We start from the raw sequence: 132,032 nt of genomic DNA, 5'->3' as shown, positions 1-132,032 counted from the left end.
TACACATAAATCATGAACATAAAGCTTTACATAAGATGAAAAATTGATGAAACATGATGTAATATTGTTAGAATGATGTTGTTTTAAATATGTTGATGATTGCTTGTTGATTTCTTGATAATATGATGTTGATCATAATATTAAACTTGTTAGATTAGGATTAAAAACATGATTTAACAAGTTAGGAGATGATTATGTCTCTACATAAAATAATCATCTTCTAATAAAGATATGAACTTGATAATAAGATGATTTCTTGAAATATAAGTAAACAAAGTGAGTTGATGACCTTATGAATCCGAGATTTACAAATGATGTTTCCAAACAAACCAAGTTCAAAAGACGATTTTTGAAAGATCATGACTTTTACTCAAACCTACACTATTTTTAGTAGAAAAACAAGTGTATAAACACTTATGAAACAAGAAAAATACAAAAGAAATATTTTTAGAAAAATCAATTTAAAAGTTGTAAATGACTAACTCCTTCAAGAATGAGGTTTACAAACAAACAACCATGTTTTTTTAAGGGTAACTAAACCTACTAAATAACATGGTAAGTTACTACAAGTTTTTACAAGAACCTCAAGTTCATGATGTAGTGTGATTTACATGATCTAGGCTTATGGTAAGACTTGATTGTGTTGTTGATGTTGCTGATGATTTAAAAGAAAATAAACGCATGTTTTGGAAACATGGGAAACTCCATTTTTAGGGGAAACTATGTCAAATTTTTATAAATTTTGACACTTAGAAAAAAAAATATAAGTTTTTGAGAAACTTATTCCCTAAAAATGTATCTAAATTTTTTTACCAATGTTTCCCTAATTTTTGTGTTAAGAAATGATGATTTCTTCAAGATTAAAATTGATATTAAGTATGTATATTTTTGAGAAAAATATATATATTTATTGATCACCAAATTTTGTGCTAAGTGTATGTAGTATGTATTACATGTGATAGTGTATTAGGACGTGAAAATACACTAAATACTCCTAAGGAGTGAAAATACCAAAAATACATATACAACATGCTTAGACAAATACAAGAAAATATATTTATGAAAATATATTACTTGATAGAATAAATAACTTGGACAAGATACATAATTCGGGTGAAAAATACAAGATACTTATATTTATTTTTGAGAAAATAATATAAGTAAGATACACAGTTAAAAATATAAATTATTTTTAACATAAGAAAACATATACAAAAGATAGTGACTTGTACTTGTGCAATACAAGTCTAGTGACTAACGTTAATAAAACACGTTTAGGTCACGACGCTAGATAAGCAAAAACCGGTGAAGTTTACGGCGCAAGGAACGCAAAGTTGTGAGTTCATGCTCCCCCTTTTCTTTTAACTGTTTTCAGTTTTATAACTTCGGGGGTGAAATACATGTTACAAATGTTACAATGTTTACAAATGGTATGATGGATACAAGAATTGAGGAATGATAGGAGAAATCGTGTCACGAATAGGGTACCATAAGCATCAGTAATCGTGTACATACTAAGACCGCAGAACAAAAGGTTAGATCTAATGGGTTTTCGGGTAGCCACACTCTTGGTGAAAACTAGTACCGAGTAGTGCTTTTGTGTCTCAGTCGTGAATCGCAACTAGAAAAATGCCTATGGTTTGGGTTGCTTCCTATGTCGTGTCACATGTTAATGGCCTTGCAACCCATTAACAACTTGATACATACAGAAATACTTGATTTATACAAGATACATACCATGTTTTTCATACAAAGTATACCAACGTTCAATACAAGATACATACCATGTTTTTCACTTGATTCTTTTTCCTACTTGCTTGGATAATCATGGGGTTCGATTCCTAGACTTCTCCTTGGAGAAATCAGACCTGGAAATGCCCCGAAATAGTCTATAAACTTTCTGTTTGATTTTTATGTTCTTCAAAACTTGTTTAAACCTATGCAACTTGTGTCTAACACATCTCATGCCTATGTCCTAATGCTTACAACTTATCCCATGGTTGGTTAAGCTTAAAAACAAGGTTGAGACATTTGAAATCAGAGGATTAAACCTCATAAACTTGGTGTTTTGTCTAGGGTTTCAACCCACAAATCATGTCAAACATAGTCTTTGATACATGAGTGATTATGGAACAACTTGGGTTGTCCAAACATACAATCCTCACATGATTTGATGATTTCTATTAGTTAGTTTACTTTACATACATGTAAAGACCTTAGTTCATGACCCTCCTTGGTTGTTTTTACATCAAGTGTAGTGGTGAACATCAAAGGGGTACCTAAATGGAAGCCTTGTCTTCCTACCCCATCCATGACACCCATGACTCAACTTGAGGTACCTAAATGAAGATGTAATCTTCTACCTCTTACTTGAATACTTGAACATTTGGACTTAATAATATGTGTATAATATACGACCTACATACTATCTATGTACACTCGAATCTTTGATGTTGAAATCATATTCATTTGTCAAAGTAGTAGGTTATCATCTAAGGACCTAAACCTTGTTATGATTCTTATGGGTGTTCAACTCATAAAATCATTATAACCCATGAGGTTACCAAGTGTCATACAAGTGTTATGTGTGAAGATGAATATTTTGATATAATATTTTCATGTCACTTTCATTCCAAATCTCGACTCTAAACATGCTTGAACTTAAACCCTTACGCATTCAACCTTCCAACCTCGGCAACTTTGTCACATTGGATAATCGGAAATCATATGCAAACTTTGTGAGTATACTCGTATTCCCCCTTTTACTTTTATCACTTTTGGGGTGTAACATGTTTTATCTATCAACAAACTTACACATGAACATTTTGCTTAAACACATGAACGTTCCTATAACATGCTTGTATACGTGATGGCTTGATACTTTAAACTTGGGTGAAACTTATGTGTTGAATTTATCATTAACTTCGTACGAGCCAAACCGATAGCGCTATAGGATTAACGACCCGCCCTTTATCATCGGTTATGTCATGAGCATATTGCGTTTTCTTGGTTTGATATGTTAGACACATGCCATGTTTAAATGTTTATCTTGAATCACATGCTTGCTATGAGGAATTGTTCAAACTTATCTTTTGCTATGTACGTATCAAACTTGTATACTCGCCTTTGCTTTTGCATTGAACTTTATTTTAAACATGTTACAGGTTGAGGACGATGATGCTATGAAATGAAGTAGCATTGATGCCTAGATACACATATAGACGTTTAGGTTTAATCGTTGTATCAATGTTGATTATGTTGTATTGTATTTCCTTTGAACTTGATGTTATTTGATTTCTTTGTAATGTTGACAAAAGAATTATGAAATGAAATCGGTTTATTAAATATTGTCACAAATAGCGTTATGATGACTCTAGCAATCTTCACACTTCGTCTCATCCCGATGTTTCCGCCATTGGTTGGGGTGTGACACCCGCTACTTATGGAGGAAGACATGATAGCTTGTAAAGAAATGTTACGCCATATATATACATATTAATAAATTCTACTTAATATACATACATACATACATACATACATACATACATATATACATATATATATATATAGGGAGCCGCTAGAATGAAAACCACCTCGAGTTGTAAGAACCGCGAGAACTACACCCCACGGAGCGCCGTTCGCCATGATTTTTTTTACAAGTAGATGTGTATATTATAAACACAGCCGTAAAAAATCATGGCGAACGGCGCTCCGTGGGGTGTAGTTTTTTACACCACAAGTTTGGTGAAAAAAAAAGAAAAAAGAAAAAAAAATTAAAAACACCAAACTTGTGGTGTAAAAAACTACACCCCACGAAGCGCCGTTCGCCATTATTTTTTACGGCTGTGTTTATAATACACACATCTACTTGTAAGAAAAATCATGGCTAACGGCGCTCCGTGGGGTGTAGTTCTCGCGGTTCTTACAACTCGGGGTGGTTTTCATTCTAGCAGCCCCCTATATATATATATATATATATATATATATATATATGTATAGTTACACACATTGTTGCAAGTAATCCCTAGTTAAAGATAAGTGTTATTTCTGTGCAACCTAAGTTTCGTAGTGTCCTTACTTGACTCTCTGAAAAAAAGTTCAGGTAGTGGATGTCGCGGAACGTTTTATGCAATGAAAAAACTTTTGTAAAAATTGTTTTCGTGAGAGGATCCTAAGGATTGTAGACTAGAATCGAGAAGGAATCCTGGTTTACTACAACCGCTAAATCCTACAAAAAAAAGGGATTACAAATCTAAAAAAAAACATAATTAGACATATAAAAAAACCCCTAATTAAGCATTAGATAGATTTCGAACATGATGAGCTTGTCAAACGGCTTCCGCTCCTTGCCTCGGAACTCGATGTTGGCCACCGCCACCCGGTCTTCGTGACTTATATCACCGTCCGGGACGCTGTTGTAGTAGGCTTTAAAACGGTCGAGCTTCGGTTGTAGTTCGCGCCACTTGTGTTGGCACGCGTTTAGATTGTGCTGGTCGTTCCCCACGTTGTGCCGGTAGCTAGCGAAAGCTTCCGGCCAGTAACGGGTCTCACCGGGTTGGCGGCCCTTCATCGCGTCCACGACGCTCGTTACAAGTGCTATCTCTTCCTCGTGCGTCCACATGGCCATTTTTCAAGTGTGGGTAGCGGGTTCGGGTAGGTGGAGTGAAAGGTTGGGGTAGCGATGTGGACAGGCGGTGGGGGGTTTTATAGTAGTTGGGGTATGGGTTTGGCTTGGCCAAACGATTGTTTTTTAAATTTAAATCCTAGCCACCTATAGCCTAGCCAACCTAGCCAATGAGAGCCGGCCACGAAAGACCGCTAGGCCCGCCCAACGCCCGGGCTAAAACCCCCGCCCAAGGGGCTACGCCGAAACCCAAACCCATCCGGGGTGGTGACTTAGACGTTTGTACCCAACCCACGCCCCAACCCCCGCCCCATACGGTACCCCATAGTCTAAAACTAATAAGCAGCAAACACTGAATGAGTTTGTATATTATATATTTTTTTAAAGGAATTTTTTTAGCCGTATATTATATATGAACAAATATGATAGCTTACTTGGTAAAAGAGGATGTATGATCATCTATTATAGGAATAACGTAATGAGATCTTTTAATCCGTGCCAACTTGATCTTGGCCTTCCAGTTGAAAAATGGCATCCATGAAATCGTGCAGGTGCTCTATACCAGTGTGGATTGTAACTTTTCGAAAAGTTCACATCTGCAACTGATCGCACTTTGCTTATATCTTGTTTTCAGGATATATACAAGAATCAAATGGAACTTTTGTTCCCATTTTTGCATCTTCCCCGTGTCAATCATATTTTTTTCACACTCGTCAAGTTTCTGTTATTATTGTTGTTATTGTTGTTTATGATACAAGTTGGATCCTAGATGTAGAAGATAAGATAAGGTGGATTTCTTCTTCATTGAAGGAAATATGATATTATCACATATCTAAACCCTTTAACTAAAAAAAGCAACTGAATTTCCGAACAATCTAAGACACTGCATAAGTAAATATACAACTTAAAGAAAATTCAAAATTGTGCTAAACCAACCAATCATGCTTGTACAATAGAAGGTGTCACCGGTTTATCTCTCCAACAAATCAAATTGGCTGGTATGCATCCATGATGAGCCCATGCTAAAGTTACAACCGTCCCATAAAACTATAAACATAAACTAATAGTCCAAACAAGATGTCCAAAGTTCTTCACAATAAAAGAAATATATATATATAAACGAGATCAGAAGAAAACGCCCTAAAGTGTGAGAACGCATCCTGACCCAACACGTGGCGCAGGATATGATCAGGCGTGAGGGTTTTTTTTTGTCTTTTCAATCTTCTTTTATTTCGCGTGGGGGTACTTGGCTTTAAACTGGTCTTCGCGTTTCCATGTGTACTCAGGTCTGTGCTTAGAGTTCCAACGTACTTCAACAAGTTTAATGCGACTCCTCCTTGTTTTCTGGATTTTCCAATTCATTACCTCAACAGGCTCTTCTGTAAATCAGAGTTTGTCGTCGATGTGTACCTCATCCGCAGGGATGATAACTGTTTCATGGGTTGGACTCTTTTTGAGGTTTGACACATGTAAGGTATCATGTACGCCATTTAGTTCCTCCGATAACTCCAGTTTGTACGCTACGATACCAATCTTTTCCAAGATCTTGAATGGTCCAATGTAACGTGGATTCAACTTTCCTCGTTTTCCGAACCTTGCTACACCCTTCCAAGGTGAGGCCTTCAATAATACTTTGTCTTCCACCTCGAAGTCTAAAGGTTTTCGTCTTCGATCGGCGTAGCTCTTTTGTCGAACACGAGCCGCCTTGATATGGTCTTGGATCTGCATGATTTTGTCAGTTGTTTCTTCAACAATTTCGGGAGTCTCTGGCGTCTGCCCAACACAACGGCGAGCGACACTTGCGGCCATATAGAGCTTCGAACGGTGCGGCTTTTATGCTCGTATGGTAGCTGTTATTATAAGAAAACTCGACCAAGGGTAGGTGAGTGTCCTAGTTACCTCCTAAATCCATTACACATGCACGAAGCATGTCTTCAAGAGTTTGTATAGTCCGTTCGCTATGGCTGTCTGTTTGCGTATGGAAGGCCGTGCTCAGATCCAATTGAGATCCAAAGGCCTCTTGAAAGGATTGCCAGATCCTTGATACGAAACGTCCATCTCTGTCTGAAATTATTGAAAGAGGCACTCCATGACGTGCCACAGTTTCTTTAAGATACAGCTCAACAAGTTTTCCAGTGCTATCTTTCTCCCGAATTGGTAGGAAGTGTGTAGATTTGGTTAATTGATCAACTATTACCCATATCATGTCATGCCCTCTAGGGGTCCTGGGCAACTTCGTTATAAAGTCCATCGATATTTGTTCCCACTTCCATACGGGAATTTCAGGTTGTTGCAGTAGACCTGATGGTTTCTGATACTCGGCCTTAACCTTAGCGCAGGTTAGGCATTTTCCAACGTATGCAGCAACGTCATTCTTGAGATTTGGCCACTAATAGTATTCCTTCAAGTCTTGATACATTTTGTCTGATCCTGGGTGGATCGAGTATCTTGACTTGTGTGCTTCATCAAAGATTACTTCCCGAATACCGCCAAAGAGCGGAACCCAAATGTGTCCCATAAAGTACAAGGTTCCTTCTTCGTTTGGCACCATTTGTTTCTCCATACCTCGGAGATATTCAGCCTTAAGGTTTTCCTCCTTGAGGGCTTCTTGTTGTGCATTATGAATGCGTGATGTGAGATTCGTTCGAATTGTCATCTCCTAAGCTCGAACTCTCAAGGTCTTAACCCTTTCCTTTCGACTCAAGGCGTCTGCTACCACATTCACCTTTCCAGGGTGGTACTTGATTTCACAATCGTAATCGTTCAGCAACTCAACCCATCGTCGTCGACGCATATTTAATTCTTTCAGACCGAATATGTGCTGCAAACTCTTGTGGTCTGTGAAGATCGTACAACGAATACCATACAAATAATGTCGCCAAATCTTCAAGGCAAATACCACCGTGCCTAGCTCCAGGTCGTGGGTGGTGTAATTCTTTTCATGGACTTTCAATTGTCGTGATGCATAGCCGATGACCTTTTGGCGTTGCATGAGCACACAACCCAAACCTTGACGTGAAGCGTCACATTATACCACGAAGTCTTCAGTGCCTTCGGGTAGAGATATTATTGGTGCATCGCATAACTTGTCTTTGAGAAGTTGGAAGGCTTCTTCCTGTTTTACTCCCCAGTCAAACTTCTTATCCTTCTGTGTGAGGGAAGTTAGCGGTTGAGCAATTTTGGAGAAGTTCTCGATAAACCTTCGGTAATAACCCGCTAATCCCAAAAACTGTCGAACTTCAGTCGGTGTCTTGGGGGCTTCCCAATTCTTTATCGCTTCAATCTTTGCAGGATCTACATGGATACCATTCTTGTTTACCACATGACCAAGGAATTGTATCTCGCGAATCCAAAATTCACACTTTGAGAACTTTTCATAAAGCTTCTCTTTCAGTTCCAGAATGGTTCTGAGATGTTGCTCGTGCTCTTCCTTTGTTTGTGAATAGATCAGAATATCATCGACAAATACAATCATGAATTTATCGAGATATGGTTTGTAAACACGATTCATCAGATTCATAAATACGCCCGGTGCGTTCGTCAATCCAAATGGAATCACTATGAACCCGTAGTGCCCATAACGAGTTCTGAACGATGTCTTCAGTATGCTCTCCTCCTGAATCCTCAACTGGTGATAGCCCGATCAAAGGTCAATCTTGGAGTAATAGCTCGATCCTTGTAACTGGTCGAATAAGTCGTCAATCCTCGGTAGTGGATACTGATTCTTAACTGTGAGCTTATTCAACTCTCTATAGTCAATGCACATCCGCAAGGTTCCATCCTTCTTCTTCACGAACAATACCGGAGCTCCCCAAGTCGAGAAGCTCGGCCTTATAAATCCTTTATCCAACAACTCCTTGAGTTGTGTAGATAATTCTTGCATCTCAGATGGCGCAAGTTGATATGGTGCCTTGGCCACAGGAGCGGCGCCTTGAACCAAGTCAATATGGAACTCGACTTGTCTTTGCGGAGGTAATCCTGGTAAGTCTTCGGGGAAGACTTCAGGAAAATCCTTTACCACATGAATCTCTTCAAGCTTCGGCTCCTCAACCTTCTTATCTACCACGTGCGCCAGGAAGGCAACACATCCTTTTCGCAAGCACTTCTGTACCTTCATACAGTTGATGATCCGCAGAGTTGTGTCTCTTTTCTCTCCATGCACTATGAGTGTTTCATCATTCGCAAGAGGTATGCGAATGATTTTCTCATGACAAACAACTTCGGCTTTGTTTTTGGATAGCCAATCCATGCCGACTACGACATCAAAGCTACCCAACTGGACAGGAAAAAGATCGATACCAAATCTTCGTTCACTAAGTTCCAATGTACATCCTCTAACAACTTCGCCCGATTCAACAAGTTTATCATCGGCTAGTTATATGGAATAAGGAATATCTAACTTACTAGACTCAACCCCAAGCACACGTTTAAAATCCACAGACATGAAACTATAATCGGTACCAGTGTCAAATAATATGGATGCAAAGTGATTGTTAACGAGAAACGTACCGGTGACCACATTAGCGTCCTCGCGAGCGTTCCTTGCTCCTATCACGAATGCTCGAGCTTGAGCGTTGTTTTCTTTCGGGCAGTCTTTCTTGAAGTGCTCTTTACCGCCACAACCAAATCATCCTTGGTTTTGCCCATTTCCATTTCGATTTCCAGCACCGTTGTCACTACGATTACCATTTCCGTTTCCAGCACCATTTCCATTCCTATTTCCATTACAGTTTCCAATTCCTTTTCCCCAACAACCCTCGGTACGGAGACCCGATTTCCCACATTTCTCGCACCTCCCAATGCGACAATTTCCCATGTGATGAAACTGGCATCTGTCACATTTGGGCAGAGTGCCCTGGTACCTCTTAGTTCCCGAATCATTTGCTGCCGCAAATGTTTTTGCCTCTTTAGGCGGGTTAGTATCATGCTTCTTGCTATTGGAACCTTTGTTGTTGATGCGGGTCGATTGATTCAAATATGATTGTTTTTTTTCTTGTCACCAGACGATTCAGCATGCGTCTCAGTTTTCTCAGTAGTCTTCAACGATAACTTCTTCATGCGAATAGCATCCTTAGTAAGGCTGACAGCCAGAGTTACAGCCTGAGTGATTGTTGTGGGTTCTGCCGCAGTCACCAAACTGCGAAACTCTGGAGCCTATCCCCAGATGTAGCGTTCAATGCGCTTAAATTCAGGAGTCACTAGATAGGGGATCACTCTCGAGAGATCATGGAATCTTTGAGTATAACCAACAATGTCCGCACCAACCATGGACAGATTCCAAAAGTCAGTCTCCACCTTTTGGAGTTCAGCACGTGAGCAATACTTTTCCCTCATTCGTTCCTTCAATTCGTCCCATGACATACGTAAGCGACATCATCTCCCAGAGTTTTGACTTGTAAGTTCCACCAAGGCAAAGCTTCATCGACGAATAACCCAGTAACAAAGGTGACTTGTTGATCCGTGGTGCACTTGCTCATTCGGATCGTAGAACCAGTTTTCTCCGTCCAGCGCACGAAAGCCACTGCACCTCCAGTGCCGTCGTAATTCGGTGGCTTGTAGGTGCAGCCTGGAATTTATTCAACCAATTCACACGTGAGCAATCAATGAAACATTGAAACAAGGACCGTTCATAAGTTTCATCAAATCATAGCAAGTCAACTCAAGGTTACCTTGGGTAGGGTTATCTCCAGATGAATCTCCATGTCCATTGCGTCTGGTACCTCCTGAGCCTCCACTGTGCTCAGCACGGTTCGCCTCGTACTGGGCGATAGCTTCAGAAATTCGTTCCTCCAGGAGAGAGTTCAGTTCTTCAGCAATCCTTGGCATCAGCGGTGGTGGATTTTACCCCCTTGTGACCGAATCATCCTCCTTTCTGGTGCCATGTTCTTCTAAATAATTATACGACAATGATTAAGGTGGTATAAGGGGGATATGAGGTGTGAGTGGGAGTCGGAGTAGGTGTAGCTGGGACCGTAGAGGAGACATCATCGGCAGGATATGCCTCTAGGCTAACAGTCCAAAGTGTAGTCGAAGTAACTGACTCCTTAGGGTCGGAATCAGAAGGGATATCGGCAACCGATACAACAGTCAGAACAACTTCCACAATTGCAACATCAAAGACCTCTTCGTCGCCAAGGTCCTCGTCGGGATGGTCTACATGGAACACTGGGATCTCGTCATCGTCAGCCTCCCAGTCGATGATGAATGGCCAATCCTCAGCAGGTATGGCAGCAAGTGGAATAGCATGGATAGGAATAGGCTCGACGATATGCTCGCCATCGGGATGTGCGATGATAAGCTAGTCGTGAATGGGTAAGGGGAGGGCTAAAACATCGTCTACAAAAGGGATATCGTCTCTAAAATCAGGTAAGGTAAAAGGTTGGAAATCGTCGAGATCATCATTGTTAGTCATGAGATAAGGATCTTCGTCTGGATCAGAGTCGGTATCAGAGGTGAAAAACCTTCTCAGCTTGCTCTATCCCGTCATCTTCTAAGATGACGATCTCATATATCCCGCTGTAACGCCCTGCTTTTTCATACTTTCCATAATTAGAAAGCTCGCCTTGTAATGCTATTTTTGGAAATCTTGTATTATTGTAGTCGTCTTTTCGTTGTAAAATCCGAGACTTGGATCATAAATAAAATTCGTATTTCTTTAAATTCACCATCTACATATTCATACATGTTCATACGTTCGAATTCATTGTACATCGAATCCTTATTTGTAATTCATACTTATACTTATTCACGATGCATGTCTATGCTTGTCCTTATATTGTTGATACCTAAAAACCCCTAATAATATGCTTATTTATACAACGGTTAATCATCTAATATGTGACATATACTTGTCACTTACAAACATGTTACATACTTGTACATTACACTTTTTACCTAGTTAAATCATGTTTTATTTCATATTTCACCTTGTTACAAGTTAGGGGAAACATTGTTGCATATTATTACACAACTTAATTAACAAAATTACTCATTATAACGTTTTAAAAAATAAAAATAATAAAGAAATATGGCAGCCCCAATTCAGCAAAATTCAGCCCCATATAGTTGGGTTTTGTGGGCTAGTTTCAAGGTGTAACCCCTTCTAAACACTTCCAAAGCCCAACCCATTGAAACCCTAATCCTTCCCCCTATAAATACCACTTATAACGAGCCTCCCTACCACTTTTGCAACACTAAAAACTCTCAAAACATCCTCCAAACCGTAGCTGAAAGCAAAGGTTCGAGCAGATTGACACCCCTTGACGAAAATGAGCATAACTCACTCAATTCTTATCCGATTCACTTGATTCTTTTTCCTACTTGCTTGGATAATCATGGGGTTCGATTCCTAGACTTCTCCTTGGAGAAATCAGACCTGGAAATGCCCCGAAATAGTCTATAAACTTTCTGTTTGATTTTTATGTTCTTCAAAACTTGTTTAAACCTATGCAACTTGTGTCTAACACATCTCATGCCTATGTCCTAATGCTTACAACTTATCCCATGGTTGGTTAAGCTTAAAAACAAGGTTGAGACATTTGAAATCAGAGGATTAAACCTCATAAACTTGGTGTTTTGTCTAGGGTTTCAACCCACAAATCATGTCAAACATAGTCTTTGATACATGAGTGATTATGGAACAACTTGGGTTGTCCAAACATACAATCCTCACATGATTTGATGATTTCTATTAGTTAGTTTACTTTACATACATGTAAAGACCTTAGTTCATGACCCTCCTTGGTTGTTTTTACATCAAGTGTAGTGGTGAACATCAAAGGGGTACCTAAATGGAAGCCTTGTCTTCCTACCCCATCCATGACACCCATGACTCAACTTGAGGTACCTAAATGAAGATGTAATCTTCTACCTCTTACTTGAATACTTGAACATTTGGACTTAATAATATGTGTATAATATACGACCTACATACTATCTATGTACACTCGAATCTTTGATGTTGAAATCATATTCATTTGTCAAAGTAGTAGGTTATCATCTAAGGACCTAAACCTTGTTATGATTCTTATGGGTGTTCAACTCATAAAATCATTATAACCCATGAGGTTACCAAGTGTCATACAAGTGTTATGTGTGAAGATGAATATTTTGATATAATATTTTCATGTCACTTTCATTCCAAATCTCGACTCTAAACATGCTTGAACTTAAACCCTTACGCATTCAACCTTCCAACCTCGGCAACTTTGTCACATTGGATAATCGGAAATCATATGCAAACTTTGTGAGTATACTCGTATTCCCCCTTTTATTTTTATCACTTTTGGGGTGTAACATGTTTTATCTATCAACAAACTTACACATGAACATTTTGCTTAAACACATGAACGTTCCTATAACATGCTTGTATACGTGATGGCTTGATACTTTAAACTTGGGTGAAACTTATGTGTTGAATTTATCATTAACTTCGTACGAGCCAAACCGTGACATATGTAGCGCTATAGGATTAACGACCCGCCCTTTATCATCGGTTATGTCATGAGCATATTGCGTTTTCTTGGTTTGATATGTTAGACACATGCCATGTTTAAATGTTTATCTTGAATCACATGCTTGCTATGAGGAATTGTTCAAACTTATCTTTTGCTATGTACGTATCAAACTTGTATACTCGCCTTTGCTTTTGCATTGAACTTTATTTTAAACATGTTACAGGTTGAGGACGATGATGCTATGAAATGAAGTAGCGTTGATGCCTAGATACACATATAGACGTTTAGGTTTAATCGTTGTATCAATGTTGATTATGTTGTATTGTATTTCCTTTGAACTTGATGTTATTTGATTTCTTTGTAATGTTGACAAAAGAATTATGAAATGAAATCGGTTTATTAAATATTGTCACAAATAGCGTTATGATGACTCTAGCAATCTTCACACTTCGTCTCATCCCGATGTTTCCGCCATTGGTTGGGGTGTGACACCCGCTACTTATGGAGGAAGACATGATAGCTTGTAAAGAAATGTTACGCCATATATATACATATTAATAAATTCTACTTAATATACATACATACATACATACATACATACATACATACATACATACATACATACATACATACATACATACATACATACATACATACATACATACATACATACATACATACATACATACATACATACATACATACATACATACATACATACATACATACATACATACATACATACATACATACATACATACATACATACATACATACATACATACATACATACATACATACATACATACATACATACATACATACATACATACATACATACATACATACATACATACATACATACATACATACATACATACATACATACATACATACATACATACATACATACATACATACATACATACATACATACATACATACATACATACATACATACATACATACATACATACATACATACATATATACATATATATATATATATAGGGAGCCGCTAGAATGAAAACCACCTCGAGTTGTAAGAACCGCGAGAACTACACCCCACGGAGCGCCGTTCGCCATGATTTTTTTACAAGTAGATGTGTATATTATAAACACAGCCGTAAAAAATCATGGCGAACGGCGCTCCGTGGGGTGTAGTTTTTTACACCACAAGTTTGGTGAAAAAAAAGAAAAAAGAAAAAAAATTAAAAACACCAAACTTGTGGTGTAAAAAACTACACCCCACGAAGCGCCGTTCGCCATTATTTTTTACGGCTGTGTTTATAATACACACATCTACTTGTAAAAAAAAATCATGGCGAACGGCGCTCCGTGGGGTGTAGTTCTCGCGGTTCTTACAACTCGGGGTGGTTTTCATTCTAGCAGCCCCCTATATATATATATATATGTATATATATATATATATATATATATATATATATATGTATAGTTACACACATTGTTGCAAGTAATCCCTAGTTAAAGATAAGTGTTATTTCTGTGCAACCTAAGTTTCGTAGTGTCCTTACTTGACTCTCTGAAAAAAAGTTCAGGTAGTGGATGTCGCGGAACGTTTTATGCAATGAAAAAACTTTTGTAAAAATTGTTTTCGTGAGAGGATCCTAAGGATTGTAGACTAGAATCGAGAAGGAATCCTGGTTTACTACAACCGCAACTCTGATACCAATCTGTCACCCCCTTTCTAAGGCGGAAGCACGAGGTGTGATCCTGAAAGGTTCTCATTGCATACAATAGGTGAACATGTTACATGAATGTAAAACAACTCCACAATCCCTTTGATAGTTAATATCCAAAACAAAAGTTAAGTTTTAAGTCTACAATACGTCATAAGATAATTGTTTGAAAAGTTTACAACTTCAATTCAAAAACAAATATCAAGGTTTTGATCATTATATCACCGTAGGAGGTGGGATATAACAACCAAATCCTACAAAAGTGGCATTGGAGCCTCGACACATAATAACTTGAAATACAAACGACATCCTTGAGCAAAAGGGACCGCGCACACATCCACTTAGTTACCTGAAATACATGTAAGTTTTGGAAAATCGTCAACATAAGTTGGTGTGGATTCACGCAGTTTTTGTATAGAATGTTTGTATACTTGTATGAAAACATGGTATGTAATTTGTAAAATGTATCTGTAAACTGTGCTCTGTAAATGTAAGGAATACGAGATCGCTAGTGTTTCGCGAGGACATTAACATATGTCACGACTTAGGAAGCCACCAAACCTAGGCATTTTTGTCGAGATCGACTGAGACACAAAAGCACTCGTTGGTAGAAGTAGGCCAAGAGTGAGGTTGCCTGAAACCCATTAGATCTAACCTTTTCATTCCCCGATCTAAATGTATACATTGATTAATGGTGCCTATGGTACCCTATTCGTCACATGATCTATGTGTCATTCCTTAGTTTTGTGTTCTACATACCATTGTACATGTATTTTCCCCAAGTTTAGAAAGTAAGTAAAAGTTTAAAGTGGGGACATGAACTCATAGTTTTGCGTATCTTGCGTCGTAAACTTCACCGGGTTTGTCTCGTAAGCGTCTTTGGTTTATGTATTTGTTCTGTGTATGTTCATCATGTGTGAGGGTCGTGCCATTGTTTGTCGGGTCTCGCCCGTTCGTCGTGTTCTTGTATTTTGAATTTGTATTGTTCTCTTGTAAATATATATTTTACTTTCAAAAATATATTTTTGTATATGTAATATGTGAAGATCAATAAGTGTTAAAAATAATCTATATTTTTAGCCTGTCCAAAATATGTTACTTATATTATTTGCCAAAAATAAATATAAGTATTTTGTTAAATAGTATTTTCACTATTATTTTTATGTAAGTATACTTAGGGAAGTATACTTGCGTTTTTATGTAAATACTTGTGTATTTACATTATTTGTCAAAAGTCGATACTTTGATTTTTTAATACTTTCCGGAATTATATTTCTTAAAAATAATATATTTTTAAGACTTGGGTGAAATATATATATTTTGTTATGCTTGTAAAATATATATATTTATTTTGTCATTTTTCGATATTTTTATAATTCCCATTACTTGGTAATAATTATATATATTTGTCGAAATATATATTTATGTCCAAAATTGTCCATTATTTGTCCAAGTCCAAAATTTGTTAAGGAATATATTTATTTAAATATATTTTCTTGTATTTGTCCATATACCCTTTCATGGGCTGTTTTGTATGAGTATTCTTGGGTATTTGTTATGTATTTTTATGTGTATTTTGTTGGTGATCCTCCTTGGGAGTATTTAGATACAGTACTACATATAATACACACAATATACACTTAGCACAAAAGTTGGTGATCACTAAATATATATATTTTCCCTAAAAGTATACATACTTAATATTGATTTTAACTTGAAGAAATCCTTATTTCTTAGCTTGAAATTTTGTACAAAAATTAGTAAACCTTGATAAATATTTTTAGATGAATTTTTGAAGAATAAGTTTCATCAAAACTTATATTTTTCTAAGGGTCAAAATTTTATAAAAATGTTGACATAGTCTCCCATAATAAAAATGGAGGTTTCCCATGTTTTCAAAACATGTGTTTATTTTCTTTTCATCACCAAAACAATTTACAACAATTTTCACAATAACATACACTAATTTTATAATGTAAGACCTTATGATGAACTTGATTTTTGATAAAAAATGTGTAGTCTTTTAGATCTACACTTTACATACAAGGATCTTTCAAAAACAAGTGTTCTTGTTAATTTTAAACAAACTTTTTATGAAACTTTAACTTATTAACTAAACCATCCATGAGTTTTAGGGTTTCAAAGCCTTGAAAACATGTTCTAAAACCATTCTTATGCTCTCTTAAAAGATCTTTATGTTTAAAGTCAATCTATCATTATGGATCTTCCAAGTTCCATACTTAACATACTTGAATATTTCATAAATAAGCGTCTCGATGAATCTTTTACAAACTTTTCATGGAGTTTAGTTTCAAAAGTTAGTTTTACATAAACTTAGTTACTTCAAGAACACAAGATCTTGCTTTAAAAATCATCTTTCAAGTTCACAAGCATTTACGAAAGAAACAACAAGCATAGGGACAAATGAAAGTCGGGTTGTTACATTATTATTATGATGACATAATAAAAAAAAACTAACTTGTTTGTGACAACCTAAACTTAATTCTATAACCAATCTTGAAACTATATGAAAACATCAAATTTAACAAACATTTTTGCATCACTGACTAAAGCTATCACTTAAAGTCAAGAATGTTGATGATGATTCACCATAACGTAAGATTGCTAGTTCCTCTTCGTAAACCGAATGAGAGGTATTTGTTAGAACTGTAGAGGGAATGTCCGATTTTCGTATAGTTTCTAACTCTATAGCAACTTCTTTCATCGTTGGTCTATACTTTCCATTCAGATTTAAGCATCGCATTGCTAAGTTAGCTAGAATCAGAAGCTCATCCCTAGTACCCTCTTTAATCACCATTGCATCAAAAATAGACATAACACGCCCTTCTTCCATAGCTAACATAAAGTATGTAGCCAAACTTCTATTTTCACCAAACCTAGTTAAAGAAATCGGTCTTTCCCCGGTTAACAGTTCAACTAAAACAACTCCAAAACTATAAACATCACTTTTTTCAGTGAACTGGCTAGACTGGAAATACTCAGGATCAAGGTAGCCAAACGTACCTTTGACTAAGGTAGTCACATGAGTTTGATCTAGTGAGACAAACCTTGAAGTTCCAAAGTCAGACACTTTGGCTCTATATTTGTCATCTAAAAGTATATTGGTGGTTTTAATGTCTCTATGATATATTGGAATAGAAGTTGCCGAATGTAAGTAAGCAAGTGCTCCTGCAACTTCAGTAGCTATTTGTAATCTCATGTCCAAAGACATTGGGAACTCGTCAATTTCGTTGTGAAGCCGGTCATACAAGGTACCATTTGGAATGAACTCAGAAACAAGGAGAGGAACGTTTGTCTCTAGGCAACATCCCAATAATTTGACCACGTTCCTGTGATTGATTTGAGATAGAACGACCACCTCATTGATGAATTGCTCCAACTGGCTTTCATCAACTATTTTTGATTTCTTGACTGCCACAATCCTTCCATCCACTAACATCCCTTTATAGACTGTACCTTGACCTCCTCGTCCAAGAATTCTGTTTTCATTGAAGTTGTCAGTGGCCTTTTGCAACTCACGTGATGTGAAATGTATGGTTTTATCAACTAAAGATGGATCAGCCTCTTCTTGTTGTTTTAAAAGTAAACCGCCGTTGCGTTTAAAAAACCTTTTTCTTTGCCTCTTTTCTTGTAGGTCCCTTGTCGAAGGATGACGAACCTCAAACCTTGTTATACTAACCCACTAGCGAGTGCGGAATCCAAGCTAGCGAGCAAACCGGGATTAAGCAAGTATAAACACAAACACACACGGGTTCACCGATTAACACAACTTGTATTAATGCAAATGAAGGTTTCGGTTACAAGCACAATGTTTACAAATCTAACATGTAAACTCTCAAAGTGTGTGTGTGAGTTCTGGACAGAATGCTCTCAAAGCTCTCAATCTCTCGGTATCTTTCTGTCTGTGTCTATATCTAACTCAACACACTGCATGGGTATATATACCCATACACAGCAGGTCTTGTCCGAAGGATCCGATAGATGGTCCGAAGGATCATCTATCGATGACATGATGTTCGAATGATCAGCAATGACCTCGAAGGATGATCCTTCGACGTCTAACAATCGAAGCATATCTTTCGAGTACCTCGAAGGATCAACAGTATCCTTCGAGGAGCTATCCTTCGAGACAGACAACTACTTTCTAACTGTTTGACCAAGTCAATCCGGAGGATGGTTGACTTGGTCAACTTACAGACTTAGAACATCGTTTATATACAGACCGAATACAGACAAAGTATAGACACAAGTGCACCAACAAACTCCCCCTTGGCTGTAGCTTTGTCTTTATCTTCTATAGCTGTAGACTCGTCTCGAACTTCGACGGTCTTTGGTCTTCGAGTTCTCAAAACTCTGATGTCCTTTCAAGTCTTCATTGTCGGAGGATCTTCAAAGTCTTCACGTCTTGAAAGCAGAGAGTGTATCAACAAACTACCCGTATCATGTAGGAAGTGTGTTGACAAACTCCCCCTTAACATAAGCTCCCCCTTGAGTTATGCTCGTGAATGGACTTTATCTTTATGAAGTGAGATCCTTGTGGTGTTGATGATGGTCAGCGGCAACTCGATCATCTTCATCTTTTGAGCGCCTTCTCGTCGTGTCTTCATTCCGAGGTTTGTCATTGACCATGTTCTCCTAGCCTTTAGAATCTGCACATGCAAGAAATCTAAACGCGTAATGAGAACAACTGCTTGGAATATAGTATAAACAAATGACACCCGAATGACCATGTCACAATCAAACACCGTCCGACAGTTTGAAAGTTTAATAAATTTGTCAATTTTAGTCTTTAACTTTCAAACATGCAAATTTTTGACCGTTTATGAAGATTTAGTCAATTCGGTTTTCAGTCAGGTTTCAGGTAACGAAGACTTGAGCTCCAACATCGTACCATCGAAAATAAAGAAGAAAGAAATTTTTTTTTTTTTTTTTGGCTTTTATAAACTTTATATTAAAACACACCTAAAATCTTTTTGGTATTTTTGAAATTAAAAGACAACAATTTAAAATCCTTTGAGTGTTATCAAACGACATCACCGCTAATGTCGTGCTGATATGCACCAAACGATGAAACTGTTTAAAAGAAACACAATAAAAGTTAAGCAGTAAATAAATAAATATATACAAACATTCTTTTTGCGAGTTTCGAGTGTAAGAGAATCATATCAGTGTACGGTCATGCCAAAACACTCTTGTTGTTCAGTTAGTTAACATTAAGATAAGCATCCTATAACAATTATCGGTATTGTTGTCCACTTAAGCTCAACTTATCAGATGTAATCATGGCGAGGGGATACGTTAAGGTATGATTTATACTTACCGACCGGTGTTCATCCACATCACGACACATTCCCGTATCAAGGTATGCACGAGGGTTCATCTTACCGGTGAGTATACCGATTATCATCTGTTTGACCGTATAAACTGTGAGATACTCACTTATTTTGATTTGAAAACAAGCCCTTTGTGATATAATCACTTATTGATGAGGAACTTGATTTTCATATGCATGAGGGCACAGGTGCAAGTCCGTGAACAGGTCAGTACTTCCGTACAGCAGAGAGACGAACTTGACACCCGGATAAATGTGATATATTATCACTTATTTGATTTGGACATGTGATTGTTTATCACTTATTGAGGTCGAATGCAGTATGTAATATGTACACGTATGTATAGTATCATGGAAGATCTAGACTTGCGTCCCCGTTATTTTTCGGTAAAAGATACAACCATGATACCCAGATGATAAGCAGCATAAAGACCGAATATCTCAGAACCTCGGCAATCTATCAAACGAAATTTCGGTACTAAGACCATATGCCAATGAATGGTTCCCACCTGGTCTTCAGTCGATTTAAGATTTATATCACCCTGCACACTTTAAAATGATTGTGAGCCTACCGATACATCTTATATAGAGCTGCTTATCGTTTTTCATTTAAGGTTTAAAGAGGTTTGGATAGACCACTGATGTACTATCATTTTCTCTTTTGCTCGCCAGGAAACTCATTTTTGTTTTTCTATTGTTTTTGTGTTTTTGAAATTTTTCGATGTTTTTGGATTTTCAGATTTTTGGATTACTCCCCCTAAAATCAATAAACTAAGATAAATTGAAAAACACACAAAGATATTTACAAAAATGACTTTCCGATGTTGGTTTTACTCTTGCTTGACCTTAATGCCGGTTACCAATAATAAAAAGTCAAATCTTGATTTGTCAAATGCTATGGTAAATAAGTCGGCACGTTGGTCATCGGTGTGGACCTTAACAACATCGATTAGCCTTTTCTCAAAGCAATCACGTATGAAGTGATATTTGATTTCGATGTGTTTGGTCTTTGAGTGCTGCACAGGATTTCTAGTGATATCTAAAGCAGCAGAATTATCAACGTAAATAGGAGTAGTTAGGAATTCAAAACCGTAGTCTCGCATTTGTTGTTGGATCCAAAGAACTTGGGAGCAACAACTTGAGGCAGCAATGTATTCAGCTTCGCATGTTGATGTAGCGACACACGTCTGCTTCTTGCACTGCCATGTGACTAGGCGATTTCCTAAAAACTGACATCCAACCGTTGTGGATTTGCCGTCGATTTTGCATCCGCCAAAATCAGAATCACTGAAAGCTACCAATTCAAAGTTATTATCCCTAGGGTACCACAGACCGGTGTCAGGGTACGCCTTCAAATAACGAAAAATCCTTTTGACAGCAGCAAGATGTGAGGCCTTCGGGTTAACTTGATATCTGGCAAGCAGGCACGTTGGGTACATTATGTCTGGCCTTGATGCTGTGAGGTACATAAGAGATCCTATCATTGCTCGATAGTTTGAAGGACTAACAGCTTCTCCCTTCAGGTCTGGAGTAATTCCGTGATTAGTTGGCAATGGGGTACCAATGGGCGTTGCATCAGACATCTGGAACCGGCTCAAGATGTCACCAACATATTTAGTCTGATGGATGAATATCCCAGACTCAGTTTGTTGTACTTGTAGGCCCAAGAAGAACGTCATTTCCCCCATAGCACTCATCTCGAATTTATCCTGCATAATGCGCTCGAATTCCCTACACAAAACATCATTAGTAGAACCAAAAATAATATCATCAACATATACCTGTACCAGAAGAAGATCTCCATCTTGTTCTTTGATGAAGAGAGTACAGTCGATAAGACCTCTTCGAAAACCGTTCTCTAGCAGATAGTGAGATAAGGTTGCATACCAAGCTCGCGGTGCTTGATGAAGACCATAAAGAGCTTTGTTGAGCAACCAAACCCGATCGGGATGGATAGGATCTTCAAAACCTGGAGGTTGTTCGACGTATACCTCTTCTTCAACCACACCATGTAAAAATGCACTTTTCACGTCCATCTGATAAACCTTGAATCCTTTGAAGGATGCATAGGCTAGAAAGATTCGAATTGCTTCGAGACGTGCAACAGGTGCATAGACTTCGTTGTAGTCGATCCCTTCAATCTGACGAAAACCTTGAACGACTAAACGTGCTTTGTTTCGGATAACAACTCCGCGGTCATCCTTTTTGCATTTGAACACCCAACGGGTACCAATCTTCTTGTATCCAGCAGGTTTCTCTACGAGTTTCCAGACACCCAGCTTCTGGAATTGTTGCAGCTCTTCCTGCATTGCTTCAACCCAAGCGTTATCTTTCAAGGCTTCTTTCCACGTTCTTGGTTCTTCCTGTGAGACATAACACGCGAAGGACCAGTCGTTTTGTTGCCCGGATTCTCGAATAGCTGCATACAAGCCTGCATTGTTGTTGTTTCGCAACATGTTTCTTGTTTGAACGCCACTTTGCACATTTCCAATGATGTTTTGTTGAGGATGGGTATTATGAATCCTTGTTTCTGGATTATCTGGAACTGGAACATTTATACCCAGATTGTTGAGGTTAAGATCAACAACCAATTCAAGGCCCGAAATTGACGAAGAGGATGATGCAGTAGCCTCAGCTGTTCTATGGGCATCCACTGGAGGAGTACTCTCTGAAGTACCATGAACTGCTGTTGTTGGGGCTTCTTGATCTGCATCTACAAATTCATCATCCTCTGAAGATTCGTTCAATTCGTTTGCATCATGAAAATCCTCATGGTTGAGAGTATTATTGTTCACCGAAGAAGATGGTTCTTGATTAACAAGAATTGGACGAACCACCGGTGAAACTGTTGCATTGTCACTCTCGAAAAACATCCTAGCCGCAGCATTTTCTTCAACGGCTTCAACATTGATCGAATTGAAGAAGTCATCATACTCAAACATCCAAGGTTGACCCGGATTTTTGACTGGCAAGGTGTGCCGTTGTACTCTGACCTCAGACCATTCCTCGATCCTTTTAGTCTCTAGATTCCAGACTCGTAAGTTAGGGGTGGCATACCCCAGAAAGTATCCATCAATTGCTTTTGCCCCAAACTTTCCATTAGGATCGATGATTGTGCATGGAGCTCCAAACGGTTCTAGATAAGACAAATCTGGTTTCCGTTTTTGAAGAAGCTCGAAGCAGGTCTTGTTGTGCCTTTTGACTGTAAGGACTCGGTTCAATGTGTAACATGCAGAGGCCACAGCTTCAGTCCAGAATGGAATGGGTAGCTGTGACTCTACCAACATTGTCCTAGCAGTCTCGATCAATGTGCGGTTCTTACGTTCAGCGACACCATTCTGTTGAGGAGTATAAGCTGCACTAAACTCATGAAGAATACCCTTTGAAGTGCAGAACTCCGCCATGGAATGATTTTTAAATTCAGTACCATTGTCGCTACGTATCCGCCTAACCTTCAACTTATACAAATTCTCAATCTGAATGATCAAGTTTTTGATAATACCAAAGGTTTCACTCTTGTGTGCCATGAACGCAACCCAAGAAAATCTTGAATAATCATCAGTAACCACGAGGCAGTATTGATCACCCCGAATACTCTTGTGCTTGACAGGACCGAACAAATCCATGTGCAAGCGTTCAAGAGGAACTGCCACCGTGTTGATCTTCTTTGTAGGGTGCTTCTTCTTTGTTTGCTTTCCTTTCTGGCACGAAACACAGACGTCTTGAAGATGGAAATTTTTGAGGGGAACACCATTCACCAATTCATTTGAAACCAAATGATTCATTTTTCGTAAGTGAATGTGACCCATTCGTCTGTGCCAAGAGATAGTGTCTTTTTCTGTGGCTTTGGAAACGAAACAAGTTGCTTGTGCAGACGTAGTAATAGCCTGGCTCATGTCAAGGACGTACAGATCATTTATCCTTGGAGCTGACAAGAGAATCCATTCTTTTGGAATTTTGAAGCCGGGCTTCAGCACATAACATCCATTAGCATCAAAGTGTACTGAGAATTGCTTGTCACAGATTTGAGAAACACTAAGAAGATTGTGATCAAGTTGTTGCACAAAGTTGATCTTGTCAAAGCTGACAATCCCGTTGGAGATCATTCCTTCACCCGTTATATATCCACCTTTATCTCCAGCAAAAGCAACATAACCTCCTCTAATAGATTTAACGTCGTAGAGAAGCTTCATGTCGCCTGTCATGTGCCTGGATGCCCCACTATCAACAATCCAATGACTACTGATAGTTCCTCCTGAAGCACCCTGCACATGAACTCAAATGAATTAGTTGGAGATGGGGACCCAAGCCATTGTGGTCTTGGGTCTTCCATTTTCATCAATGACAATAACTTCTTGTCTTTGATGGTTGGTGAATTGTGATGGTCCCCCTGATTCAGTAACCGATTTAGGTTTCCAAGTCTGTTTTGTTTTACCAGTGTCTTTCTTTAAAATTTTAACTTCTTGATTGTTCGAAGTTGTAGAATTGTCTGGTTTTACAGCAACAGATTGTTTTTGAACCACATCGATTTTAATTGCTTTTTCAATCTTCTTGACCTGTTGCCTTTTCTGTTTCTTTACCCTTTCTTTTACAAGTCGGGGATCTTGTTTTGTGGAAACAGATGGCTTACGGTCATTCTTGCCACGGGGATCATCAACCTTTCCTTTTTGTTTATGAAGATATGGGCAATTTCGAATTATAAGCCCAAAGGTTCCACACTCAAAACATGATCTTCGTTCTACAAACCCCGAAGTATCATGTGATCGCTTAGCCGATGATGTTGAACTTTGTGAACCCGAGGTACTAGGCTTTGAACTACTTGGTTCATTTCTTTTCTCGACAATAGTTTTCTTGACAAAATCTAAGTTAGATTGATTTTCAAACTTTTCAATTTTGTCTGTTCCCGTCGATTTCACAAAGTTAACATTTTTCTTCTTCTTTTGGTTCGGCTTCTTTTGGACTTGAGCCGGTGATTTTTCTTTGGGCTTGGTATGATTTTGCTGTTTTGGCACTGTTGGTAATTTCTTGTTGCCAAATTGTTTTCGAATTTCAGCCTTTGGAATAGGAGGACACTGTGTAACTGTAACACGTGGTCCTGTCTTTCCCAAAAACTTACTTGTCGAATTTTCAAAGACTTTGCAGATTAAGGATTGATTGACATTCTTAATGGGAAAATCTTTGTCTGAGTAAATTTTATCATCACCAACTAGAGTGTACAGCAAATTCACACTCTCCGGCTCTTCTGCAGATGAGGACTCAGTTGCAACAGTCTTAGCGGGTTGTACAGGGGGATCACATAGAATGTGATTCTCAAGAGGTATGTCCTCATTTTTGGCTACCGCATCAGACTTTGCTGGGACAGTATCATCAGATTCATCATCAGAAGAATCAGCATCCTCAATCACAACTGGAGGATCTTGATTCTGTTCAGCACTTACAAATGTATCTGCTGACACATCTGAATCTGAGGATACTTCCTTTTGGTATCCGAGTCCTGCAGCAAACTCCTTAACATCTAGAGGCACAGATGGCTCAAAGAACACCCTGTCCTCTTCATCAGGCATGGCGTCATAATTATGTCTCACTGGTGGTGGACACTTCTTGTAGCCTATGCATGTGACATCCCTCTTTTCCTTCTGAACATCAATGATGTGATCTAACACATAGCTAGAGCTCAAATAACTGTCTAGCTTGAGTTGGATCGCATCACTTTCGGTTTTCACACAAGCCATCTCTTTTTGCATAATCTCAAGGCGAGATATATACAAATTAATATCAGTTTGTTTTCTTGAAACCATTTTAGTCAGTTCAGTTTTATCTTTCTTTAATGTTTCAATTACTGACTTAAATTCTTTTTCATGGTTTTCATAAAACATGTTGGCTTCTGTGCATTTGGAAAGGTCCACAGTCAATTTCTGATTGTGGAGGAAAGTCACATCATACTTTTCTTGCAAAGCGTCATGCTTACTTTGCAAGTCACTCAAATTCTCATTCACAGTAGTATGTTTGTCTTGCAAGTCAAACAAACTAGCTTGTAAAGCATCATGTTTGCCTTGCAACTCAGACATACTTTTCTCCATTTCACCACACCTAGCATGCAACCTAGTACATTCATCACAATTAACAGCAGTGGGTTCATCGACACATACCTGACTTGATGAACCGTCGACATTAGCCATAAAGGCTGAATGGAGAGAAGACGAAGTATAAGCAGCTTGATCCACCAGAATAGATCTTCTTTGAGTTTCTGCTGCAGCTTCCTCCAAAAGTTCATCAAAGTCAACATCATTCGAAACATTAAATGTCTCACCCACATGATCATCACCAGAATTGGATGATTCTTCATCAACACTTCTACTGTATCCAGACGAATCTTCATCTTCAGATGATTCACCACCACTGGCAGAAGATTCTCCACCACTGGTGTGAACTAACTTCTTCACAACCTGAGCAAAACATGCTGTTCCATCGGGAGCATCACCACCCAACTGGATTGACCAGTCACAACCTTCATCCACCTGAACCGCAAGTGCCCGGTTGGTTTGGTTGTTGACGGGTACCAATGTACAATCATTGTTTCTGTTCTGCTGGTTGCCTTGGTTTCTGAAGGGGTTTTGATTCCCGTGTTGAGCTGGCTTTGTGCATTCCCTCTTAAAGTGACCCCTTTCACCACAGTTGAAGCACTTAACGGCCTGCTTATCGAACCCATACTTGGTGTCTCGCTTACTTTCCAAGCTGGTTCTGCCAGTACTTTCCATCCAATCCTTTGCTCTTCTCACAGCACTCGCAAAGGCCCACTTGATATCCATCAAGTCCATCTCCTCTTTATCAATCTGCCTGTAATCTTCTTGTGTCAGATTAATGTTGCCAATCTGACCTTCTATTAACCCACAGTACGCGCTCACTACAGTGTTAAGCAGCTCCATGTGTTCCTTAGCTACTTCTACACTGATTTTAGAGAAGCTTGACGTGTCGAGCTGTACGGTACCTGACTTTGACTGTTGACCAGCAGATGATGTTCCTCCATAACATGCACGTTGTTGTTGAGCAGGAGGAGGAGGAGGTGGTTCTATTGGATTTCCATACATGTCTGTGGTGGGAGGTGGCTTAACAGGAACTTGCACCGGATTGCCATACATATCAGTGGTTGTGACAAACGCTGTGTAGGTCCCTGTTTCGCGGAGGATTACGAACCTAAACCTTGTTATACAAACCTACTAGCGAGTGCGGAATCCAAGCTAGCAAGCAAACCGAGTTAGTAGCAAGTAGAGAAACAAACACACAAAGATTCACCGATTAACACTAGTCGTATTAATGCAAATGAAGGTTCGGTTACAAGCTCAATGTTTACAGAAGTGTTCTATAAACTCTCTAAGTGTGTGTGTGAGTTCTGGGCAGAATGCTCTCTAAGCTTCTATCTCTCGGGTGTGTGAAAATGGCAGAACTCTAGAACTCTCAACACATGCATGGGTATATATACCCAGCTCAGCAGGTCTGCTCGAAGGATTCGACAGATGGTCCGAAGGATCACCTGTCGACCACATGTTACACGAAAGATCAGCGTGGACCTCGAAGGATCATCCTTCGAGGTCTAATGGTCGAACCATGGTCGAACCATATCTTTCGATCACCTCGAAGGATCAGGTGTATCCTTCGAGGCTATCCTTCGATCAGAACATCTTTCAACTGTTGTCCAAGTCAAACCGGAGGATGGTTGACTTGGTCAACTTACAACACAAATCAGGACATCGTTTATATCAGACCGAATACAGACAAAGTACAGACACAAGTGCACCAACAAACTCCCCCTTGGCTGTAGCTTTGTCTTTGATCTCTAATCTTTGTCTTGTTCTTCTAAAAGTGTAGACTCGTCTTGAACTTCGACGGTCTTTGGTCTTCAAGTCTTCAAGACTCTGATGTCCTATCATGTCTTCAATGTCGGAGGGTCTTCAAAGTCTTCACGTCTTGAAAGTAGAAAGTGTATCAACAAACTACCCGTATCATGTAGGAAGTGTGTTGACAAACTCCCCCTTAACATAAGCTCCCCCTTGAGTTATGCTCGTGAAATACTTTAACTTTATGAAGTAAGATCCTTCGAGGTGATGATGATGGCCAGCGGCAACTCGATCATCTTCATTCATTGAGTGCCTTCGTGTCTTCATTCCAAAGCTCGTCAACGACCATGTTCTCCTAGCCTTTAGAATCTGCACATGCAAGAAATCTAAACGCGTAATGAGAACAATTGCTTGGAATATAGTATAAACAAATGACACACGAATGACCATGTCATAATCAAACACCGTCCGACAGTTTGAAAGTTTAATAAAATTTGTCAATTTTAGTTTTTAACTTTCAAAACATGCAAATTTCGACCGTTTATGAAGATTTAGTCAGTTCGGTTTTCAGTCAGGTTTCAGGTAACGAAGACTTGAGCTCCAACATCGTACGATCGAAAATAAAGCAGAAATAAAATCTTTTTGGCTTTTATAAAGTTTATATTAAAACAAGCCTAAAATCTTTTTGGTATTTTTGAAATTAAAAGACAACAATTTAAAATCCTTTGAGTGTTATCAAACGACATCACCGCTAATGTCGTGCTGATATGCACCAAACGATGAAACTGTTTAAAAGAACTAATAAAGGTTAAGCAGTAAATAAATATATACAAACATTCTTTTTGCGAGTTTCGAGGGTAAGAGAATCATATCAGTGTACGGTCATGCCAAAACACTCTTGTTGTTCAGTTAGTTAACATTAAGATAAGCATCCTATAACAATTATCGGTATTGTTGTCCACTTAAGCTCAACTTATCAGATGTAATCATGTTTAGAGGATACGTTAATGTATGATTTATACTTACCGACCGGTGTTCATCCACATCACGACACATTCCCGTATCAAGGTATGCACGAGAGTTCATCTTACCAGTGAGTATACCGATTATCATCTGTTTGACCGTATAAATTGTGAGATACTCACTTATTTTGATTTGAAAACAAGTCCTATGTGATATAATCACTTATTGATGAGGAACTTGATTTTCGTATGCATGAGGGCACAGGTGCAAGTCCGTGAACAGGTCAGTACTTTCGTACAGCAGAGAGACGAACTTGACACCCGGATAAATGTGATATATTATCACTTATTTGAAATGGACATGTGATTGTTTATCACTTATTGAGGTCGAATGCAGTATGCAATATGTACACGTATGTATAGTATCATGGAAGATCTAGACTTGCGTCCCCGTTATTTTTCGGTAAAAGATACAACCATGATACCCAGATGATAAGCAGCATAAAGACCGAATATCTCAGAACCTCGGCAATCTATCAAACGAAATTTCGGTACTAAGACCATATGCCAATGAATGGTTCCCACCTGATCTTCAGTCGATTAAGATTTATATCACCCTGCACACTTTAAAATGATTGTGAGCCTACCGATACATCTTATATAGAGCTGCTTATCGTTTTGCATTTAAGGTTTAAAGAGGTTTGGATAGACCACTGATGTACTATCATTTTCTCTTTTGCTCGCCAGGAAACTCATTTTTGTTTTTCTATTGTTTTTGTGTTTTTGAATTTTTCGATGTTTTTGGATTTTCCGATTTTTGGATTTACTCCCCCTAAAATCAACAAACTAAGATAAATTTAAAAACACAAAGGTATTTACAAAAATGATTTTCCGATGTTGGTTTTACTCTTGCTTGACCTTAATGCCGTTTACCAATAATAAAAAGTCAAATCTTGATTTGTCAAATGCTTTGGTAAATAAGTCGGCACGTTGGTCATCGGTGTGGACCTTAACAACATCGATTAGCCTTTTCTCAAAGCAATCACGTATGAAGTGATATTTGATTTCGATGTGTTTGGTCTTTGAATGCTGCACAGGATTTCTAGTGATATCTAAAGCAGCAGAATTATCAACGTAAATAGGAGTAGTTAGGAATTCAAAACCGTAGTCCCGCATCTGTTGTTGGATCCAAAGAACTTGGGAGCAACAACTTGAGGCAGCAATGTATTCAGCTTCGCATGTTGATGTAGCTACACACGTCTGCTTCTTGCACTGCCATGTGACTAGGCGATTTCCTAAAAACTGACATCCAGCCGTTGTGGACTTGCCGTCGATTTTACATCCGCCAAAATCAGAATCACTGAAGGCTACCAATTCAAAGTTATTATCCCTAGGGTACCACAGACCGGTGTCAGGGTACGCCTTCAAATAACGAAAAATCCTTTTAACAGCAGCAAGATGTGAGGCCTTCGGGTTAACTTGATATCTAGCAAGCAGGCACGTTGGGTACATTATGTCTGGCCTTGATGCTGTGAGGTACATGAGAGATCCGATCATGGCGCGATAGATAGAAGGGCTAACAGCTTCTCCCTTCAAGTCTGGAGTAATTCCGTGATTAGTTGGCAATGGGGTACCAATGGGCGCTGCATCAGACATCTGGAACCGGCTCAAGATGTCACCAACATATTTAGTCTGATGGATGAATATCCCAGACTCCGTTTGTTGTACTTGTAGGCCCAAGAAGAAGGTCATTTCCCCCATAGCACTCATCTCGAATTTATCCTGCATAATGCGCTCGAATTCCCTACACAAGACATCATTAGTAGAACCAAAAATAATGTCATCAACGTATACCTGTACCAGAAGAAGATCTCCATCTTGTTCTTTGATGAAGAGAGTACAGTCGATAAGACCTCTACGAAAACCGTTCTCCAGCAGATAGTGAGATAAGGTTGCATACCAAGCTCGTGGTGCTTGATGAAGACCATAAAGAGCTTTGTTGAGCAACCAAACCCGATCGGGATGGATAGGATCTTCAAAACCTGGAGGCTGTTCGACGTACACCTCTTCTTCAACCACACCATGTAAAAATGCACTTTTCACGTCCATCTGATAAACCTTGAATCCTTTGAAGGACGCATAGGCTAGAAAGATTCGAATGGCTTCGAGACGTGCAACAGGTGCATAGACTTCGTTGTAGTCGATCCCTTCAATCTGACGAAAACCCTGAACGACTAAACGAGCTTTGTTTCGGATAACAACTCCGCGGTCATCCTTTTTGCATTTGAAAACCCAACGGGTACCAATCTTCTTGTATCCAGCAGGTTTTTCTACTAATTTCCAGACACCCAGCTTCTGGAATTGTTGCAGTTCTTCCTGCATTGCTTCAACCCAAGCATTATCTTTCAAGGCTTCTTTCCACGTTCTTGGTTCTTCTTGTGAGACATAACACGCGAAGGACCAGTCGTTTTGTTGCCCGGATTCTCGAATAGCTGCATACAAGCCTGCATTGTTGTTGTTTCGCAACATGTTTCTTGTTTGTACGCCACTTTGCACATTTCCAATGATGTTTTGTTGAGGATGGGTATTATGAATCCTTGTTTCTGGATTGTCTGGAACTGGAACATTTATACCCAGGTTGTTAAGATTAAGATCAACAACCAATTCAAGACCCGGAATTGACGAAGAGGATGATGCAGTAGTCTCAGCTGTTCTATGTGTTTCCACTGGAGGAGTACCCTCTGAAGTACCATGAACTGCTGTTGTAGGAGCTTCTTGATCTGCATCTAGAAATTCATCATCCTCTGAAGATTCGTTCAATTCGTTTGCATCATGAAAATCCTCATTGTTGAGAGTATTGTTGTTCACCGAAGACGATGGTTCTTGATTCACAAGAATTGGACGAACCACCGGTGAAACTGTTGCATTGTCACTCTCGAAAAAACATCCTAGCCGCAGCATTTTCTTCAGCGGCTTCAACATTGATCGAATTGAAGAAGTCATCGTACTCAAACATCCAAGGTTGACCCGGATTTTTGACTGGCAAGGTGTGCCTTTGTACTCTGACCTCAGACCATTCTTCAACCCTTTTAGTCTCTAGATTCCAGACTCGTAAGTTAGGGGTGGCATACCCAAGAAAGTATCCATCAATTGCTCTTGCCCCAAACTTTCCATTAGGATCGATGATTGTGCATGGAGCTCCAAACGGTTCGAGATAAGACAAATCTGGTTTCCGTTTTTGAAGAAGCTCAAAGCAGGTCTTGTTGTGTCTTTTGACTGTAAGGACTCTGTTCAATGTGTAACATGCAGAGGCCACAGCTTCAGTCCAGAATGGAATGGGTAACTGTGACTCTACCAACATTGTCCTAGCAGTCTCGATCAATGTGCGGTTCTTACGTTCAGCGACACCATTCTGTTGAGGAGTATAAGCTGCACTAAACTCATGAAGAATACCTTTTGAAGTGCAGAACTCCATCATGGAATGATTCTTAAATTCAGTACCATTGTCGCTACGTATCCGCCTAACCTTCAACTTATACAAATTCTCAATCTGAATGATCAAGTTTTTGATAATGCCAAAGGTTTCACTCTTGTGTGCCATGAACGCAACCCAAGAAAATCTTGAATAATCATCAGTAACCACGAGGCAGTATTGATCACCCCGAATACTCTTGTGCTTGACAGGACCGAACAAATCCATGTGCAAACGTTCAAGAGGAACTGCCACTGTGTTGATCTTCTTTGTAGGGTGCTTCTTCTTTGTTTGCTTTCCTTTCTGGCACGAAACACAGATGTCTTGAAGATGGAAATTTTTGAGGGGAACACCATTCACCAATTCATTTGAAACCAAATGATTCATTTTGCGTAAGTGAATGTGACCCATTCGTCTGTGCCAAGAGATAGTGTCTTTTTCTGTGGCTTTGGAAACGAAACAAGTTGCTTGTGCAGACGTAGTAATAGCCTGGCTCATGTCAAGGACGTACAAATCATTTATCCTTGGAGCCGACAAGAGAATCCATTCTTTTGGAATTTTGAAGCCGGGTTTCAGCACATAACATCCATTAGCATCAAAGTGGACTGAAAATTTCTTGTCACAAATTTGAGAAACACTAAGAAGATTGTGATCAAGTTGTTGCACAAAATTGATCTTGTCAAAGCTGACAATCCCGTTAGATATCATTCCTTCACCCGTTATGTATCCACCTTTATCTCCAGCAAAAGCAACATAACCTCCTCTAATAGATTTAACGTCGTAGAGAAGCTTCATGTCGCCTGTCATGTGCCTGGATGCCCCACTATCAACAATCCAATGACTACTGATAGTTCCTCCTGAAGCACCCTGCACATGAACTCAAATGAATTAGTTGGAGATGGGGACCCAAGCCATTGTGGTCTTGGGTCTTCCATTTTCATCAATGACAATAACTTCTTGTCTTTGATGGTTGGTGAATTGTGATGGTCCCCCTGATTCAACAACCGTTTTTGGTTTCCAAGTCTGTTTGGTTTCACCAGTGTTTTTCTTTAAAATTTTAACTTCTTGATGATTTGAAGTTTTAGAATTTTCTGGTTTTACAACAACAGATTGTTTATGAACCACATCGGTTTTAATCGCTTTTTCAATTTTCTTGACCTGTTGCCGTTTCTGTTTCTTTTCCCTTTCTTTTACAAGTCGGGGATCTTGTTTTGTGGAAACAGATGGCTTACGGTCAGTCTTACCACGGGGATCATCAACCTTTCCTTTCTGCTTATGAAGATATGGGCAGTTTCTAATAATGTGCCCAATGGTTCCACACTCAAAACATGATCTTCGTTCTACAAACCCCGAAGAATCATGTGATCGTCTAGCCGATGATGTTGAACTTTGTGAACCCGAGGTACTAGGTTTTGAACTACTTGGTTCATTTCTTTTCTCGACAATAGCTTTCTTGACAAAATCTAAGTTAGATTGATTTTCAAACTTTTCAATTTTGTCTGTTCCCGTCGATTTCACAAAGTTAACATTCTTCTTCTTCTTTTGATTCGGCTTCTTTTGCACTGGAGCCGGTACTTTACCTTTGGGTTTGGTGTGATTTTGCTGAGTTGGCACTGTTGGCAATTTCTTGTTGCCAAATTGCTTTCGAACTTCAGCCTTTGGGATTGGAGGACACTGTGTGACTGTAACTTTAGGTCCTGCCTTTCCCAAGAACTTACTTGTCGAATTCTCAAAGACTTTGCAGATTAAGGATTGATTAACATTCTTAATGGGAAAATCTTTGTCTGAGTAAATTTTATCATCACCAACTAGAGTGTACAGCAAATTCACACTCTCCGGCTCTCCTGCAGATGAGGACTCAGTTGCAACAGTCTTAGCGGGTTTGACAGGGGGATCACATAGAATGTGATTCTCAAGAGGTATGTCCTCATTTTTGACTACCGCATCAGACTTTGCTGGGACAGTATCATCAGATTCATCATCAGACGAATCAGCATCCTCAATCACAACTGGAGGATCTTGATTCTGTTCAGCACTCACAAATGTATCTGCTGACACATCTGAATCTGAGGATACTTCCTTTTGGTATCCGAGTCCTGCAGCAAACTCCTTAACATCTAGAGGCACAGTAGGTTCAAAGAAAACCCTGTCCTCTTCATCAGGCATGGCATCATAATTATGTCTCACTGGTGGTGGACACTTCTTGTAGCCAATGCATGTGACATCTCTCTTTTCCTTCTGAACGTCAATGATGTGATCTAACACATAGCTAGAACTCAAATAACTGTCTAGCTTGAGTTGGATCGCATCACTTTCGGTTTTCACACAAGCCATCTCTTTTTGCATACTCTCAAGGCGAGATATATACAAATTAATATCAGTTTGTTTTCTTGAAACCATTTTAGTCAGTTCAGTTTTATCCTTCTTTAATGTTTCAATTACTGACTTAAATTCTTTTTCATGGTTTTCATAAAACATGTTGGCTTCTGTGCATTTAGAGAGATCCACAGTCAACTTCTGATTGTGGAGAAAGGTCACATCATATTTTTCTTGCAAAGCGTCATGCTTACTTTGCAAGTCACTCAAATTCTCATTCACAGTAGTATGTTTGTCTTGCAAGTCAAACAAACTAGCTTGTAAAGCATCATGTTTGCCTTGCAACTCAGACATACTTTTCTCAAGATCAGCACATCTAGCATGCAACCTAGCACATTCATCACAATTAACAGCAGTGGGTTCATCGACACATACCTGACTTGATGAACCGTCGACATTAGCCATAAAGGCTGAATGGAGAGAAGACGAAGAGTAAGCAGCTTGATCCACCAGAATAGATCTTCTTTGAGTTTCTGCTACAGCTTCCCCCAAGAGTTCATCAATGTCAATATCATCCGAAACATTAGATGTCTCACCCACATGATCATCACCAGAGTTGGATGATTCTTCATCAACACTCCTGCTGTATCCAGAGGAGTCTTCATCTTCAGACGATTCATCACCACTGGCAGAAGATTCTCCACCATTGGTGTGAACCAGCTCCTTCACAATCTGAGCAAAACATGCTGTTCCATCAGGAGCATCACCACCCAACTGGATTGACCAGTCACAACCTTCATCCACCTGAACTGCAAGTGCTCGGTTGGTTTGGTTGTTGACAGGCACCAATGTACGATCATTGTTTCTGTTCTGCTGGTTGCCTTGGTTCCTGAAGGGGTTTTGATTCCCGTGCTGGGCTGGCTTTGTACATTCCCGTTTAAAGTGGCCCCGTTCACCACAGTTGAAGCACTTAACAGCTTGCTTATCGAACCCATACTTGGTGTCTCGCTTACTTTCCAAGCTGGTTCTTCCAGTACTTTCCATCCAATCCTTTGCTCTTCTCACAGCACTCGCAAAGGCCCACTTGATGTCCATCAAGTCCATCTCCTCCTTATCAATCTGCCTGTAATCTTCTTGTGTCAGATTAATGTTTCCAATCTGACCTTCTATCAACCCACAGTACGCGCTCACTACAGTGTTAAGCAGCTCCATGTGTTCCTTAGCTACTTCTACACTGATTTTAGAGAAGCTTGACGTGTCGAGCTGTACTGTACTTGACTTTGATTGTTGACCTGCAGCAGATGATGTTCCTCCATAACATGCATATTGAGGTTGTTGAGCAGGAGGAGGATGAGGTGGTTGTATTGGATTTCCATACAGATCTGTGGTTGGAGGCGGCTTTACAGGAACTTGCACTGGATTGCCATACATATCCGTGCTTGTGACAAACGCCGTTTGAAGTGGAGCATGTGATCCAGCTTTTGCAGATGAAGTAGTGGAGGTGCCATAATACATCTCTGGATTCTGTGGCACTGCAACTCTCTTTGCCTTCAACGTTTCTTCCTGATCCTTGTTCTCCAGAAGCTGCACGAAATCGTTGATATTTGTAGTTCTCAACGTTCCGTTATACTTCAAGATTTCCAGGAAGTTATTCCATTGAGGAGGCAATGCATCAGCAAATTTCTTTACCACCTCTGTTGGAGTCGTTGTGACTTCAAAGTTGGTCAGCTCAGTAAGCAGGTGATAGAAACGGCTTGTCATATCTCCCAAGGACTCCTTATCCATACATGTGAAGCCATCAAATTCTTTCTTCAGTAGATCTCGTCGTAGTTGACGTGTGGCTTCATTACCTACTCCTCTTGTCTTCAATGCATCCCACAACTTCTTCGTAGTCTTGAAACTGACGAACTGATGATAAATATCCTTGCTCAGTGCTTGAGTGAGGATAGCGTATGCTTTCTTTTCTAAGTCATACGTCTTCTTTTGTTCATCAGGAAGATCGGCAAATGTAGCTGTCGAAGAAGCAGCAACCTCGATAGTTTGATCGAATTCCGTAATGAATCGTAACCACAACTCTGTATTTTGACCAAGAATGTATGTATGGAAACGATCAACCCATCCTGGATATTCATGAAGATGCATCAACTTTGGAGGCCTGTTCAAACTTCCGGTTTCACTTTCGCTTAGAAGAAGACTTTGAATACTCGGAGTTTGATTTGAAACAAACGCCCATTGACCAGCTGGAGTGGCATTTGTTTGTGAGGATGTAGATACCGGAGATTCGGCCCATGATGGAGATTGACTAGTATTCATGTATTTTCCACTGTCTGGAGCCGGACTTCCCCACCAACTCGGATTCATGATAGATAAGCAAAATAAATGCTAAGTAAGAATGATCCGAAAGATACACAGCCGAAGGATCCTGGTCGAAAGATCTGAAATCACAGAAACTTGTTAACAATAAACAAACCTCAATCGAAAGATATAACCTTGTTCGAAGGATCAACAGTACTCGAAAGATTACTGTTGACTCTCGAACAATGATTTCGAAAGATTCAAGAACTCGAAAGATTCCCTTTGAAAGATCCTTATCTTTCGAGCCAAATCCTTATCTTTCGAACAACAGATCTCGAAAGATTCACCAATACGAAGGATCCTAATCTTTCGGACACTAGTCTTTCGAAAAGATTCCTCTGTCGAAGGATATGTTTCAGACTTCGAAGGATGGGTCGAAGGATATAAATCTTTCGAGCCCTCCTTGATCGAAAGATATCGAAGGATGATCTTTCGATGTCGAAAGATATCTTTCGAGAGCTCTGACACAATCTGATCTGATGTGAAAGGTTGGTGAAAAGGTGACAGGGGTTGGTGAAGTTGCTTTCGGCAGAAAGGATGTTTCTGCACAACTTTCCACCAAACTTTTTGACTTTCAAAAATTATACCCAAAAAGGCAAAACCTTATCCTCAAGTTCAGTCACCGGAAACACACCGGAATACCACCGGAAAACACAAGGTTTTCTAAAAACCAATTTTTATGTTACCCAACCCAACCTGACCACTCCCGGTTAGTTTAGACACGTTTTTACTCAAAGAAAATGCAAGAAACTTAGTAAAAACAGGTGCAAAACCAAGTGTTTCAACACACCAAAACTTGTAAAAACCCGGTTTTAAACAAGGTTAAGAGCCTTAGCTCTGATACCACTTGTAGGTCCCTGTTTCGCGGAGGATTACGAACCTAAACCTTGTTATACAAACCTACTAGCGAGTGCGGAATCCAAGCTAGCAAGCAAACCGAGTTAGTAGCAAGTAGAGAAACAAACACACAAAGATTCACCGATTAACACTAGTCGTATTAATGCAAATGAAGGTTCGGTTACAAGCTCAATGTTTACAGAAGTGTTCTATAAACTCTCTAAGTGTGTGTGTGAGTTCTGGGCAGAATGCTCTCTAAGCTTCTATCTCTCGGGTGTGTGAAAATGGCAGAACTCTAGAACTCTCAACACATGCATGGGTATATATACCCAGCTCAGCAGGTCTGCTCGAAGGATTCGACAGATGGTCCGAAGGATCACCTGTCGACCACATGTTACACGAAAGATCAGCGTGGACCTCGAAGGATCATCCTTCGAGGTCTAATGGTCGAACCATGGTCGAACCATATCTTTCGATCACCTCGAAGGATCAGGTGTATCCTTCGAGGCTATCCTTCGATCAGAACATCTTTCAACTGTTGTCCAAGTCAAACCGGAGGATGGTTGACTTGGTCAACTTACAACACAAATCAGGACATCGTTTATATCAGACCGAATACAGACAAAGTACAGACACAAGTGCACCAACACGCTGTTTGCAAAGGAGCATGTGGACCTGTTCTTGCAGACGAAGTATTGGAAGTTCCACAATACATTTCAGGATTTTGTGGCAATGGAACTCTCTTCGCCTTTAAGGTTTCCTCCTGATCCTTGTTTTCCAGAAGCTGCACGAAGTCGTTGATATTTGTAGTTTTCAACACTCCGTTATACTTCAGGATTTCCAAGAAACTACTCCATTGGGGAGGCAAAGCATCAGCAAACTTTTTCACCACTTCTGCTTGAGTTGTTGTAACACCAAAATTATTCAGCTCAGTAAGCAAATGATAAAACCGACTTGTCATGTCTCCCAAAGACTCCTTATCTAAGCATGTGAAACAGTCGAATTCTTTCTTGAGCAGATCATGACGCAATTGACGTGTTGCTTAATTTCCTACTCCCCTGGTTTTCAAACCGTCCCATAGCTTCTTTGTAGTCTTGAAGCTGACAAATTGATGATAGATGTCTTTGCTTAGCGCCTGAGTGAGAATGGCATAGGCTTTCTTCTCCAGATCATAAATTTTCTTCTGATCCTCTGGAAGATCGGCAAAACTAGCAGTTGTTGAAGCGGCGACTTCGATAGCTTGATCAAAATCTGTGGTGAAACGTATCCACAGCTCTGTATTCTGGCCCAGAACATATGTACGGAATCTGTCAGCCCAACCCGGATACTCATTTAAATGCATCAGCTTCGGAGGTCGATTCAAACTTCCTGTTTCGCTTTCGCTCAGTAAGATACTTTGGATACTAGGAGTTTGATTCGAGACTAACGCCCACTGATTTCCCTGAGAAGATGTCGATACCGGAGACTCGGCCCATGAAGGCGATAGACTTGTAGATGTGTATTTTCCACTGTCTGGCGCCGGTGTACCCCACCATGAGGGAGTGACACCTGAACTTGTATATTTACCACTGTCTGGGGCAGGATTCCACCAACTCGGATTCATGATTGGAAAGCAAAATAAATGCTAAGTGAATAATCCGAAAGATAACACAGCCGAAGGATCCTGGTCGAAAGATCTCAAAAACAGAAGCTTGTTAACAATAAACTGACCACAATCGAAAGATCAAGTATTGTTCGAAGGATCAACAGTACTCGAAAGATTACTGTTGAATCTCGAACAATAATTTCGAAAGATTCAAGAACTCGAAGGATTCCCTTTTGAAAGATCCTTATCTTTCGAGTTAAATCCTTATCTTTCGGACACTGTCTTTTGAATAGATTCCTTTATCGAAGGATATGTTTCAGACTTCGAAGGATGGGTCGAAGGATGATAATCTTTCGAGCCTTCCTTGATCGAAAGATGGTCGAAAGATGATCTTTCGATGTCGAAAGATATCTTTCGAGAGAGTCTGACACACTGACGCTGATGTGACAGGTTGGTGAAAAGGTGATGGGTAGGTAAGGTCAACTTTCGGCAAAGAGTATGGCAGGCTGACAACTTTCCCACCAACTAAGATTTTGAAAGATAATTTGCCCAAAAAGGAAACCTTATCCAGAACCGGTCACCGGAATTTTTGACCGGAAATATGGCCGGAATTTACCAAAACACTCGAAAACAAGTTTTTTTAAGTTACCCAACCCAACCTTGATCACTCCCGAAGGTTTAGAACGCGTTTTTATGTAAGAAAAACCAAGAAAAGCACTAAAAACGGAATCCAAACCAAATGTCCAAACACACCAAAACTTGAGCAAACCCGGTTTTAAACAAGGTAAAGAGCCTTTGCTCTGATACCACTTGTAGGTCCCTTGTCGGAGGATGACGAACCTCAAACCTTGTTATACTAACCCACTAGCGAGTGCGGAATCCAAGCTAGCGAGCAAACCGGGATTAAGCAAGTATAAACACAAACACACACGGGTTCACCGATTAACACAACTTGTATTAATGCAAATGAAGGTTTCGGTTACAAGCACAATGTTTACAAATCTAACATGTAAACTCTCAAAGTGTGTGTGTGAGTTCTGGACAGAATGCTCTCAAAGCTCTCAATCTCTCGGTATCTTTCTGTCTGTGTCTATATCTAACTCAACACACTGCATGGGTATATATACCCATACACAGCAGGTCTTGTCCGAAGGATCCGATAGATGGTCCGAAGGATCATCTATCGATGACATGATGTTCGAATGATCAGCAATGACCTCGAAGGATGATCCTTCGACGTCTAACAATCGAAGCATATCTTTCGAGTACCTCGAAGGATCAACAGTATCCTTCGAGGAGCTATCCTTCGAGACAGACAACTACTTTCTAACTGTTTGACCAAGTCAATCCGGAGGATGGTTGACTTGGTCAACTTACAGACTTAGAACATCGTTTATATACAGACCGAATACAGACAAAGTACAGACACAAGTGCACCAACATTTCTTTTCCTTTTTTGATCACTTTGTACAACACATAGCTGATTGCAACAAGGAATAGTACACCCATGCTTATGCTAACACCTGGGTGAAGGCCAATACAATTTCAATCATTCGTAATTAGTAGACTAAAAGCAGTTTTATTACTAATAACCATAACAAATTAAAGCATTCGCCGAGTAGTTTTATATTCATGTAACTTTCTTTGTGGTTACAATATTAAGCTACTAATAGATCTATAATGTTAAAAGTTTATGTTGCCAAAAGAGGCGATTGAGAAAAATCTCAAATTAAATATCCACTTCCAATTGAATAAAAAATAAGGGTTTAAATGAGCTAAAACATCATTATATATGTCTAATTGTGATTGTTGTATTGAATGTTGTGTAGAAAATGGTTACAAGGGATTGGTATATATAATACTCATATATAGATAAACTACCCTCTAGTATCTACATAATGACACCTCTAACTAATCATAAACACATTGTGTCTGATATTCCCCCGTAAGATAAGGTCGGGTAACAAAATGTAGCTTAAATCATAAAAATGTATATCTATGAGTGGATAGCGGTTTTGTAAAGATATCCACAATTTGATCTTTTGTAGATATGAATAGGACCTTTAATTTTCCTTGTGCAACGTTTTCTCGTAGAAAGTGAAAATCAACTTAAACATACTTTGTTCTGGCATGGAAGACATGATTCTTGGATAAATACATTGCACCAAGATTATCAAACCAAAGAGTTGCAACATATGTTGTATCTAATCCAAGTTCTTTCAACAGAGCTTCTAACTATGTGAGTTCAACCAATGTCTTGGTTGGCGATTTGTATTAAGACTTTATGGAGGACTTGGAAACGGTTTTATGTTTCCATGCAATGTAAGAGATGAGGTTGGAACCCATGTATATGGAATATCCCCTCGTGGATCGACGTTCGTCTACACAACCTGCCCATCAGAATCCGAGGAGGCCCACATTGTAGAGCCTTGCCTGTGAGCATCAGTAAAGGCTTATATATGAGAACTAGAGTCATGTCGAATGAGGAAGCCATGATTTATGGTGTCCTTGAGATGACGGGGAATGCGTTTGGCAACTGACCAACGGTTTTCGGTAGGAGCATGCATGTGTTGGCAGACATTGCTAATGGCAATAGTGATGTTAGGTCTAGATAAAGTGACATACTGAAGGGCCCCAACTAACTGACGGCATTTGACCAGATCTGATAACAGTGGACTATCTGCAAGAGAAAACTGTTGTGATGAGGTTATTGGAGAGGGTACCCATTTGTAGTCAGTAAATGCATTACAATGTAGAATATCCGAGATGTATTTCTTTTGTGACAGAAGAATATTCTTGCCTAAATGCAGTGTGATGAGCATCAGCTTGAGCAATGGAGTCTCAAAGCTTCCGAGCAGTAGTACCTTGGACATGAGAGAAGGGTGCTTCAGAAATAGTTGAGATGATGATCATGCGTGAGCATCATTTGCAATCCAGGATTGAGAATTGGGGTTGAGAGTAAAACTAGTGGTAGAGTCTGAAGCTGAAGCCATGGCAACAGTGGGACTCAGACAAGAATTAGAACCATCAATATAGCCGAATAAGTTGTTTGTGATAAAAAAAGGTTCAAACATAATTTTCAAGCACCCATATGTTGTTAGAGAGAGGGTAAAGGCAAATTTGTGCGAGTTGGTTGAAGCTTTTTCTTGTGGAGTTAACAAGGCAATGGTGGCTGTTTGTGAAGTGTTGTCGGTGACCTAGGACTGTCGCCTAAGAAGTGTCTTCAGTATATCACCAGCAATCAGGACTGTCTCCTAAGTTCGCTGAGCTAGTGTTGCTCAGTTTGAACTTGCATTCAGGCAGTGTCACTAGGCAATGTTGCCTAAGTCTAGTGTCATCGGGAGTGTCACCGGGACGTGTTGTGTTCAAAAGCAAGAGTGTGGCCTGGAGTGTCACCAAATCTTCATGTGACTGTCACCTAATCTTCATGAATTGAGTGTTACTGGCAACGGTAGACAGCAACGGTGGTTAGCTCTGATACAAGCTAAACACTGTTATTTGTGTGTAATTGTGATTGTTGTATTGAATGTAGTAAAAAAAAGGTTACAAGAATGGGGTATATATAATACCCATAGTTACACAAACTACTCTTTAATAATCACTTTGTTACACCTATAACCAATCATAAATACATTGTGTAAAATAAAATTTGAATAACAGGATTTGACGTTTGGCGGCGAAAACCAAATCAATGTTGTATTTTGATGTTGGGTTCAATTGACAAAATCATTGGAATTAAGGTGATGCTCCCCTTAAAGTTAAGGGTTCGAGCTCCACCATAGACGAATTTAGTGCAATAAACCATTAAAAAAGAAAAGAAATAAGGTAGAGCCAAACTAACGAAGGAAATGAAACCAATGAAGTGTCCAGTTAAAATTAATATTTTTACAAATAATTTTATAACATTAAAAATAATCTACCTTATAATAAAAGATTCCAATTAATTTCATGTGTCAATCTCTAATAGTAATAGTAATAATAATAATAATAATAATAATAATAATAAATAAATAAATAACCGATAAACGTACCTTATATGGCTCAAGAATTTTACAAATTCATCTTTTCCCCTTTTGTTTAGTATTTTTTTATTAATCTTTTTTAAAATTAAACTATAAATGAAAATACAATTAATAATAAAATACATAAATAGTAACATATAACAAAATAATTTATTTTGATACTCTAAAAATGTATAATGTATAATAACATGTATAAAACTAGAGTTAAATGTTCTTAACCAACTTGACATTTCATATCATATCATGATTAGTAATATATTTGGCATTTATGAAATAGGCGTAACCAATTACATTATATTTATTCAACCCGTGTATTATACGGGTTTATTTAACCCATGCAATATATGTGTTTTTTAAGATATGTTTTTATTAGTTTGTATATAAAATTGTATATATTCGACTCGTGTAATAAACGAGGTTCTTACCTAGTACGCTAATAAAGCTCAAAATTTATTTATAACAAAATTTTATAGACGATACTGATTTGAAAAGGTAATTATTTTTTTCGAATATTGTTTTTTTTTTCAACATTAACTCTTGGTTTCGAACATGCACTACAAGAAAAGTCACCATTAGTGGCGACACCTTTAGCGACGACGCAGGGCATTAGCGGCGACAACATCGCGTGTCGCTGCTAATGCCCTGTGTCGCGGCTAAAGGTGTCGCCGCTAATGGTGACGATCCATTTGAGCCAGCAGCAGCTTCTCCTAGCCATTGATTAGGTGATCATCCAATGGTGGACATCTCTCTTGCTTTTCTCCATCTTAAAAAAACACACACCTCCCCTTCATCCTTCTCATACACATCACACTTAACTTTCAACTACACACCACCACCTCCAACGTCAAGCTGATCTACCACCGTCGGACCATAACAACCATCAAGCTCCACCACTATCAAGCCGAACCACCACCACTGTCACCGTCAAGCCGGAGCACCACCACTGTCACCGTCAAGGCGGAACACCACCACTGTCACCGTCAAGCCGGACCACCACCACCACTGTCACCGTCAAGTCAAGCTGGAACACCACCACTGTCACCATCAAGCCGGACCACCACTTTCAAGCTGCACACCACCGTCAAGCTCTGTCGTCAAGCTCCGGCCACTAGCTAGTTTTTATCTCTTGTAAATCATGTAGTGTTTATCTTAGAAAATCATGTTATGTAAATCTGATTTTAATGAGAAAATATGTAGTGTTTTGCTTCATTATCGAATTCAAGCAAGTTTAGTAACAAATTAGTCGTGTTTTGTTGGTATGAAAATTGATAAAGCCGTCTCCGGTGAATTTTCAGGCGAAACTCCGACGAAGCATTAGTGGCGACACAATAGCGGCGATTACTTAGCATTAGCGGCCGAGTATTAGCAACGTCATCAATAGCAGCGACATGTCGCCGCTAAAAGTTTTAGTAGCGACAAAAGGGGTCTTTAGCAGCGACTCATGTCGCCGCTATTGGTGACCATTTCTTGTAGTGATGACCGTACTGGTACAAAGATTAGACATGGTTATTTTTACCACTTACTTGGGTTTATATTCAGCTTCATCGTTCCTAACTAAAATTAGATGGGTGTAAATGAAAACTAAAACACCTTTAAGTGTGTAATTATAATTGTTTGTATTGATTGTGATTAGGATTTTACAAGAAGACGTGTTTATATATTAACCATATTTACACAATACTATCTCTAGTTGTATTTACATAATATTGTCTCTAACTAATCATAATTATATTGTGTTTAAGACTCTCCCGCAGACTAAGGCCAGGAAACGACTTGTAGCTTGGAATGTAAATCTGTGAGTAGGTAGAAGCTTTGTAAAGATGTTTGATCTTATGTAGATATGAATTTGATCTGTAGTTTTCCTCTGCTACCTTTTCTCGTACAAAGTGAAACCGACTTCGAAATGTTTTGTTGTTGCATATGGAAGAGTAGATTTCTAGAGACATGGGTAGCAGATAGTTGGAGGAGAAGTTTTGTCTATCCCAAGTTCTTTCGGTAGGGCTTGTAGTGTTGGTGCACTTGTGTCTGTACTTTGTCTGTATTCGGTCTGTATGTAAACGATGTCCTAAATCAGTCTGTAAGTTGACCAAGTCGACTATCCTCCTAGTTTGACTTGGACAACATGATGTTGTCTGGATCGAAGGATAGCCTCGAAGGATACTGCTAATCCTTCGAGGTGCTCGAAAGATATGGTTCGACCATGGTTCGACCATTAGGCATCGAAGGATGATCCTTCGATGTCCATGCTGATCTTTCGGACATATTGTCATCGACAGATGATCCTTCGGACCATCTATCGATCCTTCGACCAAGACCTGTTATGTATGGGTATAAATACCCATGCAGTGTGTTAGTGTTAGAGAGATGCACACATAGAGAGTTAGAGAAACTCTGCTGAAAAACACACACACACATACTTTAGAGAGTTTGCAAACAGATTGTAAACCTTGTGCTTGTAACCGTAAACCTTCATACGTATTAATACAGTGGTGTTAATCGGTGAACTTTGTGTGTTCTTGTGTTTGTTCTTGCTTCATCCCGGTTTGCCCGCTAGCTTGGATTCCGCACTCGCTAGTGGGTTAGTATAACAAGGTTTAGGTTTGTTCTCGATCCTCCGAGAAAAGGGACCTACAAGTGGTATCAGAGCTGTAAAAGAACAAGAAACTAAACAACGACGTAAGAACATAAAAACTGTTGAAAAAGCTTTAAAATCTGAAGTTAAAACAGTTCAAAAGGAACCAAGAGTGTCACAACCTATAAAACCAGAATCTTCAAAAGCTGGTAGGCAAAGACAAACTTGGTTACCTAAGTCGGGTGACAATTCAGGGGGAGCGGTTGTTCTTGAAAACCATCAAGAGATAGAGCTTACGTATCGTGATGCCAAGGGACGACCCAAGACCACTAAGGCTTGGGTCCCCTTTCTCAACTGATGTGTTTATTTGACATGTGCAGGATGTTCTAGGAGGAACTATTAATAGTCATTGGATTGTTGATAGTGGGGCATCCAGGCACATGACTGGCGACTTACGACTCCTATACGACGTGAGAAATATTAGAGGAGGGTATGTTGCTTTTGCGGGTGATAAAGGAGGGTACATTACTGGAGAAGGAAGTATCTCCAATGGCATCGTGTGCTTTGATAAGATCAATTATGTGAAGCAAATTGATCACAATCTTCTCAGTGTGTCGCAAATCTGCGATAAAAAGTTCTCAGTGATTTTTGATGATGCTGGCTGTTATGTGCTGAAGCCTGGATTCAAAATTCCACAAGAATGGGTTCTCTTATCGGCTCCGAGAGTTAATGATCTTTATATTCTCGATATGAGCCAAGCGATTACTACATCTGCACAAGTTACTTGTTTTGTCTCAAAAGCCACAGAAAAGGAGTCTATATCTTGGCACAGAAGAATGGGGCACATTCACTTGAGAAAGATGAACCATTTGGTGAAAAATAATCTTGTGAATGGTGTGCCTGTTAGAAGTTTTCATCTACAAGATATCTGTGTCTCTTGCCAAAAGGGGAAGCAAACGAAGAAGTCTCACCCTTTGAAGAAAATCAACACTGTCAGCATGCCTCTCGAACGTCTTCATATGGACCTTTTTGGACCTATGAAGCACAAGACAACGTTTGGTGATGCTTATTGTTTAGTAGTTACTGATGACTACTCTAGATTTTCTTGGGTATCTTTTATGGCACACAAGAGTGAAACTCCTGGCATCCTCAAGGATCTTCTTACAATGTTGGAGAATCTCTATACGTTGAAAGTGAAAAGGATCCGAAGCGACAATGGAACTGAATTCAAGAATCAAGTTATGGATGAGTTTTGTACTTCTAAAGGCATTCTTCATGAGTACAGTTCTCGTTATACTCCACAACAAAATGGTGTCGCTGAGAGGAAGAATCGAACTATTATTGAAACTGCAAGAACAATGTTAGTAGAGTCGGAACTCCCTATTCAATTCTGGGGAGAGGCTGTATCGGCTGCTTGCTACACGTTGAACAGAGTTCTTACAGTTAAGAGACATGGCAAGACTTGCTTCGAACTCCTTCAGAGAAGGAAACCGGATCTTTCTTACCTTGAACCGTTTGGTGCTCCTTGTACTATGATTGAACCGGATGGAAAGTTTGGTGCACGAGCTATCGAGGGTTTCTTCCTTGGATATGCAACTCCGAATTTTCGTGTTTGGAATCTAGCTACCAAAAAGATTGAGCTATGGAGTGAAGTTAGGGTTCAAAGGTACACGAGTCCTGTTAGGGCTCCGGGTGATCCGTGGATGTTCGATTATGATGGGCTATTTGACTCCTTCAATCTGCCAACCTTTGACGAAGAATCAGCAGCGGCTCGAATGTTGTTGGAAAGTGACAACGCTGCTGTCTCGCCATTGGTTAGACCTATTGTTGTTGACCCTCAAGCTTCTACGTCAGTCAACAATATGGTTCAAAATGAGGTTTATGAAGATGCTGCTGATTATAATGACTCTTCTGAAGATGATGAATATCATGATGCAGCCGAAGGATCTTCAGCTCCAGCTGCTCCTGTTCAAGGTGCCTCTGGGGATACACCTCATACGCAGAATATAGATACTGCTGAAGGGAATGCATCCACTTCTAACCACATTCCTGGTGTGGAGTTGGTTGTTGATCTTAATCTGAACAATTTGGGTATCAATGCACGTGTGCCAGATAATCCTGAAATGCGGATTCACGATACCCATCCCCAGCAGAATATCATAGGAGATGTCCATCGCGGGGTGCAGACGCGTAATCAGCTGAGAAACAACCGGAATGCTGGTTTGTATTCAGCTATAAGAGAATCTGGTCAACAAAATGACTGGTCCTTCGCGTGTTATGTGTCACAAGAAGAACCAAAGTCGTGGAAAGAAGCATTGAAAGACAGTGCTTGGGTTGAGGCCATGCAGGAAGAATTACAGCAATTTCACAAGCTGGGTGTTTGGAAGCTTGTTGAAAAACCTGAGAATTATAAGAAGATTGGCACTCGATGGGTCTTCAAATGCAAGAAAGACGACCGTGGAGTGGTTATTCGAAACAAAGCTCGTTTAGTCGTTCAAGGTTTTCGTCAGATAGAGGGGATCGACTACAACGAAGTCTATGCACCAGTTGCACGTCTGGAAGCTATTCGGATCTTTCTGGCTTATGCATCATTCAAAGGATTCAAAGTTTACCAGATGGACGTCAAAAGTGCATTTTTACATGGTGTGGTTGAAGAAGAGGTATATGTCGAACAGCCTCCAGGTTTTGAAGATCCTGTTCATCCCGATCGGGTTTGGTTGCTCAACAAAGCTCTATATGGTCTTCATCAAGCGCCACGAGCTTGGTATGCAACCCTATCTACATATCTGTTGGAGAACGGTTTTCGAAGAGGTCTTATCGATTGTACTCTCTTCATCAAAGAACAAGATGGAGATCTTCTTCTGGTACAGGTATATGTTGATGATATTATTTTTGGTTCTACTAATGATGTTTTGTGTAGGAATTTCGAGCGCATCATGCAGGATAAGTTCGAGATGAGTGCTATGGGGGAAATGAATTTCTTTTTGGGCCTACAAGTGCAACAAACGGAGTCTGGGATATTCATTCATCAGACTAAATATGTTGGTGACATCTTGAGCCGGTTCCAGATGTCCGATGCAACGCCCATTGGTACCCCATTGCCAACTAATCATGGAATAACTCCTGACTTGAAGGGTGAACCTGTTAGCCCTTCATACTATCGCGCGATGATCGGATCCCTTATGTACCTCACAGCATCAAGGCCAGATATAATGTACCCAACGTGCCTGCTTGCCAGATATCAAGTTAACCCGAAGGCCTCACATCTTGCAGCTGTCAAAAGGATTTTTCGTTATTTGAAGGCTTATCCAGACACCGGTCTGTGGTATCCTAGGGATAATAACTTTGACTTGGTCGCATTCAGTGATTCTGATTTTGGCGGATGTAAAATCGACGGCAAATCCACAACGGCTGGATGTCAGTTTTTAGGAAATCGCCTAGTCACATGGCAGTGCAAGAAGCAGACGTGTGTAGCTACATCAACATGCGAAGCTGAATACATTGCTGCCTCAAGTTGTTGTTCACAAGTTCTCTGGATCCAACAACAATTGCGGGACTACGGTTTTGAATTCCTAACTACTCCTATATACGTTGATAATTCTGCTGCTTTAGATATCACTAAAAATCCTGTGCAGCATTCAAAGACCAAACACATCGAAATCAAATATCACTTCATACGTGACTGCTTTGAGAAAAGGCTAATTGATGTTGTTAAGGTCCACACCGATGACCAACGTGCCGACTTATTTACCAAAGCCTTTGACAAATCTAGATTTGACTTCTTATTATTGGTAAACGGCATTAAGGTCAAGCAAGAGTAAACCAACATCGGAAAATCATTTTTGTAAATACCTTTGTGTTTTTAAATTTATCTTAGTTTGTTGATTTTAGGGGGAGTAAATCCAAAAATCGGAAAATACAAAAACATTGAAAAATTTCAAAAACACAAAAACAATAGAAAAACAAAAATGAGTTTCCTGGCGAGCAAAAGAGAAAATGATAGTACATCAGTGGTCTATCCAAACCTCTTTAAACCTTAAATGCAAAACGATAAGCAGCTCTATATAAGATGTATCGGTAGGCTCACAATCATTTTAAAGTGTGCAGGGTGATATAAATCTTAATCGACTGAAGACCAGGTGGGAACCATTCATTGGCATATGGTCTTAGTACCGAAATTTCGTTTGATAGATTGCCGAGGTTCTGAGATATTCGGTCTTTATGCTGCTTATCATCTGGGTATCATGGTTGTATCTTTTACCGAAAAATAACGGGGACGCAAGTCTAGATCTTCCATGATACTATACATACGTGTACATATTGCATACTGCATTCGACCTCAATAAGTGATAAACAATCACATGTCCAAATCAAATAAGTGATAAAATATCACATTTATCCGGGTGTCAAGTTCGTCTCTCTGCTGTACGGAAGTACTGACCTGTTCACGGACTTGCACCTGTGCCCTCATGCATACGAAAATCAAGTTCCTCATCAATAAGTGATTATATCACATAGGGCTTGTTTTCAAATCAAAATAAGTGAGTATCTCACAATTTTATACGGTCAAACAGATGATAATCGGTATACTCACCGGTAAGATGAACTCTCGTGCATACCTTGATACGGGAATGTGTCGTGATGTGGATGAACACCGGTCGGTAAGTATAAATCATACATTAACGTATCCTCTAAACATGATTACATCTGATAAGTTGAGCTTAAGTGGACAACAATACCGATAATTGTTATAGGATGCTTATCTTAATGTTAACTAACTGAACAACAAGAGTGTTTTGGCATGACCGTACACTGATATGATTCTCTTACCCTCGAAACTCACAAAAAGAATGTTTGTATATATTTATTTATTTACTGCTTAATCTTTATTGTTTTTCTTTTAAACAGTTTCGTCGTTTGATGCATATCAGCACGACATTAGCGGTGATGTCGTTTGATAACACTCAAAGGATTTTAAATTGTTGTCTTTTTATTTCAAAAACACACCTGAAATCTGTGTTTTAATATAAACTTTATAAAAGCCAAAAAGATTTTATTTCTACTTTATTTTCGATCGTACGATGTTGGAGCTCAAGTCTTCGTTGCCTGAAACCTGAACGAAAACCAAACTGACTAAATCTTCATAAACGGTCGAAATTTGCATGTTTTGAAAGTTAGAATTTAAAATTTGAAAAATTTATTAAACTTTCAAACTGTCGGACGGTGCTTGATTGTGACATGGTCATTCAGGTGTCATTTGCTTATACTATGTTCCAAGCAGTTGTTCTCATTACGCGTTTAGATTTCTTGCATGTGCAGATTCTAAAGGCTAGGAGAACATGGTCGATGACAAGCTTTGGAATGAAGACACGACGAGAAGGCACTCAAAAGATGAAGATGATCGAGTTGCCGCTGGCTATCATCAACACCACAAGGATCTCACTTCATAAAGTTAAAGTATTTCACGAGCATAACTCAAGGGGGAGCTTATGTTAAGGGGGAGTTTGTTAACACACTGCCTACATGATACGGGTAGTTTGTTGATACACTCTCTGCTTTCAAGACGTGAAGACTTTGAAGATCCTCCGACCATGAAGACTTGAAAGGACATCAGAGTTTTGGAAACTCGAAGACCAAAGACTGTCGAAGTTCGAGACAAGTCTACATCTATAGAAGATAAAGACAAGATAAAGACAAAGCTACAGCCAAGGGGGAGTTTGTTGGTGCACTTGTGTCTGTACTTTGTCTGTATTCGGTCTGTATGTAAACGATGTCCTAAATCAGTCTGTAAGTTGACCAAGTCGACTATCCTCCTAGTTTGACTTGGACAACATGATGTTGTCTGGATCGAAGGATAGCCTCGAAGGATACTGCTAATCCTTCGAGGTGCTCGAAAGATATGGTTCGACCATGGTTCGACCATTAGGCATCGAAGGATGATCCTTCGATGTCCATGCTGATCTTTCGGACATATTGTCATCGACAGATGATCCTTCGGACCATCTATCGATCCTTCGACCAAGACCTGTTATGTATGGGTATAAATACCCATGCAGTGTGTTAGTGTTAGAGAGATGCACACATAGAGAGTTAGAGAAACTCTGCTGAAAAACACACACACACATACTTTAGAGAGTTTGCAAACAGATTGTAAACCTTGTGCTTGTAACCGTAAACCTTCATACGTATTAATACAGTGGTGTTAATCGGTGAACTTTGTGTGTTCTTGTGTTTGTTCTTGCTTCATCCCGGTTTGCCCGCTAGCTTGGATTCCGCACTCGCTAGTGGGTTAGTATAACAAGGTTTAGGTTTGTTCTCGATCCTCCGAGAAAAGGGACCTACATGTAGCCATGTGAGTTCAGCCACCGCATCTGCTAAAACTTTGTATTCTGATTATGTGGAAGACCAAGAAATAGGTATATGTTTTTGTGTGATCCATGAGATGAGGTTGGAACTCGTATATATGGCGAATCCCTAGCTAGTGAGCAATCGTAAAGGCTTGTCGATAAGAGCTTGAGTCGTGACGGAGGAGCAAGCCATGGTCAATTTTGCCTTTAAGATATCGAAGGATGCCTTTTGCAGCAAACCTGTAGTTCTCTGTGGGAGCATCCATGTATTGGCGGACTTCATTGACTGCAAAGGTGATGTCTAGTCTACAAAGGTTATGTATAGCAGTGCCCCAACCAATTATCGGTATTTTATTGTATATGGTAACAACAAACTATCCCCAAGAGATACAGATTGTGATGTGCTTATGGGAGATGGTACAAGTTTATAATTAGTGAAGGCATTTTGATGTAGAATATTTGAGATGCATTTATTGAGGAAGAAGGACATTCTTTTCTTGAGAGACCAGTTTCAGTCCTAGAAAATAATAAAGAGAACCAAGATCCTTAACAACAAAATTTTCAGTGAGAAACCTAATAACATGATTGACTGCAGTGGTGTCGTCGCCAGTAACAATGATATCATCACTGAATAACATCTATTTTGGAGCCTTTGAAGCCTTACTTGTAAATGGTTTGTGATAAATGATGAAACCATGCACATGGTGCTTGTTTTAGATCAAAAGCAATTTGTGTAACAGACAGACATCATCTTAATGTTTGGGATTGCTAACCTTATGGGTATCTAAGATAAACCATCTTTGTGAGATTCCCATGAAGGAAGGCATTTTGAATGTCGAGTTAACGAAGTGGCCACTACTTTAAAATAGCAAAAGAAAGAACCACACAAATAGTTGTAGCCTTGACAACATGACTAAATGTCTCATTGTAATCAATGCGAGGTTGTTGACGAAATCCTTTAGCAACAAGGTGTGCCTTATATCTTGCAACAACACCATGTTGATCCTTTTTCATCTTGTAGACCTACTTACAAATTACAATCAATAACCTTAGTTTAGTTTCTGGAATAGGTGGAAAAAGAGTCCAAGTACTATTTTTTACAACAGCCATAAATTTGTCAGCCATCGCTTGAAGCAATTGTAAAGGAGGTGGGTTCTACATGATGTGTTGAGGCTAGTGAAACATGATTAGCAGACGTGTTGTATGGAACATGAGGTTTTGGATTTGGTCTATAATTAGGAGGACATTGACGAGTGAGTGGATGAGGAGGAGGATGTTGATGCAAGGTTGTGTGTCTATGGCTAGGTAATGCAAGTTTGTCTATCTGTCGCTAGGCTATGCGCATAGATAAGTGAGTAGAGATCCTTTGCACTAGCAGGACCATGCATAGACAAACTCTGCACATTGATAAGTCAATAGCGTAGAGGTTGCCATAAATAGATCATCTTTTACATTTGTTTGTATATGTGTATTGAGAGAGCATAGAAACACAGAACACACTCATATGTGAGTCACCAAACTGAAGTGCACATCCTGGTTAGCCATGGAGCTTGATTGTCACATGTATAATGTTGTAGTTAAAAATCTATGATGATCAATAAAAGATACGATCGTCTTTGTTTCGATTATGTTCTTGTTCATATTCCCACCGAACTAACTCACACTCATCTCTACATGAATTCCACATATGAGCACGATATGTTTAGTCATGACGTGTTTTAACATAGGAGATGGAGAGGAGGATGAAGAATTTCTATGGGGGTGTGGTAGGTGTGGTGGGTAAGGAAGTTGTGGTTGGAGTTCTTGGAGGAGTCTACTGTGGTGTAGGAAAGGAATGTCATCAGGAAAAAGTGTAAAGTTCGAGAATGATGAATAAGGATTGGAGGTAGGAAGTTGAGGAGTTTTTGGAGAAGAACGTTGGAAAGGAAATTTGTGTTATAGAAATTTAAGATGTCAAGCAATATAAATACCATATCTTGTGGGATCAAGACATCTATATCCATGATGTTGGCAACTGTACCCAAGGAAGACACACGACGTGGAACGAAAATCCATTATGTGAGGATTGTATGGTCAAAGATGTGGGAAGCATTAACAACCGAAGACACGAAGAAATGAGTAAGCAAGACGTTTGTGAAAGAGAATCGGACGGGGATATATACTTTAGGAAGGTGATATGGCATGCGCTTGATAAGATATATGATGTAACTTAAATGTAACATGTTTTGAGTATGTGAATTCCCCATATTTATCCTATTTATATCTCAAATATGGTACGGATAAGTAAATAATATAATATAAATGATGATTTGCAGGTTTTGATGAAAAGTAAGAATTTTAGAGATAAACAGAGCTGAAACTCAGAAAAAAAAAATAGGAACAGTATTGAAATCAACATCAATATGAACCGTACTATAACCCTAGTATGGATCGTACCACTAACCGACAAAGGATAAATGAGAAACCCTAGAGGTGGCCCATTATTGTTGGGTACGATCCATACTCACTTAGTAGGCAGGATCGTACCTACGTCATGGAACCCTAATTTTGAGTATAAATAGACCATGGCGACAGAAAACAGGAGTACTGACCAAAGAGGACTAGAGGCGATTTTGGACAAAAGAAAAGGAAGAGGAAGATCTGATCCATACCAATTCTATCTTTATGAGTTTCAGAGTTTCTTTGTTATCAAATTATGTTCCCATTCATGTTTGTTTTTTTGTTCATCATGTGTGGCAAAGCTAGTAGTAACTGTTCAGATGCGACGATTCTTAGGATAAATTGATTATCGAATGTGTGATTTTCTTATGTAATGTGATTTTAGTAAAGTTTGTGATGAATGTTCATATGATGTGTATAATTGCATATTGCATATTGATTATGATATTGAGTTGTGTGGTTGAGTCAATCATTCAATGAGGTATGCTAGTTAGATTCGGTTTCTTCTATCTCTAGGTTGTATTGACGCACATTAGTCTAGGGCCTAAAACCTTAACCGGTAATAAACAACTTGGTAAAATGTGTGAGCTTCCTATGGAAAGGATCTGAATACTAGTTATAGCTTTTTTAATGTTTGATCTTGATTAGTAATTATAAGTCGCAATGTTCGTTGTTCATTGTTGAACCCAACCTAGAAAGCCTTGGTCATATCTCATATGAATATGTTATAATGACTTGCTTTGTTGAAATAAGTTTTGAGGTGTGTCTATAGCTTCTTTCCATACATTCAACATGGTTAACATTATCGGGATTCAATCCATCTTAGCACTTCTCGTTATGTTTTTCGATTAGGTTCCAATACAGTTCCATAATCATTCATTTTGGGTCAATCACCTTTGATAATTCAATTCTTCATATTTACCCTTTCTCATCCTGATTGTTCCTTGTTCTATGTTACGACCATCCTTAGTTTTCTTATTCATATTCTACTTTCACCCTTTTTTCATCGATTGTATATTCTTAGGTAAATTTCATCCATTGCCTTTTTACGTGTGTAGTTTAGTTCTTATTGGTATTTCACCTTTTTAAAACTAGTATGTGCTTTGTGATTTATTGTGTTACTAATCGCACAACTTTTGGCACCGTTGCTGGGACAAGATAATTTTGAAAACAGTTTGAAGTAGTAGTGTAATACCATACGAGGTTTGTTTTGCTTATAGAGGTTAATAATGCCAGCTAAAATACTTGCTATAGCTTTCTACTCTAGGAATTCGTTTATGCTAAAATCAAGTTCTGGTAAATTAGGGAAACTCTTTGCGGAACCTGAACGAGCCCAAGCGTTCCAAGAAGAAAAATGCTCAAGCCACTGTTACTAAGAAGGTATCAGTTGCACCCCAGTTTGAAGTTGGACCATCAATTGAAAAACAACATGTGCCTAAAATTCAACCAAAAAATGGCAAATCCATGAAGATCTATAGCTGATTATGTAAGACCATTTGTGACTCCAATTCCTAGTGTCACTCGACATGATATTGCAGCTTAATTTTTTCAAGTCCCTACTCCGATCATTTAATTGATCCAAATCAGTTCTCAGTTCAATGACTTTGAAGCTGAAGATCCAAATTCTCATGTCAAGTGTTATTACAACTTTGCGATATACGCTGATGATATCAAACTTAATTTGTTCCCATTTTCTTTGGGCGGAAAGGCCCGGCATTGGCTTACATCCTTACTAAGAGGTTCGGTTACCACCTACGAAATAACGGTTAAAAATCCTTAACTAAGTATTTTCTACCAAATAAGACGAATAAACTCCGAAGTGATATTCGAACAAAAAGAAGATGAGATTCTATCTGAAGCTTGGGAAAGAGTCAAAGAGTTAATCAAGAAATAGCCACATCACAGTTTAGAGATTCGGCTTACATGCCAAATATTCTACGAGGTACTTTTCACTGAATCGAGACACACATCGGACACAACCACCGGTGGTGTGTTCAGTATTCTTACTCCTACTCGACCATAGGCATTAGTGGAGAAATTAGTTATGAATGATTATCTTGCCGTAAGGAAATATGCTCCCATAAAAGAAAGTTGGGATGTATCAAGTTGAGTGAAATTCAAAGAATACATTGTTATCAAGAAATTTTTTTTGGACGTATAGAGGTTTTTTTTTCCAGGAACATGGAGAATGTCGGAAATGTTGAAAGATTTGGGTAAGGAGTGAAAGTTTAAGAATTAGAGGCAGACCCAAAATTGCTTGGGATGAGCGGATTAGATAGGATTTGCAAAGATTGCACCTCTCTGAGAAGATGGTCCATGATAAGAGTTCGTGGAGACGTATGATTAAGGTTAAGGATTTTTAGGGGAGGGTACAATTGTGTCTTAGGTGTAGTATATGGTGGTAGATATGTATCTACAGGGCCGGCCCAAAGGGCTTCAGACCCTAGGCATGGGGCCACCCAATTTAAAAGGCCTCCAAAATTTGGTGTGTTTTCTTTATACCAGGCTCAGTTATTACAAGATAATATATTGAACAGCCCACTAAAAAGGCTTGTAATTGAAACAACCTATTAGTTTATTACCCAAATTAAAAGGCCTACAATCATTAGCTATTATATCAATCGAAAAAGTTTTTTTTAGAATAACTTGATTACAATAATTTCATCAAACATTTTGCCTCAAGTAAAGCTAGAAAAATATTTTTTATTTGAACATATACTATATCTATAAAGAGGAGAGTTTAAATGAGAATGCTAAATATCGCGAGAACCGTGAGTACGAATGAAAAAACCACGAGAATTTGGTCAAAAATAATTCAAAATCAAAATTTCTTTTTACACTTGTCATTATTATTCGAATACAATGTTAGAAATTAAATTTACACGTTTAAATTTATGTGAATTCGTAAATAACGAAAATTTACACATGTGTAAAAAATCTAGTAAGAATGATTTTGAGATGAGAAATGAATCATCTGATGTTGTGAATTCTTTTTTGATGTTGTATTTTAATTAGAATGAGTTTTGTATTAAAGAAATTCGGTTTTGATTGGTTTTCTCATTCGTTCTCACGGTTCTCGCAATATTTAGCGTTCTCAATATAACCCTCCCTATCGACAAAAACATGTGACTTTAAATTTTTTTAACTAATTTTTTTGTTTTTAATATTGTTTGTCCCAAGCCCGGGTAAAGAAGGTGGGTTTTGTTACTAAATATATTGAAAATGATAATTTTGCAAAAGGGCCTCCACTTCGTAGTTCGCATAGGGCCTCCGAAAACGTAGAAACGGCCCTGTGCATCTATGTGTATAGGTTGTTTGTGTTGTTATATTTGTCTTGTTTACCATGTACTCTTTCACCACTCATATTATATTGGTAGTTTCATACACACACACACCTCATGTTCTATTTATTTTTTGGGTGTTTTGGAGCTGAGGGTCTCAGTCGAAGCAGGCTCTCTATCCCTAGGGGTAGAGGTAAGGTGTGGCTACATCCCACCCTCCCTAGACCCTACCAATAGCTTCGCTATTTGTGGGATTTTGTTGGGCATGATTGATAGAAGACCTTTACCATTACCAACACGAAGGAAGTCATCGCCATGATATGCCTCAGAATTGTCCAGACTTGCCAAATCCGGGGTTACATAACTATTGAGATTGCACATCAGCATAGTGATCCTGGGGAGCCTTGTTGAGATTCCACATTAGCATAGTTAAAATACTTGGCATTTGGATGATTGCGATAAGTAGATGGATCACGGTTAGGGCAATCTAAAGAAAGATGTCAAATGCAACATTTGTTGTGTGTGCCAAAGATATTGCCAAAGTGAACTGACTACCACCATGACTGCAACCTTTTACCACTGTTTTTTGTTGTTGTTGTAGTTGCCACAATTGAATACAAGTCTACCTCTGTTATAGCCCCCGATTGTTGGGAGAACGACAGTTGTAAAAAGCTTGGGGTGGCGGAGCTGCACCAGTGACGTATGGTAAAAGCTGATAGCCGAGTTGAGATGCCATGTTTTGGAGGTTCAAATGTTGCTGCGGAGTTTGAGCTTATGTTGTTGAGGCAATAAAGGCGACAACATCAGTGGGCTGTGAAGGCTTTGTAACTATGTAGTCGTGGTCTGTGAGTAGACTAAATAGTTCATTAAATGCTAAAGGAAGTGGATGAGCCAGAATATTTGTTTTAAGCTATATTTGTCATGTAAGCTATTTATTACATGCAAGACCAGATCTTTGTCTTTTACTAGTTCATCAATGTTATCAAGCGCGAATACACATTCTTGTGCACGACTAAGGTAGGCAAGTGTTGTCTCATCCCATTTCATCTTCAATTTAAGAATTGTGGCTTAACCGTGTATTCCTTAAAAAAAACGTACGCGGGGCATAACCTCAAGTAAGAGAGTCGTAAAGCTCACGAGTAGTTGTGCCTTAAACATGTGGAAAATATGCTTGAGAGATCGTAAACATGATAATCATGCGAACATGCGAACATGAGCATCATTTGCAATCCATGTTGTATAAGTTAGATTGACATGGTGTCTGCAACAATAGCATTAGATTTTTTGGCAATAGATAGATCAGGAAAAAGGGATTGAGCCGTCAACGCGACAAAAAAACGTTTTTTGTGGTCATGAAAGGTTCAATCATGGTCTTCTTGTACGGGTAGTTTGTAAGAAAAAAAGGTGAAATCAAACTTGTGCGAGTTCGGTCCAGTTTTTTCTTGTGGAGTTAGAGGGGCAATCGTGGCCATTGTAGGAATGTCGCTAGAGTGTCGCCCATTGTAGTGTCACCTAGGTGTTGCTTACGAAAATGTCATCGAAGTGAAAAACAAGCTCCGGTGTGTCGGGGAGTGGTGGGCAAACGGCGATGGCAAGGTCGCGGAAATGGTTAGCTCTCATACCAAGTTAAAACACATTTAAGTGTGTGTAATTGTAATTGTAATTATTTGTATTGATTTTAATTAGGGTTTTACAATGTTGAGATATGATATATTAACCATATTTAAACAATAACAATTTCCAACTATATTTTCATAATATTACCTCTAATTCTTATAACTACATGTGTCTAATAGGGATAAAAAGTATAAAGAAAAAAAAAACATTACCAAGAATTACACGCAAGGAAGTTCTTTCTCCATCATGAATACAATTGAAAGTCCGACTGAAAAGTTCATCATCAACGTCAAGTATCGTGTCCCATCTACAGTTACCTCCAATATCTTGGCACCTTCGACACTCTTCCGTAGGCTTTTCTTCTATAAGATGAAGTTCCATGTCACAAAACAAACATATAAAAGAACTTACCATGAATAACAAACAATAAATACTTACCATTATCGAACTTGCATCCATCTACTAAATAGGGGGTTCCTTCTGTAGACCATTCATTGTAGCATATCAGTGTATCCACTGTCGTACCATTAAACATATCCATTAAGATTCTTTCATAGGGGTAGTTATAACAACAAGTTACTTGATCGGAATCTTTTAGCGTCCACATAAGTGACATGACAATAACAGATGTTTTCCTCCTTACAATAGACGGGTTAGAAAACCTTCCTTCGTCAGATTTCTCATATGAAGTTTCATCTTCCACCAAAAAGGCAGACCGACAACCTTTTTCCTCTATCAAGCCGGTGAGATTAATGTTGTATGACTTGAGATAATGAGGAATTGCAGTTTGGCAACAACCATTTCCAAAACAGTTGTTTCTATCACCAAGTGTATCGTGGCGGCAAGTCGATGAACACCCTGTGATTATACTCCCGTTATCCATATGCATAGAGGCAGTACCACACCCCTCAAAAACAAATTTATTGTGTGATTTGGAAAACCAGAAGGGGCTACTACCAAATTCAACGCCCATAATCTCACTGCTATTTCGAACTGGGCTTTGGCAATAAGGGATCCAAGATGCACTAACATTGACTATCTGTTCTTCCAAGTTTACATCCAAGAGTTCCAGGTGGTTGAGTGCTGGTAGATATGGCGTGGAGGAGTTGCAATCAACTATGTACCATTTATTGACAGAGCAATCCGCACCAATTCCAAAAGGGTATGGGATCGTCACATTCCCACACTTATCTTTGCATCCTGTCTTGGCGTATTTTGGAATTGCTATCGGAAGGAATAAGAGTTAATGGTAAGCTTGAAATAACTTAATATTGGAATATAATAACATCTATCTATACTATATAATAAAAAAAAACCTACGAAGGACACGTGTCATTCATTGGAGATAATGGTTGACAGTTTTTAGCAAAGTCTGTTGGAAAGCAACAGAGGTTTTTAACAGTCGATAGACAACAGTGATTTGGTTATCAACATAATGGAATTCCTGTTGACTAAACCTATTGACCATTAGTTTATATCAATTTTGTAAGTCTGCACTAATTATTTTTTTTACTTTCTATAAAAATGTGTTATGCATGGTTTTCTAAAAGCCACCCGTGTTTTCACACGGGTTTTACCGCTAGTACTGTATAATAAAAGAAACCTACGAAAGACATGTGTCATTCATTGGAGCTATTTATTTTTTGTTTTCTCATCTAAAATATTTTTTCCCTATTTTCCTTATTTAATTTATCAAATTCAAATAAACATGATACTTATCAATCATTTTGATTCAAGATAAAGGTTTAATATTATACATATGAAAATACATCCGTAATTAGCCAAGATGATTTCATATTTTTTTTCTTTTATTTTTTTTATTATGTAGGCCATCATTAAAAATCAGTCACTAATCCCCAAAGATTTTTAAAAATTTGGTTTCTCTATTTTGAATTCTTACACTTTTCTAATAAAATATTATCCTTAAATTTAAGATAGTATTTAAATAAACCAAATTATGTATCATGAAAACCAAACTTTGTATTAGTATATTTTTTTTATTTTCATTAATTAAAAAAATATTATACCGATTTTATTACTTAATTTATAAATCGAATTGTATATAACTTTTAATATTATCTGATATATGAAAATAGATTTATTCAACCTATGTAATATACAAGGTTTTTTTAAAGATTTATTATTTAATATACAAAACTACATTTATTATATCCGTGTAATACACGGGGTTTTTAAATATATAACTTTTTTATTATTTAATATATAAAAGTATATTTATTCAACCTGTACATGGGATTCTTAAATAATAACTTTATTATCATTTAATTAATATATAAAATTATAATTATTCAATTCGTGTAATACACATGGTTTTTTAAAGATATATTATTTTATTATATGAATTTACATTTATTCAACCCATGTAATACACGTGGTTTTAAACTAGTGTTTATCAAATTTGAAACTCAAATTAAAATAGTGTTAGCAACGGGCTATGTTACATGTTTATCAAATTTAAAACTCAAATTAAAAATCTTAAATAGCAAAATAAACAAATACATACTTTACACTGAAATACATACCAAAATTATAAAAAGATATATATATATATATATATATATATATATATATATATATATATATATAGGGTAAGGATATTGTAAAAAGGGCCTAAAGTGTGAGAAGTGTAAGAAGTGTATTATAACACTATATATAATACTATATAACACCATATAAACACCGTATAACAATATGTAACACCATATAATACCATATAACACTATGTAACACTATATATCATTATATAACAAATATAACACTATAGGTTGTCTGATAACATGTCTATGATAGATGTATAGTGTTATATTTGTTATATAATGATATATAGTGTTACATAGTGTTATATAGTATTATATGTTGTTACATATTATTATACGGTGTTTATATGGTGTTATATAGTATTATATATAGTGTTATAATACACTTCTTACACTTCTCACACTTTGAGCACTTTTTACAGGATCCTCTACCTATATATATATATATGTGTGTGTGTGTGTGTGTGGGGGGGGGGATGACTTAAATGGGAACGCTAAATATTGCGAGAACCATGAGAACGAACGAAAAAACCACAAGAATTTGGTAAAAAACAATTGAATTTCAAAATTTCTTTTTACAATTATCATTATTACTCCAATACAATGTTAGAAATTGGATTTACACATTTAAATTTACGTGAATTCGTAAATAAGAAAAATTTACACATATGTAAGTTTGCCATTTACACATGTGTAAAAAAATATATTTTTTTTTGAACGGTCAACAAATCAATCCCGAGTATTCTCGGGGCACCCACTAGACAAACGGAGTACTCTGAGAGTACCCGAGTCGTCCACCACCAATTCCGTGTAAAACCCGGTAACCCACCCGCAAGCACGACGATAATTATTCGCATGTAAAAAATATAATAAAAGTGATTTTAAGAGAAGAAATAAACTATTTGACGTTGTAAATTCTTTTTTTGATGTTGTATATTGAATTATTGCATACCAGAGTCCCTGCATCCATCTATTAAATAAGGGCTATCTTCTGATGACGCTGTATAGTAGTTGCCGCATTTCCATGTATCCACTGGAGTATCATTGAACACATCCACTCTGCGCCTTACTGGGGTACGGTTATCACAACAAGTTAACTTATTAGAGTCTGTTAGAGTCCACAGAAGTGACGTTGGAATAACTGACGTATTCTTGAAAATATATGGGTCAGAAAACCTTCCTTGGTTATATAGAGTTTCATCCACCAAGAAGGCAGAACCACAACCCCCATCGTCCCCTTGCCTTTCCAAGCCTGTCAAGTTAATGCTGTACGACTTGACATAATAAGGTATTGCAGTTTTGCAACAACCGATTCCAAAACAGTTGTTTCTATCGCTAAATGTAACACCAGGACAAGCCGTTGAACACCCTGTGACCACGCTCCCACCATCCATCATAGCAGCAGTTCCACACCCCTCGAAAACAAATTTATTGTGTGATTTGGAAAACCAGAAGGGGCTCTCACCGAGATCGAAGCTGGTGGTCTGACTGCTACTCTGAACTAGGTTTCCGCAATCAGAGGTCTTTGGCGCATTAACAGTGACTGTTTGATTTCTCAAGTTTATACCCAAGACTTCCAGGTTGCTGAGTGCAGGTAGATATGGCTTCGAGTTGTTGCAACCAATGATGTACCATTTATTGAAAGAACATCCAGCACCGATTCCAAAAGGGTATGGAATCCTAACTCTCCCGCACTTACCATTGCACCCTCTCTTGGCGTACTTTGCAATCGCGGGTGCTGTTGCTGTTACTAAAAGGAAAGTGAGTAAGTGCAGGCATAATTGAAAAAACTTCATATCCGTAAGGAAAAAAGGATTATACACCAAACTGCAAGGGAGTTGTTTTTATTTGTAATGGTGGGTATGTATGAATGTATGTTTGATTCGAGATAAATACACCGGAGACCCACGAGTCCACTGCCTTTCGTGGAAAAATCGACCCTTGCAATATTGTGGATATTTTCTACATAAGACTTATGCCATTTATTTTATATAATCTCAAGTGAAGATCAAATAGAAAGTTTATTTTGGCTAGGAAGGATAGGAAGCAACATGAGTATGACACGTGCAAAAATTTAAAATAAAGATGAAGGGTATTTTAATCAATTTTATTCAATCTTCTTTCTTCTTCTCTGTAACTTCAAAAACATCATCTTCAACCTTTTCTTCACTTTATTATAGTGCGATTTTAGTGGTTAAGAGTTGTTGTATAATGATTAACTCAAGAACACTAATGAACATACACATAAATCATGAACATAAAGCTTTACATAAGATGAAAAATTGATGAAACATGATGTAATATTGTTAGAATGATGTTGTTTTAAATATGTTGATGATTGCTTGTTGATTTCTTGATAATATGATGTTGATCATAATATTAAACTTGTTAGATTAGGATTAAAAACATGATTTAACAAGTTAGGAGATGATTATGTCTCTACATAAAATAATCATCTTCTAATAAAGATATGAACTTGATAATAAGATGATTTCTTGAAATATAAGTAAACAAAGTGAGTTGATGACCTTATGAATCCGAGATTTACAAATGATGTTTCCAAACAAACCAAGTTCAAAAGACGATTTTTGAAAGATCATGACTTTTACTCAAACCTACACTATTTTTAGTAGAAAAACAAGTGTATAAACACTTATGAAACAAGAAAAATACAAAAGAAATATTTTTAGAAAAATCAATTTAAAAGTTGTAAATGACTAACTCCTTCAAGAATGAGGTTTACAAACAAACAACCATGTTTTTTTAAGGGTAACTAAACCTACTAAATAACATGGTAAGTTACTACAAGTTTTTACAAGAACCTCAAGTTCATGATGTAGTGTGATTTACATGATCTAGGCTTATGGTAAGACTTGATTGTGTTGTTGATGTTGCTGATGATTTAAAAGAAAATAAACGCATGTTTTGGAAACATGGGAAACTCCATTTTTAGGGGAAACTATGTCAAATTTTTATAAATTTTGACACTTAGAAAAAAAAATATAAGTTTTTGAGAAACTTATTCCCTAAAAATGTATCTAAATTTTTTTACCAATGTTTCCCTAATTTTTGTGTTAAGAAATGATGATTTCTTCAAGATTAAAATTGATATTAAGTATGTATATTTTTGAGAAAAATATATATATTTATTGATCACCAAATTTTGTGCTAAGTGTATGTAGTATGTATTACATGTGATAGTGTATTAGGACGTGAAAATACACTAAATACTCCTAAGGAGTGAAAATACCAAAAATACATATACAACATGCTTAGACAAATACAAGAAAATATATTTATGAAAATATATTACTTGATAGAATAAATAACTTGGACAAGATACATAATTCGGGTGAAAAATACAAGATACTTATATTTATTTTTGAGAAAATAATATAAGTAAGATACACAGTTAAAAATATAAATTATTTTTAACATAAGAAAACATATACAAAAGATAGTGACTTGTACTTGTGCAATACAAGTCTAGTGACTAACGTTAATAAAACACGTTTAGGTCACGACGCTAGATAAGCAAAAACCGGTGAAGTTTACGGCGCAAGGAACGCAAAGTTGTGAGTTCATGCTCCCCCTTTTCTTTTAACTGTTTTCAGTTTTATAACTTCGGGGGTGAAATACATGTTACAAATGTTACAATGTTTACAAATGGTATGATGGATACAAGAATTGAGGAATGATAGGAGAAATCGTGTCACGAATAGGGTACCATAAGCATCAGTAATCGTGTACATACTAAGACCGCAGAACAAAAGGTTAGATCTAATGGGTTTTCGGGTAGCCACACTCTTGGTGAAAACTAGTACCGAGTAGTGCTTTTGTGTCTCAGTCGTGAATCGCAACTAGAAAAATGCCTATGGTTTGGGTTGCTTCCTATGTCGTGTCACATGTTAATGGCCTTGCAACCCATTAACAACTTGATACATACAGAAATACTTGATTTATACAAGATACATACCATGTTTTTCATACAAAGTATACCAACGTTCAATACAAGATACATACCATGTTTTTCACTTGATTCTTTTTCCTACTTGCTTGGATAATCATGGGGTTCGATTCCTAGACTTCTCCTTGGAGAAATCAGACCTGGAAATGCCCCGAAATAGTCTATAAACTTTCTGTTTGATTTTTATGTTCTTCAAAACTTGTTTAAACCTATGCAACTTGTGTCTAACACATCTCATGCCTATGTCCTAATGCTTACAACTTATCCCATGGTTGGTTAAGCTTAAAAACAAGGTTGAGACATTTGAAATCAGAGGATTAAACCTCATAAACTTGGTGTTTTGTCTAGGGTTTCAACCCACAAATCATGTCAAACATAGTCTTTGATACATGAGTGATTATGGAACAACTTGGGTTGTCCAAACATACAATCCTCACATGATTTGATGATTTCTATTAGTTAGTTTACTTTACATACATGTAAAGACCTTAGTTCATGACCCTCCTTGGTTGTTTTTACATCAAGTGTAGTGGTGAACATCAAAGGGGTACCTAAATGGAAGCCTTGTCTTCCTACCCCATCCATGACACCCATGACTCAACTTGAGGTACCTAAATGAAGATGTAATCTTCTACCTCTTACTTGAATACTTGAATACTTGAACATTTGGACTTAATAATATGTGTATAATATACGACCTACATACTATCTATGTACACTCGAATCTTTGATGTTGAAATCATATTCATTTGTCAAAGTAGTAGGTTATCATCTAAGGACCTAAACCTTGTTATGATTCTTATGGGTGTTCAACTCATAAAATCATTATAACCCATGAGGTTACCAAGTGTCATACAAGTGTTATGTGTGAAGATGAATATTTTGATATAATATTTTCATGTCACTTTCATTCCAAATCTCGACTCTAAACATGCTTGAACTTAAACCCTTACGCATTCAACCTTCCAACCTCGGCAACTTTGTCACATTGGATAATCGGAAATCATATGCAAACTTTGTGAGTATACTCGTATTCCCCCTTTTACTTTTATCACTTTTGGGGTGTAACATGTTTTATCTATCAACAAACTTACACATGAACATTTTGCTTAAACACATGAACGTTCCTATAACATGCTTGTATACGTGATGGCTTGATACTTTAAACTTGGGTGAAACTTATGTGTTGAATTTATCATTAACTTCGTACGAGCCAAACCGATAGCGCTATAGGATTAACGACCCGCCCTTTATCATCGGTTATGTCATGAGCATATTGCGTTTTCTTGGTTTGATATGTTAGACACATGCCATGTTTAAATGTTTATCTTGAATCACATGCTTGCTATGAGGAATTGTTCAAACTTATCTTTTGCTATGTACGTATCAAACTTGTATACTCGCCTTTGCTTTTGCATTGAACTTTATTTTAAACATGTTACAGGTTGAGGACGATGATGCTATGAAATGAAGTAGCATTGATGCCTAGATACACATATAGACGTTTAGGTTTAATCGTTGTATCAATGTTGATTATGTTGTATTGTATTTCCTTTGAACTTGATGTTATTTGATTTCTTTGTAATGTTGACAAAAGAATTATGAAATGAAATCGGTTTATTAAATATTGTCACAAATAGCGTTATGATGACTCTAGCAATCTTCACACTTCGTCTCATCCCGATGTTTCCGCCATTGGTTGGGGTGTGACACCCGCTACTTATGGAGGAAGACATGATAGCTTGTAAAGAAATGTTACGCCATATATATACATATTAATAAATTCTACTTAATATACATACATACATACATACATACATACATACATATATACATATATATATATATAGGGAGCCGCTAGAATGAAAACCACCTCGAGTTGTAAGAACCGCGAGAACTACACCCCACGGAGCGCCGTTCGCCATGATTTTTTTTACAAGTAGATGTGTATATTATAAACACAGCCGTAAAAAATCATGGCGAACGGCGCTCCGTGGGGTGTAGTTTTTTACACCACAAGTTTGGTGAAAAAAAAAGAAAAAAGAAAAAAAAATTAAAAACACCAAACTTGTGGTGTAAAAAACTACACCCCACGAAGCGCCGTTCGCCATTATTTTTTACGGCTGTGTTTATAATACACACATCTACTTGTAAAAAAAATCATGGCGAACGGCGCTCCGTGGGGTGTAGTTCTCGCGGTTCTTACAACTCGGGGTGGTTTTCATTCTAGCAGCCCCCTATATATATATATATATATATGTATAGTTACACACATTGTTGCAAGTAATCCCTAGTTAAAGATAAGTGTTATTTCTGTGCAACCTAAGTTTCGTAGTGTCCTTACTTGACTCTCTGGAAAAAAGTTCATGTAGTGGATGTCGCGGAACGTTTTATGCAATGAAAAAACTTTTGTAAAAATTGTTTTCGTGAGAGGATCCTAAGGATTGTAGACTAGAATCGAGAAGGAATCCTGGTTTACTACAACCGCAACTCTGATACCAATCTGTCACCCCCTTTCTAAGGCGGAAGCACGAGGTGTGATCCTGAAAGGTTCTCATTGCATACAATAGGTGAACATGTTACATGAATGTAAAACAACTCCACAATCCCTTTGATAGTTAATATCCAAAACAAAAGTTAAGTTTTAAGTCTACAATACGTCATAAGATAATTGTTTGAAAAGTTTACAACTTCAATTCAAAAACAAATATCAAGGTTTTGATCATTATATCACCGTAGGAGGTGGGATATAACAACCAAATCCTACAAAAGTGGCATTGGAGCCTCGACACATAATAACTTGAAATACAAACGACATCCTTGAGCAAAAGGGACCGCGCACACATCCACTTAGTTACCTGAAATACATGTACGTTTTGGAAAATCGTCAACATAAGTTGGTGTGGATTCACGCAGTTTTTGTATAGAATGTTTGTATACTTGTATGAAAACATGGTATGTAATTTGTAAAATGTATCTGTAAACTGTGCTCTGTAAATGTAAGGAATACGAGATCGCTAGTGTTTCGCGAGGACATTAACATATGTCACGACTTAGGAAGCCACCAAACCTAGGCATTTTTGTCGAGATCGACTGAGACACAAAAGCACTCGTTGGTAGAAGTAGGCCAAGAGTGAGGTTGCCTGAAACCCATTAGATCTAACCTTTTCATTCCCCGATCTAAATGTATACGTTGATTAATGGTGCCTATGGTACCCTATTCGTCACATGATCTATGTGTCATTCCTTAGTTTTGTGTTCTACATACCATTGTACATGTATTTTCCCCAAGTTTAGAAAGTAAGTAAAAGTTTAAAGTGGGGACATGAACTCATAGTTTTGCGTATCTTGCGTCGTAAACTTCATCGGGTTTGTCTCGTAAGCGTCTTTGGTTTATGTATTTGTTCTGTGTATGTTCATCATGTGTGAGGGTCGTGCCATTGTTTGTCGGGTCTCGCCCGTTCGTCGTGTTCTTGTATTTTGAATTTGTATTGTTCTCTTGTAAATATATATTTTACTTTCAAAAATATATTTTTGTATATGTAATATGTGAAGATCAATAAGTGTTAAAAATAATCTATATTTTTAGCCTGTCCAAAATATGTTACTTATATTATTTGCCAAAAATAAATATAAGTATTTTGTTAAATAGTATTTTCACTATTATTTTTATGTAAGTATACTTAGGGAAGTATACTTGCGTTTTTATGTAAATACTTGTGTATTTACATTATTTGTCAAAAGTCGATACTTTGATTTTTTAATACTTTCCGGAATTATATTTCTTAAAAATAATATATTTTTAAGACTTGGGTGAAATATATATATTTTGTTATGCTTGTAAAATATATATATTTATTTTGTCATTTTTCGATATTTTTATAATTCCCATTACTTGGTAATAATTATATATATTTGTCGAAATATATATTTATGTCCAAAATTGTCCATTATTTGTCCAAGTCCAAAATTTGTTAAGGAATATATTTATTTAAATATATTTTCTTGTATTTGTCCATATACCCTTTCATGGGCTGTTTTGTATGAGTATTCTTGGGTATTTGTTATGTATTTTTATGTGTATTTTGTTGGTGATCCTCCTTGGGAGTATTTAGATACAGTACTACATATAATACACACAATATACACTTAGCACAAAAGTTGGTGATCACTAAATATATATTTTCCCTAAAAGTATACATACTTAATATTGATTTTAACTTGAAGAAATCCTTATTTCTTAGCTTGAAATTTTGTACAAAAATTAGTAAACCTTGATAAATATTTTTAGATGAATTTTTGAAGAATAAGTTTCATCAAAACTTATATTTTTCTAAGGGTCAAAATTTTATAAAAATGTTGACATAGTCTCCCATAATAAAAATGGAGGTTTCCCATGTTTTCAAAACATGTGTTTATTTTCTTTTCATCACCAAAACAATTTACAACAATTTTCACAATAACATACACTAATTTTATAATGTAAGACCTTATGATGAACTTGATTTTTGATAAAAAATGTGTAGTCTTTTAGATCTACACTTTACATACAAGGATCTTTCAAAAACAAGTGTTCTTGTTAATTTTAAACAAACTTTTTATGAAACTTTAACTTATTAACTAAACCATCCATGAGTTTTAGGGTTTCAAAGCCTTGAAAAACATGTTCTAAAACCATTCTTATGCTCTCTTAAAAGATCTTTATGTTTAAAGTCAATCTATCATTATGGATCTTCCAAGTTCCATACTTAACATACTTGAATATTTCATAAATAAGCGTCTCGATGAATCTTTTACAAACTTTTCATGGAGTTTAGTTTCAAAAGTTAGTTTTACATAAACTTAGTTACTTCAAGAACACAAGATCTTGCTTTAAAAATCATCTTTCAAGTTCACAAGCATTTACGAAAGAAACAATAAGCATAGGGACAAATGAAAGTCGGGTTGTTACATTATTATTATGATGACATAATAAAAAAAAACTAACTTGTTTGTGACAACCTAAACTTAATTCTATAACCAATCTTGAAACTATATGAAAACATCAAATTTAACAAACATTTTTGCATCACTGACTAAAGCTATCACTTAAAGTCAAGAATGTTGATGATGATTCACCATAACGTAAGATTGCTAGTTCCTCTTCGTAAACCGAATGAGAGGTATTTGTTAGAACTGTAGAGGGAATGTCCGATTTTCGTATAGTTTCTAACTCTATAGCAACTTCTTTCATCGTTGGTCTATACTTTCCATTCAGATTTAAGCATCGCATTGCTAAGTTAGCTAGAATCAGAAGCTCATCCCTAGTACCCTCTTTAATCACCATTGCATCAAAAATAGACATAACACGCCCTTCTTCCATAGCTAACATAAAGTATGTAGCCAAACTTCTATTTTCACCAAACCTAGTTAAAGAAATCGGTCTTTCCCCGGTTAACAGTTCAACTAAAACAACTCCAAAACTATAAACATCACTTTTTTCAGTGAACTGGCTAGACTGGAAATACTCAGGATCAAGGTAGCCAAACGTACCTTTGACTAAGGTAGTCACATGAGTTTGATCTAGTGAGACAAACCTTGAAGTTCCAAAGTCAGACACTTTGGCTCTATATTTGTCATCTAAAAGTATATTGGTGGTTTTAATGTCTCTATGATATATTGGAATAGAAGTTGCCGAATGTAAGTAAGCAAGTGCTCCTGCAACTTCAGTAGCTATTTGTAATCTCATGTCCAAAGACATTGGGAACTCGTCAATTTCGTTGTGAAGCCGGTCATACAAGGTACCATTTGGAATGAACTCAGAAACAAGGAGAGGAACGTTTGTCTCTAGGCAACATCCCAATAATTTGACCACGTTCCTGTGATTGATTTGAGATAGAACGACCACCTCATTGATGAATTGCTCCAACTGGCTTTCATCAACTATTTTTGATTTCTTGACTGCCACAATCCTTCCATCCACTAACATCCCTTTATAGACTGTACCTTGACCTCCTCGTCCAAGAATTCTGTTTTCATTGAAGTTGTCAGTGGCCTTTTGCAACTCACGTGATGTGAAATGTATGGTTTTATCAACTAAAGATGGATCAGCCTCTTCTTGTTGTTTTAAAAGTAAACCGCCGTTGCGTTTAAAAAACCTTTTTCTTTGCCTCTTTTCTTTTCCTTTTTTGATCACTTTGTACAACACATAGCTGATTGCAACAAGGAATAGTACACCCATGCTTATGCTAACACCTGGGTGAAGGCCAATACAATTTCAATCATTCGTAATTAGTAGACTAAAAGCAGTTTTATTACTAATAACCATAACAAATTAAAGCATTCGCCGAGTAGTTTTATATTCATGTAACTTTCTTTGTGGTTACAATATTAAGCTACTAATAGATCTATAATGTTAAAAGTTTATGTTGCCAAAAGAGGCGATTGAGAAAAATCTCAAATTAAATATCCACTTCCAATTGAATAAAAAATAAGGGTTTAAATGAGCTAAAACATCATTATATATGTCTAATTGTGATTGTTGTATTGAATGTTGTGTAGAAAATGGTTACAAGGGATTGGTATATATAATACTCATATATAGATAAACTACCCTCTAGTATCTACATAATGACACCTCTAACTAATCATAAACACATTGTGTCTGATATTCCCCCGTAAGATAAGGTCGGGTAACAAAATGTAGCTTAAATCATAAAAATGTATATCTATGAGTGGATAGCGGTTTTGTAAAGATATCCACAATTTGATCTTTTGTAGATATGAATAGGACCTTTAATTTTCCTTGTGCAACGTTTTCTCGTAGAAAGTGAAAATCAACTTAAACATACTTTGTTCTGGCATGGAAGACATGATTCTTGGATAAATACATTGCACCAAGATTATCAAACCAAAGAGTTGCAACATATGTTGTATCTAATCCAAGTTCTTTCAACAGAGCTTCTAACTATGTGAGTTCAACCAATGTCTTGGTTGGGGATTTGTATTAAGACTTTATGGAGGACTTGGAAACGGTTTTATGTTTCCATGCAATGTAAGAGATGAGGTTGGAACCCATGTATATGGAATATCCCCTCGTGGATCGACGTTCGTCTACACAACCTGCCCATCAGAATCCGAGGAGGCCCACATTGTAGAGCCTTGCCTGTGAGCATCAGTAAAGGCTTATATATGAGAACTAGAGTCATGTCGAATGAGGAAGCCATGATTTATGGTGTCCTTGAGATGACGGGGAATGCGTTTGGCAACTGACCAACGGTTTTCGGTAGGAGCATGCATGTGTTGGCAGACATTGCTAATGGCAATAGTGATGTTAGGTCTAGATAAAGTGACATACTAAAGGGCCCCAACTAACTGACGGCATTTGACCAGATCTGATAACAGTGGACTATCTGCAAGAGAAAACTGTTGGTGCACTTGTGTCTGTACTTTGTCTGTATTCGGTCACGATGTAAACGATGTCCTGATTAGTGTTGTAAGTTGACCAAGTCAACCATCCTCCGGTTTGACTTGGACAACAGTTGGTAAATGTTGAAAGATGTTTCTGTCTCGAAGGATAAGAGATCGAAGGATGATGTGGATCCTTCGATCTCATCGAAATATATGCTTCGAATGATTAGACCTCGAAAGGTGATCCTTCGAAGTCCATGCTGATCCTTCGATTGACTTGTCATCGATAGATGATCCTTCGGACCATCTATCGGATCCTTCGGACTGGACATCATGGGCTGGGTATAAATACCCATGCAGTGTGTTGAGTTCATTAGAGAGACTTAGACAGATTCACACAGAGACTTTCGAGAGAGCTTGAGAGCATTCTGTCCAGAAAACACACACACACTTTGAGAGTTTACAAGTTAGATTTGTAAACATTGTGCTTGTAACCGAAACCTTCATTTGCATTAATACATTGGTGTTAATCGGTAAACCCTTGTGTGTTGTGTTTATACTTGCTTAATCTCGGTTCGCTTGCTAGCTTGGATTCCGCACTCGCTAGTGGGTTAGTATAACAAGGTTTGAGGTTCGTCATCCTCCGACAAGGGACCTACAAGTGGTATCAGAGCCAAGGCTCTTTACCTTGTTTAAAACCGGGTTTGTTCAAGTTTTGGTGTGTTGGGACACTTGGTTTGGATTCCGTTTTTAGTGCTTTTCTTGGTTTTTCTTACATAAAAACGCGTTCTAAACCTTCGGGAGTGTTCAAGATTGGGTTGGGTAACTTAAAAACTTGTTTTTGAGTGTTTTGGTAAATTCCGGCAATATCTCCGGTCAAAAATTCCGGTGACCGGATCTGGATAAGGTTTCCTTTTTGGGCAAATTATCTTTCAAAATCTTAGTTGGTGGGAAAGTTGTCAGCCTGCCATACTCTTTGCCGAAAGTTGACCTTACCTACCCATCACCTTTTCACCAACCTGTCACATCAGCGTCAGTGTGTCAGACTCTCTCGAAAGATATCTTTCGACATCGAAAGATCATCTTTCGACCATCTTTCGATCAAGGAAGGCTCGAAAGATTATCATCCTTCGACCCATCCTTCGAAGTCTGAAACATATCCTTCGATAAAGGAATCTATTCGAAAGACAGTGTCCGAAAGATAAGGATTTAACTCGAAAGATAAGGATCTTTCAAAGGAGAATCCTTCGAGTTCTTGAATCTTTCGAAATCATTGTTCGAGATTCAACAGTAATCTTTCGAGTACTATTGATCCTTCGAACAATAGTTGATCTTTCGATTGTGATCAGTTTATTGTTAACAAGTTTCTGTGATTTCAGATCTTTCGACCAGGATCCTTCGACTGTGTAATCTTTCGGAATTTTCACTTAGCATTTATTTTGCTTATCAATCATGAATCCGAGTTGGTGGAATCCGGCACCAGATAGTGGTAAATATACAAGTTCAGGTGTCACTCCCTCATGGTGGGGTACACCGGCTCCAGACGATGGAAAATACACGAATACAAGGTCATCTCCTTCATGGGCCGAGTCTCCGGTATCGACATCTTCTCAGGGAAATCAATGGGCATTGGTATCGAATCAAACTCCGAGCATTCAAAGTATTCTATTAAGCGAAAGCGAAACAGGAAGTTTGAATCGACCTCCAAAGTTGATGCATTTGAATGAATATTCAGGATGGGTTGAGAGATTTAAAACATATGTTCTTGGTCAAAATACCGAATTGTGGATACGTTTCACTACGGATTTCGATCAAGCCATAGAGGTTGCTGCTTCAGATACTGCTACGTTTGCCGATCTTCCAGAAGATAAAAAGAAAACCTATGATCTGGAAAAGAAGGCATACGCCATTCTCACCCAGGCGTTAAGCAGGGACATCTACCACCAGTTTGTCAGCTTCAAGACAACAAAGAAGTTGTGGGACGGGTTGAAAACCAGAGGAGTAGGAAATGCAACAACACGTCAAATGCGTCATGATCTGCTCAAGAAAGAATTTGATGGTTTCACTTGTATGGATAAGGAGTCCTTGGGAGATATGACCAGCCGGTTTTATCATTTGCTTACGGAATTGGACAGTTATGGTGTAACGACAACTCAAGTTGAAGTGGTGAAGAAGTTTGCTGATGCTTTGTCTCCTCAATGGAGTAGCTTCTTGGAAATCCTGAAGTACAACGGAGTGTTGAGAACCACTAATATCAACGACTTCGTGCAGCTTTTGGAAAACAAGGACCAGGAGGAAACATTAAAGGCAAAAAGAGTCCCAGTGGCGCAAAATCCAGAGATATATTGTGGAACTTCCAATTCTTCGTCTGCAAGAACTGGTCCACATGCTCCACTTCAAACGGCGTTTGTCACTAGCACGGATATGTATGGCAATCCGGTGCAAGTTCCTGTAAAGCCACCTCCTACCACAGACATGTATGGAAATCCAATACAGCCACCTCCTCCTCCTCCTCCTGCTCAAACACAACGTGCATGTTATGGAGGAACATCATCTGCTGGTCAACAATCAAAAATAGGTACCGTACAGCTTGACACGTCAAGCTTCTCTAAAATCAGTGTAGAAGTAGCTAAGGAACACATGGAGCTGCTTAACACTGTAGTGAGCGCGTACTGTGGGTTAATAGAAGGTCAGATTGGCAACATTAATCTGACACAAGAAGATTACAGGCAGATTGATAAAGAGGAGATGGACTTGATGGACATCAAGTGGGCCTTTGCGAGTGCTGTGAGAAGAGCAAAGGATTGGATGGAAAGTACTGGAAGAACCAGCTTGGAAAGTAAAAGAGACACCAAGTATGGGTTCGATAAACAAGCTGTTAAGTGCTTCAACTGTGGTGAACGGGGTCACTTTAAAAGGGAGTGCACAAAGCCAGCTCAACATGGGAATCAAAACCCCTTCAGAAATCAAGGCAACCAGCAAAACAGAAACAATGATCGTACATTGGTACCCGTCAACAACCAAACCAACCGGGCACTTGCGGTTCAGGTGGATGAAGGTTGTGACTGGTCAATCCAGTTGGGTGGTGATGCTCCCGATGGAACAGCATGTTTTGCTCAGATTGTGAAGAAGTTAGTTCACACCAGTGGTGGAGAATCTTCTGCCAGTGGTGGTGAATCGTCTGAAGATGAAGACTCTTCTGGGTACAGCAGAAGTGTTGATGAAGAATCATCCAATTCTGGTGATGATCATGTGGGTGAGACATCAAATGCAGCAATTGATGCAGACATTGATGAACTTTTGGGGGAAGCTGCAGCAGAAACTCAAAGAAGATCTATTCTGGTGGATCAAGCTGCTTATTCTTCGTCTTCTCTCCATTCAGCCTTTATGGCTAATGTCGACGGTTCATCAAGTCAGGTATGTGTCGATGAACCCACTGCTGTTAATTGTGATGAATGTACTAGGTTGCATGCTAGATGTGCTGAAATGGAAAAAGGTATGTCTGAGTTGCAAGGCAAACATGATGCTTTACAAGCTAGTTTGTTTGACTTGCAAGACAAACATACTAGTGTGAATGAGAATTTGAGTGACTTGCAAAGTAAGCATGACGCTTTGCAAGAAAAGTATGATGTGACTTTCCTCCACAATCAGAAATTGACTGTGGACCTTTCCAAATGCACAGAAGCCAACATGTTTTATGAAAACCATGAAAAAGAATTTAAGTCAGTAATTGAAACATTAAAGAAAGATAAAACTGAACTGACTAAAATGGTTTCAAGAAAACAAACTGATATTAATTTGTATATATCTCGCCTTGAGATTATGCAAAAAGAGATGGCTTGTGTGAAAACCGAAAGTGATGCGATCCAACTCAAGCTAGACAGTTATTTGAGCTCTAGCTATGTGTTAGATCACATCATTGATGTTCAGAAGGAAAAGAGAGATGTCACATGCATAGGCTACAAGAAGTGTCCACCACCAGTGAGACATAATTATGATGCCATGCCTGATGAAGAGGACAGGGTGTTCTTTGAACCGTCTGTGCCTCTAGATGTTAAGGAGTTTGCTGCAGGACTCGGATACCAAAAGGAAGTATCCTCAGATTCAGATGTGTCAGCAGATACATTTGTAAGTGCTGAACAGAATCAAGATCCTCCAGTTGTGATTGAGGATGCTGATTCTTCTAATGATGAATCTGATGATACTGTCCCAGCAAAGTCTGATGCGGTAGCCAAAAATGAGGACATACCTCTTGAGAATCACATTCTATGTGATCCCCCTGTACAACCCGCTAAGACTGTTGCAACTGAGTCCTCATCTGCAGAAGAGCCGGAGAGTGTGAATTTGCTGTACACTCTAGTTGGTGATGATAAAATTTACTCAGACAAAGATTTTCCCATTAAGAATGTTAATCAATCCTTAATTTGCAAAGTCTTTGAAAATTCGACAAGTAAGTTTTTGGGAAAGACAGGACCACGTGTTACAGTTACACAGTGTCCTCCTATTCCAAAGGCTGAAATTCGAAAACAATTTGGCAACAAGAAATTACCAACAGTGCCAAAGCAGCAAAATCACACCAAGCCCAAAGGAAAAACACCGGCTCAAGTCCAAAAGAAGCCGAACCAAAAGAAGAAGAAAAATGTTAACTTTGTGAAATCGACGGGAACAGACAAAATTGAAAAGTTTGAAAATCAATCTAACTTAGATTTTGTCAAGAAAACTATTGTCGAGAAAAGAAATGAACCAAGCAGTTCAAAGCCTAGTACCTCGGGTTCACAAAGTTCAACATCATCGGCTAAGCGATCACATGATACTTCGGGGTTTGTTGAACGAAGATCATGTTTTGAGTGTGGAACCATTGGGCATATAATTCGAAATTGCCCATATCTTCATAAACAAAAAGAAAAGGTTGATGATCCCCGTGGCAAGACTGACCGTAAGCCATCTGTTTCCACAAAACAAGATCCCCGACTTGTAAAAGAAAGGGAAAAGAAACAGAAACGCCAACAGGTCAAGAAGATTGAAAAAGCAATTAAAACTGATGTGGTTCAAAAACAATCTGTTGCTGTAAAACCAGAAAATTCCAAAACTTCAAACAATCAAGAAGTTAAAACTTTAAAGAAAGACACTGGTAAAACAAAACAGACCTGGAAACCAAAATCGGTTACTGAATCAGGGGGACCATCACAATTCACCAACCATCAAAGACAAGAAGTTATTGTCATTGATGAAAATGGAAGACCCAAGACCACAATGGCTTGGGTCCCCATCTCCAACTAATTCATTTGAGTTCATGTGCAGGGTGCTTCAGGAGGAACTATCAGTAGTCATTGGATTGTTGATAGTGGGGCATCCAGGCACATGACAGGCGACATGAAGCTTCTCTACGACGTTAAATCTATTAGAGGAGGTTATGTTGCTTTTGCTGGAGATAAAGGTGGATATATAACGGGTGAAGGAATGATATCTAACGGGATTGTCAGCTTTGACAAGATCAACTTTGTGTAACAACTTGATCACAATCTTCTTAGTGTTTCTCAAATTTGTGACAAGCAATTCTCAGTACACTTTGATGCTAATGGATGTTATGTGCTGAAACCCGGCTTCAAAATTCCAAAAGAATGGATTCTCTTGTCGGCTCCAAGGATAAATGATTTGTACGTCCTTGACATGAGCCAAGCTATTACTACGTCTGCACAAGCAACTTGTTTCGTTTCTAAAGCCACAGAAAAAGACACTATCTCTTGGCACAGACGAATGGGTCACATTCACCTACGCAAGATGAATCATTTGGTTTCAAATGAATTGGTGAATGGTGTTCCCCTCAAAAATTTCCATCTTCAAGACGTCTGTGTTTCGTGCCAGAAAGGAAAGCAAACAAAGAAGAAGCACCCTACAAAGAAGATCAACACGGTAGCAGTTCCTCTTGAACGCTTGCACATGGATTTGTTCGGTCCTGTCAAGCACAAGAGTATTCGGGGTGATCAATACTACCTCGTGGTTACTGATGATTATTCAAGATTTTCTTGGGTTGCGTTCATGGCACACAAGAGTGAAACCTTTGGTATTATCAAAAACTTGATCATTCAGATTGAGAATTTGTATAAGTTGAAGGTTAGGCGGATACGTAGCGACAATGGTACTGAATTTAAAAATCATTCCATGGCGGAGTTCTGCACTTCAAAGGGTATTCTACATGAGTTTAGTGCAGCTTATTCTCCTCAACAGAATGGTGTCGTTGAACGTAAGAACCGCACATTGATCGAGACTGCTAGGACAATGTTGGTAGAGTCGCAGCTACCCATTCCATTCTGGACTGAAGCTGTGGCCTCTGCATGTTACACATTGAATAGAGTTCTTACAGTCAAAAGGCACAACAAGACCTGCTTTGAGCTTCTTCAAAAACGGAAACCAGATTTGTCTTATCTAGAACCGTTTGGAGCTCCATGCACAATCATCGACCCTAATGGAAAGTTTGGGGCAAAAGCAATTGATGGATACTTTCTTGGGTATGCCACCCCTAACTTACGAGTCTGGAATCTAGAGACTAAAAGGGTCGAGGAATGGTCTGAGGTCAGAGTACAAAGGCACACCTTGCCAGTCAAAAATCCGGGTCAACCTTGGATGTTTGAGTACGATGACTTCTTCAATTCGATCAATGTTGAAGCCGTTGAAGAAAATGCTGCGGCTAGGATGTTTTTCGAGAGTGACAATGCAACAGTTTCACCGGTGGTTCGTCCGATTCTTGTTAATCAAGAACCATCTTCTTCGGTGAACAATAATACTCTCAACAATGAGGATTTTCATGATGCAAACGAATTGAACGAATCTTCAGAGGATGATGAATTTCTAGATGCAGATCAGGAAGCTCCTACAACAGCAGTTCATGGTACTTCAGAGGGTACTCCTCCAGTGGATGCACATAGAACAGCTGAGGCCACTGCATCATCCTCTTCGTCAATTCTGGGTCTTGATTTGGTTGTTGATCTTAATCTTAACAACCTGGGTATAAATGTTCCAGTTCCAGATAATCCAGAAACAAGGATTCATAATACCCATCCTCAACAAAACATCATTGGAAATGTGCAAAGTGGCGTTCAAACAAGAAACATGTTGCGAAACAACAACAATGCAGGCTTGTATGCAGCTATTCGAGAATCCGGGCAACAAAACGATTGGTCTTTCGCGTGTTATGTCTCACAGGAAGAACCAAGAACGTGGAAAGAAGCCTTGAAAGATAATGCTTGGGTTGAAGCAATGCAGGAAGAACTGCAACAATTCCAGAAGCTGGGTGTCTGGAAACTCGTAGAGAAACCTGCTGGATATAAGAAGATTGGTACCCGTTGGGTGTTTAAATGCAAAAAGGATGACCGCGGAGTTGTTATCCGAAACAAAGCACGTTTAGTCGTTCAAGGTTTTCGTCAGATTGAAGGGATCGACTACAACGAAGTCTATGCACCAGTGGCACGTCTCGAAGCAATTCGAATCTTTCTAGCCTATGCGTCCTTCAAAGGATTCAAGGTTTATCAGATGGACGTGAAAAGTGCATTCTTACATGGTGTGGTTGAAGAAGAGGTATACGTCGAACAGCCTCCAGGTTTTGAAGATCCTATCCATCCCGATCGGGTTTGGTTGCTCAACAAAGCTCTTTATGGTCTTCATCAAGCACCGCGAGCTTGGTATGCAACCTTATCTCACTATCTGCTGGAGAACGGTTTTCGTAGAGGTCTTATCGACTGTACTCTCTTCATCAAAGAACAAGATGGAGATCTTCTTCTGGTACAGGTATACGTTGATGATATTATTTTTGGTTCTACTAATGATGTCTTGTGTAGGGAATTCGAGCGCATTATGCAGGATAAATTCGAGATGAGTGCTATGGGGGAAATGACCTTCTTCTTGGGCCTACAAGTACAACAAACAGAGTCTGGGATATTCATCCATCAGACTAAATATGTTGGTGACATCTTGAGCCGGTTCCAGATGTCTGATGCAACGCCCATTGGTACCCCATTGCCAACAAATCACGGAATTACTCCTGACTTGAAGGGAGAAGTTGTTAGCCCCTCAAACTATCGCGCAATGATCGGATCTCTTATGTACCTCACAGCATCAAGGCCAGACATAATGTACCCAACGTGCCTGCTTGCCAGATATCAAGTTAACCCTAAGGCCTCACATCTTGCAGCTGTTAAAAGGATTTTTCGTTATTTGAAGGCGTACCCTGACACCGGTCTGTGGTACCCTAGGGATAATAACTTTGAATTGGTAGCTTTCAGGGATTCTGATTTTGGCGGATGCAAAATCGACGGTAAATCCACAACGGCTGGATGTCAGTTCTTAGGAAATCGCCTAGTCACATGGCAGTGCAAGAAGCAGACGTGTGTCGCTACGTCAACATGCGAAGCTGAATACATTGCTGCCTCAAGTTGTTGCTCCCAAGTTCTTTGGATCCAACAACAAATGCGGGACTACGGTTTTGAATTCCTAACTACTCCTATTTACGTTGATAATTCTGCTGCTTTAGATATCACTAGAAATCCTGTGCAGCACTCAAAGACCAAACACATCGAAATCAAATATCACTTCATACGTGATTGCTTTGAGAAAAGGCTAATCGATGTTGTTAAGGTCCACACCGATGACCAACATGCCGACTTATTTACCAAGGCATTTGACAAATCAAGATTTGACTTTTTATTATTGGTAAATGGCATTAAGGTCAAGCAAGAGTAAAACCAACATCGGAAAATCATTTTTGTAAATATCTTTGTGTTTTTAAATTTCTCTTAGTTTATTGATTTTAGGGGGAGTAAATCCAAAAATCTGAAAATCCAAAAACATCGAAAAATTTCAAAAACACAAAATCAATAGAAAAACAAAAATGAGTTTCCTGGCGAGCAAAAGAGAAAATGATAGTACATCAGTGGTCTATCCAAACCTCTTTAAACCTTAAATGAAAAACAATTAGCAGCTCTATATAAGATGTATCGGTAGGCTCACAATCATTTTAAAGTGTGCAGGGTGATATAAATCTTAATCGACTGAAGACCAGGTGGGAACCATTCATTGGCATATGGTCTTAGTACCGAAATTTCGTTTGATAGATTGCCGAGGTTCTGAGATATTCGGTCTTTATGCTGCTTATCATCTGGGTATCATGGTTGTATCTTTTACCGAAAAATAACGGGGACGCAAGTCTAGATCTTCCATGATACTATACATACGTGTACATATTACATACTGCATTCGACCTCAATAAGTGATAAACAATCACATGTCCAAATCAAATAAGTGATAAAATATCACATTTATCCGGGTGTCAAGTTCGTCTCTCTGCTGTACGGAAGTACTGACCTGTTCACGGACTTGCATCTGTGCCCTCATGCATATGAAAATCAAGTTCCTCATCAATAAGTGATTATATCACATAGGACTTGTTTTCAAATCAAAATAAGTGAGTATCTCACATTTTATACGGTCAAACAGATGATAATCGGTATACTCACCGGTAAGATGAACTCTCGTGCATACCTTGATACGGGAATGTGTCGTGATGTGGATGAACACCGGTCGGTAAGTATAAATCATACCTTAACGTATCCCCTCGCCATGATTACATCTGATAGGTTGAGCTTAAGTGGACAACAATACCGATAATTGTTATAGGATGCTTATCTTAATATTAACTAACTGAACAACAAGAGTGTTTTGGCATGACCGTACACTGATATGATTCTCTTACCCTCGAAACTCGCAAAAAGAATGTTTGTATATATTTATTTATTTACTGCTTAACGTTTATTGTGTTTCTTTTAAACAGTTTCGTCGTTTGGTGCATATCAGCACGACATTAGCGGTGATGTCGTTTGATAACACTCAAAGGATTTTAAATTGTTGTCTTTTAATTTTAAAAATACCAAAAAGATTTTAGGCGTGTTTTAATATAAACCTTATAAAAGCCAAAAAGATTTTCTTTCTTCTTTATTTTCGATCGTACGATGTTGGAGCTCAAGTCTTCGTTACCTGAAACCTGAACGAAAACCGAATTGACTAAATCTTCATAAACGGTCAAAATTTGCAAGTTTTGAAAGTTAAAACTAAAATTGTGACAAATTTATTAAACTTTCAAACTGTCGGACGGTGTTTGACTATGACATGGTCATTCGTGTGTCATTTGGTTATACTAACTATTCCAAGCAGTTGTTCTCATTACGCGTTTAGATTTCTTGCATGTGCAGATTCTAAAGGCTAGGAGAACATGGTCGATGACAAGCTTTGGAATGAAGACACGACGAGAAGGCGCTCAAAAGATGAAGATGATCGAGTTGCCGCTGGCCATCATCAACACCACAAGGATCTCACTTCGTAAAGATCAAGTCATTCACGAGCATAACTCAAGGGGGAGCTTATGCCAAGGGGGAGTTTGTCAACACACTTCCTACATGATACGGGTAGTTTGTTGATACACTCTCTGCTTTCAATACGTGAAGACTTTGAAGATCCTCCGACTTTGAAGACTTGAAAGGACATCAGAGTTTTGAGAACTCGAAGACCAAAGACCATCGAAGTTCGAGACGAGTCTACAATTATAGAAGATAAAGACAAAGCTACAGCCAAGGGGGAGTTTGTTGGTGCACTTGTGTCTGTACTTTGTCTGTATTCGGTCACGATGTAAACGATGTCCTGATTAGTGTTGTAAGTTGACCAAGTCAACCATCCTCCGGTTTGACTTGGACAACAGTTGGTAAATGTTGAAAGATGTTTCTGTCTCGAAGGATAAGAGATCGAAGGATGATGTGGATCCTTCGATCTCATCGAAAGATATGCTTCGAATGATTAGACCTCGAAAGGTGATCCTTCGAAGTCCATGCTGATCCTTCGATTGACTTGTCATCGATAGATGATCCTTCGGACCATCTATCGGATCCTTCGGACTGGACATCATGGGCTGGGTATAAATACCCATGCAGTGTGTTGAGTTCATTAGAGAGACTTAGACAGATTCACACAGAGACTTTCGAGAGAGCTTGAGAGCATTCTGTCCAGAAAACACACACACACTTTGAGAGTTTACAAGTTAGATTTGTAAACATTGTGCTTGTAACCGAAACCTTCATTTGCATTAATACATTGGTGTTAATCGGTGAACCCTTGTGTGTTGTGTTTATACTTGCTTAATCTCGGTTCGCTTGCTAGCTTGGATTCCGCACTCGCTAGTGGGTTAGTATAACAAGGTTTGAGGTTCGTCATCCTCCGACAAGGGACCTACAAAAACTGTTGTGATGAGGTTATTGGAGAGGGTACCCATTTGTAGTCAGTAAATGCATTACAATGTAGAATATCCGAGATGTATTTCTTTTGTGACAGAAGAATATTCTTGCCTAAATGCAGTGTGATGAGCATCAGCTTGAGCAATGGAGTCTCAAAGCTTCCGAGCAGTAGTACCTTGGACATGAGAGAAGGGTGCTTCAGAAATAGTTGAGATGATGATCATGCGTGAGCATCATTTGCAATCCAGGATTGAGAATTGGGGTTGAGAGTAAAACTAGTGGTAGAGTCTGAAGCTGAAGCCATGGCAACAGTGGGACTCAGACAAGAATTAGAACCATCAATATAGCCGAATAAGTTGTTTGTGATAAAAAAAGGTTCAAACATAATTTTCAAGCACCCATATGTTGTTAGAGAGAGGGTAAAGGCAAATTTATGCGAGTTGGTTGAAGCTTTTTCTTGTGGAGTTAACAAGGCAATGGTGGCTGTTTGTGAAGTGTTGTCGGTGACCTAGGACTGTCGCCTAAGAAGTGTCTTCAGTATATCACCAGCAATCAGGACTGTCTCCTAAGTTCGCTGAGCTAGTGTTGCTCAGTTTGAACTTGCATTCAGGCAGTGTCACTAGGCAATGTTGCCTAAGTCTAGTGTCATCGGGAGTGTCACCGGGACGTGTTGTGTTCAAAAGCAAGAGTGTGGCCTGGAGTGTCACCAAATCTTCATGTGACTGTCACCTAATCTTCATGAATTGAGTGTTACTGGCAACGGTAGACAGCAACGGTGGTTAGCTCTGATACAAGCTAAACACTGTTATTTGTGTGTAATTGTGATTGTTGTATTGAATGTAGTAAAAAAAAGGTTACAAGAATGGGGTATATATAATACCCATAGTTACACAAACTACTCTTTAATAATCACTTTGTTACACCTATAACCAATCATAAATACATTGTGTAAAATAAAATTTGAATAACAGGATTTGACGTTTGGCGGCGAAAACCAAATCAATGTTGTATTTTGATGTTGGGTTCAATTGACAAAATCATTGGAATTAAGGTGATGCTCCCCTTAAAGTTAAGGGTTCGAGCTCCACCATAGACGAATTTAGTGCAATAAACCATTAAAAAAAGAAAAGAAATAAGGTAGAGCCAAACTAACGAAGGAAATGAAACCAATGAAGTGTCCAGTTAAAATTAATATTTTTACAAATAATTTTATAACATTAAAAATAATCTACCTTATAATAAAAGATTCCAATTAATTTCATGTGTCAATCTCTAATAGTAATAGTAATAATAATAATAATAATAATAATAATAATAATAATAAATAAATAAATAACCGATAAACGTACCTTATATGGCTCAAGAATTTTACAAATTCATCTTTTCCCCTTTTGTTTAGTATTTTTTTATTAATCTTTTTTAAAATTAAACTATAAATGAAAATACAATTAATAATAAAATACATAAATAGTAACATATAACAAAATAATTTATTTTGATACTCTAAAAATGTATAATGTATAATAACATGTATAAAACTAGAGTTAAATGTTCTTAACCAACTTGACATTTCATATCATATCATGATTAGTAATATATTTGGCATTTATGAAATAGGCGTAACCAATTACATTATATTTATTCAACCCGTGTATTATACGGGTTTATTTAACCCATGCAATATAGGTGTTTTTTAAGATATGTTTTTATTAGTTTGTATATAAAATTGTATATATTCGACTCGAGGTTCTTACCTAGTACGCTAATAAAGCTCAAAATTTATTTATAACAAAATTTTATAGACGATACTGATTTGAAAAGGTAATTATTTTTTTCGAATATTGTTTTTTTTTTCAACATTAACTCTTGGTTTCGAACATGCACTACAAGAAAAGTCACCATTAGTGGCGACACCTTTAGCGACGACGCAGGGCATTAGCGGCGACAACATCGCGTGTCGCTGCTAATGCCCTGTGTCGCGGCTAAAGGTGTCGCCGCTAATGGTGACGATCCATTTGAGCCAGCAGCAGCTTCTCCTAGCCATTGATTAGGTGATCATCCAATGGTGGACATCTCTCTTGCTTTTCTCCATCTTAAAAAAACACACACCTCCCCTTCATCCTTCTCATACACATCACACTTAACTTTCAACTACACACCACCACCTCCAACGTCAAGCTGATCTACCACCGTCGGACCATAACAACCATCAAGCTCCACCACTATCAAGCCGAACCACCACCACTGTCACCGTCAAGCCGGAGCACCACCACTGTCACCGTCAAGGCGGAACACCACCACTGTCACCGTCAAGCCGGACCACCACCACCACTGTCACCGTCAAGTCAAGCTGGAACACCACCACTGTCACCATCAAGCCGGACCACCACTTTCAAGCTGCACACCACCGTCAAGCTCTGTCGTCAAGCTCCGGCCACTAGCTAGTTTTTATCTCTTGTAAATCATGTAGTGTTTATCTTAGAAAATCATGTTATGTAAATCTGATTTTAATGAGAAAATATGTAGTGTTTTGCTTCATTATCGAATTCAAGCAAGTTTAGTAACAAATTAGTCGTGTTTTGTTGGTATGAAAATTGATAAAGCCGTCTCCGGTGAATTTTCAGGCGAAACTCCGACGAAGCATTAGTGGCGACACAATAGCGGCGATTACTTAGCATTAGCGGCCGAGTATTAGCAACGCCATCAATAGCAGCGACATGTCGCCGCTAAAAGTTTTAGTAGCGACAAAAGGGGTCTTTAGCAGCGACTCATGTCGCCGCTATTGGTGACCATTTCTTGTAGTGATGACCGTACTGGTACAAAGATTAGACATGGTTATTTTTACCACTTACTTGGGTTTATATTCAGCTTCATCGTTCCTAACTAAAATTAGATGGGTGTAAATGAAAACTAAAACACCTTTAAGTGTGTAATTATAATTGTTTGTATTGATTGTGATTAGGATTTTACAAGAAGACGTGTTTATATATTAACCATATTTACACAATACTATCTCTAGTTGTATTTACATAATATTGTCTCTAACTAATCATAATTATATTGTGTTTAAGACTCTCCCGCAGACTAAGGCCAGGAAACGACTTGTAGCTTGGAATGTAAATCTGTGAGTAGGTAGAAGCTTTGTAAAGATGTTTGATCTTATGTAGATATGAATTTGATCTGTAGTTTTCCTCTGCTACCTTTTCTCGTACAAAGTGAAACCGACTTCGAAATGTTTTGTTGTTGCATATGGAAGAGTAGATTTCTAGAGACATGGGTAGCAGATAGTTGGAGGAGAAGTTTTGTCTATCCCAAGTTCTTTCGGTAGGGCTTGTAGCCATGTGAGTTCAGCCACCGCATCTGCTAAAACTTTGTATTCTGATTATGTGGAAGACCAAGAAATAGGTATATGTTTTTGTGTGATCCATGAGATGAGGTTGGAACTCGTATATATGGCGAATCCCTAGCTAGTGAGCAATCGTAAAGGCTTGTCGATAAGAGCTTGAGTCGTGACGGAGGAGCAAGCCATGGTCAATTTTGCCTTTAAGATATCGAAGGATGCCTTTTGCAGCAAACCTGTAGTTCTCTGTGGGAGCATGCATGTATTGGCGGACTTCATTGACTGCAAAGGTGATGTCTAGTCTACAAAGGTTATGTATAGCAGTGCCCCAACCAATTATCGGTATTTTATTGTATATGGTAACAACAAACTATCCCCAAGAGATACAGATTGTGATGTGCTTATGGGAGATGGTACAAGTTTATAATTAGTGAAGGCATTTTGATGTAGAATATTTGAGATGCATTTATTGAGGAAGAAGGACATTCTTTTCTTGAGAGACCAGTTTCAGTCCTAGAAAATAATAAAGAGAACCAAGATCCTTAACAACAAAATTTTCAGTGAGAAACCTAATAACATGATTGACTGCAGTGGTGTCGTCGCCAGTAACAATGATATCATCACTGAATAACATCTATTTTGGAGCCTTTGAAGCCTTACTTGTAAATGGTTTGTGATAAATGATGAAACCATGCACATGGTGCTTGTTTTAGATCAAAAGCAATTTGTGTAACAGACAGACATCATCTTAATGTTTGGGATTGCTAACCTTATGGGTATCTAAGATAAACCATCTTTGTGAGATTCCCATGAAGGAAGGCATTTTGAATGTCGAGTTAACGAAGTGGCCACTACTTTAAAATAGCAAAAGAAAGAACCACACAAATAGTTGTAGCCTTGACAACATGACTAAATGTCTCATTGTAATCAATGCGAGGTTGTTGACGAAATCTTTAGCAACAAGGTGTGCCTTATATCTTGCAACAACACCATGTTGTCTAGGTCCCTTTTCGCGGAGGATTACGAACCTAAACCTTGTTATACAAACCTACTAGCGAGTGCGGAATCCAAGCTAGCAAGCAAACCGAGTTAGTAGCAAGTAGAGAAACAAACACACAAGTTCACCGATTAACACAACTTGTATTAATGCAATGAGGGTTCGGTTACAAGCTCAATGTTTACAGAAATGTTCTATAAACTCTCTAAGTGTGTGTGTGTGAGTTCTGGACAGAATGCTCTCAAAGCACTCTATCTCTCGGGTGTGCAAATGGCAGAACTGACTCACACATACACTGCATGGGTATATATATACCCAGCACAGCAGGTCTGGTCGAAGGATCCGACAGATGATCCGAAGGATCATCTTTCGAATACAAAGCTATCGAAGGATAAGCAGGGACCTCGAAAGATCATCTTTCGAGGTCTAATCATTCGAAGCATATCTTTCGAGCACCTCGAAGGATCAACATTATCCTTCGAGGTTATCCTTCGATTCAGACAAACATATTTCAACATATTGGCCAAGTCAAACTAGGAGGATAGTTGACTTGGTCAACTTACAGACTACCAAGGACATCGTTTACATACAGACCGAATACAGACAAAGTACAGACACAAGTGCACCAACAAACTCCCCCTTGGCTGTAGCTTTGTCTTTATCTTCTATAGTTGTAGACTCGTCTTGAACTTCGACGGTCTTTGGTCTTCGAGTTACCAAAACTCTGATGTCCTTTCAAGTCTTCAATGTCGGAGGATCTTCAAAGTCTTCACGTCTTGAAAGCAGAGAGTGTATCAACAAACTACCCGTATCATGTAGGAAGTGTGTTGACAAACTCCCCCTTAACATAAGCTCCCCCTTGAGTTATGCTCGTGAAAAGACTTTATCTTTATGAAGTGAGATCCTTGTGGTGTTGATGATGGCCAGCGGCAACTCGGTCATCTTCATCTTTTGAGCGCCTTCTCGTAGTGTCTTCATTCCAAAGCTTGTCATCGACCATGTTCTCCTAGCCTTTAGAATCTGCACATGCAAGAAATCTAAACGCGTAATGAGAACAACTGCTTGGAATATAGTATAAACAAATGACACACGAATGACCATGTCACAAACAAACACCGTCCGACAGTTTGAAAGTTTAATAAATTTGTCAATTTTAGCCTTTTAACTTTCAAACATGCAAATTTTGACCGTTTATGAAGATTTAGTCAGTCCGGTTTTCGTTCAGGTTTCAGGTAACGAAGACTTGAGCTCCAACATCGTACGATCGAAAATAAAGTAGAAAGAAAATCTTTTTGGCTTTTATAAAGTTTATATTAAAACAAGCCTAAAATCTTTTTGGTATTTTTGAAATTAAAAGACAACAATTTAAAATCCTTTGAGTGTTATCAAACGACATCACCGCTAATGTCGTGCTGATATGCACCAAACGACGAAACTGTTTAAAAGAAAACAATAAAAGTTAAGCAGTAAATAAATATATACAGACATTCTTTTTGCGAGTTTCGAGGGTAAGAGAATCATATCAGTGTACGGTCATGCCAAAACACTCTTGTTGTTCAGTTAGTTAACATTAAGATAAGCATCCTATAACAATTATCGGTATTGTTGTCCACTTAAGCTCAACTTATCAGATGTAATCATGGCGAGGGGATACGTTAAGGTATGATTTATACTTACCGACCGGTGTTCATCCACATCACGACACATTCCCGTATCAAGGTATGCACGAGAGTTCATCTTACCGGTGAGTATACCGATTATCATCTGTTTGACCGTATAAAATTGTGAGATACTCACTTATTTTGATTTGAAAACCAAGTCCTATGTGATATAATCACTTATTGATGAGGAACTTGATTTTCGTATGCATGAGGGCACAGGTGCAAGTCCGTGAACAGGTCAGTACTTCCGTACAGCAGAGAGACGAACTTGACACCCGGAAAAATGTGATATTTTATCACTTATTTGATTTGGACATGTGATTGTTTATCACTTATTGAGGTCGAATGCAGTATGTAATATGTACACGTATGTATAGTATCATGGAAGATCTAGACTTGCGTCCCCGTTATTTTTCGGTAAAAGATACAACCATGATACCCAGATGATAAGCAGCATAAAGACCGAATATCTCAGAACCTCGGCAATCTATCAAACGAAATTTCGGTACTAAGACCATATGCCAATGAATGGTTCCCACCTGGTCTTCAGTCGATTAAGATTTATATCACCCTGCACACTTTAAAATGATTGTGAGCCTACCGATACATCTTATATAGAGCTGCTTATCGTTTTGCATTTAAGGTTTAAAGAGGTTTGGATAGACCACTGATGTACTATCATTTTCTCTTTTGCTCGCCAGGAAACTCATTTTTGTTTTTCTATTGTTTTTGTGTTTTTGAAATTTTTGATGTTTTTGTATTTTCCGATTTTTGGATTTACTCCCCCTAAAATCAACAAACTAAGATAAATTTAAAAACACACAAAGATATTTACAAAAATGATTTTCCGATGTTGGTTTTACTCTTGCTTGACCTTAATGCCGTTTACCAATAATAAAAAGTCAAATCTAGATTTGTCAAAAGCTTTGGTAAATAAGTCGGCACGTTGGTCATCGGTGTGGACCTTAACAACATCGATTAGCCTTTTCTCAAAGCAATCACGTATGAAGTGATATTTGATTTCGATGTGTTTGGTCTTTGAATGCTGCACAGGATTTCTAGTGATATCTAAAGCAGCAGAATTATCAACGTAAATAGGAGTAGTTAGGAATTCAAAACCGTAGTCCCGCATTTGTTGTTGGATCCAAAGAACTTGGGAGCAACAACTTGAGGCAGCAATGTATTCAGCTTCGCATGTTGATGTAGCTACACACGTCTGCTTCTTGCACTGCCATGTGACTAGGCGATTTCCTAAGAACTGACATCCAGCCGTTGTGGATTTGCCGTCGATTTTGCATCCGCCAAAATCAGAATCACTGAAAGCTACCAATTCAAAGTTATTATCCCTAGGGTACCACAGACCGGTGTCAGGGTACGCCTTCAAATAACGAAAAATCCTTTTGACAGCAGCAAGATGTGAGGCCTTTGGATTAACTTGATATCTGGCAAGCAGGCACGTTGGGTACATTATGTCTGGCCTTGATGCTGTGAGGTACATAAGAGATCCGATCATAGCGCGATAGATTGAAGGGCTAACAGCTTCTCCCTTCAAGTCTGGAGTAATTCCGTGATTAGTTGGCAATGGGGTACCAATGGGCGTTGCATCAGACATCTGGAACCGGCTCAAGATGTCACCAACATATTTAGTCTGATGGATGAATATCCCAGACTCCGTTTGTTGCACTTGTAGGCCCAAGAAGAAAGTCATTTCCCCCATAGCACTCATCTCGAACTTATCCTGCATGATGCGCTCGAATTCCCTACACAAGACATCATTAGTAGAACCAAAAATAATGTCATCAACGTATACCTGTACCAGAAGAAGATCTCCATCTTGTTCTTTGATGAAAAGAGTACATTCGATAAGACCTCTACGAAAACCGTTCTCCAGCAGATAGTGTGATAAGGTTGCATACCAAGCTCGTGTTGCTTGATGAAGACCATAAAGAGCTTTGTTGAGCAACCAAACCGGATCGGGATGGATAGGATCTTCAAAACCTGGAGGCTGTTCGACGTACACCTCTTCTTCAACCACACCATGTAAAAATGCACTTTTCACGTCCATCTGATAGACCTTGAATCCTTTGAAGGACGCATAGGCTAGAAAGATTCGAATTGCTTCGAGACGTGCCACTGGTGCATAGACTTCGTTGTAGTCGATTCCTTCAATCTGACGAAAACCCTGAACGACTAAACGAGCTTTGTTTCGGATAACAACTCCGCGGTCATCCTTTTTGCATTTGAAAACCCAACGGGTACCAATCTTCTTGTATCCAGCAGGTTTCTCTACTAGTTTCCAGACACCCAGCTTCTGGAATTGTTGCAGTTCTTCCTGCATTGCTTCAACCCAAGCATTATCTTTCAAGGCTTCTTTCCACGTTCTTGGTTCTTCTTGTGAGACATAACACGCGAACGACCAGTCGTTTTGTTGCCCGGATTCTCGAATAGCTGCATACAAGCCTGCATTGTTGTTGTTTCGCAACATGTTTCTTGTTTGTACGCCACTTTGCACATTTCCAATGATGTTTTGTTGAGGATGGGTATTATGAATCCTTGTTTCTGGATTATCTGGAACTGGAACATTTATACCCAGGTTGTTAAGATTAAGATCAACAACCAATTCAAGACCCGGAATTGACGAAGAGGATGATGCAGTAGTCTCAGCTGTTCTGTGTGTATCCACTGGAGGAGTACCCTCTGAAGTACCATGAACTGCTGTTGTAGGAGCTTCTTGATCTGCATCTAGAAATTCATCATCCTCTGAAGATTCGTTCAATACGTTTGCATCATGAAAATCCTCATTGTTGAGAGTATTATTGTTCACCGAAGAAGATGGTTCTTGATTCACAAGAATTGGACGAACCACCGGTGAAACTGTTGCATTGTCACTCTCGAAAAACATCCTAGCCGCAGCATTTTCTTCAACGGCTTCAACATTGATCGAATTGAAGAAGTCATCATACTCAAACATCCAAGGTTGACCCGGATTTTTGACTGGCAAAGTGTGCCTTTGTACTCTGACCTCAGACCACTCCTCGACCCTTTTAGTCTCTAGATTCCAGACTCGTAAGTTAGGGGTGGCATACCCAAGAAAGTATCCATCAATTGCTCTTGCCCCAAACTTTCCATTAGGATCGATGATTGTGCAAGGAGCTCCAAACGGTTCGAGATAGGACAAATCTGGTTTCCGTTTTTGAAGAAGCTCAAAGCAGGTCTTGTTGTGTCTTTTGACTGTAAGGACTCTGTTCAATGTATAGCATGCAGAGGCCACAGCTTCAGTCCAGAATGGAATGGGCAGCTGCGACTCTACCAACATTGTCCTAGCAGTCTCGATCAATGTGCGGTTCTTACGTTCAGCGACACCATTCTGTTGAGGAGTATAGGCTGCACTAAACTCATGAAGAATACCCTTTGAAGTGCAGAACTCCGCCATGGAATGATTCTTAAATTCAGTACCATTGTCGCTACGTATCCGCCTAACCTTCAACTTATACAAATTCTCAATCTGAATGATTAAGTTTTTGATAATACCAAAGGTTTCACTCTTGTGTGCCATAAACGCAACCCAAGAAAATCTTGAATAGTCATCAGTAACCACGAGGCAGTATTGATCACCCCGAATACTCTTGTGTTTGACAGGACCGAACAAATCCATGTGCAAACGTTCAAGAGGAACTGCCACTGTGTTGATCTTCTTTGTAGGGTGCTTCTTCTTTGTTTGCTTTCCTTTCTGGCACGAAACACAGACGTCTTGAAGATGGAAATTTTTGAGGGGAACACCATTCACCAATTCATTTGAAACCAAATGATTCATTTTGCGTAAGTGAATGTGACCCATTCGTCTGTGCCAAGAGATAGTGTCTTTTTCTGTGGCTTTAGAAACGAAACAAGTTGCTTGTGCAGACGTAGTAATAGCCTGGCTCATGTCAAGGACGTACAGATCATTTATCCTTGGAGCCGACAAGAGAATCCATTCTTTTGGAATTTTGAAGCCGGGTTTCAGCACATAACATCCATTAGCATCAAAGTGTACTGAAAATTTCTTGTCACAAATTTGAGAAACACTAAGAAGATTGTGATCAAGTTGTTGCACAAAATTGATCTTGTCAAAGCTGACAATCCCGTTAGATATCATTCCTTCACCCGTAATGTATCCACCTTTATCTCCAGCAAAAGCAACATAACCTCCTCTAATAGATTTAATGTCGTAGAGAAGCTTCATGTCGCCTGTCATGTGCCTGGATGCCCCACTATCAACAATCCAATGACTACTGATAGTTCCTCCTGAAGCACCCTGCACATGAACTCAAATGAATTAGTTGGAGATGGGGACCCAAGCCATTGTGGTCTTGGGTCTTCCATTTTCATCAATGACAATCACTTCTTGTCTTTGATGGTTGGTGAATTGTGATGGTCCCCCTGATTCAACAACCGTTTTTGGTTTCCAAGTCTGTTTGGTTTCACCAGTGTTTTTCTTTAAGATTTTAACTTCTTGATGATTTGAAGTTTTAGAAGTTTCTGGTTTTACAGCAACAGATTGTTTTTGAACCACATCGGTTTTAATCGCTTTTTCAATCTTTTTGACCTGTTGGCGTTTCTGTTTCTTTTCCCTTTCTTTTACAAGGCGGGGATCTTGTTTTGTGGAAACAGTTGGCTTACGGTCAGTTTTGCCATGGGGATCATCAACCTTTCCTTTTTGTTTATGAAGATATGGGCAGTTTCTAATAATGTGCCCAATGGTTCCACACTCAAAACATGATCTTCGTTCTACAAACCCCGAAGAATCATGTGATCGTCTAGCCGAAGATGTTGAACTTTGTGAACCCGAGGTACTAGGTTTTGAACTACTTGGTTCATTTCTTTTCTCGATAATAGCTTTCTTGACAAAATCTAAGTTAGATTGATTTTCAAACTTTTCAATTTTGTCTGTTCCCGTCGATTTCACAAAGTTAACCTTTTTCTTCTTCTTTTGGTTCGGCTTCTTGTCAGCTTGAGCCGGTGTTTTACCTTTGGGTTTGGTGTGATTTTGCTGTGTTGGCACTGTTGGTAATTTCTTGTTACCAAATTGTTTTCGAATTTCAGCCTTTGGAATAGGTGGACACTGTGTAACTGTAACTTTAGGTCCTGCCTTTCCCAAGAACTTACTCGTCGAATTCTCAAAGACTTTGCAGATTAAAGATTGATTAACATTCTTAATGGGAAAATCTTTGTCTGAGTAAATTTTATCATCACCAACTAGAGTGTACAGCAAATTCACACTCTCCGGCTCTTCTGCAGATGAGGACTCAGTTGCAACAGTCTTAGCGGGTTGAACAGGGGGATCACATAGAATGTGATTCTCAAGAGGTATGTCCTCATTTTTGGCTACCGCATCAGACTTTGCTGGGACAGTATCGTCAGATTCATCATCAGACGAATCAGCATCCTCAATCACAACTGGAGGATCTTGATTCTGTTCAGCACTCACAAATGTATCTGCTGACACATCTGAATCTGAGGATACTTCCTTTTGGTATCCGAGTCCTGCAGCAAACTCCTTAACATCTAGAGGCACAGAAGGTTCAAAGAAAACTCTGTCCTCTTCATCAGGCATGGCGTCATAATTATGTCTCACTGGTGGTGGACACTTCTTGTAGCCTATGCATGTGACATCTCTCTTTTCCTTCTGAACATCAATGATGTGATCTAACACATAGCTAGAGCTCAAATAACTGTCTAGCTTGAGTTGGATCGCATCACTTTCGGTTTTCACACAAGCCATCTCTTTTTGCATACTCTCAAGGCGAGATATATACAAATTAATATCAGTTTGTTTTCTTGAAACCATTTTAGTCAGTTCAGTTTTATCCTTCTTTAATGTTTCAATTACTGACTTAAATTCTTTTTCATGGTTTTCATAAAACATGTTGGCTTCTGTGCATTTAGAGAGATCCACAGTCAACTTCTGATTGTGGATGAATGTCACATCATATTTCTCTTGCAAAGCGTCATGCTTACTTTGCAAGTCACTCAAATTCTCATTCACAGTAGTATGTTTGTCTTGCAAGTCAAACAAACTAGCTTGTAAAGCATCATGTTTGCCTTGCAACTCAGACATACTTTTCTCCATTTCAGCACATCTAGCATGCAACCTAGCACATTCATCACAATTAACAGCAGTGGGTTCATCGACACATACCTGACTTGATGAACCGTCGACATTAGCCATAAAGGCTGAATGGAGAGAAGACGAAGAATAAGCAGCTTGATCCACCAAAATAGATCTTCTTTGAGTTTCTGCTGCAGCTTCCTCCAAGAGTTCATCAATATCTGCATCGATTGCTGCATTCGATGTCTCACCCACATAATCATCACCAGAATTGGATGATTCTTCATCAGCACTCCCGCTATAACCAGAAGAGTCTTCATCTTCAGACGATTCACCACCACTGGCAGAAGATTCTCTACCACTGGTGTGAACCAACTTTTTCACAATTTGAGCAAAACATGCTGTTTCATCAGGAGCATCAGCACCCAACTGGATTGACCAGTCACAACCTTCATCCACCTGAACTGCAAGTGCTCGGTTGGTTTGGTTATTTGCAGGCACCAATGACCGCTCAGTGTTTCTGTTCTGATTCTGCTGGTTGCCTCGGTTTCTGAAGGGATTTTGATTCCCGTGCTGTGCTGGCTTTGTACATTCCCTTTTAAAGTGGCCCCGTTCACCACAGTTGAAGCACTTAACAGCCTGCTTATCGAACCCATACTTGGTGTCTCGCTTACTTTCCAAGCTGGTTCTGCCAGTACTTTCCATCCAATCCTTTGCTCTTCTCACAGCACTCGCAAAGGCCCACTTGATATCCATCAAGTCCATCTCTTCCTTATCAATCTGCCTGTAATCTTCTTGTGTCAGATTAATGTTCCCAATCTGACCTTCTATCAACCCACAGTACGCGCTTACCACAGTGTTAAGTAGCTCCATGTGTTCCTTAGCTACTTCTACACTGACTTTAGAGAAGCTTGAAGTGTCAAGCTGTACTGTATTTGGCTTTGATTGTTGACCTGCAGCAGATGATGTTCCTCCATAACATGCATATTGTGGTTGTTGAGCAGGAGGAGGAGGAGGTGGTTGTATTGGATTTCCATACAGATCTGTGGTTGGAGGCGGCTTTACAGGAACTTGCACTGGATTGCCATACATATCCGTGCTTGTGACAAACGCCGTTTGAAGTGGAGCATGTGAACCGGCTTTTGCAGATGAAGTAGTGGAGGTGCCATAATACATCTCTGGATTCTGTGGCACTGCAACTCTCTTTGCCTTCAACGTTTCTTCCTGATCCTTGTTCTCCAGAAGCTGCACGAAATCGTTGATATTTGTAGTTTTCAACGTTCCGTTGTACTTCAAGATTTCCAGGAAGTTATTCCATTGAGGAGGCAAGGCATCGGCAAACTTCTTTACCACCTCTGTTGGAGTCGTTGTGACTTCAAAGTTGGTCAGCTCAGTAAGAAGGTGATAGAAACGGCTTGTCATATCTCCCAAGGACTCCTTATCCATACATGTGAAGCCATCGAATTCTTTCTTCAGTAGATCTCGTCGTAGTTGACGTGTGGCTTCATTACCTACTCCTCTTGTCTTCAATGCATCCCACAGCTTCTTCGTAGTCTTGAAACTGACGAACTGATGATAAATATCCTTGCTCAGTGCTTGAGTGAGAATAGCGTATGCTTTCTTTTCTAAGTCATACGTCTTCTTTTGATCATCAGGAAGATCGGCAAATGTAGCTGTCGAAGAAGCAGCAACCTCGATAGTTTGATCGAATTCCGTAGTGAACCGCAACCATAACTCTGTATTTTGACCAAGAATGTATGTATGGAAACGATCAACCCATCCCGGATATTCATTAAGATGCATCAACTTTGGAGGCCTGTTTAAACTTCCGGTTTCACTTTCGCTTAGCAGAAGACTTTGAATACTCGGAGTTTGATTTGAAACAAACGCCCATTGACCAGCTTGAGTGGCATTTGTTTGTGAGGATGTAGATACCGGAGATTCGGCCCATGATGGAGATTGACTGGTATTCATGTATTTTCCACTGTCTGGAGCCGGACTTCCCCACCAACTCGGATTCATGATAGATGAGCAAAATAAATGCTAAGTAAGAATGATCCGAAAGATACACAGCCGAAGGATCCTGGTCGAAGGATCTGAAATCACAGAAACTTGTTAACAACAAACTGACCACAATCGAAAGATTAACTATTTTTCGAAGGATCAACAGTACTCGAAAGATTACTGTTGAGTCTCGAACAATGATTTCGAAAGATTCAAGAGCTCGAAGGATTCTCCTTTGAAAGATCCTTATCTTTCGAGCTAAATCCTTATCTTTCGGACACTTGTCTTTCGATTAGATTCCTTTCTCGAAGGATTCAGACTTCGAAGGATGGGTCGAAGGATAACAATCTTTCGAGCCTTCCTTGATCGACAGATGTCGAAGGATAGTCTTTCGATGTCGAAAGATATCTTTCGAGAGGTTCTGACACAAACTGATCTGATGTGATAGGTTGGTGAAAAAGGTGATGGGTTGGTGAAGTACTTTCGGCAGAAAGGTATGTTCTGCACACGGATCTTCACCAACTTTTTGACTTTCAAAAACAATGCCCAAAAATGGCAAACCTTATCCACCAAGTCCGGTCACCGGAAACACACCGGAAATTGGCCGGAAAACACAAAGTTTCTTAAAAACCAATTTCCAAGTTACCCAACCCAACTTTAAACACTCCCGGTTAGTTTTGACACGTTTTTACTCAAAGAAAATGCAAGAAAACAAGTAAAAACAGGTGCAAAACCAAGTGTTTCAACACACCAAAACTTGTAAAAACCCGGTTTTAAACAAGGTAAAGAGCGAGGCTCTGATACCACTTGTAGGTCCCTTTTCGCGGAGGATTACGAACCTAAACCTTGTTATACAAACCTACTAGCGAGTGCGGAATCCAAGCTAGCAAGCAAACCGAGTTAGTAGCAAGTAGAGAAACAAACACACAAGTTCACCGATTAACACAACTTGTATTAATGCAATGAGGGTTCGGTTACAAGCTCAATGTTTACAGAAATGTTCTATAAACTCTCTAAGTGTGTGTGTGTGAGTTCTGGACAGAATGCTCTCAAAGCACTCTATCTCTCGGGTGTGCAAATGGCAGAACTGACTCACACATACACTGCATGGGTATATATATACCCAGCACAGCAGGTCTGGTCGAAGGATCCGACAGATGATCCGAAGGATCATCTTTCGAATACAAAGCTATCGAAGGATAAGCAGGGACCTCGAAAGATCATCTTTCGAGGTCTAATCATTCGAAGCATATCTTTCGAGCACCTCGAAGGATCAACATTATCCTTCGAGGTTATCCTTCGATTCAGACAAACATATTTCAACATATTGGCCAAGTCAAACTAGGAGGATAGTTGACTTGGTCAACTTACAGACTACCAAGGACATCGTTTACATACAGACCGAATACAGACAAAGTACAGACACAAGTGCACCAACATGTTGATCCTTTTTCATCTTGTAGACCTACTTACAAATTACAATCAATAACCTTAGTTTAGTTTCTGGAATAGGTGGAAAAAGAGTCCAAGTACTATTTTTTACGACAGCCATAAATTTGTCAGCCATCGCTTGAAGCAATTGTAAAGGAGGTGGGTTCTACATGATGTGTTGAGGCTAGTGAAACATGATTAGCAGACGTGTTGTATGGAACATGAGGTTTTGGATTTGGTCTATAATTAGGAGGACATTGACGAGTGAGTGGATGAGGAGGAGGATGTTGATGCAAGGTTGTGTGTCTATGGCTAGGTAATGCAAGTTTGTCTATCTGTCGCTAGGCTATGCGCATAGATAAGTGAGTAGAGATCCTTTGCACTAGCAGGACCATGCATAGACAAACTGTCACACCCCGATTTCCACGTGTCTCACCGGTGGGCCCGGTGGGGGATTACCGTGACGATGTTGGCAACAATATAGTCAAACCACACAATTATATAATGCACAGCGGAAGCATAATTTAAATATATAATTTCAACCTCTGATTGTAATATCAAAATGTATTACAGAAGTTGAGTATCCACAGTGGATCGTAAATACAGATAAAGTATTGTTCCATTAGATACTGCAATCAAGCTTGCGAGGCTTATCCCGACGCTAGGGAGCTAATACCAGCCAATTACGTTTAGGTACCTGCACTTAATCTTTTTGGGGAAAATACGTCAGTTTACACTGGTAAATACATTCAACTGACACATTTGAAAATGTTTATTAAAATTGATTTGAATGCACAAGGCACAAACTCTTTTATAACTTGGGAAAATTCATAATGATCTTGTGAACGTTTTACATGTTCTTTTATGCGTTCAGTAGCCCGGGTCGTGCCGGGTTAAAGATTTATAGACACACCACGTTTGCGTAAAACCGTAGTACAGAAACCAACGGCTACGTCTTTTAGTTTTAATGTCGACACTTTATACCGGGTGTACGCCTACACCGGGATGTCGATGGTCGTGGCCATTTCGTAAAATGATGCCGAGGATATCCGGGACAACGGTCATTAAACCCCCCAAAGGCTTATAAGCAACAAAACTGTTTAAATGAGCCGATCATATTATTTAGTTATCCACCTAAGCGATGGACGAATATAATGCTCAATCAAGCGGTATTAATATACCGTAACCCAAGCCCATATAGGGGAAATAAGTCAAAAGTATTTACCTTTGCAAGTATCAATCCTTAATTTAAGATCAAGTCACCGATAGCTTTTACTGGGGCTCCTAATCTGGAACGAAGGTTTTAATTAACCTCTTAGAATCCTAACGGTCCTTATATTAGCCGTAGCTTAAACCGGTTGATTCCGATATATAGATTTGGTTAATTCGCACGAAAAGGCGAAAACCGGGAATGGAGTATGATTTGGACCCAACAAGTTCAGTGACTTGTTTTAGATGGGTTTGTAGTTCATACTCTGGATTTTGGGGTTCAAATAATATAATTTGACCCATATCGGCTATTGCACGAAAACTAGTTCCGTGGGCCGTACCGTGTGCGCAAATAGGCGAAACGGTTAACCATAAGAGTCGTACGCTTATTTCCTAAGTCAATATGCCTTAAAAGTATTTTGGTATCAGTAGGATACCTTCCGTAATGCCCGTAACGAGTTTAAGTTTATATTATGCCCCGTAGGGGCTTTTCGGTCATTTTAAAGACTTTAAAAGGGATTTTCGAGTTCTACAGGAAATCTGAGTTTCCCGAACAGCTTATAAAGCTTAAAATACTTTATTTATTATTTAAAACCAGTAGCCACTGGAATCGGGTCAAAAGACTTTGTAGAACTCCCGTTTTGGCCAAAAAGGGCATATTCGGTATTTACCGAACCGTAGCCATAACCGCAGGTTATGAGCAAGGTAAAAATTATTAAAAATCTTTAAAATTCCCAAAATATTATTTTACCACAGTGGGTAAAAGTTTTGGTGACGAAAACTTGGGTTAGATGGGCGTTATGCTAATTGCGCCGTAAAATACAAAACTTTCTTAAAAGTGCGCCTTTTAGCATAACTCTCATTCTAGACCTCGGATTGACGTGAAACTTTAAGGACATGCTTATAATTTAATAAGCAAGGTTTTGGTCCGTTCACGTGTCCGAAATACTCGTTTTAATTTTAAAAGGTCGTTACGGTCAACTTTTAGGCGAATGACGGAAATGCGCTAAAGACTCGGATAACTCATGAACCGACCACAGAGGCGTATACCAACATGTGACCTGGTCCTAAGAGAGTCCTAAGGTATATTTATACCTCACTAAAACGGGTCAGAACTGAAGTCAAAGCAAAAGTCAAACTTTTGCGACTTTCGGCTCCGAACCGGTTCTATATAGTAAATGATCGATTCAAACGAGCGCAAACATGTTTATATACTTATTATCATGTTTTATGATTGTCAAAACAGGTTCCATAACATATATATCACAGATTATGCTTAATTTGCTAAAATAGCTTTCTGTTGACTTTTTAACCGCGCGTTTGACTCGATAATTGACATAGTTAGAGTGGTGATCAGGGGGAACCATTTTAGAGGTTTAATACCCACATGAATACCAACTCATAACCATTTTTGATTCGTCATAAGACTGAATCATTTGCAAGATATTGCAATGACAACCGTTAGTTACGACGGTTGCGTTTATAGGCTATAACTATGGAAATGTGAACCCAAAATGGTTATGAACGACTTACAGAAGTTAACTCTTGATGAGAGAACAGAAGGGAAAGCTAGAGAGCTCTTGAATGATCAGTTATAAGTGTTTTTGAGTTGTGTGATTGGTAATGCACAAGAAGTGGCTATTTATAGCCAAAGAAGGCCACTTATGATCATTACAAGTTCTACTATCAGTCCAGAGCTGATGGGTAGTTGTCCCCTAAATGTATGGGTCATTTGTAGGGTGCCCATGCCCCATAATTACATGCATAATCGTTCACAAGTTCCAAAAGCCAAGTAGTTACCATTTTTCTGCATCTGGGCACTTTACGCGGCCCGCATGGGAGTTTCCATGCTTTTTAACGCGGGTCGCCTAACGTTCAAATAACAGACGCGAATTAGAGGAGGCTCGCGGCCCGCCTCAACTTATGTTGAAACTTCACGCGGGTCGCCTAAGGTTAATATTTCAGGATTTTTTTTAAATCTTTTGTCATGATTATCAGAATCGGGCCATTAATAACGAAATCTTTCGTAATGATTTGCCTGACCTTTCGGATTTGAAGGGGTAACTTTGCGGTTTGGCCCTCGGTTATTTACCGATAGGGGCCTCGTGTTAATTACCCGCATTATTAAGTCCCCGGTTTATTTATTAATTATATTGGAAAGCCTTAACTTTCACTGTTGACGCTTTTAACCCTTCTTCTACGAATTCGATCGTAACTTTCTCGTTTCATATCGAAACTTCGCGAAATTCATATATATTATTTTAGCGAGTGTATAATACTGTTACAAAGTTTTGGGAACGTTAAAGGGTCACTCAGAGGTATTATTAAACATGTTGACACAGTTAACCCCTGTAGTTTGTAATCTCTCACTTTCTTCCGCGTTTTAGTTTTGTACGATCTATAATTTATTCGTTTGAAGGTTTAAGCATTATTTAGGGATACTATACAGTATATTTACCCTTGTTGACATTTATAACCCTCGAATTTATATACTTTCAAGGTTTGTCAAAATTAGTCCTTTATTTATTATAGATGCCACGTGTAAACAAATGACACGTGTTAACACATCATTGGACACAAAAATTCGAGGTGTTACATCCTCACCCCCTTAAAATAAATCTCGACCCGAGATTTACTCAAATAAATAGGGGTATTTTTCTTTCATTGTAGCTTCGACTTCCCACGTATATTCAGGACCTCTACGAGCATCCCATTTGACTTTTACAATCGGTACGTGCTTTCTGCGAAGCTTCTTTACCTGTCGATCTTCAATCGACAAGGGTTTTTCTATAAACTTTAAGCTCTCATCTATATGCACATCTGTGTGTGGAATCACCAACGACTCGTCGGCGAAGCACTTTTTGAGATTGCAGATGTGGAACACATTGTGAATTCCATTGAGCTCTTCAGGCAAGTTTAGTTTATAGGCAACTGATCCGACTCGTTCAATGACCTCAAAAGGCCCTATGTATCTCGGACTCAGCTTGCCCTTCTTGCCGAAACGCATCACCCCTTTCCAGGGTGACACCTTAAGTAATACCTTTTCACCTACTTCGAAGTGAAAATCCTTACGCTTTGGATCAGCGTAGCTCTTCTGCCTATCGCGGGCAGCCTTGAGACGTTCCCGGATCTGGACAATCTTGTCCGTCGTCTGGAAAACAATCTCTGGTCCCGATAATTGGACCTCTCCTACTTCCGCCCAACAAACAGGCGATCTGCATTTCCTACCATATAATGCCTCAAAAGGCGCAGCCTTTATGCTGGTGTGGTAGCTATTATTGTAGGAGAATTCGATCAGGGGTAGGTTTTTATCCCAGTTACCACCTAAATCGATCGCACATGCACGTAGCATGTCTTCTAGCGTTTGGATAGTACGCTCACTTTGACCGTCCGTCTGTGGATGGTAAGCCGTACTAAAGTTTAGACGCGTGCCCAAAGATTGCTGGAAACTTTTCCAGAAGTGAGATGTGTACCTAGTATCCCTGTCGGAGATAATAGACACAGGTATGCCGTGTAGGGCTACAATCTTATCAACATAAAGTTGGGCTAACATATCGGAGCTATACGTCTCCTTGATGGGTAGAAAATGAGCTGATTTAGTCAGCCTATCAACTATGACCCATATTGTATCGTTTCCTTTCCTGGTCTTGGGTAACTTGGTTATGAAGTCCATAGTTACGCATTCCCACTTCCACTCAGGAAGTTCAGGCTGTTGTAGCAAGCCAGACGGCTTTTGGTGCTCGGCTTTGACTTGAGCACAAGTCAAGCACTTTGCTACATGGGCGGCAACAGACTTTTTCAAGCCTATCCACCAATAATTTGCCTTTAAGTCTTGGTACATTTTATCAGCACCAGGATGGACTGAGTATTTGGAACTATGGGCTTCCTGGAGAACAACATCTCGTAGTCCTCCATAAATCGGAACCCATATGCGTCCGTTCAGCCTAAGAATTCCATCCTTGCTAAGAGTCAACTGCTCCTCAGTTACTCCCAGCTTTTCATTAGGATAATTAGCTTCCAACACAGCCTCACGCTGCGCAGCTAATATCCTTTCAATCAAATTATTTTTAACTTCAATGCTCTTGGCATTGATTCGAATGGGTTTTACCCTTTCTTTCCTGCTTAATGCATCGGCGACTACATTCGCCTTGCCGGGATGGTACTTGATTTCGCAGTCATAATCATTCAGGGTTTCCATCCAACGGCGCTGTCTCATGTTCAACTCCTTCTGGTTGAACAGGTGCTGGAGGCTTTTGTGATCAGAATAAATCACAAATTTAATACCATAAAGGTAATGCCTCCACAACTTCAGTGCAAACACGCACCCAACTCCAAATCATGAGTGGTGTAATTCTTTTCATGCACCTTTAATTGCCTTGAAGCATAGGCAATCACCTTGCCCTTCTGCATAAGCACACACCCCATGCCTGTATGTGATGCATCGCAGTAAACTACGAATTCATCTGTACCTTCCGGTAATGTCAACACAGGTGCGTTGCTTAGCTTTTGCTTCAGTATTTCAAAGGACTCTTGCTGCTTCGGGCCCCAAATGTACTTTTCTTTCTTCTTGGTCAAGGAAGTCAGGGGCGCAGCAATCCTCGAAAAATTTTCAATAAGTCTTCGGTAGTATCCTGCTAAACCCAGGAAGCTACGAATTTCGGTAGGCGTCTTTGGCTCTTGCCAGTTTATGACTGCCTCTACCTTAGCGGGATCCACTTGGATACCACGCTCACTCACAACGTGTCCTAAAAACTGAACTTCTCGTAGCCAGAATTCACACTTCGAGAATTTGGCGTAGAGTTTCTCACGCTGTAGTAATTCCGGAGGTGCTCCTCGTGGTCAGCTTGGTTCTTGGAATAGATAAGGATATCGTCAATGAAGACTATGACGAATTTATCTAAATATGGCTTGCAAACGCGATTCATGAGATCCATGAACGCAGCCGGTGCATTTGTGAGCCCAAAAGGCATCACTAGGAACTCGTAATGACCATAGCGAGTCCTAAATGCAGTCTTGTGTACATCTTCATCTCTGACCCTTAGTTGATGATAACCCGACCTTAAGTCGATCTTTGAGAAGTAGCTTGCTCCTTGCAGCTGATCGAACAGATCATCGATCCTTGGTAAAGGATATCTATTCTTTATGGTAACTTTATTCAGCTCTCTATAGTCGATGCACAACCGCATCGATCCGTCCTTCTTCTTTACAAATAGGACCGGAGCTCCCCAGGGAGATGAACTAGGTCTGATAAAACCTTTCGCCAGCAGTTCATCCAACTGGGTCCTCAGTTCTTTCATTTCCGTTGGCCTATGGCGCTAATCTGTAAGGTGCCCTTGCTATCGGAGCTGCTCCCGGAATGATGTCAATTCTGAACTCCACTTGTCTATCTGGTGGCAAACCAGGTAGTTCTTCAAGAAAAACCTCGGGGTATTCAGAAATGACAGGAAGATCCTCGATCTTTGGCTTTGGTTCTTCAATTATCACTTGAGCCATGTAAATTACACAGCCTCTGTTCAAACACCTTGAAGCTTTCAGCATAGATACGTCTTCGGGCAACCCGTAATGCGTATCTCCTCGAATGGTAAGTGATTCACCACTCGGAGTCTTTAAAACTATCTGCCTCTTGCCGCAGATGATTTGGGCCTGATTACGAGATAACCAGTCCATGCCTAGCACAACGTCAAAACCCGCAAGTTTGAAAGGAAGTAGAGATAAAGGAAAAGAATGGTTCCTAATGGATATTTCACATCCTTCTAGAACGGTAGAGACGGTTTCTATCGTTCCGTCTGCTAACTCTACTTCGTATTTCATGTCTAGGGTTTTGATTGGCATATTTAGTAGTTGGCAAAATTTCTGGTCTACAAAGGACTTATCAGCGCCAGAATCGAACAGTACTCTTGCAAATATATTATTTACGAGAAAAGTACCTGTAAGCACAGTGTCGTCCTTAACCGCTTCCTTTGCATCCAAGCGAAATATTCTCGCGTTTGATTTCTTCGTCTCTTCCGCCTTCTTGGCATACTTCGGGCAATTACTCTTTATGTGCCCCTTTTCATTGCAATTAAAGCAGGTTGCATCCTTTATCTTTTTGCACTCCACTGTCTTATGCTCCTTGGACTTGCATAGCCCACAGGGTGGAGTCCTTTGTTGCGACTGCGAACCAGACGCAAACCTACACTTCCCGGAGTGAGGTTTCTTGTAGACCTTGCAGTAAGGTCTTCCATCAGCTTGCCCCTCCTTCTTTGCCTCCGACCCTCTTTTGCCCTCACCGTTTCCACGGTGCTTTTTCCCAGACTTTCGTGAGGTATCATCCTCACGCTTTCGCTTTTCAGCCTCCTTGCTCCTTTGTGCCCTCAGACGGACAACATCAAGTGTAAGAGACAAGGAGAGGTCAGTAACTGACCTGAAGGTCGTTGGCCTAGAAGCCTTTACGCTGGCCTTGATCGCCGGCTCTAAGCCCCCAATGAATCGGGCAATCCTTCTTGACTCTGGTGTCACAAGATATGGCACCAGGCGTGACATAGTGTTAAAGCTTGTCAGATAAGCTTGACAATCCAGGTTTGTCATCACCAGTGAGACAAAATCAGCCTCAATCTTCTCAACCTCGTGCTGAGGGCAGTAGTTTTCTTTTATGAGGGTAATAAACTCCCCCCATGACATTTTGTACAAGGCAGACTTACCTGAAGCCTGCACCAGAGCTCTCCACCATGCCAGGGCCTCGCCCTTGAATGACTGGGACACAAACTTAACCACGTCCCTCTCAGCGCACCCGCTGATGTCCACAATCGTGTCCATCTCGTCCAGCCAGGTTATACAGTCAACCGCACCTTTCTCCCCTGTAAATTCACGGGGCTTACATGATACAAAGTATTTGTAAGTGCAACCCTTAGCACCAGACGCATCGGTATATTCTCTATCGCGGTGAACGCTGTGGTCAGTAGACGAATGCTTGTCGTCATCTTTCTTGGGTTCAGAGGGTGGTTTGGAGTGTGTCTTTGGTTTAGAGAGTGGCTTTGTCACAGATCTGCCTTGAGACTCCGTATTTTGACGATCAATCGCTGCCTGGACAGCATTGTTGATCAGAGCCTTTAGTTGCGCGCCTGTCAAATGTACTGACGCACTGTCATAGTCATCTTCATCCGTGTGGCTGTTCTCACCATTGGGATCCGCCATTTGTAACTTGAATCTGTTACAGAAGATAACAAAATTTTAATTTAGGAGATTATTATGTGATTGTTTTTTATGACACTTTGTCAACCGTGGTACAGAGACCATATTTGGTTAACTTCTTATTTCATTAAATATTAGGATTTGAATATATCCTATTTTAACTATATAAATAGTATTGGCGGCATAAAGCCTAAACATGATGATGTTTTATAATAGTGGCCGAGATTTCATAGAATCAAAGGCATAGAGAATTGAACCGTAGTTCTTTATCTCTTTCTGACAGAGAGTCATAGACTACCACTGCCTTTTGTCTTTATAAGACAATTATTATGGACCATAGGCACTACACCTCTAATGGGTGTCTTAATATGGTTGGCCCGTAGGTACTACATCACTAATGGATGTTTGGATAATATTGGCCCGTAGGCACTACATCACTAATGGATGTTCTAATAATATTGGCCCGTAGGCACTACATCACTAATGGATGTTTTAATAATACTGGCCCGTAGGCACTGCATTGCTAAATGAATGTCTTTATAATACTGGCCCGTAGGCATTGCATCGCTAAATGGATGTCTTTATAATACTGGCCCGTAGGCATTGCATCGCTAAATGGATGTCTTTATAATACTGGCCCGTAGGCATTGCATCGCTAAATGGATGTCTTTATAATACTGGCCCGTAGGCATTGCATCGCTAAATGGATGTCTTTCTAATACTGGCCCGTAGGCATTGCATCGCTAAATGGATGTCTTTATAATATTGACCACCTTCATTGGTGATTTAACCCACGATCTATATATCATTTAGTTGGGTTTTGAAATCCTCAAAGGATTATTGTATAAGAATGACGTGCGTGATTATAACGAATCACATCTGCCATGAATGTTAACATGCGTACATAGGTTAACAGGGAATCAGAATCTTTTCAGCTAGGTCGTACCATCTTGACTGATCTTTGAAAGACCTCAAGCTAGGTTTCACCCCCTTAAGATTCTTTATTTAGGCAGATCAATATAAAAGGAATGGTTTTGATTATTTTTATATGTATTAAAACAAAACTTATAACATATATTCCAAATCTCAAATATAATTACATATTGCCCTAAACGGGTCTTTCAAATAATACATACCTCCATAGAGGTTTAAAATAAGTGACAAGTCCACGCAGGGACTAGTACAAGATAGGTGTCCATGCAAGGACTAAATATAAGTCCACGTAGGGACTGAAATACGATAAGTTGTCCACACAGGGACTTATTTGAAAGTAGAAATTACAGTAGTACAGCTATTAAGGGCTAGTGGTCACGTTTCTTCTTTTTGCCCTTTAGTAGATTTGCCAAGCCTTTGAGAAATCCTCGGTGGCTTTTCTTTTCTTCCTCGAACTCTCTCTCCACACGATCTAGTCGATGGAGTATTTCTTCCTGTTCAGGAGGAGAAAATCGTGGTTGTGGCGCTTGGTGCGGAACTGGAGGTCTGGGAGGTATTGGATACCCATGAGCTGAGTAGTCCGGTGGTCCCATGTTTCCATGTGCTCCGTCAGGGTAGAAAGCATTATATCTAGCTGACACCACATATGGGTCGCGCTCATAGCCGTAGTTGTATTGTGGTTGTGATGGTTCAAACGGGTTGTAAGCCGTTGGACCTGTGTAAGCTGGTATGGGTTGGTCATACCCAAATGGTGGCGAATTTCGTGCAGTAGGTGCGGAGTTCGCTTCTTGTATAGGACTTGAAGGTCCTTCTTCATGTAGTGGCGGATAGTGGCTACTACTAGAATGTCGAGGAGTGCTGAAGTGGTTTCCCCCTCCTCCTCGTGTAGACATACGAGCATTGGTCCTCCTACGCCTCGGCGGATCAGGTATTACTGGTTGTGCCGGTGGCGGAGGTGGTGGCGTAACTGCCTCAAAGCGTGAATCCTCAGAGGGATCCTGTGGATGTCTCGGTTGCGATGTCTGATAAGATGGTGTGTTGTACCACTCATGTCGGTCAAACAAGGCCATAAAGCTGTCTGGGCCTTGATACTGCGGACCATGATATGAAGATCCATCGGATACTTCTATCGGATGCGTGGGCGTACCACGAGCTGGTTCAGTTGGATCCTCATCTTCCTCCATGGGATCTTCAGAAAAATGGTCTTGTGGCCCTAGTGGAACAAAACCTGAAGGTTCCTGTATGTAGTCAGCCGGATTAAACTGAGCTACGTAGTATGGACTAGGGTCGTCGTAGTTTCGGTGCGATACCGAACGTTGTAGAGGTATGAAGGAAGGTTGTGGGTTGTTGGGATTATTTTCTGAATCTGGCCCAAAGGAGTGCCGGTAGGATGGCGTTGAGCTGTGCGAAGTGGAATGCCTCGCTGGTTCGTAAAGATCCCTTCGTCTCTGTGGCTCTTCGCTTCGTGTCATCGAAGGATGTCTTGTACCAGATGGTCCAGCTTCTTGATCGTGATGCGTCACGATTTCTCCTCGGCCTCTACGTCCCCTTCCTCTTCCTCGGAATATAACAGGTGGCATTTTCCTGCTCCAAAACTTATTAAAAATCAAATCGAAAATAAAGACAAAAAGGAGTATTAATCCGAATTTGTCCTAAGTTATTGTCTAGACTCAAGTATGTGCAATTGTGTCACTGAGATTAAACACATTAGGATAGTGTTTAATTCACTCAATGTTGGCTCTGATACCAACCTGTCACACCCCGATTTCCACGTGTCTCACCGGTGGGCCCGGTGGGGGATTACCGTGACGATGTTGGCAACAATATAGTCAAACCACACAATTATATAATGCACAGCGGAAGCATAATTTAAATATATAATTTCAACCTCTGATTGTAATATCAAAATGTATTACAGAAGTTGAGTATCCACAGTGGATCGTAAATACAGATAAAGTATTGTTCCATTAGATACTGCAATCAAGCTTGCGAGGCTTATCCCGACGCTAGGGAGCTAATACCAGCCAATTACGTTTAGGTACCTGCACTTAATCTTTTTGGGGAAAATACGTCAGTTTACACTGGTAAATACATTCAACTGACACATTTGAAAATGTTTATTAAAATTGATTTGAATGCACAAGGCACAAACTCTTTTATAACTTGGGAAAATTCATAATGATCTTGTGAACGTTTTACATGTTCTTTTATGCGTTCAGTAGCCCGGGTCGTGCCGGGTTAAAGATTTATAGACACACCACGTTTGCGTAAAACCGTAGTACAGAAACCAACGGCTACGTCTTTTAGTTTTAATGTCGACACTTTATACCGGGTGTACGCCTACACCGGGATGTCGATGGTCGTGGCCATTTCGTAAAATGATGCCGAGGATATCCGGGACAACGGTCATTAAACCCCCCAAAGGCTTATAAGCAACAAAACTGTTTAAATGAGCCGATCATATTATTTAGTTATCCACCTAAGCGATGGACGAATATAATGCTCAATCAAGCGGTATTAATATACCGTAACCCAAGCCCATATAGGGGAAATAAGTCAAAAGTATTTACCTTTGCAAGTATCAATCCTTAATTTAAGATCAAGTCACCGATAGCTTTTACTGGGGCTCCTAATCTGGAACGAAGGTTTTAATTAACCTCTTAGAATCCTAACGGTCCTTATATTAGCCGTAGCTTAAACCGGTTGATTCCGATATATAGATTTGGTTAATTCGCACGAAAAGGCGAAAACCGGGAATGGAGTATGATTTGGACCCAACAAGTTCAGTGACTTGTTTTAGATGGGTTTGTAGTTCATACTCTGGATTTTGGGGTTCAAATAATATAATTTGACCCATATCGGCTATTGCACGAAAACTAGTTCCGTGGGCCGTACCGTGTGCGCAAATAGGCGAAACGGTTAACCATAAGAGTCGTACGCTTATTTCCTAAGTCAATATGCCTTAAAAGTATTTTGGTATCAGTAGGATACCTTCCGTAATGCCCGTAACGAGTTTAAGTTTATATTATGCCCCGTAGGGGCTTTTCGGTCATTTTAAAGACTTTAAAAGGGATTTTCGAGTTCTACAGGAAATCTGAGTTTCCCGAACAGCTTATAAAGCTTAAAATACTTTATTTATTATTTAAAACCAGTAGCCACTGGAATCGGGTCAAAAGACTTTGTAGAACTCCCGTTTTGGCCAAAAAGGGCATATTCGGTATTTACCGAACCGTAGCCATAACCGCAGGTTATGAGCAAGGTAAAAATTATTAAAAATCTTTAAAATTCCCAAAATATTATTTTACCACAGTGGGTAAAAGTTTTGGTGACGAAAACTTGGGTTAGATGGGCGTTATGCTAATTGCGCCGTAAAATACAAAACTTTCTTAAAAGTGCGCCTTTTAGCATAACTCTCATTCTAGACCTCGGATTGACGTGAAACTTTAAGGACATGCTTATAATTTAATAAGCAAGGTTTTGGTCCGTTCACGTGTCCGAAATACTCGTTTTAATTTTAAAAGGTCGTTACGGTCAACTTTTAGGCGAATGACGGAAATGCGCTAAAGACTCGGATAACTCATGAACCGACCACAGAGGCGTATACCAACATGTGACCTGGTCCTAAGAGAGTCCTAAGGTATATTTATACCTCACTAAAACGGGTCAGAACTGAAGTCAAAGCAAAAGTCAAACTTTTGCGACTTTCGGCTCCGAACCGGTTCTATATAGTAAATGATCGATTCAAACGAGCGCAAACATGTTTATATACTTATTATCATGTTTTATGATTGTCAAAACAGGTTCCATAACATATATATCACAGATTATGCTTAATTTGCTAAAATAGCTTTCTGTTGACTTTTTAACCGCGCGTTTGACTCGATAATTGACATAGTTAGAGTGGTGATCAGGGGGAACCATTTTAGAGGTTTAATACCCACATGAATACCAACTCATAACCATTTTTGATTCGTCATAAGACTGAATCATTTGCAAGATATTGCAATGACAACCGTTAGTTACGACGGTTGCGTTTATAGGCTATAACTATGGAAATGTGAACCCAAAATGGTTATGAACGACTTACAGAAGTTAACTCTTGATGAGAGAACAGAAGGGAAAGCTAGAGAGCTCTTGAATGATCAGTTATAAGTGTTTTTGAGTTGTGTGATTGGTAATGCACAAGAAGTGGCTATTTATAGCCAAAGAAGGCCACTTATGATCATTACAAGTTCTACTATCAGTCCAGAGCTGATGGGTAGTTGTCCCCTAAATGTATGGGTCATTTGTAGGGTGCCCATGCCCCATAATTACATGCATAATCGTTCACAAGTTCCAAAAGCCAAGTAGTTACCATTTTTCTGCATCTGGGCACTTTACGCGGCCCGCATGGGAGTTTCCATGCTTTTTAACGCGGGTCGCCTAAAGTTCAAATAACAGACGCGAATTAGAGGAGGCTCGCGGCCCGCCTCAACTTATGTTGAAACTTCACGCGGGTCGCCTAAGGTTAATATTTCAGGATTTTTTTTAAATCTTTTGTCATGATTATCAGAATCGGGCCATTAATAACGAAATCTTTCGTAATGATTTGCCTGACCTTTCGGATTTGAAGGGGTAACTTTGCGGTTTGGCCCTCGGTTATTTACCGATAGGGGCCTCGTGTTAATTACCCGCATTATTAAGTCCCCGGTTTATTTATTAATTATATTGGAAAGCCTTAACTTTCACTGTTGACGCTTTTAACCCTTCTTCTACGAATTCGATCGTAACTTTCTCGTTTCATATCCAAACTTCGCGAAATTCATATATATTATTTTAGCGAGTGTATAATACTGTTACAAAGTTTTGGGAACGTTAAAGGGTCACTCAGAGGTATTATTAAACATGTTGACACAGTTAACCCCTGTAGTTTGTAATCTCTCACTTTCTTCCGCGTTTTAGTTTTGTACGATCTATAATTTATTCGTTTGAAGGTTTAAGCATTATTTAGGGATACTATACAGTATATTTACCCTTGTTGACATTTATAACCCTCGAATTTATATACTTTCAAGGTTTGTCAAAATTAGTCCTTTATTTATTATAGATGCCACGTGTAAACAAATGACACGTGTTAACACATCATTGGACACAAAAATTCGAGGTGTTACACAAACTCTGCACATTGATAAGTCAATAGCGTAGAGGTTGCCATAAATAGATCATCTTTTACATTTGTTTGTATATGTGTATTGAGAGAGCATAGAAACACAGAACACACTCATATGTGAGTCACCAAACTGAAGTGCACATCCTGGTTAGCCATGGAGCTTGATTGTCACATGTATAATGTTGTAGTTAAAAATCTATGATGATCAATAAAAGATACGATCGTCTTTGTTTCGATTATGTTCTTGTTCATATTCCCACCGAACTAACTCACACTCATCTCTACATGAATTCCACATATGAGCACGATATGTTTAGTCATGACGTGTTTTAACATAGGAGATGGAGAGGAGGATGAAGAATTTCTATGGGGGTGTGGTAGGTGTGGTGGGTAAGGAAGTTGTGGTTGGAGTTCTTGGAGGAGTCTACTGTGGTGTAGGAAAGGAATGTCATCAGGAAAAAGTGTAAAGTTCGAGAATGATGAATAAGGATTGGAGGTAGGAAGTTGAGGAGTTTTTGGAGAAGAACGTTGGAAAGGAAATTTGTGTTATAGAAATTTAAGATGTCAAGCAATATAAATACCATATCTTGTGGGATCAAGACATCTATATCCATGATGTTGGCAACTGTACCCAAGGAAGACACACGACGTGGAACGAAAATCCATTATGTGAGGATTGTATGGTCAAAGATGTGGGAAGCATTAACAACCGAAGACACGAAGAAATGAGTAAGCAAGACGTTTGTGAAAGAGAATCGGACGGGGATATATACTTTAGGAAGGTGATATGGCATGCGCTTGATAAGATATATGATGTAACTTAAATGTAACATGTTTTGAGTATGTGAATTCCCCATATTTATCCTATTTATATCTCAAATATGGTACGGATAAGTAAATAATATAATATAAATGATGATTTGCAGGTTTTGATGAAAAGTAAGAATTTTAGAGATAAACAGAGCTGAAACTCAGAAAAAAAAAATAGGAACAGTATTGAAATCAACATCAATATGAACCGTACTATAACCCTAGTATGGATCGTACCACTAACCGACAAAGGATAAATGAGAAACCCTAGAGGTGGCCCATTATTGTTGGGTACGATCCATACTCACTTAGTAGGCAGGATCGTACCTACGTCATGGAACCCTAATTTTGAGTATAAATAGACCATGGCGACAGAAAACAGGAGTACTGACCAAAGAGGACTAGAGGCGATTTTGGACAAAAGAAAAGGAAGAGGAAGATCTGATCCATACCAATTCTATCTTTATGAGTTTCAGAGTTTCTTTGTTATCAAATTATGTTCCCATTCATGTTTGTTTTTTTGTTCATCATGTGTGGCAAAGCTAGTAGTAACTGTTCAGATGCGACGATTCTTAGGATAAATTGATTATCGAATGTGTGATTTTCTTATGTAATGTGATTTTAGTAAAGTTTGTGATGAATGTTCATATGATGTGTATAATTGCATATTGCATATTGATTATGATATTGAGTTGTGTGGTTGAGTCAATCATTCAATGAGGTATGCTAGTTAGATTCGGTTTCTTCTATCTCTAGGTTGTATTGACGCACATTAGTCTAGGGCCTAAAACCTTAACCGGTAATAAACAACTTGGTAAAATGTGTGAGCTTCCTATGGAAAGGATCTGAATACTAGTTATAGCTTTTTTAATGTTTGATCTTGATTAGTAATTATAAGTCGCAATGTTCGTTGTTCATTGTTGAACCCAACCTAGAAAGCCTTGGTCATATCTCATATGAATATGTTATAATGACTTGCTTTGTTGAAATAAGTTTTGAGGTGTGTCTATAGCTTCTTTCCATACATTCAACATGGTTAACATTATCGGGATTCAATCCATCTTAGCACTTCTCGTTATGTTTTTCGATTAGGTTCCAATACAGTTCCATAATCATTCATTTTGGGTCAATCACCTTTGATAATTCAATTCTTCATATTTACCCTTTCTCATCCTGATTGTTCCTTGTTCTATGTTACGACCATCCTTAGTTTTCTTATTCATATTCTACTTTCACCCTTTTTTCATCGATTGTATATTCTTAGGTAAATTTCATCCATTGCCTTTTTACGTGTGTAGTTTAGTTCTTATTGGTATTTCACCTTTTTAAAACTAGTATGTGCTTTGTGATTTATTGTGTTACTAATCGCACAACTTTTGGCACCGTTGCTGGGACAAGATAATTTTGAAAACAGTTTGAAGTAGTAGTGTAATACCATACGAGGTTTGTTTTGCTTATAGAGGTTAATAATGCCAGCTAAAATACTTGCTATAGCTTTCTACTCTAGGAATTCGTTTATGCTAAAATCAAGTTCTGGTAAATTAGGGAAACTCTTTGCGGAACCTGAACGAGCCCAAGCGTTCCAAGAAGAAAAATGCTCAAGCCACTGTTACTAAGAAGGTATCAGTTGCACCCCAGTTTGAAGTTGGACCATCAATTGAAAAACAACATGTGCCTAAAATTCAACCAAAAAATGGCAAATCCATGAAGATCTATAGCTGATTATGTAAGACCATTTGTGACTCCAATTCCTAGTGTCACTCGACATGATATTGCAGCTTAATTTTTTCAAGTCCCTACTCCGATCATTTAATTGATCCAAATCAGTTCTCAGTTCAATGACTTTGAAGCTGAAGATCCAAATTCTCATGTCAAGTGTTATTACAACTTTGCGATATACGCTGATGATATCAAACTTAATTTGTTCCCATTTTCTTTGGGCGGAAAGGCCCGGCATTGGCTTACATCCTTACTAAGAGGTTCGGTTACCACCTACGAAATAACGGTTAAAAATCCTTAACTAAGTATTTTCTACCAAATAAGACGAATAAACTCCGAAGTGATATTCGAACAAAAAGAAGATGAGATTCTATATGAAGCTTGGGAAAGAGTCAAAGAGTTAATCAAGAAATAGCCACATCACAGTTTAGAGATTCGGCTTACATGCCAAATATTCTACGAGGTACTTTTCACTGAATCGAGACACACATCGGACACAACCACCGGTGGTGTGTTCAGTATTCTTACTCCTACTCGACCATAGGCATTAGTGGAGAAATTAGTTATGAATGATTATCTTGCCGTAAGGAAATATGCTCCCATAAAAGAAAGTTGGGATGTATCAAGTTGAGTGAAATTCAAAGAATACATTGTTATCAAGAAATTTTTTTTGGACGTATAGAGGTTTTTTTTTCCAGGAACATGGAGAATGTCGGAAATGTTGAAAGATTTGGGTAAGGAGTGAAAGTTTAAGAATTAGAGGCAGACCCAAAATTGCTTGGGATGAGCGGATTAGATAGGATTTGCAAAGATTGCACCTCTCTGAGAAGATGGTCCATGATAAGAGTTCGTGGAGACGTATGATTAAGGTTAAGGATTTTTAGGGGAGGGTACAATTGTGTCTTAGGTGTAGTATATGGTGGTAGATATGTATCTACAGGGCCGGCCCAAAGGGCTTCAGACCCTAGGCATGGGGCCACCCAATTTAAAAGGCCTCCAAAATTTGGTGTGTTTTCTTTATACCAGGCTCAGTTATTACAAGATAATATATTGAACAGCCCACTAAAAAGGCTTGTAATTGAAACAACCCATTAGTTTATTACCCAAATTAAAAGGCCTACAATCATTAGCTATTATATCAATCGAAAAAGTTTTTTTTTAGAATAACTTGATTACAATAATTTCATCAAACATTTTGCCTCAAGTAAAGCTAGAAAAATAATTTTTATTTGAACATATACTATATCTATAAAGAGGAGAGTTTAAATGAGAATGCTAAATATCGCGAGAACCGTGAGTACGAATGAAAAAACCACGAGAATTTGGTCAAAAATAATTCAAAATCAAAATTTCTTTTTACACTTGTCATTATTATTCGAATACAATGTTAGAAATTAAATTTACACGTTTAAATTTATGTGAATTCGTAAATAACGAAAATTTACACATGTGTAAAAAATCTAGTAAGAATGATTTTGAGATGAGAAATGAATCATCCGATGTTGTGAATTCTTTTTTGATGTTGTATTTTAATTAGAATGAGTTTTGTATTAAAGAAATTCGGTTTTGATTGGTTTTCTCATTCGTTTTCACGGTTCTCGCAATATTTAGCGTTCTCAATATAACCCTCCCTATCGACAAAAACATGTGACTTTAAATTTTTTTAACTAATTTTTTTGTTTTTAATATTGTTTGTCCCAAGCCCGGGTAAAGAAGGTGGGTTTTGTTACTAAATATATTGAAAATGATAATTTTGCAAAAGGGCCTCCACTTCGTAGTTCGCATAGGGCCTCCGAAAACGTAGAAACGGCCCTGTGCATCTATGTGTATAGGTTGTTTGTGTTGTTATATTTGTCTTGTTTACCATGTACTCTTTCACCACTCATATTATATTGGTAGTTTCATACACACACACACCTCATGTTCTATTTATTTTTTGGGTGTTTTGGAGCTGAGGGTCTCAGTCGAAGCAGGCTCTCTATCCCTAGGGGTAGAGGTAAGGTGTGGCTACATCCCACCCTCCCTAGACCCTACCAATAGCTTCGCTATTTGTGGGATTTTGTTGGGCATGATTGATAGAAGACCTTTACCATTACCAACACGAAGGAAGTCATCGCCATGATATGCCTCAGAATTGTCCAGACTTGCCAAATCCGGGGTTACATAACTATTGAGATTGCACATCAGCATGGTGATCCTGGGGAGCCTTGTTGAGATTCCACATTAGCATAGTTAAAATACTTGGCATTTGGATGATTGCGATAAGTAGATGGATCACGGTTAGGGCAATCTAAAGAAAGATGTCAAATGCAACATTTGTTGTGTGTGCCAAAGATATTGCCAAAGTGAACTGACTACGACCATGACTGCAACCTTTTACCACTGTTTTTTGTTGTTGTTGTAGTTGCCACAATTGAATACAAGTCTACCTCTGTTATAGCCCCCGATTGTTGGGAGAACGACAGTTGTAAAAAGCTTGGGGTGGCGGAGCTGCACCAGTGACGTATGGTAAAAGCTGATAGCCGAGTTGAGATGCCATGTTTTGGAGGTTCAAATGTTGCTGCGGAGTTTGAGCTTATGTTGTTGAGGCAATAAAGGCGACTGTTGGTGCACTTGTGTCTGTACTTTGTCTGTATTCGGTCTGAAGCTGTGGCCTCTGCATGTTACACATTGAACAGAGTCCTTACAGTAAAAAGGCACAACAAGACCTGCTTTGAGCTTCTTCAAAAACGGAAACCAGATTTGTCCTATCTCGAACCGTTTGGAGCTCCTTGCACAATAATCGATCCTAATGGAAAGTTTGGGGCAAGAGCAATTGATGGATACTTTCTTGGGTATGCCACCCCTAACTTACGAGTCTGGAATCTAGAGACTAAAAGGGTCGAGGAATGGTCTGAGGTCAGAGTACAAAGGCACACCTTGCCAGTCAAAAATCCGGGTCAACCTTGGATGTTTGAGTACGATGACTTCTTCAATTCGATCAATGTTGAAGCCGTTGAAGAAAATGCTGCGGCTAGGATGTTTTTCGAGAGTGACAATGCAACAGTTTCACCGGTGGTTCGTCCAATTCTTGTTAATCACGAACCATCTTCTTCGGTGAACAATAATACTCTCAACAATGAGGATTTTCATGATGCAAATGAATTGAACGAATCTTCAGAGGATGATGAATTTCTAGATGCAGATCAGGAAGCTCCTACAACAGCAGTTCATGGTACTTCAGAGGGTACTCCTCCAGTGGATGCCCATAGAACGGCTGAGGCTACTGCATCATCCTCTTCGTCAATTCCGGGCCTTGAATTGGTTGTTGATCTTAACCTCAACAACCTGGGTATAAATGTTCCAGTTCCAGATAATCCAGAAACAAGGATTCATAATACCCATTCTCAACAAAACATCATTGGAAATGTGCAGAGTGGCGTTCAAACAAGAAACATGTTGCGAAATAACAACAATGCAGGCTTGTATGCAGCTATTCGAGAATCCGGGCAACAAAACGATTGGTCTTTCGCGTGTTATGTCTCACAGGAAGAACCAAGAACGTGGAAAGAAGCCTTGAAAGATAATGCTTGGGTTGAAGCAATGCAGGAAGAACTGCAACAATTCCAGAAGCTGGGTGTCTGGAAACTAGTAGAGAAACCTGCTGGATACAAGAAGATTGGTACCCGTTGGGTTTTCAAATGCAAAAAGGATGACCGCGGAGTTGTTATCCGAAACAAAGCACGTTTAGTCGTTCAAGGTTTTCGTCAGATTGAAGGGATCGACTACAACGAAGTCTATGCACCAGTGGCACGTCTCGAAGCAATTCGAATCTTTCTAGCCTATGCGTCCTTCAAAGGATTCAAGGTCTATCAGATGGACGTGAAAAGTGCATTTTTACATGGTGTGGTTGAAGAAGAGGTGTACGTCGAACAGCCTCCAGGTTTTGAAGATCCTATCCATCCCGATCGGGTTTGGTTGCTCAACAAAGCTCTTTATGGTCTTCATCAAGCACCGCGAGCTTGGTATGCAACCTTATCACACTATCTGCTGGAGAACGGTTTTCGTAGAGGTCTTATCGACTGTACTCTTTTCATCAAAGAACAAGATGGAGATCTTCTTCTGGTACAGGTATACGTTGATGACATTATTTTTGGTTCTACTAATGATGTCTTGTGTAGGGAATTCGAGCGCATCATGCAGGATAAATTCGAGATGAGTGCTATGGGGGAAATGACTTTCTTCTTGGGCCTACAAGTACAACAAACGGAGTCTGGGATATTCATCCATCAGACTAAATATGTTGGTGACATCTTGAGCCGGTTCCAGATGTCTGATGCAACGCCCATTGGTACCCCATTGCCAACTAATCACGGAATTACTCCAGATTTGAAGGGAGAAGCTGTTAGTCCCTCAAACTATCGCGCTATGATCGGATCTCTTATGTACCTCACAGCATCAAGGCCAGACATAATGTACCCAACATGCCTGCTTGCCAGATATCAAGTTAACCCGAAGGCCTCACATCTTGCTGCTGTTAAAAGGATTTTTTGTTATTTGAAGGCGTACCCTGACACCGGTCTGTGGTACCCTAGGGATAATAACTTTGAATTGGTAGCTTTCAGTGATTCTGATTTTGGCGGATGCAAAATCGACGGCAAATCCACAACGGCTGGATGTCAGTTCTTAGGAAATCGCCTAGTCACATGGCAGTGCAAGAAGCAGACGTGTGTAGCTACATCAACATGCGAAGCTGAATACATTGCTGCCTCAAGTTGTTGCTCCCAAGTTCTTACGATCCAACAACAAATGCGGGACTACGGTTTTGAATTCCTAACTACTCCTATTTACGTTGATAATTCTGCTGCTTTAGATATCACTAGAAATCCTGTGCAGCATTCAAAGACCAAACACATCGAAATCAAATATCACTTCATACGTGATTGCTTTGAGAAAAGGCTAATCGATGTTGTTAAGGTCCACACCGATGACCAACGTGCCGACTTATTTACCAAAGCTTTTGACAAATCAAGATTTGACTTTTTATTATTGGTAAACGGCATTAAGGTCAAGCAAGAGTAAAACCAACATCGGAAAATCATTTTTGTAAATATCTTTGTGTTTTAAATTTGTCTTAGTTTATTGATTTTAGGGGGAGTAAATCCAAAATCTGAAAATCCAAAAACATCGAAAAATTTCAAAAACACAAAAACAATAGAAAAACAAAAATGAGTTTCCTGGCGAGCAAAAGAGAAAATGATAGTACATCAGTGGTCTATCCATACCTCTTTAAACATTAAATGAAAAACGATAAGCAGCTCTATATAAGATGTATCGGTAGGCTCACAATCATTTTAAAGTGTGCAGGGTGATATAAATCTTAATCGACTGAAGACCAGGTGGGAACCATTCATTGGCATATGGTCTTAGTACCGAAATTTCGTTTGATAGATTGCCGAGGTTCTGAGATATTCGGTCTTTATGCTGCTTATCATCTGGGTATCATGGTTGTATCTTTTACCGAAAAATAACGGGGACGCAAGTCTAGATCTTCCATGATACTATACATACGTGTACATATTACATACTGCATTTGACCTCAATAAGTGATAAACAATCACATGTCCAAATCAAATAAGTGATAAAATATCACATTTTTCCGGGTGTCAAGTTCGTCTCTCTGCTGTACGGAAGTACTGACCTGTTCACGGACTTGCACCTGTGCCCTCATGCATACGAAAATCAAGTTCCTCATTAATAAGTGATTATATCACAAAGGGCTTGGTTTTCAAATCAAAATAAGTGAGTATCTCACAATTTATACGGTCAAACAGATGATAATCGGTATACTCACCGGTAAGATGAACTCTCGTGCATACCTTGATACGGGAATGTGTCGTGATGTGGATGAACATCGGTCGATAAGTATAAATCATACCTTAACGTATCCCCTCGCCATGATTACATCTGATAAGTTGAGCTTAAGTGGACAACAATACCGATAATTGTTATAGGATGCTTATCTTAATATTAACTAACTGAACAACAAGAGTGTTTTGGCATGACCGTACACTGATATGATTCTCTTACCCTCGAAACTCGCAAAAAGAATGTCTGTATATAGTTATTTACTGCTTAACTTTTATTGTTTTCTTTTAAAACAGTTTCGTCGTTTGGTGCATATCAGCACGACATTAGCGGTGATGTCGTTTGATAACACTCAAAGGATTTTAAATTGTTGTCTTTTACTTTCAAAAATACCAAAAAGATTTTAGGTGTGTTTTAATGTAAACTTTATAAAAGCCAAAAAGATTTTATTTCTACTTTATTTTCGATCGTACGATGTTGGAACTCAAGTCTTCGTTACCTGAAACCTGAACGAAAACCGAACTGACTAAATCTTCATAAACGGTCAAAATTTGCAAGTTTTGAAAGTTAAATCTAAAATTGACAAATTTATTAAACTTTCAAACTGTCGGACGGTGTTTGATTGTGACATGGTCATGAGTGTGTCACTTGTTTATGATTAACTATATTCCAAGCAGTTGTTCTCATTATGCGTTTAGATTTCTTGCATGTGCAGATTCTAAAGGCTAGGAGAACATGGTCGATGACAAAGCTTTGGAATGAAGACACGACATGAAGGCACTCAAATGATGAAGATAATCGAGTTGCCGCTGACCATCGTCAACACCACAAGGATCTCACTTCATAAAGATAAAGTATTTCACGAGCATAACTCAAGGGGGAGCTTATGTTAAGGGGGAGTTTGTCAACACACTTCCTACATGATACGGGTAGTTTGTTGATACACTCTCTGCTTTCAAGACGTGAAGACTTTGAAGATCCTCCGACTTTGAAGACTTGAAAGGACATCAGAGTTTTGAGAACTCGAAGACCCAAGACCGTCGAAGTTCGAGACGAGTCTACAACCATAGAAGATAAAGACAAAGCTACAGCCAAGGGGGAGTTTGTTGGTGCACTTGTGTCTGTACTTTGTCTGTATTCGGTCTGTATGTAACAATGTCCTGATTTGTGTTGTAAGTTGACCAAGTCAACCATCCTCCGGTTTGACTTGGACAACAGTTTGTATATTGAAAGATGTTCTGATCGAAGGATAGCTTCTCGAAGGATTCTGTTGATCCTTCGAGGTGCACGAAAGATATAGTTCGACTGTTAGACCTCGAAGGATGATCCTTCGAGGTCAATGCTGATGATTCGAACAACTTATCCTCGATAGATGATCCTTCGGACCATCTATCGGATCCTTCGATCTGGCATCATGGGCTGGGTATATATATACCCATGCAGTGTATGTGTGAGTAAGTTCTGAAAGTTCTGCCATTTGCACATCCGAGAGATAGAGAGCTTTGAGAGCATTCTGTCCAAAACTCACACACACACTTTGAGAGTTTATAGAACATTTCTGTAAGCATTGAGCTTATAACCGAACCCTCATTGCATTAATACAAGTTGTGTTAATCGGTGAACCCGTGTGTGCTTGTGTTCATACTTGTTTAATCCCGGTTTGCTTGCTAGCTTGGATTCCGCACTCGCTAGTGAGTTAGTATAACAAGGTTTGAGGTTCGTCATCCACCGGATAGGGACCTACAGCGACAACATCAGTGGGCTGTGAAGGCTTTGTAACTATGTAGTCGTGGTCTGTGAGTAGACTAAATAGTTCATTAAATGCTAAAGGAAGTGGATGAGCCAGAATATTTGTTTTAAGCTATATTTGTCATGTAAGCTATTTATTACATGCAAGACCAGATCTTTGTCTTTTACTAGTTCATCAATGTTATCAAGCGCGAATACACATTCTTGTGCACGACTAAGGTAGGCAAGTGTTGTCTCATCCCATTTCATCTTCAATTTAAGAATTGTGGCTTAACCGTGTATTCCTTAAAAAAAACGTACGCGGGGCATAACCTCAAGTAAGAGAGTCGTAAAGCTCACGAGTAGTTGTGCCTTAAACATGTGGAAAATATGCTTGAGAGATCGTAAACATGATAATCATGCGAACATGCGAACATGAGCATCATTTGCAATCCATGTTGTATAAGTTAGATTGACATGGTGTCTGCAACAGTAGCATTAGATTTTTTGGCAATAGATAGATCAGGAAAAAGGGATTGAGCCGTCAACGCGACAAAAAAACGTTTTTTGTGGTCATGAAAGGTTCAATCATGGTCTTCTTGTACGGGTAGTTTGTAAGAAAAAAAGGTGAAATCAAACTTGTGCGAGTTCGGTCCAGTTTTTTCTTGTGGAGTTAGAGGGGCAATCGTGGCCATTGTAGGAATGTCGCTAGAGTGTCGCCCATTGTAGTGTCACCTAGGTGTTGCTTACGAAAATGTCATCGAAGTGAAAAACAAGCTCCGGTGTGTCGGGGAGTGGTGGGCAAACGGCGATGGCAAGGTCGCGGAAATGGTTAGCTCTCATACCAAGTTAAAACACATTTAAGTGTGTGTAATTGTAATTGTAATTATTTGTATTGATTTTAATTAGGGTTTTACAATGTTGAGATATGATATATTAACCATATTTAAACAATAACAATTTCCAACTATATTTTCATAATATTACCTCTAATTCTTATAACTACATGTGTCTAATAGGGATAAAAAGTATAAAGAAAAAAAAAAAAACATTACCAAGAATTACACGCAAGGAAGTTCTTTCTCCATCATGAATACAATTGAAAGTCCGACTGAAAAGTTCATCATCAACGTCAAGTATCGTGTCCCATCTACAGTTACCTCCAATATCTTGGCACCTTCGACACTCTTCCGTAGGCTTTTCTTCTATAAGATGAAGTTCCATGTCACAAAACAAACATATAAAAGAACTCACCATGAATAACAAAAAATAAATACTTACCATTATCGAACTTGCATCCATCTACTAAATAGGGGGTTCCTTCTGTTGACCATTCATTGTAGCATATCAGTGTATCCACTGTCGTACCATTAAACATATCCATTAAGATTCTTTCATAGGGGTAGTTATAACAACAAGTTACTTGATCGGAATCTTTTAGCGTCCACATAAGTGACATGACAATAACAGATGTTTTCCTCCTTACAATAGACGGGTTAGAAAACCTTCCTTCGTCAGATTTCTCATATGAAGTTTCATCTTCCACCAAAAAGGCAGACCGACAACCTTTTTCCTCTATCAAGCCGGTGAGATTAATGTTGTATGACTTGAGATAATGAGGAATTGCAGTTTGGCAACAACCATTTCCAAAACAGTTGTTTCTATCACCAAGTGTATCGTGGCGGCAAGTCGATGAACACCCTGTGATTATACTCCCGTTATCCATATGCATAGAAGCAGTACCACACCCCTCAAAAACAAATTTATTGTGTGATTTGGAAAACCAGAAGGGGCTACTACCAAATTCAACGCCCATAATCTCACTGCTATTTCGAACTGGGCTTTGGCAATAAGGGATCCAAGATGCACTAACATTGACTATCTGTTCTTCCAAGTTTACATCCAAGAGTTCCAGGTGGTTGAGTGCTGGTAGATATGGCGTGGAGGAGTTGCAATCAACTATGTACCATTTATTGACAGAGCAATCCGCACCAATTCCAAAAGGGTATGGGATCGTCACATTCCCACACTTATCTTTGCATCCTGTCTTGGCGTATTTTGGAATTGCTATCGGAAGGAATAAGAGTTAATGGTAAGCTTGAAATAACTTAATATTGGAATATAATAACATCTATCTATACTATATAATAAAAAAAAAACCTACGAAGGACACGTGTCATTCATTGGAGATAATGGTTGACAGTTTTTAGCAAAGTCTGTTGGAAAGTAACAGAGGTTTTTAACAGTCGATAGACAACAGTGATTTGGTTATCAACATAATGGAATTCCTGTTGACTAAACCTATTGACCATTAGTTTATATCAATTTTGTAAGTCTGCACTAATTATTTTTTTTTACTTTCTATAAAAATGTGTTATGCATGGTTTTCTAAAAGCCACCCGTGTTTTCACACGGGTCTTACCGCTAGTACTGTATAATAAAAGAAACCTACGAAAGACATGTGTCATTCATTGGAGCTATTTATTTTTTGTTTTCTCATCTAAAATATTTTTTCCCTATTTTCCTTATTTAATTTATCAAATTCAAATAAACATGATACTTATCAATCATTTTGATTCAAGATAAAGGTTTAATATTATACATATGAAAATACATCCGTAATTAGCCAAGATGATTTCATATTTTTTTTTCTTTTATTTTTTTTATTATGTAGGCCATCATTAAAAATCAGTCACTAATCCCCAAAGATTTTTAAAAATTTGGTTTCTCTATTTTGAATTCTTACACTTTTCTAATAAAATATTATCCTTAAATTTAAGATAGTATTTAAATAAACCAAATTATGTATCATGAAAACCAAACTTTGTATTAGTATATTTTTTTTATTTTCATTAATTAAAAAAATATTATACCGATTTTATTACTTAATTTATAAATCGAATTGTATATAACTTTTAATATTATCTGATATATGAAAATAGATTTATTCAACCTATTTAATATACAAGGTTTTTTTAAAGATTTATTATTAATATACAAAACTACATTTATTATATCCGTGTAATACACGGGGTTTTTAAATATATAACTTTTTTATTATTTAATATATAAAAGTCTATTTATTCAACCTGTACATGGGATTCTTAAATAATAACTTTATTATCATTTAATTAATATATAAAATTATAATTATTCAATTCGTGTAATACACATGGTTTTTTAAAGATATATTATTTTATTATATGAAATTACATTTATTCAACCCATCTAATACACGTGGTTTTAAACTAGTGTTTATCAAATTTGAAACTCAAATTAAAATAGTGTTAGCAACGGGCTATGTTACATGTTTATCAAATTTAAAACTCAAATTAAAAATCTTAAATAGCAAAATAAACAAATACATACTTTACACTGAAATACATACCAAAATTATAAAAAGATATATATATATATATATATATATATATATATATATATATATATATATATATATATAGGGTAAGGATAGTGTAAAAAGGGCCTAAAGTGTGAGAAGTGTAAGAAGTGTATTATAACACTATATATAATACTATATAACACCATATAAACACCGTATAACAATATGTAACACCATATAATACCATATAACACTATGTAACACTATATATCATTATATAACAAATATAACACTATAGGTTGTCTGATAACATGTCTATGATAGATGTATAGTGTTATATTTGTTATATAATGATATATAGTGTTACATAGTGTTATATAGTATTATATGTTGTTACATATTATTATACGGTGTTTATATGGTGTTATATAGTATTATATATAGTGTTATAATACACTTCTTACACTTTGAGCACTTTTTACAGGATCCTCTACCTATATATATATATATGTGTGTGTGTGTGGGGGGGGGGGGATGACTTAAATGGGAACGCTAAATATTGCGAGAACCATGAGAACGAACGAAAAAACCACAAGAATTTGGTAAAAAACAATTGAATTTCAAAATTTCTTTTTACAATTATCATTATTACTCCAATACAATGTTAGAAATTGGATTTACACATTTAAATTTACGTGAATTCGTAAATAAGAAAAATTTACACATATGTAAGTTTGCCATTTACACATGTGTAAAAAATATATTTTTTTTTTGAACGGTCAACAAATCAATCCCGAGTATTCTCGGGGCACCCACTAGACAAACGGAGTACTCTGAGAGTACCCGAGTCGTCCACCACCAATTCCGTGTAAAACCCGGTAACCCACCCGCAAGCACGACGATAAAATTACTGGTAAAACCCGTTTGACTCAAGGATCGAACCCAGGTTTCCCTGGGTCTCCTATCACTGCCCACCAGTGTCTCACTCCTTTTTTGCACCAAATGAGAATTGAACTTGAGTGTTCAAAAAAGAACACAAGTCCTCCTACCACTTGAGCTAGAAGCTATTCGCATGTAAAAAATATAAAAAAAGTGATTTTAAGAGAAGAAATAAACTATTTGACGTTGTAAATTCTTTTTTTGATGTTGTATATTGAATTATTGCATACCAGAGTCCCTGCATCCATCTATTAAATAAGGGCTATCTTCTGATGACGCTGTATAGTAGTTGCCGCATTTCCATGTATCCACTGGAGTATCATTGAACACATCCACTCTGCGCCTTACTGGGGTACGGTTATCACAACAAGTTAACTTATTAGAGTCTGTTAGAGTCCACAGAAGTGACGTTGGAATAACTGACGTATTCTTGAAAATATATGGGTCAGAAAACCTTCCTTGGTTATATAGAGTTTCATCCACCAAGAAGGCAGAACCACAACCCCCATCGTCCCCTTGCCTTTCCAAGCCTGTCAAGTTAATGCTGTACGACTTGACATAATAAGGTATTGCAGTTTTGCAACAACCGATTCCAAAACAGTTGTTTCTATCGCTAAATGTAACACCAGGACAAGCCGTTGAACACCCTGTGACCACGCTCCCACCATCCATCATAGCAGCAGTTCCACACCCCTCGAAAACAAATTTATTGTGTGATTTGGAAAACCAGAAGGGGCTCTCACCGAGATCGAAGCTGGTGGTCTGACTGCTACTCTGAACTAGGTTTCCGCAATCAGAGGTCTTTGGCGCATTAACAGTGACTGTTTGATTTCTCAAGTTTATACCCAAGACTTCCAGGTTGCTGAGTGCAGGTAGATATGGCTTCGAGTTGTTGCAACCAATGATGTACCATTTATTGAAAGAACATCCAGCACCGATTCCAAAAGGGTATGGAATCCTAACTCTCCCGCACTTACCATTGCACCCTCTCTTGGCGTACTTTGCAATCGCGGGTGCTGTTGCTGTTATTAAAAGGAAAGTGAGTAAGTGCAGGCATAATTGAAAAAACTTCATATCCGTAAGGAAAAAAGGATTATACACCAAACTGCAAGGGAGTTGTTTTTATTTGTAATGGTGGGTATGTATGAATGTATGTTTGATTCGAGATAAATACACCGGAGACCCACGAGTCCACTGCCTTTCGTGGAAAAATCGACCCTTGCAATATTGTGGATATTTTCTACATAAGACTTATGCCATTTATTTTATATAATCTCAAGTGAAGATCAAATAGCAAGTTTATTTTGGCTAGGAAGGATAGGAAGCAACATGAGTATGACACGTGCAAAAATTTAAAATAAAGATGAAGGGTATTTTAATCAATTTTATTCAATCTTCTTTCTTCTTCTCTGTAACTTCAAAAACATCATCTTCAACCTTTTCTTCACTTTATTATATTGCGATTTTAGTGGTTAAGAGTTGTTGTATAATGATTAACTCAAGAACACTAATGAACATACACATAAATCATGAACATAAAGCTTTACATAAGATGAAAAATTGATGAAACATGATGTAATATTGTTAGAATGATGTTGTTTTAAATATGTTGATGATTGCTTGTTGATTTCTTGATAATATGATGTTGATCATCATATTAAACTTGTTAGATTAGGATTAAAAACATGATTTAACAAGTTAGGAGATGATTATGTCTCTACATAAAATAATCATCTTCTAATAAAGATATGAACTTGATAATAAGATGATTTCTTGAAATATAAGTAAACAAAGTGAGTTGATGACCTTATGAATCCGAGATTTACAAATGATGTTTCCAAACAAACCAAGTTCAAAAGACGATTTTTGAAAGATCATGACTTTTACTCAAACCTACACTATTTTTAGTAGAAAAACAAGTGTATAAACACTTATGAAACAAGAAAAATACAAAAGAAATATTTTTAGAAAAATCAATTTAAAAGTTGTAAATGACTAACTCCTTCAAGAATGAGGTTTACAAACAAACAACCATGTCTTTTTAAGGGTAACTAAACCTACTAAATAACATGGTAAGTTACTACAAGTTTTTACAAGAACCTCAAGTTCATGATGTAGTGTGATTTACATGATCTAGGCTTATGGTAAGACTTGATTGTGTTGTTGATGTTGCTGATGATTTAAAAGAAAATAAACGCATGTTTTGGAAACATGGGAAACTCCATTTTTAGGGGAAACTATGTCAAATTTTTATAAATTTTGACACTTAGAAAAAAAAATATAAGTTTTTGAGAAACTTATTCCCTAAAAATGTATCTAAAATTTTTTACCAATGTTTCCCTAATTTTTGTGTTAAGAAATGATGATTTCTTCAAGATTAAAATTGATATTAAGTATGTATATTTTTGAGAAAAATATATATATTTATTGATCACCAAATTTTGTGCTAAGTGTATGTAGTATGTATTACATGTGATAGTGTATTAGGACGTGAAAATACACTAAATACTCCTAAGGAGTGAAAATACCAAAAATACATATACAACATGCTTAGACAAATACAAGAAAATATATTTATGAAAATATATTACTTGATAGAATAAATAACTTGGACAAGATACATAATTCGGGTGAAAAATACAAGATACTTATATTTATTTTTGAGAAAATAATATAAGTAAGACACACAGTTAAAAATATAAATTAT

The 132,032-nt window shown here is 38.6% G+C and overlaps 2 protein-coding genes and 2 pseudogenes across 2 annotated transcripts; all 4 read right to left on the bottom strand.

Moving 5' to 3' along the window:
• Positions 1-17,253: 17,253 nt before the first annotated feature.
• Positions 17,254-64,266, bottom strand: LOC110877292 (wall-associated receptor kinase-like 8). Its single transcript, XM_022125447.2, has 5 exons — positions 63,284-64,266; positions 60,212-60,997; positions 59,986-60,135; positions 40,939-41,018; positions 17,254-18,426 (listed from the first exon to the last, which is right to left on the bottom strand). The coding sequence occupies exons 1-5, from the start codon at positions 64,125-64,127 to the stop codon at positions 17,341-17,343; spliced, it is 2,946 nt and encodes a 981-aa protein (XP_021981139.2). The 5' UTR covers positions 64,128-64,266; the 3' UTR covers positions 17,254-17,340.
• Positions 56,685-56,783, bottom strand: LOC118482358 (annotated as a pseudogene).
• Positions 64,267-71,280: 7,014 nt separating the features above from the next.
• LOC110877291 (wall-associated receptor kinase-like 8) lies at positions 71,281-130,556 on the bottom strand. The gene is made up of 4 exons (XM_022125445.2): positions 129,556-130,556; positions 126,328-127,113; positions 126,102-126,251; positions 71,281-72,532 (listed from the first exon to the last, which is right to left on the bottom strand). The coding sequence occupies exons 1-4, from the start codon at positions 130,397-130,399 to the stop codon at positions 71,367-71,369; spliced, it is 2,946 nt and encodes a 981-aa protein (XP_021981137.2). The 5' UTR covers positions 130,400-130,556; the 3' UTR covers positions 71,281-71,366.
• Positions 117,802-117,900, bottom strand: LOC118482320 (annotated as a pseudogene).
• Positions 130,557-132,032: the final 1,476 nt, after the last annotated feature.

The sequence above is a fragment of the Helianthus annuus genome, chromosome 9, assembly GCF_002127325.2.
Source record: "Helianthus annuus cultivar XRQ/B chromosome 9, HanXRQr2.0-SUNRISE, whole genome shotgun sequence".
NCBI classification, from domain to species: Eukaryota; Viridiplantae; Streptophyta; class Magnoliopsida; order Asterales; family Asteraceae; genus Helianthus; species Helianthus annuus.
This window is presented reverse-complemented; position numbering and strand designations above follow the sequence as displayed.

What these genes read in the sequence shown, in the direction of transcription:
- LOC110877292 (XM_022125447.2), bottom strand. Translation starts at nt 64,127, where the DNA reads ATGAAGTTTTTTCAATTATGCCTGCACTTACTCACTTTCCTTTTAGTA. An exon ending in AGATGGATGCAGGGACTCTG is followed by an intron (nt 60,998 to 63,283) that starts GTATGCAATAAT and finishes TCCTTCCGATAG; the next exon opens with CAATTCCAAAATACGCCAAG. An exon ending in TGATCAAAAAAGGAAAAGAA is followed by an intron (nt 18,427 to 40,938) that starts ATGTTGGTGCAC and finishes GACCTACAAGAA; the next exon opens with AAGAGGCAAAGAAAAAGGTT.
- LOC110877291 (XM_022125445.2), bottom strand. Translation starts at nt 130,399, where the DNA reads ATGAAGTTTTTTCAATTATGCCTGCACTTACTCACTTTCCTTTTAATA. An exon ending in TGGATGCAAGTTCGATAATG is followed by an intron (nt 126,252 to 126,327) that starts GTAAGTATTTAT and finishes TTCATCTTATAG; the next exon opens with AAGAAAAGCCTACGGAAGAG. An exon ending in TTCCTTGCGTGTAATTCTTG is followed by an intron (nt 72,533 to 126,101) that starts GTAATGTTTTTT and finishes GCCTTCACCCAG; the next exon opens with GTGTTAGCATAAGCATGGGT.